Genomic DNA, 144,179 nt, shown 5'->3' with positions numbered 1-144,179 from the left:
ACTACAAACCAAGCTGGGACTTTAAATTGGCTTCCTGTTATATTTGTGCTGTCTGGAGTTTGGTATTTAACCAGGATTAATAGCAGGAGTTTGTCAAATTCCTGTGGTTAAAACCCTTAGAGAAAATCATTGTTTGCAAAAGTTAATTTATTTAGTGAGAGACATTATGTCTACTGTAGTTATAACCAGCTTAGATGGAGTGGACTGCTCTGAAATTATTGCAGCTTATTAGAAATTAGGAATGTTTTCCTCGAAAGGCAATCAATCATTTTCACAATCTTACTGGACAACTTATTTTATAAAAGTCACAATGAATCTTTGTTATATCAACATTGTTGCAGGGTTTCAAAGGATTCCTCGGGGAACTGTCTGAATGGCCGCCATCAATCTTTCTGTGTCGACGGGGAAAAATTGGAGGTGGTTAGCACATTATATCATTATAGTAATCATAACTTCACTTAGGCAGAGTGTTTGCGGGTAACTCACTGATCCTATAAAAGTGTTTTCAATAGAAGTCCTAAACATAATATGAGACAATGCTGGGTAGGGTATTACTCAACCTACAGTGCTCTGCTATTATTAATTCAGTTATAATTACTGTTATAACTGGCAGTATCTGCCACCATAGTTACCTCCTGAAGCTTATCCGCTATATGTAAATTTAAATAAAACAAATTTAATAAAATCCTGTTTTGCTCCCATGTATATAACAGTGTGCATGTGCGTATGTTTTGTGTGTTGAATATTACTTGCTTAACTGTGACAGATTAATGAAATGCTCTGATCTTTTTGTGAGTCTCTGCAATCAGTGCCTGAAATGCTTTTTTGCTTTCTTTCTGTGGCCTGAATTCATCTTCAGTACCGTTCTCGGTTTGTGTTGCTGCTGCATTCAAGACAAATACCAGCAATAATGTGTAAGAAAAGCAGAGGAGACATCAACAACAGCATCATACATACATATATCAGAAGAAGATTCTGACATTGTGTTTTTGTTGTATTGTACCTGAAATTACAGCAGCATTTATTGTCAACAGAACAACAATGTGATGTGATTCTTTCTACAACCTTCTTTCTTGCAGCTATTGAAGTATAATTATGCTCATAGTCCTGAAAACATATACATATAACTACACAAATTTCATTTTAAAACATAGCATGGATTGAACTACATTCAGTAAACGTGTTGCAGCTACTAATGCTTTTGCAGCTCACGTTCTGGACATAACCTGGAAAGATTCAGTTTCCTGCAGCGGTGCTAATCCTTTTCTGCTCATTGACTGTGAACACCAAGGCGAGATTACACTTTCTGTTCCACATAAGTGGGTTTCCTGTCCAGGTTTTCATTTGGAATGATCAAATTTACAAGACTGAGACTCCACAGTCATGCTAGTACCTCAGTAAAGCCTCAGCACAGGAGTGTTTTGGGCTGAAAGCTTTTATCATCATGATATCATGCTTACATTAGTTACATGTTGATACTTAGTATGTTTTTTTTTTTTAATCCACCAAGGAACGGCAGTGTTATGTGACGATCGGTGTACATCTGTCTGTCTGTCAATGTAAAACATTACTCAAAAACAGACGGATTTGGATGACATTTTCAGGAGAAGTCAGAACTGACACAAAGACCACCTCATTAAATTTTTACAGTGATGTAGCTTATAGTCTGGATCGACGGCTTTGGTAAGGATGTCCCATTGCAAGATATAGCTGTCAGCATGGCGTCGCTGTAACCATGACAACAAGTGAACCGTTTTCTTTCAGCTTTATGTGGATTTTCGGACGTTTCAGCAGTGTCTTCATCATGCCAAGAAACCACTTCTTAGATAAACACTTCCTGTGCCGCTGGAATGGTCACAAAATAAAAGCCTGTAATATTAAAATACGCATTCAAAATGTAAGCATGGAGGGAACGGTTATTTTAACACTAGCTAAACAAAGCCTTGCCAAAAGTAATGAACTGATCAACTGACCTTTATAAGAGTGATTTACACGCAATTCGGTATCTATACATAACATGCACACGCATAACACATGCCTGTACTTAGCACAAGGTCATTTTTAATTAAAGATTTCATCCGTCCAAAATGATATATCAACTGGGCAGCCTTGGCGGAGTACTGCGCTCTCTGAGTGCTTTTCTAGTAGTTTAGCATGTCATCTAAAATGTGATAAAAACGTCATAGTTTAGTATGTCGTCCAAAATGTCACAAAATCGTTATAGTTTGGTATGTCGTCCAATTTATAACAAAAACGTCACAATTACGTTATGTCGTCCAAAATGTGAAAAAAAGTCATAGTATAGTACTGTATGTCGTCCAAAACGGGAAAAAAACCCCATCATAGTTTAGTATATGGTCCAAAATATCACGAAAACGTCATAGTTTAGGATGTCGTCCAAAATGAGAAAAGAAAGTCATAGTTTAGTATGTCGACCAAAACATCACAAAAATGTCATAGTTTAGTATGTCATCCAAAATATCACAAAAAGGTCATAGTTTATTTAGTATGTCGTTTAAAGTTTGAGTGACCTGAGCAGCCTTGGCGGAGTACGGCACTCTCTGAGTACTTTTCTAGTTTACTATAGTTAACATCTTGGTTTACTGTACATACAACATTTGCTGATAAGAAGTAAACAAAGGATGGGAATGTTACTCATTTTGCAGGCATTTGGTTGTGAAGCAAATCATTGGACAACCTTCAAACATTTGTGAATGCAAAGTAAAGGAATCACCGAGTTTGTCTCGACCAGAATGGTCAATGAGCCAAAAGAAAGAACGGCAAAGCTACTCAGAGAGCCGAACGCTACCATTGCCAAAAACAAAATGCATGACAACAGAGCAGTGTCTCTCTTTTTCTTATGAATGGAGAAAAGAAACACTGAAATATTTATATAACTGAAGTCTAAAACCTGGTGAAATATATTCATCTAAACAAAATATTTCTGTGACAGAACTGGATTTAGCTCAGAGTGAAACATTGCTCACGTTGGTTTGGGTTAATTTGATTTTGAAATGAATTAGTTCACAAATATTTTGTAAAATGGAGCAAAAATCATATTGTTTATACGAGATTACTAATTCTATCTGAACAAGATGCTGAATAGCACAAACTACCAACCTCTTATTCCATACTAACGTTGCATTTGATGAACCTCATATGCGGGAAACTTCAAAACTTGACCAAACACATTGTTTGTTTTCTCAAGGCAGTGATGTCTGGTAACATGACCAAGGAAGCTGAGTTTCCTTGTGATGAGGTTAGTGTTTTTTCGACTCCTAGCACCTCAAGTGTAGATGCATTTGTTCTCCTGTCTGCCCATGGTATCCTCAGGATCCTGCAGTAGCACCACATTTCAAAATAATCCAATCTCATTTTATCTGCTGACTTCATAGTCCAGGATTCAGAGCCATATGATGCCCCTGCAAAGTCTGTCGATCTCAGTAGTCTGACCTTGAGGAATGAAAGTTTACATTTCTAGAGCTTGGTCATGTTTTGCACTATGCTTTGGGTCATTGCTAGTCTTCTTTTGATCTCTTGGGTGCAGCTCCCTTTTGCATGGATGAACAAACCCAGGAACTCAATGCTTGCCACTTCTTCTATGACATCACCGTCTAGAGAAATGATTCTATCTGTGGCTATCGTCAAACACCATGGTTTTGATCATTTTCATATTCAACAACAGCTCCCTTTCTTCGCTTGCGGTTTTCACTGCTCTCAGCAGGTCCATCCAGTGAGTTGTCAGAGAAGTTGTTGTTGTGAACCATGTACCGTACAAGGAAATATGTAAAAAGCAGAAGTTGTGGTTGAGAATCTAACTATTGACATTTCTTTGATTTTTCCTATTCTGAGATTGGAAGTCCTGAGCCATTGAATGCACTATATTGACTCAAAGTTACTCCTGTACACTTCTAAATAAAAAAACAAAACAAATTTCTACCCCTCAATTAAATGCATAGTTGCAAGATAAAAACAAATGATTGTAATTAAAATCTAATTTATCCATGAGAGAAACCTTTTAAGGTTCAAACTTTATTTTGATGGTTGAGTTGACATAATATTGTCGTTAACTGCACCAACCAGATAGGAAGTCAGACTCAAATTTCTGAATTAGCTGATTTAAAGCTAAATTTAAGCTGAGGGAACTTATGGATCTGGTTTGGAAGTCAGATTTTTCTTCACCTTGAAAAGTTAATTCCCCAAACTTAATGTTGTCTGTTGGTTGAATATAATTTCAATAAAAGTTGTCATTAGTCCAAAAGAATGATTCAAACTGTCTTGTTTTCCCCACTGAGCCCAAATATTGTTTTTTCAACAGCAAAGTGACATTTCATACTGAGTTACTAACTATTTTCTCAGTAAATAAAAGTGACTTTGTATCATTAATTATCATTTTGTGGCATCTTTCATACAGAACAAACCAACAGATGCATATTTTTGGTGACAAATTTACAATTACTTTCTTAATAGCAAACCACAGAAAACAGTTCAGTACATAGACAGTGAAGTGGATACACTGTTCTAATGATGTGCACATGGCCCAATCAAGGAAGATGAGCACAATTCTGAAAGCACAACCGATGATTGCACGTTGTTGATATAAATCATGTGAAGATCACTTCTCTCTGCAGCAAAAATTATAGCATTAGGATTCAGAATAGGATTATGGTTAGACAAATAAAACAGTTTGGTTCAGATTACGTTGGTGGTTGAGAAACTCTATTTCTGGTTAAAGTGAGGTTACGACTTATGTTCTGAAAAACTCGGAGCTGAAACCTTCTCAGTTAAACCCTCAGGTCACCAGAGTTTAAGGCCACATCCCCCCATCCACCAGCCCGACCACAACACCCTCACTTTCCACCATGTTAGTTCAATGCGAAAACCACCGGCTGTTTCCAGCACATAACCCTCATGCGGTGTCACTTTTCATGGACATGAATATATTTGCATTGTAAAACTTTTCATGCTCGTGTTGTGAACATTTTTGCCGATTGATATGAGTGCTTCCTAAGAAAGTCCAGTCACAAAGATAAGTTTTATTTGTCTCAGATTGCAAAATCACGCCCCTCTTCCCAGCATTTCTCTGTGCCTCTCTCTTCCAAACAGCACTGACAGAGTTCCTAATTAAAGCCAGATATGAGCTGCCAAATTCTTCTGAATGGTTTACTGAGCGCTGATGTCAGAGATGCAGCGGAGGTGAAGCCAATGATTCAGTTTGCCTGTTAGAATATGAAAACGTTAATAGGAAATATGGCTTTAACTCATGTTCCCCATTTGGTTTTGACACTCTGCTGTGCTTTGTGTGGAGTTTAACATGTCAGTTCAAATCTACATAGCTACTTACTCTTTTAGATTCATTGTTTTTATCAGAAAGTTAATAAAAATCCAATTAACTCACAGGCCTGTTCGTGTTTAAACACTTTTAGCCCGACTGGAATAAATCAACTTGAAATAATTATCTGTAGCTCACTGCGTTTACATCGTGGACTTTCCAAACATGTTGTAAAAGTCAACATGTTTGCTGGCTTTTACAATGTGTTCCTTCCATTTAAACACACTGTTTTCAAGGTTTGGGTATTTCATCTGCATCCTCATTATGGTTTGTTTATGTTGAAATCTCACACTTCTGAAAGAAAGCAGTTGAGTTTGAAGCGTTGCAAAATCACGGTAAAAAAGAAAGAGACAGACAAAGAGGGTTTTTCTTTTACAGTTTTGTCTGATTAGCCTGGCATGAAGACTAATAAGATCAGTTTTATTAGTGTTGCCTTTTGGCCACAACTGGTTTCGATTTTGGGAAGGTCACGGGTCATCATACATCTTAATCAGCCAATAATAAGTATCACCATGAACTCTCACCTCCATCATCTCCAGCCTATTACTCTAGAAGCATGATTTTTAAATTATGCTCCTCTAAAGTTCCTTGTTCGCATCTGTGCCAACATCATTGTGCCTTTAGTGTATCTTGTATATTTTGCACATTTATTCTATAAACTATAAAGTTATTTTCTTTTGCATTTTCTTCAAAAGACCCCAAAAGTTTGATGTACAAAGCTGAGGAAACACTGAGAAGGAATTCATTTCAGCTGAAACAGCTCTTTGTTGTGACAGCTCGTCTCAAACAGAAGGACAAAATTATATCAAACAAATTAAAGTGATGAAATTAGGCCCCGAGCATGAAATGGGATTGCAGAACATTCAGATGTAAGAAAGCAAAACCCATGATTGCACTTTCTCTGACGCAGTAATTTTCGGTGTGAAGCTAACACAGCAACAGAACATTTTATTCTGCAAAAGGGGTGAAAAATAAAAACTCACAGAAAAAAATACAGTCTTCTTTGGCAGCATTGTGCATTTGCGAGATGGAAAGGTCGAGCAAACATGACACCCTCTGGAGAGATAAGTTGGACGGACCCCCCAGACGTCTGTGTGTTCAGCAAATGTGATTAGGGGTCAATTAGGAGAGGAACATTTTGACACATGTCTTATATTTGGAGTGAGAAGAATCAGATATCAGGTGAAGATTGTAAGGAGGATATTCAATACACTGCTGATGTTAAGCCCATAAGGTGTATTAAAGTTTATGGTGATTCCTTTTTCACCGCACTATGTTTATGAGCTTTTACTTTGAGTGCAAAAGCCCCTGTTTGAGTAAAATTGTGTTAATGCAAGTTGTTCAGTCAACAGCTTTTCACACAAAGCTGAAAAGAAAGAAAAATTCTGCTTTTGATCCTCAGCAGGACCAGGCTTTAATTTTCTTTGGGAATCAGTCCACAACATAACACATTCTGGTGAGAAAGTACACTTACAAGGCTGCCATGACCTCACATTTCTGCATGCGTACATAAAGTCGGTAATATGGCCAGGATTCCTACGTCACTGGATAGCTCTGTGAAACCACTAAAGCAGAGCTGTAAGTCTTGTTTTGGTAAACACTCCTCTAGAAACCACCCCGATCAGAATGTGGCTCGGCGGCTGCTGCCAGAATTAATATGCGGTTAATGACAGGCTTTGGCAAGCTGCCTCGCTCTATTGATCCAATGTGGATTCTTCCAGTCCACTTTATTACCCTAATGTAAAACATTCGTCACTGATGAGTTCAGCTGTCCAACTCAGCCGAATACTGTACACTCTATGCAGTATTTTCCCCTTGGCAGCTGCAGGGCTCTCTCTCAGAAACTGAATATTTCAGATCATCAGATTTGCATCAGATTTACATACTTTAGTCCTCTACACTCTTAAGTGGGTTAAAGGCCGTTGGCCAAGGGCCTCGTGCTGAGAAGGTGGCCTCAGTTAACATCTTCTCAAGTGACTATTTTTGTAGATTTCCGCTGGGCCAGGTAAGCTCAAAGAAACACCAAAAACAATAGTGAAATATAGTCTTTCTCTCACATTATGTGCCTGGCTGAAGGGTATTTTGCTTTTGTGAATGGGAGCTATACATGGCAACATCTGGAGGTGATCTATACAGAATGGCACATGATGTGAAGACTAATATCTGATAGCGAGCTCAACCCCAAAAATTCAGAGCATCTGCTGCCTTGAATGAAGCAATTAATCGGTAAAAACAAGGGGGTGCTGCCACGGACTTTGAGGTTACAGGCTCACCCGTCTGTCTCTGTGCGTCTGTCTGTCTGTCTCCCTGTCTGTCTGTCCCTGGGATGGGCTCCAGGTGTGTTGTAACACTGTGGTTGCTTCCAGCAGATACACTCAGTTCACAGGCGCCAGAGTGCCGCGGCTCCTCATGATAAGTTTTCACCAACAGTTGGTTTGAATGAGCTAAAGCCAACTGCAGTCCCACAAATGCACAGAATAACACCCTGCGACTTAACTGTCATTAAGGCAGATTCGAGTCAAACCATTAAAACTCTTGCTTAATTTGGAATAACCGTTCCGCTTCATGAAACATTTTTGAATCGTTTTTTATTGGGCTCTGGCAGCGGCGACGCAGCGATAAACTAAGTGATCGTTTTGATTAGCATGGTGATTTGTGTTGGAGTGAGGAATTTATGATCATGAGTAGCTGCAGTGACAAAGACTGAGAGGTCAACAGGGTAATAAAAATGCCTTTTCTTTATCTTATTCTTGTCTTTGAATACATTTACCTTTCACTTAATTCACAAGTTAACTTGATGACCTTATAGTGAACCCAAAATGTCTTTATTGTGTATTTGCCTTGTCTGTTAACTCTTTCTACCTTTGAGGTTCCTGTTCTTAAACTAGGCTTTAATTCCCACAACCTGCTGCCATTTTCAGAATACTTGCAGGTGCAATACATTAAATGAACAGGCTGCCTTGCTCCATTTTCATTATAATCGATCTACCTATAAGGATTTTTTAATTTCTCAGGTGAAAGGAGTTTATATTCCAACATTAATATACTATAGGAATAAAAAACTACAAAAGTGTTCCTTCAGAGAGTGTAGACTTTCACCAAGGCCAATGGAATCACAAACATAACCAAAACCAAACTCAAACTCAAAGTGTAATGGGGTCTCCCTTTGCCCATGCTCCACCTCTCCACAAAGTTGTCTGAAAATTGTAATGTTGTATGACACTGTAGTTTTTGCAAAATCCTGCTAACAGGCAAACAAAGCAAGACATCAGCAAACATGCAACCTCCTCAGTGGAGGTAAAAAAAAAAGTCTTTTGAACCTAAGTGTGTTTCAGAGCTGATGAACAAGGCTGATATTATTTTTACAAACTCTGACCCCTGACTGAGAACTACATGACTTATGACTTATTGAAGCATTGTAATACCCATTAAGAATGCACATTAGCCCCCAGTACGGAACCAAGTGAATGTATCTGTTAAATTTGTCTTCGAATACCTTCTAAACCCCAAGATTTTAGAAGCTTTACAAATAATTTTTTTTTTTTAAATCTTTGGTTAGTTTTAAAAAAACTGGAATCCATTTGCACAACATTTCCCATATACTCACATTCGTTATTGATACTGAAAAAAACATGGTCACTCTATATAGTATAGATACTTTGCTACTTATATTTTAAGTTGCTTCTATGCATATGTCCAATCTGCTCTGTAGAACACTGCCTGCAGTTCAGACGAGTTCAGCTAAAAAGTCCTCATTTTTTTGTCATGTGACTGTTTGTTATATCTGAGCTGTTAATGACCTCACAATCGTGCTGAGGAAAGCAGAATATTAGATTTTTCCAGAATGTTGTTAGAGGAAATGGTTTACTTTTGGCAAATTTTATCTGTGACATGTAGAATAAAGTGATTATAGTGAAATATTGCAATATAAAGCTTAGATTCGGTAAAGTATTCTGATGGGTATCACAGATGAGTACTTCTGTCTGTGGTAAACGGTGTAACTTTGGCAACTCATTGGTGGTTTAAAGGACTCAAAAGGGTAGGTCCGGCAACAAATTATATTCATAAGAAATACATTTGCTTCGTGTTTTATTGGCAAAATTCTTTAAAAAGCCAAACCATCAATGAACTCATTCTACTTACTTGTATTGTCTGATGTAGTTTATTTCTCTGTGCCATAGAGCCCAATGAGCTGCATCTTTCCATTGAGTCATATGTTTCTCCTTTACTATGTAATTTTAAGTCAGTCCCACATATACAGGCCCGTAGATGGATCTAACAAGATAAAGGCAAAAGAGTTCAAATCCAGCTGCCATCATCATTCTTACAACCAAATATTGAACATGTCATCATTTTTTTGTGCCCATTTTTCCTGTCTTTGCCCCACCCTTCATGTCCTGTCCCATCCCGTCCTGTCACGAGTCGCCTTTCCCTGTCATCCCACCCCATCCTGTCCTGTCCTGTCCCATCCATACCAACTTATTCCTCTGCTCAGCCTCTCCTTCCACTGGTTGATGTCTTTTCCCCTTTTCCCTTAGTCTCTGTCTCTCAGCTGCCTCACATTCCTCTTTCCCATTTCCACTTTAATAAGCACTGTCAGTGTAATATTTATCTCACGGCTGAAATATTGACAAACACGATGTGAATCTGCCCCGAGAGCGCTTTATAAACAGCCCAAAGTAGCCAGAGAGAGTCCAGCTCCGTCTGGCTCAGATTGTTTGAATTACAGCAATTGCGTCTTTTAGCCTCCCCTCTGCTCCCCACGTACACACACAACCACACACGCGCACATGCATGTGCGAAGGGCGAAGGAATTGTTACAATCCAGCTGCCTCCCATCCGAGGCTTGTCGAGCCACTGCCAGAGGATGATGATGCTGATGATGAAGTTGCGCTGGACAGCATGCCAGCGTTGGTCCCATGATGACATCACAGGCTGATGTCAAGCAGATGGGTGTGGTGATTAGACAGGCAGCTGAGAGGGGTATGCGTACTTGTGTTTTTGCGTGTGCGGTGCATGTGCGGTGCGTGTGCATGTCGGTGTGCACATTAGGGCAGGGTGAAAGTATGCGGCGTCCTTTGGGGTTTTCTGCAGTCAGTCAGAGTTTTGGATGGACACTCGCCATGACGTTTGTACTGGAGGAGGATAAGATTGAGGAAGAGAAACAGGAGGAAGTGGAGGGGGAGGAGGAGGGAAAAGAGGAAAGAAGAGCAGGAAGGAAAAGGGTTGGGAGCAGTGATTTAGACATGGAAACAGTGAAAGAGAGGGAGAGATAGGGCAACAAACAAGACCTGGAGAGCTGAGGTCGTGCTTCAGCAAAGTGTTGCTCCACTTTCCTTAGTTTTTATTTGTCTTGTTACTTACACAGCTTTGGCATGTTTCGTCTGTACCAAGCTTAGTGACTTAAGAACCAACAACCACACACTAACATATTAATGCTTGCCATATTCACCGTCCAACCCAGGCTTCACAGTACCGTGGTGGTTAGCACTTTTGCCTTGCAGCTAGGCTAGAAGATCCCCAATTTGCGTCCCGGACTTCCCGAGATCTTTCTGCATGGAGTTTGCATGTTCTTTCTCCGGGTACTCCAGCTTCCTCCAACAGTCCAAAAATATGCTGAGGTTAATTGGTGATGTTAAATTGCCCGTAGGTGTGAATGCGGGTGTAATTGATCTGCATATGTAACCCTGCCACAGACTGGCGAGCTGTGGGTAGAGCTGGGATAGACTCCAGACTCCCCATGACCCTAATGAGGATAAAGCGGTATACAGATAATGGATGGATGTTCACCATCTTAGTTTGGTGTGCTGGCATGCAACATTTGTTAATAAGCATTAAGCAAAGTCATGGAAATCGGTTCTGCTAGTTTTTCATCAAAAAACAAAGCTCTAATCTCAATGAACATTTGATCTGATGATGTTAAATGGAAAGCGAATAACACATCACAGAATTTAGTACATTTCAATCTTACGGTGGAATGTTTTAACCAAATTTCATGACAATCTATGAAGTGCTTGTTGAAATATTTCAGACAAACCAAGAGACTGACCAACAGTTCAATGTCTAATGTCATTCCATTAACATATCTAGAAAAAAGAAAGACACACAGGAGGAGCAAAAAGAAAGGAAAACACTACTGAGCTTCTGCTGTTGCAATTATTGAAGATGCAAGCAAATTAAGTGTGTTTCTCCTGTTGTGAGGTATGCAGGTCACTGGAAACTTGCTATAAAGCTGCAATCAGTGATTGAGCTCAAAGGAAATCCAGAGTGCCACATGTGAAAGCCTGTCTAATCTAATCTCTGTGGTCTCCCATCGTGGACTCCAGAGGAGAGGGTTTTCCTTTGGCCTTATTTTTCCCCCTTTTGTCCTGTCGTTAAAGCAAGCCCGGTGTAAATTCTTGGACTTTGTATGTGCTCCTTGTGGCAGTTAATTGCACGACAAACCTCCCACGCAGTCCACAAGCGATAAGAGCATATCAGCACCTGTAACTGTTCGTAATTGGATGTTGTGACAACAGTGTAAGCGACACACAGTTACATGGAACTGACAGCATGTGAAGTAAATGATATTATTATAGGAAAGGGTAGAATATACGAAAAATAATGACAGCAGACAACCAGGTAGACAAACTTGTTTTCTCAAAATAGAGGAAAGGACAATGAGTCTTTATCAGATAACAGGCCAGCGATGAGTCATGTGTGGGTGAAAGTAGGCCAGTCTAAGAATGAGAGACACAGGTATTCAAGAGTGGGATGTTGCCATGGAGTTAACCACAGATCATAACCTCACCTGTGTATCTGCACAATGTAGAATATTTATGGATACCTGTGTCTATGATTATTCACATATGTAATTGTGCGAGTTGGCAAACTTTGAGGTTTGGACAGCTACAGTAATTTCCAAATATTTTCAACAATGAGTTGAGATCAGATTTCAATGCAGAAAGTGTAATACAAGAGCGAGTTGTGACACCAGTTTCTCTGCAAAACAGTTTTTAAGTGTGGTCTGCTGCACCTGGTGTACAGACAAAACTTGACGTTGCTTTCACTGGCAGAGCTCAAACTATCTATTCATCCATCTACATTCTTATGCTTATCCACATCCTGGTAACATTTTACTGCTCGTCCTTGGGGATTCAAAGTTATTCCCAGGCCAGATGAGATATATAATCCCTCTAGTGAGTTCTGGGTCCACCCCAGAGTCTCCTCCCAGTTGCCTCGAAAACCCATGAGGCTTCCTAATCAGATGCCCAAACCACCTCAGTTGGATTCTTGCAAAGAATCGGTGACTCTGAGCTCCCTCTGGATGTCTGAGCTTGTATTTATGATCTCGTTCTTTTGGTAACTACCCAGAGCTCATGACCGTAGGTTAGGGTTGGAACGTAGACTGACCGGTTGGATCGAGAACTTTGCCTTCCGGTTCTGCTCTCTTTTCAACACAATGGTCCGATACAATACACATGTTGCTGAAGCTACAGCAATCCATCTATCCATTGCATGCTCCTTTTTCCTAACACTGGGTAATAACACCCCATCACAGTCTAAATCTAAAGATGAATATCTGAAACCATCTAGCCAGTTCCCAAACTGACACTGTACAACATATCTGAATGGATTTAAGGTTAAGGTGTCTGTATTGGTCTGCTTTAAGAGAAATAATTCAAAACTTTTGCACTCATTTGCCTTAATTGTACACAGCAATTCTGCTCTTAATTTTTTGCCTCAGTAGGAGCAGTTTTTGAAATGGCTGAAATATCAGAAATATGTTTGGGAAAGACTTAAAGGCAAAGAAGTTGTGGTGAACTCACTGTGTGTTTGATGGTTGTAGATTTTTTTTCCCCTAATTTTATGTTGGGGTGATTAAATCCTCTTAAGCAGAGTTGTATTCAGTTGAATTGAACTGGATCTTTATTTCTGTCTTCCCTTGTGTTTAGTTTCTAAGTTAAGCTTTTGGGAAACGGATAAAAGGATTAAAAAGACTGAACAAAAAGTACCAAAAACACACTAAACCAGCATGAGATGAAAAACTGGGATTTCTTGAAAGGTATATTTTACATCCTAATACGTACAGCTGCTGAGCTTATAGAGTACCATGAATGTGCCTTACATAATTTGGGGTTTGTTTTGCTGCCATGACGCAACTTCAAATATGGCCCCACAAACCCAGGAGGTTAGTTTATAGACATGTAATTTACTTTTATAAGCCCAGCTTTGGTTGTTGGGAGTCAAAGATGAAGAAAGAAAAATAAGTCTGCCAGTGTTTGCATGGTCCACTTGAGAAACGCTGCACAGCTGAATGATAAAAGATTATATGGGAAAACCTTGAAAACACAACTCTTCAATGTGCACTTCTGAATTTATTCCTGAAATTAAATGTCTGTGGACGACTCTCACTGAAACTGATATGCTATGGTCACCATACAGATTTAGTGATATGGTGTAGTTTGTGGGTATTTGGACAGTGATAAGACATTCATTGTTTTGGCTCAACTCCAGTACTGTAGATATGAAATGAAACAATGAGTAAGTGTTGACTTTCAGTGTTTGGGGTGTTCACATCTTTATTGGAATATTATTACACTTTAACCCAGTTATTTTTTTTGTATTTAAAAGCCAATGTAAGTGAAAGCAAAAAATGTCTAAATACTTTTACTTGTGTGTCTACAGATGAAGTGACAAATCAGGTTTTAACACGGGGTTACATGTAGGACTTGGACATTTAGAGTTTTCTACAGATTAAACTAACAAATGGTTGTTTCACCCTGTTTCTGCTCTTTTTGCTAAGCTAACCCACTGGTAGCTCCAGATTCATATTTTGCATACAGTCATGAGGCTGCTATCCATCATCTCAGCAAGAAAGCGAATATTTGTACTTCCTGAAACTGTGAACTTTGAGCACGGTGGAAGTTGGAGGAGGGGAACGATTCTCAGACTGTGACAGCCGAGGCAGACAGGTAGTGAGCTCTGCAGCGGTTGATCGCTGGCCAGCAGGGTGTGGGTCCACTTCCTCTGCCAGCGTCATGTCAGATCTTTGGCACTGGGCACCGTGTCCTCTATGGGTGGAGAGATTGTGCTGTCTGGTGATGAAGTGCCCCGTCATGGTAGAGGAATGAGGGAGGTGGGGACGAGGGACTTGGACTGGGCATGGACACTGTTTGAGGTGCAAGCATCAGTGAGTGTACGTAGATATATCCAGGGTGTAAAAAGGTACTTCTGTTTGCGTTTGTGTGTGCAGGCAGGCAGGCAGACACATGGGTGTGTGTGCATTCCCTGATCATGATTGTGTGTATTCCTCCAGCTGACTGAAGCTTCCTGTTGTAGTAATTGTCTTTTTATAGCTACACTGAGGCGCCTCTTCTCCCATAGCAGACATGCACTTCAAAATCACCTGCTAGTGCGTGAAGAAGACACTCCGTAAATGACAGCAAAGGAAAGTGAAAGAGAACAGGAAAGCGCTTTGAGGTGAATTTAGGAATGCTAAAATATCGCAGGGCCCCAAGGCAACGCTTCAGTCAGCATGAAGTAGCAGTAACTGCTTATGGCGTTGCATAACTTTTGCTTCATTATGTTTCTCTTGAACTACACTTATCTGAATCGAGGCCCCCACAAAAGGAGCCCTGCATTGTTACTGAACAGAATAGCAACAAGATTAGACCTGGCTTGTCTTTGTGTGTGTAATAACTCCACCTCTGTGGCATTCATAACATGGGCCTGGGTCACAGTTAACAGACAGAAAGGATAAAATAAAGCAACGGCAGCGCTCTTATCCAGTGCTCCCCTCCCTTCTCCTTTCCTTCCTGCGAAATCAGATCTGAGCTCAGGCCTGTCTCTCCACCCGGCCCCCCGAGAGGGAGAGGGGGGGGATCTGTCTGTCCTCGGCGCTTCCTCCCTGGCCGAGCCAACATGGGTGGCGCTGGGGTTGTTGCGTAACTATGGTTTGATAGCACAATGTTATGAGGTCATTGTCCTTTGACCAACATTATGCGTGCCTACCTCTCCAGAAGCCGGGCTCAAGCACCAGCCTGTTCCTTACTTTCCTGAATGCATCCTGTGATGTAGTGAAACTAGGTCTGAGTCTGAGGTTACGTCAGACTCCTGCTATGGAAGGTGCACGTATATGTGGGTGGAAACAATAACATTGAGGTAACAAAAATATTGCAATATAGGCTTTGGCACAGTCTCAATGAAAAATTACAAGCATCACAACTTTAGCATACTGTTTTCCCCTTGTATTAGGTAAATGAAGCATGTTCAGTTTACAGAGCAATTGGCTAGGTGTGTATAAGTAGGTTTGAGTCCTACCTTTAAATTTCTCTCTGTATGTTCTCTCCGTCCTAGCAGTGTGATGACTGACTCAAACTTCTCATCAACCATCTGATGGATCTTTTTGTACAGACATTTGTCGTCTCAAGAGGATGAATCCCAGTGACTCTGGTGAACCAAAGTTTTCTACAGTGCCACTCTGAGGTTGATATTTTTGGGTTTTTAGTGCAACATTTTGACACTTACTTAAGGATTTGCATCGAATTTTGTACAGATGTTTCCTTTTCTTTCTTTGTGGTTTGCAGCGGAGTGCAAAGTGGCCTGGATGAGAGTCAGGACCTCCAAATCTATGGTAATGGTCCTCTGCAGGAAACTGATGGATTGCTCCCTTTGGGTTGGGTGTAAATTGCTGTCCCAAGCTGAGTAGTTTAAGGATCTCAGGATTTTCGTTCACGAGTGACAAGAGAATACAGTGAGCTGGACAAATTGATTGGTACAGTGTCAGTAATAATGCAGGAGTTGTGCTGGACTGAAGAGGAAGTTGAGCTGGAAGGGGAAGCTCTAGATGTACAGTTCGTTCTGTGTTCTACACCTCACCTGTAGCCATTAGCGATGGTTAGTGACAGAAAATATGTAAGGATATGTTGATAGATCTTCAGAGGGAACTCAGAGTAGAGTCATGTGCCTTTTCAAAAGGAGCAAGCTGAAGTGCTTTGGGTATCTGACATCCTCTGGAGGTGTTCTGGGCAGGTCAAACTGTGAGGAGATCCTGGGGTATACCCAAAATTTTCTAAAGGGATTATATATCTCATCAGGCCTGGGAACACCTAGGGATCCTCCTGGTAGAACTGGAAAACATTGCGGGACATCAGGAATGACCTGATTTGCCTGCTGCCATGACAACCTGACTCGGGATAAGCAGAATAATATGGATGGATGGACAGATAGTTACAGTTTTGCCAGAAAAGCCAGGCCTACCAATATCAAGTTTTGTCTGCACATGTTCCAGCAAACCACAGATAAATAAATAAATCTCTTCGAACTGTTGCCAAACTTGCTCTTATCTTACATTTTCTGAACTGAAATCTGATCTTTGCTGTGTCTGTATGATTGTATCTATCCATTCCTTAAAGTGTACCAACTATCACAGCTACCTTTGTAAATGACCAAACACACAGGGATCCATAAATATTATATAATGTGCAAATACACAGGTGAGGTTTTGAGCTGTGGGTGAACTCTATAGTTGAAATCCTTCAGGAGGAGCTGAGAAACATTACTCTGTAGAGGGATGTCTGAGCCTATTTCCACCGCAACACCACATCAGCTAAGTGGAAGAAAATGGAAGGATGGATGGAGATACAAACTGGCAGGAACATGTAATGAAGGCAGAATTTTTGCCATGCTTGCTTGTAATAAGTGGTCTGATGTCATGTTATTCATTTCAGTCCTGCTGATTCCTTGATTGGGCGCTTTGGGCCTCAAGAAGCATAACCTTTTCTTGTACTATTTTGAACTACACTCGTGTCTGACTCGAATAGGCCTAAATGGACAAATATCCCATTATGACACCTTTCCAAAGCTCTCTCTTCATCATGAAAAGTCTCTAGTTTTAGACTGCTGCCTGTAAATTCTGACGATATAAGGCTGCGTCTTTGTGCTTATCAATCGAAGCATCGGTGAACTCAAACAGGAAATGTCTTTTTAATGACGGCGCTGCCCTTGTACCGTAACGCTGTGCTCGCCAATTAGCTGCCATTAATTACGTGCTTGTGTGTATTTTTGAAATGGAGCTTGGCTCAGAGTACATTTATTAGTTTTGTTTAGACAGTGAAGGGGACAACGTCACAAAAGGGCTCTTTTAGAAGCTCTTCAGGTGCATTTTGTCACTGCGGTCTGCAGCCCTATCTGATTAAACTCTCAGATCAAGCCGGCAGTCTGTGGTCTACTTTCACGTTTCCCGTAGCAAAAATTGTAACGTTTTATGCTGTGGCTGGACACGACACAGAGTGGAGACCAAGTGGCGCACTAAAACGTCGATAAGCATCAAATTGCTCCCATCAGTGACAAAAATTGTCTCTGTCTCTCACATTTCGTGACTCAGGCCATGGTCCTTGGAGAAAGAACGCCTTTTGAAAAAGAGCTGAATAACACACATTATATAGAAGTGAAAAGGGTGGGAAAAAAAACGCTATGACAGAAGTTTGGACAACCGGTCAGACACTTCGCACGTATTTTAACATTCAGCTTTAATGTGTGAGTGGAAGATTTTCATAATTTAAACCTGGATCCTTTGCTTTGCTATATTTTTAGGCTCCAAAAGACCATTTTTACAAGGACACTAAACTGAAGTATCTCAGAAAAAAATTACACCTAAAGTGAAATAACCAGAAAAGCCCCAGTAGCTACCCAGCATGATATATCTTATAATATGGGCACATATATGCAGTCTGATCTTGAATTAATCTTTATTCTTAATTTAAGCAGCGTTAGCATGTCATATATTGCATCCATTTCCATATCCTTAATTCTTAATGTTTTCCATCCTCGCTGAAGATGCTTGATCAGCACTTCCTCACTCATCTGTGCTGCTATTTTTCTGTCCAGTCACCATTACTGAGTCTGTGTGTACAGTCTAAGATAAAATCCTGCTATCTGTGGGCAGAAGGTGTGTACACCAGGTCAGCACGCACACCATCTTCCGTGGATATTTACCTTCTGGCCTGGTGCCCTAGCTTCTCCCTCACGATGGCATCTGAAGTGGTTTCTGTGTCTCCATGCTCGCTAAATTTGTCACGCTGTCACACTTTGATCACAATCAAATGTTCACATTCCTGTTGAGTGTGAACTAGAGCAAGATTTTATATTATCATATAGACACACTGATACAGTGACAGCTTTATGAAGCCAAGCATAATAGTCTTGCTGGCAGTGTCCATTGTGACATTATAATTTAGGTAACACCCTCATTATGGTTTAATGGAGCTATAAGAGTGACATAATACTACAGAGACTCTAAACTGAATGGAAAACCCCCTCAACAATGATCTGTCTTTGACCCAGAGTTGTGTTACTACGTCTTCAACACCTGCTGCTCGGTTTCACACACTTTCTCCTCACGTCCATCAACCCTTTTATCCTTTCTCCACATCATCCTCTTCTCCTCACATCCTTCTGCTGCCTGTCTGCATCTATATTAGCTTGTTTCACCATTTAAATCTCAGACTTCTTACAGTCAGAAGCAGAGAGAAACTAAATAGCTAACATTTCCATGGAGATGCATTATCTACATTATGATCTAAGCCTGGCTGCTACAGTGAGTTGCTCTCTGTTTTTGAACACGGCCGTCATTTACACCAGCTTGGCACAGGCAACTAGCACTGCAACAACAACAGCAACGATGATGATGAAGACAATAATAATGGTAAGAGTAATGGAATACTACTCTAAAGTCTGTAGCGACTGCTTACGCACATATCAGAGTGAGTCACAGGGAGGGGAGGATCCGTCCTCCCGCTGCAACTTTGTGGTGAGGTATTTAAAAAGTGAGAAGAAAAAAAAAAACTGGTTTGACTGACAGTTGCACAATCTGGATTCTTCTGTCATGGAACGCAGGGAAAGTAGTGGTGGATGTGTTGACGTGCGGTATGCGTGCACGTGATGGTATATGACAAGAAGAATTTAACGGGAGGGGGTGAAGAGAAACTTTAAAGGAGAGAAAGGAAAAGGAAAATCAATATGATATTCAAGATAGCATTTTCATCTAATCTCCCCTCCATCAAATGAGCTCGCTGTGCACTCAGTACATTTTACGTCTACTTATTTATGTTATTGATGTTTTATTGCAGCTTGGATATTCCTTTCAGAGTGCTGACCTTTATTTACACGGGTTATTTTAACACCCACCACAATCAATAAAGTAATCACTTTGATCTGGGACCATTGTGAATTTGCTACAATGAATTCTGATGGGAAGATATACCAGCCAAACCAGAACATTTAATGACTTTAGCGGTAAAATATAAGAGAAAGCAATACCGACGTTAGTAATGATCTACCTGTGCGGTGCAGGAAAATATGCAGGTATGCACAGTAAAATGAGTAAAGTATGCGTGGTAGGTCAGCTGGCATGTCAGTCGTGTTTACAGTAGACAGTTTGGATTACACTTTTACCGTTCGCTTTTATGTTTTTGTTTAAGGTGGTGCATGTTCTCTGATTGCAGCAAATGCCTGTGCAATTCTATTATTAGAGAACTAAACTATGAAAACAATAAGACAAATCAAGAAAAACTAAATATACTATAAAGTCACCATCTGGTTGCCGATTTACCCCCTTAAAACACTTCTCTGCATATCAAAGTTGCATATTTGATCATTTTCTCCATAAAACACTCCCTTCCTGCCTTAAAATGGCTTACATGTAGCTCTACACAGCTGCTTCCTTGAGAATGTGCTGATCTATAAAGTCTCTGCCTCTTTCTTCACCCACCTTTCCACACTCACCTACTCCTGACGAATTTCCTCAAATGATGTAAAACTGCTACATCCAAAACAATGGCTAGTTGCAAAATTTGGAGCAATTCAGCCAGCTCAAAAGTTGTCAGGATTGGTTCTTTAGATTCATTGTATATGAAAATTTTGAAGTCTGAATACATATTGTTGATACTGACATTAGTATGCTGCAATTTCACAATGGAAACGTCTTCTTATGGCGTTGACTGGCTATTTTTGTTCATGATTTGTCCTCCAGTGTATAAAAACACCATATGGATTTGTTAACAGGGTAAACAACAGATTCTCACTAGAGGGACTTTTCAAAGCAATGCCAAAAATACACAAATTTTTGGGACTCATTCTGTGTTAAATTTCAAAACCCTTTAGGGCTGACCTGAAGCCAGAGATGAGTAGCACTAAAAATAGTCCTACATCCTCCCAGTTCTTCCCAGCTCTGTGACAGAGGAGTGAAACTGACACTATAATCTTCTAAGGTATACAATTCTCTATTCATACGTCTCTTTAGGACGCAAACAGCCACATGCAGAATGAGGAAATGAGGATAGTCATAGCTTCAGGGTATGTGTGAGTCCACAAACACAACCATTTAGTCCCCATGACACCTCAGTCACAACAGGTACACAAACTGCGGATTGTTCTTCCCTTCACGTCATCCTGCAGACTGTCAGACCGGCTCACGCAGTTGTTTGCTTTGTGCAGGAAGGAGCCCTTTACCTATTTGACTACAAAATATGTGCATGTGCTTTAAATAGCAAAATGACTTTTCTTGCTGCATGTGAATGTGGCGACACTGAGGCTGAAACCTCCAAGACAAACAAAAAGTTGTATTTTTCCTTCAGCACAGAGAGTGGAGGTGTGTACAAGTGTGTGCGCGCATATGCTTACATGGGGTTTGCATGCCCACGTCTTACTGGCTTTTAGTGAGGTTCGACAGCACAGTGCCCTGAATCACATTTTCCCTGGTACAGATGGTACTAGCTCACGTCTGCCATGTATGTGAGCAGGCATACATACTGTAGTTTGGCATAGTGCGGTAGTGGAATAAGTCCACACACACTCTCTCACACCATCAACAAGCTGGACAGTGTCCATTCTGACTTTAAGGTCTATAAACCGATGCAGGGCAACGAGGTCACATAGTTTGAAAGAACCGCTGAGTGAGTCACACAGTTCTCTTAAAAAGTTTGGTGGCTTGAGGCATTGTTGGAAAAGCACACATAGCAAACTATGCTAAAGTACCGAAAACGTTAGTTTCAGAACACTTATTCAAGTGAAAATCTACTGTTCACTGTGCACCCAAACCTGAAAAATATCATCAATGCCATCTGATTACCTGCCTTTTATGCAGCCTTTAGGACAAAAAAATAAAAGAAAACTGGCTTCAATCACTGCAAATAACTTTGAAGTTTAATACTCTATTTGTCCTCCTCTTGGGCTACATCCAGACAAATAAGCTTTCATTTAAAACTGGATTTCAGATCAAACATAATCTCAGCACCCTTTCAGATATAATCTATAGATACAATAACAAGCATAATGTGCTTCACCCAAAACTAATGCTGCATGCAGGGCTGACAATGCAGCTTGACGAGGGAATTGTTGCTCTTATACATGGAGGCAGTTGTAACATGATAAAATACAGAATTTAACAACTAGACAATAGGATCAGCAATGTTGTTTTTTGCCAAATGTCCACATTGTTTTGGCTCTTCTGATTTTTGCTCAAACACTGTTTCTGTCATACATTGGGAGTGATGAACTGAGAAGCTAATCAGACTGCAAATGAACTGAGTCAAAATTCCTGTTTTTTCAGTGACGATGGATTGTTTTCAAGTAGCATGTGCCAACGGTATGTACCATTCCTTCTTTCTACACCATTTCAAGTCATCATAATCTTACACATTCAAACAGTACAGCTGTGATGCTGGTGAGGTTGTTGGGGTTTAGTGTAGGTTTTAGGGTGGAAATGGGGATTGGGCATTTGTATTCTGCAGAAAAGGGTCACGTAAAGCAAGAAATGTAAAGCAGAAAGCAAATGTGGGTGTCTACGTCATTGCTTCCAAAAGTCTCTGTTTCTGCCAGTCCAGACCAAGACACTGTCCTAGAGGTTTTAAAATTAAAGTCTATTTCAGAGGTCATAAAAACCCTGGAGTAATATGGATGATAGGCATAAATGTAGTAAAAAGTATGTGTTTCCAAAAAAAAAAAAAAATGTAATGGTGTGGCCTGAGGAGTGAAAGAGTTTTTCTCCTGTAGTTAATGTTTACTGTTAACCAAAGCTCTACTGTCTCTACATGTAACATGCAAAAAATACCAGTGTTTCTAAGTAAAGTGCTAAATAAACAGCCAATGCAACAAGAACGAAGGTTTGATCTTGTAAGCTACATAGCGTTTGATAAGTGTGTATCTCAGTGTTTCTTTAGAACTGCTGAACTTAAGAATCGATTTTTTCTTCTCAGGGCCATCTTTTCCACCCAAGATCAATAAAATCTGTGGGCAACAAACACACTATTCAGAGTGCTAAAAGATGGCCAGACTTTAATGATTACCATGCTTTTGTCATGTTTATGGCCATTTATGCGCAAAGTTCTGCAAGGGAAACCCTAATTTAATTCTTAAGAACTTCTCAAAGTTTTTTTTTCTCTCCAAAGCTTGCTTGATTACAGCACCGTAGTCTACAAGCTGTGTCATGAATGCCATTAGCAGCCGGTGAATTTACTTTAATGCCTTCAAAATGCGCTATTGATCGCAGTTGGTATGAAATCAGAAAGTCTCTGATGTCTTTTCAAAAATGTCCACAAATGAAGAGTGCCTTGCTGATGTGGCATATTTCCCATTTTGGATCTAACGAAATCCATGTGAACCTACTAATTTAGTTCACTTCTAACAGCCAGTTTTCTTTTCAGACTCATTAAATCCATGTGTCTAATGAACAGCCTATGTAGTAGCTCTCTCTCTGTAATAGTGTGCGCACATGTGTGTAATGGTAATGCTCTGCAGTCAAACTATACTTTAGGCTCAAAGAAATAGTTTATGCCTTTTGGGAAATGGATGACACTGCTTCCATTTCTGTGCCGTCAGTTAGCTTAGCTTAGTAATGTGAAGAAATGGTGAACCAGCTTTCTTTAAAGGGAACAAACTCCACCTACTAGCACCTCTAAAATCCACTAATTACACATTATCCCATGGCAACTGGTCCCAACCCAGAATCAGGTCAACACATAACCTCAAACAAGACATAATGTGTTCATTAGAAGTGCTGGTAGGTGGATGTGTTATCTCAGAGAGTCAGGGTAGATGTTTCCAGCTGGTTCCAGTCTAATCCCTCCTGTTAAGCTAAGCTAACGGCTGCTAGCTCCAGCTCCCACTCAGACATGACATTGGTATCAATCTTTTCATCTCACTCTTGGCAAGAAAGCAAATAAGCATATTTCCCAGAATGCCAAACTATTCCCTCCAGGGAATTCATTAGTCTATCCTGTTATGTTCCAAAAAAGAAAATCAGATATAAAACCCATAGAGTTTAACATGCAAAGACAAAACTTTCACCACTTACTTTCCCCCACCAGCTTCAAGTGTCTTTATGATAAATGGCACGGGATCAAATTCCTACAATCAATATAAATAGGTCAGTTTTATGATGTTTTATTTCATAGTTAAGTATTTCATTGAGCCAAAATAGCCCTGTAAGCGTAAGGAAGACAAGGAGACAGCCAGTGAGGGAGGTGGGGGGTGGGGGTGGGGGTGGGGGTGGGGGTGGGGGTGGGGGGTGTTCCTGTTAGTTCATGAGCTGGTGGCCCATCTGGTTTGAGTTACCGAAACCCCCCTCCTCAATTAGACTCAGCATGATGTCAATAAAACGTCAGACTGGAGAAACCATCACTTAAATTGGGCCTGTCAAGTATTGTTCTTTCCTCAGCATTCCAGCAGGGCCTATCAGTCTGAAATGATTTGTAGTTTGATTAGGGTTACCACAATGTGCCATTTCTGATTTGATTTGGGTGCTTGCCTTAAAAACATTGCCACAAAAGTTGTTTGCCTATTATGGGGAAAACATACACAGGGAAAATCAACAAGGCTCGGGAAAATGCACTGAGGAAGCAAAATGTCTTCCCCATGCTTCTGAGCATTTTGCAAGAAATCAGTTAGTTTCTACTTTGAACTTTTAATTATTTTTCCAATGATATTTTTCCATGTCTCTCCTCTTTCACAACAGCCCTCTTTTTTTCTTTTTACTCTACCGAAGTTTTGCCATCTAGCTTTCAGATTTATGCCTGAATATTAAACTGCATACCATAGGGAGGTTTGGAGAAACAGTGGTGACATTTATGTTTCTGCTCTCTTATTGCTCAGTAAATTTATTAGGAGTTCCTTGGTTTTTGTGACGGGAGTTTCCCACCAAGACTGTTTCCTCTCTCCTCCAAACCATGGATCATCCTGCAGCACCTACGTGCTGATATTCAGGATTATTATTGTCATTTTACATCTCTGAATGGTTGCACCAATTGCAGGCATGTTTCCAGTGAGTCAATCCAGGACTTGAAAAACAGCGATCCATGGAAAAGGTCGCACATTCCCAACCACTCCCAGTGGGAAAACAGGAGAGTCCACACCTTCACAGGAACGCAGAAGCCTACTACCCTGAAATCTGACAACAATTACCGCATGAATTTCAACATATTATAATGCCAAACGCTTTATCTGCAGACCTTAACCAACGGTGCTCAGTCAGCCTGGAGATCATCAGCAGAGGACGTGTGAGTTTTAACTGCAAAACCTTTACATTTAAGAATTTATTCCTTGGCCAAATCTCTATGCGAGTTAAAATTTACATTGCAGATGCTTAAAATTACAAGTGCAATGGCGTGCAAGCTCAAAGCTCTATAAATCACAAACTTTCGGCTCCGTGTGTGTCACTAAATCACTGAGCCACTATCACGTTGCGTCTCGAATTCCAGTATGCCTCACGAACATAAAGACTTAATCAAGTGTTGTGAAAATCTGACAGCCAGTGTTTAACAGCAGTATATCGAAGGAATCAACGATCTGTTAGCTGCCTTTGAATCACTGCCAGTGTTCTCGTGAAGGTTCAAGAATGCCGGTGATTGCTATATTTGCCGTGCAGCAGGGGTCTGATGCTGACTGATACAGTGAAATAAAAAACCTTAATACTCATATGTTTCTATAGGAACCTTGCTAACATTGTAAAGATGTCATGTTGCCTTACTGACTGAACTATTCATATAGCTTTTATGGTACAAGCATGACTGAAATGCTTCGTTTTAAATTAAATTGTTCTGTATAGCTCATGTTTCTCTGAACTATATATAACGGCGGGCAAAATGATGGCAATGGAAATGAGTTGGATCTAGTAACAGCTCAGAGTTTACAACTGAATATAAGCATATATTATAAAAATGCAGATGGAAAACACATCTATCATGATTTTTACATCATAAGAACATAAAACAACACGTATATTTACAGTATATTCATGCATGCACCCATACAAACATGCTCATTTGCACATTCAACCATGAAGTCTACAGACTTCAGCTATCCATGTTTTATTTCTTGTAGGTTTGTATCGCACAGTCTGATCGCCGTCAGCAGGGTTGCTGCTTTTAGCCTGTTTGCTCTGCTCTTGATGCGTGTAATGTTGTTTCCACTCCATAACTGCTTGTTTGTATTGTCTGCTCTTGTCTGTGGGAGCGAGTCACAAAATGGATGTTTTATGTGTATCATCTCTTTTACCAGCTGAATGAGTGACTGCTTTGAAATAAATGGGAGCTACACTGGTGAGGTGCAGCCTTTGGAGATAATCCTAAGGGCCTTTTTTTTTGCTAGTTGCATCCCACTAAGAAGTCACTGCCTTGCCACAGACAGCTACAGGGTCCTCACAGGGAAGCTGTCTGGCAGTAAGAAAGTGGAGCCATAAAGAGATTTTCTTCACTACTTCGTCAATGTCAGTGTCACCACTAAGGTCAGAGTCCAGGGGAAAGACTAACTACGTGTTGTTGGTCATTATTTGGACTTCTTGCCCTCTGAGAAACAGTGGAGCAGGTTGTGGTGTGATTCTGGAGAAGCAGATTCTCAGTTCTACCATTTTTTTCTCCATTGAGCTGATGTTATTTGATACAGTCCTTTTATCCTGTTGCTGAGCTTCAAAACCATTGAAAGATCACTATAAATATTTGTCAAGGGACTGTCCAATGTGTTGATAGAAAAAGTGGACATATGAAACTAAAAGACATATGATGAGACTACACCTCTTTAGGTGGCCCTAGATGTAACATCTAACCAAGTGTTTTCTTCCATGACTGCAGATGTGTTTTTTGATTATGAAGCAATTTACTATAGCTGTCTAAAGTACAGAATCTCTGTTGTCTGGTTGCGCTTACATGTTTTCACCATTCCTCAGACTGTTTTTCGATATGAATGTTTTTCTGAGTCCACCGTTTAAGCATAGATGACTTGGTCTTTTTGTTAATTGTCTCTTTTTGCAATGAAATTTCCCAGCTGACAGATCTGCTGACTGGTATTCAACTGTGGATGCTCCATGTTTGAAGCAGCACTTATAAATATTATTAAAGCATAATACTTTACATTAGGTTGTCTAGACTCTTTAGACTCTACTTTATTATGAACATTGCTTTGTTTATGCAGAGTGCTCAACCATGGACAATAAGTCACACAAAAACTTGCATTGACATTCAGCTCATAACAATCAATAGAATTTCGCAATCCTTTGATAATTTTTCCGTTCCTAAACCCTACACACAGCAAATCCATCAGGCATTACAAAAGCATTATGCTTAAGTGTGATATCATGTGGGTTCAAGAACACCATTTCCCACAGGAATTGCCTTGATTTGCACTTTATTTCATCACAGGGTTCAAACATCTCTTTCATTCCTAAATGTGAATCCTTCTTTCCCTGTCAATCACAGCTTATCTCAACCTTTACTCCCAGCAAACCAATTTAAGTGCTTCAGACATTAAATGTACTAAGTTTGGGTTGGTTTAGAAACAATACTACACTGGGTAACTAACTTTAACTTGTACCCATCAATACAACACTTATTTAGAATGTTATTATGATATCTGGTAAGTGTTATTATTGTTTTATTCCCATATATATATATATATATCCATGGCATTGTCACCACCAAGATCATAGTTCTCTAATGGAAACCAGTGGATTGCTCTCTCTTGGTTGGGGGTGGCTTGCTTCCCCAAGAGATAGAGCTAAAATTTCTTGTTATTTTCTCACAACAGACAGGAAAATGGAGCATGAGCTGGACAGACAGATTGGTGCAGCATCTGCAGTAATGCGGGCGTCGTACTGGACCGTCGTGGTGAAGAGGGAGCTGAGCCAGAAGACAAGGCTCTAGATTTACCAGGCAATCTACATTCCAGTCTTCACCATAAGTGAGGGCTAGAATGGCAGTGACCGAGAGAATGACATTTCGGATAAAAGTGGACAAAGCGTGTTTCCTCGAGGGTGGCTGGACTCAGCTTTAGATATGGGGTAAGCAACTTGGACATCTGGAGGGAGCTCAAAGTAAAGTCGCTTCCTTGATGTCAAAAGGAGCCAACCGAGGTAGTTCAGGCATTTGAAACTGGGAGGAGACCCCGAATTAGACCCAGAATTTGCTGGGGGAATGGTATATCTCATCTGACCTGGGATTCCCCAGGAGGAACTGGAAAATGTTGCTGGGTGGAGGAACATCTGGAATGACCCAGAGGTGCCGCCATGACCTGAAGAAAATTAACGGACAAAACTATTTGGGCTACTTTGACATAGAAAGCTTAAGTTAAACTTTTACTTGTGCATTTATAAATGTAAAAAATAGCCATATTTTGATGTGTACATTAGACAAGCAATAGAATACTTTATGTGCATATAAAATAAATCAAAGCAGGCATATTATGTGTGTGTGTCTGTTTGACTGGTATGTTTCTGCTGTGGATGAGAAACAATAGAAATCTGTCAAACACTGCGGTGCGTGATGAGAGGCTGGTACTGATTTAACTTTTTCGGATTGAGACGTGAAGCAGCCCAAGTTCTCTGTATGTCAACAAGGTGAGCTCATGGTAAGTCCCTGATTCTCCCATGTCAGACAGACAGAGAAACACATTTTCTCCAGCTCTGGCAGCCCAGTCCCAGGCCTTTTCTTTTTAGAGGCTTCTAATCCTGGTGGGTCCCTGGCCTGACGTCACGGGGCCCTCCTCCCACCCCTCCGTCTGCGATGTGCTGTACCCACACTCTCATTTCCTCCGCAGCTCCGGAGCACCAATCACCACTCCGGCCCTTTTAGGCCTCTGACGTCTGAGCATCTGATTAAAACGCAGCGCCTCGTGTGACGCCTCATCTGGCCGGCTGAGGGGGTTAAACTTTGGAGAAAGGAGGCGCTGAGTGAGTGTGTGGGCTGGTGTGAGCGTGAAGCAGCCAACCCTCTCCCTCTCTCTCCCCCACTTCCCCCCTTCGTATGTCTCTCATTCGGCTGCCTGGACTGCACCATGTGACCAGGAAGTGTGGCTCCCCTCCATTTCCCCTCCTGACAGAAAGGAAATATTGTAACAGAGGGGGCCGGCGCTGGGCTCTGTTACGTCGCCGGTTAAAAATAACTGGCATATTTAAGGCTGCTGAGGAATCCCAGGGCAGGCAAAGGCTGGACAGCTTGCCGCCCGGCAGGAGCTCTCTCCTCCCTCGCAGTCTGTTTCTTGCTAACTTCTCCCCTCTCTCTCTCACTGCTCCCTCTTCGAAAACCCCATTTCGCTTTACATGAGCCTTGCGACATGACCACGACCACCACCCCGTACCTCAACCACATTTTCTTACACCAGTGGAAGCCCACCACTAAATTATACGATGTGATGAAAGCTCCCTCTTGGTCGGGTTGCATCCCAACCTCGCCGCAGCTTTGTCCGGCTATAGAGGCTTGGCTGGGATCGTCCAAAGTATAAAAAACAACCCCACTAACTCGGACCCCATCCATGTGCATACCATCACACATCATAACTGTCAGCCAAGCCCATCTGTTAACAGGAAAACAAATACAGAACTATTTGGTTTTAGAAGTGTCCAGAGCTAATTTCCACCACTGCGATGAATTATGTTCGAGGCGCTGCTTGCTGGTGAATGTCTGGATCACCGTAACAGGTGTGCTACTCTTAACACCAAATCTGTATTTATCCATAAATTTTTAACTATTACAAACTAACCAGTCAGATTAAATCAGGATTTTCAAATACCTGACAAAAACAACTGCAAATGGACAAACGCAATAAAGTGATGTCATATTAAAGGTTAAATTATCCACACATGTATGATGCCTTTTTAACTCGATCTAAGTTCTACAAAGTGCTTTACAATGTGTTTCTCATTCACCCATTCACACCGCAGCAGTAGCAAAGCAGCCATGCAAGGTGCTCACCTACTATTACCAGCAATTTGGGGTTCAGTGTCTTACCCAAGGACATTCTGGCACATGGAGGGGTTTTGCTCTACTACCTGAGCCATGGTTGGTTACTATATTACATAACTATGTAAAAATGTATTAATTTTCATGTAAATCACTTGGATGTGTCTGGTTATATTACCTTTTAGTCAATCAACTGATTTATTAATTGACAGGGTTTTAATCGCTCACTTTATTTTCGATTAATTGATCAGTTTTTCAATCAAAAGTGCCAAACAGTCACTGCCTTCAGTTTCCAAATTGTGAGAACCTACTGGTCTACTTTCTTTTACGTCACTTGCATATCTTTTGCTTTTGGACTGCAGGTCAGACAAAACAAATGATCATTGTTGTTGCTTTTTTTCTATAAATTTGACATGCCCAAAGATCAGTTCATGATCTTTGAACAGATTTTGTTGTGAAATATTAAGCCAAAATGAATAAGTTAAATAGGGGAACATTAGGTGAAATGACACATTTTATTGGAAACAGTTTTTCTAACTGTATTTTTTTCCATACAAAGCCAGAGAAGTCTCCTAATTCTTTCTACAATGGTGAAGTATGTCCTTAAACTCAAAACATAGCTGTTTAAGCATTACAAACTGCAGTGACGGAGGAAATAATTCAATTAGACCTACAGTCGGTGCTTTGTTGCTGGTGCTGCTCAAAAGTAAATAGTCCAAAAGTCACCTGAACTTCGTTTTGTCTTTGGGCCTTGCACTGGGTGACAAAACAGACAGAAAGTCCCTACATATATAATTGTATTAACATTAATGTTCAACGAAATGGAGGAAAGAGCAGCACTGAGAATCAGCTAAGCTTGACTCAGCTTTCAAGAATTAAGGAAAGAATGAAAACTATTTTTTAATTACTGAACAGCATCTGGAAGAGTGCGCTGAAAACCTCAATATCAGGAGTTATGATCCGCTGATACTCATATTCACTTGGATGCTTTCCAGGAGGGGGAACTTGACTGAGGGACACCAGTGGAAACAATAAGGGGGAAAATCCAGAAAACTCAACGGTGGTGCTGTTCAGTTAGCTGTTATTCGCACAATTTAGTATCAGTGTTCTCATATGTGTTACTGGACCGTAAAACTGTTTATTTCTTTTCAAATATTCAAACAACCACACATTACATCAGTTGTGCCATTATTGTTTTGACAATGTTAAATGTCAGATCAGTTGAAACTCTCAGCACAGCCAAGAACAACACCTGAGCTCACCTTTAAAACAATAATTGTTTGAACGGTGCATCTTCAGGCACATGTCACGACACCCACACTTTATCTAAGTCGATAACCGCAGACAGCAGGATTATCAGGACACTTGTTGAAGTTAATTAGAGGAAAATGTTACACCTCTCAGATACTCATTTAGCACTCAGTCGTCCTTGCTGATACAATAACATTACCTCAGTCTCGCCACATCCATTTCTTATGTCATCCTTGCCTTTAACATAATATCTGTAACTGTATTGCACTTGAAGTGATTCATCGTGGGCAGAGTATTGCAGACTTCCCTTTCGTCTGCTCAGCACTGCATCTGGTTGATGCTGTAAGTGTTGCACTAACATATTCTATACAAGGGTTTGGTGTGAGTTACTAAATCACCATGACTTCATTGTGTCAAGAAAAGAACACAGCATACAGCGGTGTCATCTTCCCTTCCTTTATTTCTTTTCTCTATTTCTCCTCTGCCTGTCATTACGGCGATGCAAAGCACCTCAGCTGTCAAAGTCAGGCCTTTGTTTTCAGGATCACTTTCAAAACCATTATGTCCCATCATAAAGAATATGGCTATAATGACATAGCTCCCATTGTCTTCCTACCTGCTGTAGGAAGCAGGGTTTCAAGGACAAGAGATGTAGTGAAAACACAGTTGGTTTCAAGCCATTTCTTCTCACCACACTTGTGAAGAAGTAATTTAAGGCAATGCACATATTACCATTTGGATTCATATTACGTGTCCTACTGGTAATACATCAAACAATAGTCGCCCAGCAGGATACACTTTGTGTTTACAAAGTTCCTGAGTCATTATAGTCCATATATTTCCCACCAGTTCTGTTTGCCAACCAAAGCTCTGTGCATTCATGCAGTTTCAAACCTTGAATGAAGACACAGGCAGACTTTTACAGTGAACGTGTCCTGTTGAAATGACGGCATGTTTGTTGACATGCCTAACAGACAAGATCCTGATGCAGCAGGATCAGCGGCGAGTGCTTTGTTTGCTCTCGCACTGAACTCTCGAGTCAATGTGTCTAATTATGTTGGATAGAGAGGTCTGTGTTAGCTCGCTAGCTCTGTGCAAACACTGCCAGAACCCAGTTCAAACTCAGCACTGAGCAGTACCTTTTAATGTTCCCAGGTAAAGTAAGTTTATCCCCATACAGGATTTTCATTGCCATGCTATTGTGTATATTTTTCATGTTTGTTGGGGTCATGAGTGTGACAGCAAAGGAAGCCAATAAAGACTGGTGACTAAAGGCAACCTTAACTGGGAATATGTGCTATAAAACACTGTTTTTAAAAATCCTAGCAGTAGAACTGCAACAAACAGAAGCCAGAGGCAGAGTGTTTTAGGCCTTTGGCAGAAAAATTCAATACAACATACTAGTGTGGCTTTTGCATGAAGACAGAAGCATGTTGGACACCAATTATCATTGAAAATTCTGGCTGTGTAAAGTTACCATATGTAGGCTCCAGTATGTCTGCTATACATAGATTATGTACATGTCTATTGCTATAATGTAGCTATTTTTCTCATACTGCCTGCATAATTGAATGTTTCACTCACTGTAAGAGAAATAATAATATTATATTATAACATTATGGTATAAAAGAAAAAAATGTAATGGTGCTTTATAGCGAGTGCTTGTGTTGTAAGGGGTTACCTCCAACTGCAATCCAGTGATGTATTACACATGAACCTACCCACAACACTTTGCATATTTTCCTATATGATACCACTCTGGCAAATCAACATAAAGAAATGTAGTCAAATCATCTCATCTTTTCTAGTCTACTGAATGTAAATGTAAGGGTTGACTGAAGCGAAGATGTCAAGTTTTTACTTTCAGACCACTTTACAGTTTAAAAACAATAAATCTAGCTGTGTATAACTTGAGGCATTTTGACTGAAATGACAAGTTGAATGAATGAAGGCCTAAGAGTTCTTAATTAAGTTTATAAAACACAAAACTAGTACGTGAGCAAACCTCCCAGGATGCATAGTGAGAGAGTTGAAACTCTCCAGAGACTCTTGTTTTTGCAGCATTTGTAGAAAATAGACATAATGTAAACTGGCTTTGCATCTTTTATGTATGTTCAAGTAAGTTATGCTTGTTTCTTTCAGAATAATCAAAACAGTTCAAAGCATGAAAAAGGTTAGTCCTGAATTAGACTTACCACTTATCTCACTTTAACCTGCAACAGTCTCACACGTTATCTTTGTACAACAGCTGAGGTTGTACGTTCTTAATGCTAAATGAAGAGGAAACTCTTTAAACTTAGAAATTATTGGTAGAAAACAAGTCTGGCTGTAAGCGCCATGTATGACTAGTTATTTCATTTTGTTAGCTTAAATTTGTTTTCTGAAGTTCGTTTAACTGAACTGAGCGACTTCTTCATGTTTGCCACTCGTAAAATGACGTTGAACTAATTAAACAACTAAAGTGCAGTTAAGTCACATTTTGACTGCAGCTGTGGAACATACGTCTTTAAGCTGAATAAATTTATAGTGAAAACCATAAAATGTAGCCATACTTAAATAATACGCAAACTATAAAAAACAACTATAGAAAGGAGAACAGGATTTAAGTGTTGCATAGTAGGTACTGTACAATTAAACCTGAGTGTGAGTAACTTAAAAGCTCCAGTGGTCACTTGATAATCCACGAGCAATGATCAATGAATATCAACTGTTTGATAAATCTGTGAAAATACAAGTTTGCTCTGTTGATGAATAATTCTAACGTTTGATAAAAAATTTAAAAAAAGCAGTGCTCCTGTACAAGCACCTCTGCACTGGATACCTTTTAGATACAGAACTGATGTGAAGTTCCCTTTAATCTGAGTACATAGTAGAGTTTCTCCACCCCCTACTTTGTCTCCAGACCTGTTAGATCCCAGAACAACTTTATGTTAAAACTGTTCCACTGTCCAATCTGCTGGGTGAGGGTAAGATCAAACTGTTTCCAGTAGCATCTTTAAATTTTTGATTTAGCCTTTCTATTGCATTTAAATGTTTCTACTCCATTGACTTTTAAAATAAAAAATCTCAGCATGTACATGTTTTGTTTTCAATTGCTTTTGGTTGCTCTTACTGGTGTCAATATTATAGCATCTTATATGTTGAAACTGAGTTTGTGAGTATTTTATTGAGTCTTACAAATGAATGTTGCCAGTCTTCGCCCTGTCTTGCTTTTTGTACATATTTGTGCTGCTGTCTGATGACGTGCAGCACTTTGGTTAAATCAGGTTGGTTTTACGTACAATTTAAATAAATTTGTCCTTTTCAGAGCGTAAGTCAGCTGTGGCAGACGGTCCACTGGAAAAAAAACAGTGTATAGAAAATGAATGAATGGATGATTTAACTTAATTACGCTGTAGTTTCCCTGTGTTTTAGGCAGCTAATGCTACAGGTAAAGGTGGAGCTGGTTGGGCTCCAGGTAAGACTCCGTGTCAGCCCGCAGACGTAATGAAACAGAACAGATCAGTATTCCCGCGTCAGGTGGTGCGTTTCAACCAGAAAGATGCGTTTCTTTACCCACGTTTTCACAGGACTAACAGCAGTAAGGATAGGTGCTGTTGCTATGAATACAAACAAACCTCTCTCTACCTCCCTCTCTCTCCCCACCGCATCCCCCCTCGCTGGTGTTTTCGGCTTGTTGCTAGGCGACGCAGGAAGGCGTTTCCCAGCCTTAAAGGGTAGTGCCGGGGTGCTCTCAGTTCAGACACCGGTTTCTTGCATGGCAACAGGCGGGAGGGATTCCCCTGCTCGTCGCCTCTCTGTCCTCTGCTCCTGAGTTTACAAAGAATCGGTCGGTCCGGCTGCTCCTCCCGGTGCGCCAGTGAGCGGCGGCATGACTTGGAACCAAAGTGCGCGGAGCAGAAACTTTAAACCCGGGGATATTTAACCAAAAATAAGAGAAGGAAAAAAACAAACACAGCAGTCTTAAGAAGAATATAGCGAGGACGACTCCTCATACACATTGTAACAGATGAGGTGTGGATCCTGAGAAACTTTTTTCGCAACATTTTTGACCGATTCGCATCTCTGCTCATGGACTGTACCAGGCTGCGCTCGGAGCTCTGCGCACGGATTTACGATATTTTCTGTTCAATTTCAGGCAGCCTCCAAATGACGTCGAGATGGCATTAGGTGGGACTCTACTTCCATCAATTTCCACGTTTGCCAGCGGCCCCACTGTCAAGAGTAAACCCACTGGAAGTGCCAATTTAGTGAGTAGCCTTTCTTCTTCTCGTCGTGCGCAATAGTCAGGGGGCATCAGGGGAACATTGTGCAGCTTATTCACAGTGTGTTTGTTTTCCAATGTGTCGCTCCCGTTGGTATTCCACTACAGTCAGGGCTTGACAGCACGCTCTGCTGGGGCGTGCACCGGTTTACACAGGCTACTTGAGCTGGTTTGGACGCAGACAGAGCGCACATGGGATACTGCACTGCTCCACATGAAGCATGCTGATGCCCAGTCTGATTATTATTGTTTTTATTTGTAATGTGTTCATTAAAAGGCTGCATAATGATGACAAGATTATCCTAATGGCTTGACAATTACCTAGACCTCTCACTTCGTGTGGCTAATCATACAAATCAGTATCCAGAGAGTCTTTAGTACTAAGGGCAGTTTCTCCACCTGTGTCCTGAAATTCATTAACTTGAGTCCATTGTCTTCCTTTCTAAAAAAAACAAACAAAACAGACACTAATTTCAGCATAGGACAGGACGAACCAAGTGTGATTGTCTTGCCTATGTGTCCCATAAACAGGAACATGACACAAACAAGCAGATTGCACCAGAACAGTTGTTAATGCCTCTGTAACTTTCCCCCTAGAGATGGAAGGAGGAGTTGTCCCATCTTAAGAGATTCAGCGTGCCAGCCGGAAGCAGCTGCCCTGACCCAGACCATCCCACTGCCACCAGCACAACAAGCCCTAGCATGTCCAAGAAAGACTCTGAGCTAGATCTGGACTTAGACTATGACTTTATATTGTCCAACTCCATCCTGCAGCAACAGCAGCAGCAACAACAGCAGCAACAGCAGGAGGACACCATGGCCTGCAGCTCTGCTCAGGCCTTGTCTCCTTCCCCTGGTTCCTTCTCCTCGTCATACCCTCTTCCCTCCCCTCAGGGCACTGCCAGTGAGCTGCTCTATACCATCCCAGACATCAGTGATGTTTCGCCCTCTGGAGGCTTTGTGGCAGAACTCATGAGGCCCGAGTTGGACCCGGCGTACCTCCACCCGACCAGCCTCCACGGCAAGTTTGTGGTCAAAACAACAATGGACATGGGAGAATATAGCCATAGCATGAGCAAGGGCTGCGTTAGCGCCGTGTCAGACCCAACTCCTTCTCGTGCCTCACCATCCTTTGCGTGCCACCGGATAAAGCAGGAGAACCCCAGTAACTGCACCATCTCGCAGCCCATCGACCTTCACCTCACTGGGGTAAACTCCCAGGGACGAGGCAGCCAGCAGCAGCGCCCCGCTCACTTGGATCTACACGGGTTCCCCGGCGGAGGGCGATCCATGACGGGTGGCAGGTTATCCTCATCCTCCTCCCTCTCCCCAGACCATCCCCTGAGCCGGGAGCACCAGGTGTTGGGTCATCCGCACTCTCAGATCCCTCTACCTCCACAGGGATACCACCACAGTTCTCCGCAGGGCTACAGCTCCTTCCCTCAGACATCGGCCATGCAATACCAAGGTAAGAATACATTTCATTCTGTTCTCGTTTAAAGATATTTTGCCTTTTTGTTGCCATCTTTAGCCACGAGTGAATATCATAACTTAAACTGGGAAAGATTTTGTCCTTTAGTCAATTAGATACACAGAGCACAGTTTGGATATCAGTCCTATACATCACAAAGTCAGCGATTCAAAAGGTTGACGAAGCTACAGACACATACAGACATTTTATTTCCATTTCACTGTAAAAACTAACTATTGATCGTGCCACTATTTACACAGTGTTTGTATTTATAATATTTCAGAAGAAAGCTGAAGATTTATAAACTTTTCTTCAGCTTTTATATCACTTTACTTGTCTAATTATGAAAGCTGATCATTCATAAAAGCAGAATGACCCTATGACAGTGGTCAGTCATTTCTGATTTTTTTGGTATATTTTCTATGTCTGTGTGGTTGTATGATCAGACACTGAGATGATGATCGTCTTTTGACCCCACAGAGTCCCTCATGATCTCCAGCAGCGACTGCTTGCCGGAGGAGCCAAAGCCTAAACGTGGTCGACGCTCCTGGCCGAGGAAGAGAGTTGCAACACACACTTGTGACTACGTCGGCTGTGGGAAAACTTACACAAAGAGCTCCCACCTCAAAGCACATCACCGCACTCACACAGGTATGTAACTGCATGTTAAATGTACTTTTGGCGTGATTTATTTCTGGTGGCCTTTAAATCTGGTTTCACTCATGTATTCTCAAAGTTGTTTTGCTAGTTGGGAGAGCTACTTATTAAATGTCCAGAACAACCACATCTGTCGCACATTATGGGCAAACACACTGAATTATTGAGTCACGAATGGGGGTTAGATGTGTGGGGGATGGGGCAGAGGAGTTGTTGAGCAGGTGCGGTGAAACAGGTTGACACTGATCCTTATTCAAATACAAACCCAGAGCTGATTGGTTTGGCCTGTATGCACTAGCTGCAGGACAGGATGGACCTCTTTCCTCCTGGAGGTGGGGAGGCTGGGGCCATTTTAACCTCAGGGCCAGCACTAACTGCTCTGTATTGTGTTTCCATCAAAGGGGAGAAGCCTTACCACTGCGACTGGGAGGGCTGTGGCTGGAAGTTTGCACGTTCGGATGAGCTCACTCGCCACTACAGGAAACACACGGGCCACCGGCCATTTCAGTGTCAGAAATGTGACCGGGCCTTTTCAAGGTCAGACCACCTCGCTCTGCATATGAAGAGACACTTATGAGACTCGGTTGGAGGACCAGACAAGATGGCGATGGATGAAGGCTCCAGGACAAAAAAGTACATGTTAATCAAAACCCTGAACAAACTTACGACCTACATTTTTTAAAACCATAATTTGCCTTCAAGCCGGTGTCAAGCAACAAGACAAGCTGTGGTGTTCATGGCAAAAAAAAAAAAAAGAGCATTACTCCTTTAAGAGCCTAGAATCTCTCTCAAGACTGATCCTGTGTTCGCACATTGTGCAGGTGACTCGACAAGACCTCTCAGCCAGGGTTGTAAACTTTTGTGAAAGGGACCAAACTGGAATTTGTCTTATTTAACCGACAAAACTTGGAGGACCAGGTGCGAACAGCTTTTAACTGGAAATGTATTTCTGTCAGGGAAACCAGGAGCAACAGAAACATCTCCAGAGGCCTTCTACCAGCAACTTGTCATCGTAGGCTCTGTTAACTACACACTGTTCAAAATACTGTATTAATGAATAATCTATATTTATATACACATTTCACCTGCAACGCCATTGACTTCAGGTACAATGTTAATTTATACAGAATGGTGCTCAGTAACTCTGAAGAAGGTTTTTTTTTTTTTTTTTTTTTTTAAATAAAAGGTACCAAAGATTAAGGAAAATAGACAAGAAGGTGAAATGAAAAAGTGCCATATGGTTGTTTGTGTGTTTCTCGGAAACCTCTCTTCCACAATCTGACTTAAATCAGGTGAACACTTCACTTTTTAAATGGTGATGGCAATCTTCAATGCACTGCAGCTGCAAAGTGCAATAATTTATATGAGACATTCGTATTTTTGTATTGAATGAGTAACTCTGAACAAAGATTTTTGTTTATAGCCAAAATATGTAATATAATCTTGAATTTTGTACATTTGTAAATAAAAATGCTTTGTTATTGTTTTGTATTTTACATTATAATAAAATAAAAAATGTATTTGAAGTAAGAAGACCACGATGACCTTTACGCTCTGTCACCATAGCTACAGTATTGTCATTGAAAACAAAACAAAGCAAAAAAGAAAAAAGAAAGCATGTTGACATGATAAACAACATCAGTGCTTTAAAAAGTGTCATGCATGTCAAGCAAGGTTTCACTGAACATCATTAATCATAGTAATTGAAGATTTCCCTGCTAGTGTAATGGAGAAGCACATTTAAATGGCAACAATAGCTCACAGTCAGCTCACACACAATATCCTCCCCGATAATAGTGAGATGACCGCAGGCAAGCTAACACAATGTTGCTGTTAAAAAGATTTTCAAAAGAAATTTCACTCCTACAATGTCCCATTTCCATGGGGTTCCCTTTCCACCTGTCAGGGGGAAGAATGGGCAGGACAACCAAATTGCTGGCTGACATTCAAGGGTGACACCAAATCTGACTTCCACTCTGTGCTGGAGCTCTCCGCTACACAATGTGAATAAAAACCCACAAAGATGCTGCAGTGAGATAGTGTTTTGATGGCTTTCTGCTGTAGAATTATTATCATCATCAGTTTTGCGTGTATTTTAAACATTAACTTGCACTTTTCACAAAGATGTAACATGACGTTATAGTAGTAGATTTAGATACCCAATTGAGACTTAGAGCACAAAACAAATGCATCTTTTTTGATATATGTGAAGATATCTTTCAGCAAGGTTGTTCCCAGTCACTAATTTAAAAAAAAAAAAAGTGGAATTTGGATTTAAAATTGAAGTTTGTGGTTTCCAGTGGTTCTGCTTTTTATTTTCAGCAGTAATTTACCACCTTGCAAACCATATTATTAAATTCCTCAAAAAATAGCATAAAAATAGAGGTTTGCAGCAAAAGAAAAATAAATTGAAATGACTCGAGACAATTTTTGAAGGATGCCAAAAGTCCCAATGCTGTTTAAGTTCAGCAACGTTACCCAGCTTTCTTTGGAAGTCTAATACTACTGCTCATACTAATTTACTTTAAAATGTTTAATTGTTTGTAAGTATTGTCACATTTCTGCTAGAAGTCTGTTACCTTCAGGCCGGCAAACAGCACTTGGTGCTGAGAGTCAGAAAGATGCTGTGGTCTGTGTTGCCCCCTATAGGTTCATTCAGATAAAGCACACACTGAGCTCTTCAGTCATCCTTCAGCCCTAAAAGCAGCACAGGGGAAAAACCTTTCAGGTCTTTAAAAAATTTTCACTTTACAGCTTACTAATAGCCTCACGTAATACGAGCAAATTATGGTGTGGGATTTTTTTATGACACCAATAAAGCTTATATCACAATTAATGATACTCCGTACAGTCGTAAAAGAGCATGCTAATAATAAATACCCCTTGAGTATTAGAAAATTACATGCACAGTCATTTTATTACATTGTTAGCTGATCCAGGTCACTGTTACATTGTTTATTGCTAGAGAAGTCATTTATCGTTTTTCATTTGCCGTATCATTCAGCGGTTTTCATTTAATTTTGGTCTAGTGGATTTAATGGGTGCATTTTCTGTGAAAATGCAGTCAATGTAAATTTGGCTGCAATTTACACAACAAATTTGGCAAATGTCAGTTGATCATTTAACAAAGTGAGAGGGTGCATAATTTACGCACAAAAAAGTGTTGAGTGCCTTCAGTCAAAGTGTGTAGTCTAAATCTCTCAACCATATACAGTTGGCGTTCTTTTTTCTGTAAAAATGATTGAAACTAAGCCTTACCTGACTCGTAAACTTTATATACAGTGGTATGCAAACGTTTGGGCACCCCTGATCATTTTCAAGATTTTCCTTTATAAATCACTGGTTGTTCGGCTCAGCAATTTCAGTTCAATATATCATATAGCAGACGAACACAGTGATATTTGAGAAGTGAAATTAAGTTTATAGGATTTACAGAAAGTGTGCAATAATTTTTTTAAACAAAAGTAGGCAGGTGCATAAATTTGGGCACCCCAACAGAAAAATTACAATGTTTAGTAGATCTTCCTTTTGCAGAAATAACAGCCTCTAAACACTTCCTATAGCTTCCAGTGAGGGTCTGGATTCTGTTTGAAGGTATTTTTGACCATTCTTCTTTACAAAACATCTCCAGTTTAGTCAGGTTTGATGGTTTCCGAGCATGGACAGCCCGCTTTAAATCACACCACAGATTTTCAATAATATTCAGGTCTGGGGACTGAGATGGCCATTCCAGAACGTTGTACTTTTTCCTCTGCATGAATGCCTGAGTAGATTCAGTGTTTAGGGTCGTTGTCCTGTTGAAGTATCCAGCCCCGGTGCAACTTCAACTTTGTCACTAATTCTTGAACATTGTTCGCAAGAATCTGTCGATACTGACTGGAATCCATGCACCTTCAACTTTAACAAGATTGTCAGTACCTGCACTGGCCCCACAGCTCCACAGCATGATGGAACCACCACTAGATTTTACTGTGGGTAGCAAGTGTTTGTCTTGGAATGCTGTGTTCTTCATCTGCCATGCATGCCACCCCTTATGTCCAAATACTAGGGCTGGACCCGAATATCCGAATATTCGTTCGCTACAGCACTATCTGGATATTAATTTTGACATCCGAATATTCGTCTTTAATAGGGCCTGAACATTCGGAGGCCACAAACCACTATTCGGGCCAGCCCTACCAAATACCTCAATTTTAGTTTCATCAGTCCACAGCACCTTATTCCAAAATGAAGCTGGCTTGTCCATATGTGCTTTAGCATACCTCAAGCGACTCTGTTTGTGGCATGTGCGCAGAAAAGGCTTCTTCTGCATTACTCTCCCATACAGCATCCCCTTGTGCAAAGTGCGCTGAATAGTTGAACAATGCACAGTGACACCATCTGCAGCAACATCATGTTGTAGGTCTTTGGAGCTGGTCTGTGGGTTGAGTTTGACTGTTGTCACCATCCTTTGCCTCTACTTATCTGAGATTTTTCTTGGCCTGCCACTCCGGGCCTTAACTAGAACTGTGCCTGTGGTCTTCCATTTCCTCACTATGTTCCTCACAGTGGAAACTGAAAGCTGAAATCTCTGAGCTAACTTTTTGTATCCTTCCCCTAAACTATGATGTTGAACAAGCTTTGCTTTCAGCTCATTTGACAGTTTTTTTTGAGGCTCCCATGCTGCCACTCTTCAGAGAACATCCAAAGAGAACAACTTGCAACTGGCCGCCTTAATTACCCTTTCTCATGATTGGCTCCACCTGTGTATGTAGGTCAAGTGTCAATGAGCTTACCAAACAAGTTTTGTGTTCCAGTAATTAGTGCTAAAGGTGTTCAAACCAATAAAACAAGGGTGCCCAAATTTATGCACCTGCCTACTTTTGTTTAAATAATTATTGCACACTTTCTGTAAATCCTGTAAACTTCATTTCACTTCTCAAATATCACTGTGTTCCTCTGCTATGTGATATATTGAACTGAAATTGCTGATCCAAACAACCAGTGATTTATAAAGGAAACTCTTGAAAATGATCAGGGGTGCCCAAACTTTACCACTGTATGATAAAATGTCGTCATACATGCATCACAGTTCAGACTTACACAGTGCCTGCCAACAGTCTGTCTGATTTACAAGCAGATGTGGGATGTTCCTGTGAAAAAGGTGACATTCATGTTGCTTTAACTTTTTAAATCTCCATTTTTTGTCAACTTAAAAGAAGTGTTTCACATCTACCCTGAACTTGCCTCACTTTAACCACAATACAGCTGCAAATCTTACAGGAAAGAAAAATACTCATCTTCCCTCAAGCACAAAAAAAAAAAAAAAAAATCAACAGCACACATGTGATTTCTGATGCAAAATTATTGTACTTTTATTGTTCTTCTGTTTCCAACTGATCACAAACAACAGCCTGTCCTTGTACACCAGCCAACAGCTGATAAATGATCCAGTGTTATTAAGAGAATCGAATGTGGAAGTGGGGAGTAAAATTGTTTTTTGGATATGAAAAGGCTTGTTGTACACATATATTGAACATCGGCAATCAAAAAAGTAGAGAAAGAAGTAAGAAAAAAAAAATCAAAATGAGGATGGCTCTTTTAATCATCGTCAACGTTCTGTTGTAAAAGGAAGTTGGCGGCCAAGTTCTCGTTCTTCTCACAAGCAAAGTAGGCTTGTATAACAAGTCCCTCTGGAAATCCTAAAGCTTTTAGCTGGAATTGGAGAGAGACAGAATAGAGTTGCGAATTAGACAGATACTTTAATGAGCAAATGACATTTTCTTCTTTGGGTGTAATACTGTCTATATGACTGTGTGGACAGTACAAATTAAGCTGAGGTTTTGGCAAGGTCATCAGAGACAAGGATTTACATAATATTCCAGTAGTTCTGGTAAAGCAGCAGTGAACTTTTGAATGATGAAAAGGATTAGTGACGGCGTTGTGCTCGTCCTCACCCTCTCAATGGCCTCTTTCTCCTGTGGTGTGACCTGGATATAGCTCATGTGACTTCCACCAGGTGCGTCACCGCCCAGCCCTCCAGCTCCCCCTGCTCCCCCTGCCCCTCCTGTCCCTCCTGTGCCACCTACTGGCACCGCATCTGGATTAGGTTCATTCAGCATCTGGATGAACTGCTCTTGGTGGCTGCTGATCTCCTACAGTGGTAAGTGAACAGTGCAGGCACAGATACTGTTCAATAATCTGTAGCATAGATAACTCTAAAGTACATACATAAACATAAGCTGTACATTCAGTTATTCAGTGAAATAAAACAAATATTTAAATAAAAAAAAACTGATACATTGAAGGGATAACACAGAGATGCTTGTAAATCCTGACTTTCATGACACATTCACAAAGACAGAAAATAAGTAAATGGTGGTATCTTGCTCGAGTGAATCTATATCTGTTAAAAAGTCACAGTTGAATGAGAAAGGCTGCAATAATCAATGCAGATCTTGTTCAAATGTTTATTTCTCAGGACCAAAATTTGTGAACCCCAATGCCTTTTTCAGGATTACTTTTTCAGACTTTAGAAAGCTCCTTCCAGAGCCACACAAAGCATCACACAGCTGTTTCTATGTAGCAGTAAACCTTGTGATGAGTACACTTTTGGCACTTACCAATTAGCACCTACTCGCCTCGACTCTACTCGGTTTGTGAGGTTTTCCATTAGGACGTAGTACCTGGTACTATTTTAGTACCTACTTGGCCGGGGTTCCTCGCGAGCTGATAATGTGATGTCTACAGAGTGCAGGCCACTGATTGGATGGGAGTAACGACACTACACAGCACACATATTTTAATGCCTAATAGCAATAAATTGCCACCATTACAGGGTTGAACATGGGACTGATACACAATAACTGTAGTGAACTAGCATTTGCTTACCCTCATACATTGTCCAGTTGTATCCTCTTGTCTTCGGCTTGATACTGCTCTATCGCCTCCCAAACTCTCCTGTTCTCTTGAGTGTTTCAACTCGCCGCCCTCAGCTTTCTCTGACTCTTCTTTTACTTTGAATCTGACACAAAGCCATAGACCGAGCAGCAGGTATAACATCGCCTCGTTGGTCGGGCCTCCGTGCTATGACAACTCCACCCAGAATAAGGTGGTAATCAATTGGAATGGAAAACGACCTAAACCGAGTCAAGTGGAGTCAAGCTGAGCCGAGCCGAGGCACCGCAGAAAGGCACCCACTCAAACTGCCAGATGCTTGGAGATCACACCAGAACTAAACCTCGAGTTTCAATGTATCAAACCTCAGACTAACTCTTCAATGGACTTTTTTTTTGACATTCAAAAGAAAAATAAAATCACTCTACAAAAGAAAATGACTGTTTGTGAGCAAAAAACAGCAGACCATCTTGTATCAACTATGTGTCTCGTGCTGTCCTGTGTTACTCATCCTCTGTATTGGGTCAGTGTCCAGTCCCTCTGTCTTCCAGTTGCTATACAGATTGTTGTGTTCAATAGCAATAGCCCCTTTTTTTTTTCTTCCAAAATCAGCCTTATTTTCTCGTGGATAAGCGCCTTTAACTAGTGTAAAATTTGTGAAATGTCCCCTTATGTGATCTGCGACTCACATGTTTAAACCATAATTGTATTTAACAGAGCTACGTCAATGGCCTCGAGCACTTCGTATAATATTCTTGTTATATAAAACACATGAAAGTTTGTTATTTCTTCACCTGCAACAGTGCGGGGTTTTCCCTGCCAATCTCCTGCAGCAAGGCAGGAAGGAGGGCGGCATTCTGCTGGATCAGCTGTCGCATTACGTGGAACTGGGGCTGATTTCTTAGGAAGCTCAAAGGATTGCCTGAAAGTATAAATCAAGACCGTGTAAGCAGCAATAAGCATGAGGACAAGTACAGGAAGGACAAAAGCGGAGACAAATTGGCACACTGAGGCTGCTGTTAAATGCAGAACAGGATGGGCAATTTACCTCCCCCAGCACTTGGTGAGGAGCCAGCGTTGGCGGGAACGCTGATACCGCCTGTAGATGTAGCCGGAGATCCGCTCACTGGAGGCGCCACCGCATCAGGTCCAGTCGCAGAGCCCTGATCTCTGCCTGGGATGCCCTGTAGGAAAATCCATGATATACACCAATTAAAATGTCACACATACTGAACAAGCTCATGCACCGCACTTAGATAAACAGAGAGCTAGCTAGACACTTCAATCATAATTTTGGGAAAATTCAAGATGGATAAGGAAACGATGTACAAAAGAATGTGCAATTAGCATGAAAACCGTGCTGGTCGAAGGAATAGAAATAGCATGCCAAAAACAGCTTGTATTTAAAAAAAAAAAAAGTGCAAAAATTGTTTCTTAGACATTGAGATACAGAACTAGTTGTGGTACCCTTCCACTTAGAGCTAGCAGAGAGACACAGACTGTCATTTGATCGTAGGACATAACAGGAAGCCATTATGCCCTACGATCAAATGACATTCTGTATCTCATGTTTGAACTGAAACTGGAGAAAGAGTTACTCTGTTCCCTCTGCTTGGAGTGACCTCCAATCTGAACTGAAACTGTCAGAATTTGTTTCACTGGAAGCCTTTCACTCTATCTTAAGAAATCGATTGTTCTTTATGGATCAAATTGCTTGTATTCAATATTTCAATGTTTGTTGTTATTATCTGTTTTTGTTTACTATGACGTTTGCTGCTGCCTCTCTTGGTCAAGTCACTCTTGTGAAAGAGCTCGTGATCTCAGTGGGACTTTTACGGTTAAATAAATAAAAAAGTAGGTATCTTCACGGCATGTGAACATTTTAGGGTTATTCAGGACGTAACTTGGGAGTTGCTGTGAAAGTAGTGTAACCTGGATCTGGCATGTGAGTAAATTGTACACTGGAAATTGTATAACCATGCTATGAATGTCAACACCCAGTCACAGAAAACACTGAAGTAAACATTACTAAATAACACACACGGAAAGTACTAACAGCCACATGTCTGTGTTCATGACCTGAGCAGGGACACTGAGCTCTATGATTGCCAAAAGCAACAAACATGTATGACTCATACTCATACAATAACTTGCTCAAAGAAACATTTGGCAGAACTGTACTTACTGTGAGCAGGTATTCCACAGCTCTGTCTGGGTTGTTAAAGCTCGCTCTCAGTGCTGCCACCACCTGCTCTCTCTCATAGCCCATGAGCATCATCTCATTCACCATGGCGTCATATGAAGGGCCTGTCACTAGAGAGAGCGCCACAACATGCACACACAAACACCAAGACAGCAAGTGAATTTCAGTGGGGCAACAAAAGCTGTTTTGTCACTTCAGTTTTATATTTGTCATGTCTGAATTAGGAATGTAAGCCCAACCATATGTAAAGCTTTAATGACCCAATACTGTTTGCCAGTAAGTGTTCTGTTCTGTATTAGACATAAAACGTGCAGCAGTAATTTAGCTGAAAACATGCGTGCCACACTGTCAAGTCCACCAGAGAGATTTGAACATATGTTTTAATTTGAGGAAAATGAATCATTTCTAAATACAATAACATGGAAAATAAAAGATCAACATGCTGTCATCTAGAAGACATGTTCTGCTCTCATGTTTTAAGATTACATACATAAACTCAGAACACACAACTGGCATGTCATGCTATAACAGCGTAATTATAAAACAGGGCATTAGCTGAGCTCAATGTTAATGCATAGCAGCTTTAGAAAGTTGAATACTTGAGGGTAAACTCCTGTGTCGCATAAACATAAACAACCTGCCTCAAATGCTGATAATTCACACTGACGGCTTCATGAGTTGAATTTTTCTCAGAGCAAAACAATATTTGCCAAGTTTACAGCACGTAGCCTTTGGGAACTGGGATTAAGTATTAAGTTTTGGCTGAGCTGCGATATCTGGCTGCTTATTGATTATATAGAGATCCAGCAGAAATAATGTGGGCCAAAATTAACCAGCAACCTCTATTCACACATGAGCACACAGAATTATGCAAACAAAACAGAGGTTAAAGGCAACATACAAGTCAAATATTTGCACAAGTCTAGCAAAAGATGCAACATTTCTGACAGATTGACAGATCACACTCATAATTACTTTTCAGTCACATTCAATAAGAAAAAAGTCAAACACAACCTTTGTAAAAGCAGCCTTACCTAGAGTTGAAACTGCTTCATTGATTAGATTTGTGTTTGTTGAAGTCTCAGAGCTACTGTAAGAGAAACAGACCTTGGGTGAGGCATGGACTACACATCACTTCTCACAGCAAAACACACTGCCAGCAGATTAATACTTAAAGACACACATCTGCCCAGCTTTACCCGACAGGAGTGGAAGATGGTTCAGCTGTCGAAGACTGTTTCTCTTCTGGTTTGGTGTCTGTGGAAGCAGGCTCTGCTGGTTTGTCCGAACTGGATGATGAGGGAGGAGGTGCTGCGGGAGCTGTAGTGCTGGAAGCTGAAGCAGTTGGTGAAGACTGTGGGGCGGCAGAGGATGCTTTAGGCTGGAAAACAAATTTTAAAATATAAAACCTTGTTAATTCTCCAACAGCACTTCATAGTGATGAAGAAAACAGCACATTTTTTTAGCTACAGACCCCCCTACTCCTAGTGTCATTCTTTATTCCATTGCATTTGCCATTGATAACTCCCTTACCATTTGTTATCTGTTAGTCCCTTGATTAAATCCCCTTTTGTTAATGGTAACTACCCGAGAGACGCGTCGTTCTCTGACCTTTTGTTGTCTACCAGATCCTTTGATCCCATCACCATTTGTCATTGAGTAGCATCTACATGCAAACTGATCACTATTCTTTTCTGTTTTTACATACTGTCCCCTCCCGACTGTCTGACCAGCTGTGTAAAATGTTTTACTCTGTAAATGTTCTAGGTTGGCTTACCTTCACTTGGTAAACCCACCGTATACCAGAATATTAGTAAACACCCCACTACAGCACACTTTGAGGACTTTGGATAAATTTCTTCAACAGTAGTTACAGTGAGTCATTTCCCTATATGTTATAATCGTAATATTCATTTTGGGCTGTATTTTACTTTGGGCTGCCTTTACCTTAACAGTTACTTGACTAAAAAAGGTCTACTATTAAAGGCCATTATAGGCTTCAAGCAACTATACATGCATGATATAGCCAGCTGTACTTTTTGATATAAATATGCAGATTTTGATAGTTTGCATCTGCAGACAGCACATCTCATTTGACAATATTTAAATTTTCCAATGTAATACTAAGTTCACATTAAATTGTGTAAGGAATTTTAAATATCTGGCTCATGAGAAACTCACAACATAAATACAGCTCCCATTTGATTTTAAAGCACGACAGGTCATGTTATACTAATACAAGGCTACATTATGTTGGACGCTGCCTCGTGGCACAACAGAGTTTAAAAAGCATGAAAAGAAAACACTTTTGCATATTTTGAGTGAGTCTTTGCTCCAAACAAGTAATCTGCAGCATAATGGAATACACACTATCAAACCAGAGCCAGATATTGAGGACACTGACCCCACTCCATGTCAGCAGTGATCACAATGTGAACTACTTGTTCCTGTGCACCAGAAGAGGCTGTTCAACAGCCCTAACAGACAGACATAAGTGGATGGATGTGGAAAGAGAAGAGTACAAAATCTAATCATAGTTCGATATTAGCATGTACCCACAACATTCAAGGACATGGTGTTCTACAAAGAGGGAAAAAAATCACAAGATCTGTTCGACAAAGAAAACCTACAATTACTAAAACAATTTGTAATTCTCAAACCTTTGTCACCATGACGACCACAAAGTTCTTCTCGTCGATTTTGTATTCTTTGAGGGCTGTGTCATCGTTGAGGATTTTGCCTGCGAAGGAACAGAAAAACATGGGCTTGTGTAACAACAGATAGTATCATATTGCATCATTGAACAGAAAGTTTTCAGCTGCTAAATTGCTGGCTTTTGTCACCACATCTGGGTCTTCTTGTTACACTGTACAGCATTGCTTTTGTTTTGCACGATACGCATGTATAATTGCAGTAGGTCAAGCACAACACTAATGCTCATACTGCTATATAATATGGACACACACGCTGCATTTAAAAAGCATTCAGTCTCCCTTGGAGTACATCATGTATGTTTTTTTATCAAATTCCAAGTAATGTGGATGCAACTGGGAATTTTTGACACTGACAAAAATACTAATTTCTACTCAACCTTTCCACATGTTTCCACAATCTTGATCTAAACACACTTTCAGAAAAACGCATAATTGCAAAATTTGTTTAAAGAACTGAAGGCTGGCCTATTACAAGACACTTATGCTTTAATTTTTGCAGTTACAGTGGGGCAAAAAAGTATTTAGTCAGCCACCAATTGTGCAAGTTCTCCCACTTAAAATGATGACAGAGGTCTGTAATTGTCCTCATAGGTACGCTTCAACTGTGAGAGACAGAATATGGGAAAAAATCCAGGAAATCACATTGTAGGATTTTTATTAAAGAATTTATTTGTAAATTATGGTGAAAACAAGCATTTGGTCACCTACGAACAAGAACAAGAGCAAGATCTCTGGCTCTCACAGACCAGTAACTTCTTTAAGAAGCTCTTCTGTCCTCCGCTCGTTAGCTGTATTGATGGCACCTGTTTGAACTCGTTATCTGTATAACAGACACCTGTCCACAGCCTCAAACAGTCAGACTCCAAACTCCACCATGACCAAGACCAAAGAGCTGTCGAAGGGCACCAGGAACAAAATTGTAGACCTGCACCTGGCTGGGAAGAGTGAATCTACAGTAGGCAAGCAGCTTGGTGTGAATAAATCAACTGTTGGAGCAATTATTAGAAAATGGAAGACTTAAAAGACCACTGATAATCTCCCTCGATCTGGGGCTCCACACAAGGTCTCATCCCGTGGGGTGAAAATGATCATGAGAACAGTGAGCAAAAATCCCAGAACTACACGGGGGGACCTGGTGAATGACCTGCAGAGAGCCTGGACCAAAGTAACAAAGGTTACCATCAGTAACACACTACGTCGACAGGGAATGAAATCCTGTAGTGCCAGACGTGTCCCCCTGCTTAAGCCAGTACATGTCCAGGCCCGTCAGAAATTTGCCAGACAGCATATGGATGACCCAGAAGAGGATTGGGAGAATGTCATGTGGTCAGATGAAACCAAAATAGAACTTTTTGGTGTAAACTCAACTCGCCCAGTTTGGAGGAAGAAGAATGCTGAGTTGCATTCCAATAACACCATACCTGCAGTGAAGCATGGAGGTGGAAACCTCATGCTTTGGGGCTGTTTTTCTGCAAAGGGGACAGGATGACTGATCCGTGTTAAGGAAAGAATGAATGGGGCCATATATCGTGAGACTGAGCCAAAACCTCCTTCCATCAGTGAGAGCATTGAAGACGAACCGTGGCTGGGTCTTCCAGCATGACAATGATCCCAAAGACACCGCCCAGGCAACAAAGGACTGGCTCCGTAAGAAGCATTTCAAAGTCCTGAAGTGACCTAGCCAGTCTCCAGACCTCAACCCCATAGAAAATCTGTGGAGGGAGTTGAAAGACTGTGTTGCTCGGCAACAGCCCCAAAACATCACTGCTCTAGAGGAGATCTGCATGGAGGAATGGGCCAAAATATCAGCTACAGTGTGTGCAAACCTGGTGACGAACTACCATCGTTTGACCTCTGTCATGGACAACAAAGTTTAAATTACAAAGTATTGAGTTGGACTTTTGTTATTGACCAAATACTTATTTTCCACCATAATTTACAAATAAATTCTTTAAAAATCCTACAATGTGATTTCCTGGATTTTTTTCCCATATTCTGTCTCTCACAGTTGAAGCGTCCCTATGATGAAAATAACAGACTTCTGTCATCATTTTAAGCGGGAGAACTTCCACAATTGGTGGCTGACTAACTACGTTTTTGCCCCACTGTATCTGGCTAATGTTTCATTTTTCTGCCAAACAGACATGTTCTCAGTCAGGCTTCATGGTATATGTGACAATAAGTTAAAAGTATTTAAGCGAATCAGTCTTTTCTGTAGCTTCAATGTCTTTAAGGTCTTCTATCCCTGGCAAACTGAAAAGACATTGCAGCAGTTTATTAGCATATTTGTAAAATGTCACTACAGGTCCAAAATTACATTGAAAACTACAATTATTTAGGTCTTGCTGAGAAAAAAGTACAACAAATCAATGTGTGTGAACATCTGCATTATAATATTTATGGAAATTGAAATTGATCCTTATTTACAGTTAAATAAGTTCTATTACAACATATTAATAGTGGACATAACAAGAATAAAAGGGGAGTGAAAGACATAAAAGGAGGCGAGCAACCTCTGTCTCACCAAAAAGCCACTTAAAGGCAACATTTGATTTCACTATAAACCAAGGAACACTACTATGCTATTCTCATTAATTAAATCAGAAAACAATGATAAAAAAATGAAACCTAACAATTAAAATTTCTATCCTATTAAAGCCTTATTTACGTCGGTTTTGTGTTTACTCAAGAGGTAGAACAGGCTGACACTTTCCAAAACAATAACTTAGTAAAAAAAAAAAAAAATGATGTCATGAGCTAACGGGAGGGAGATGGGAATCAACAAGGATTTGATCGATTGAATGCCACACACTACCAGTTTAACCACAGCAGACCTATCAGGGGAATTATCAGCAGCTGGTAGTTTCGGTGGAGTTTCAGCCTACAGCAGTGAAAGATGTGAGCAGAGCTGGTGCTGCTGCTAAGAAAAACTGTAACCTTGTCTGGATTTATGTGGTTTTCTGGAGGAACACCACAACTTGAGATGCTGTCTAGTATTTTTCTGTGTTGGACTATGAAGAGAAGCTGTCAAACACCGTCTAAATTATTTGTCACAGAAAGTCAAGACTCGCTTTCTCCTCTGAGTTGAAACAATACAACTCTCAAGAAAGCTGTGATGCCGACTTCTCACAACTAAACTGTCACACATTTGTCATGCTAAATCATTCTAAGTTAGGCTCGCTTTGGGCAACAATAAGCATTTATACAAATATTTCAAAACTATATTAAATTAGATGAAGAGTATAGAAATGTACAGTTGTAGAGAAATGGCAGGATATACATAGGATGAAGAGCACATGACATACCAGCATATATCAATTTCAGCCCAGCAACAGAGAAATTGTCCTTTCCCTTCTCTTGTTCAATCCTCTCTTTTAATGTCTTCACCTGTGAGGGGGGGGACAACAATAAATCAGCTTTTCTGTCACCACTGTGTCCAACCCTAGCACCAATACAAACGGAGTCCAAAGTGTGCACTAACTGCTAACAACATCGTAAAACTGGAGCTGAATCATATTTCTGACTCCTGCAGTGAAACTACTGACTTCAAATTAGAAACTGAGAGCAAAACCAAGTTTTACACATAAACTGAAGTTCAACATGACTGCATATCGAAACAAGCTTGTGGAAAGTTAACGGTTTGGGGAGTTGTTCGTAAAGAAACTGTCACTAGCAAAAGTTTTCTTAGAAATACAGTGGCCAGCTTAGCCCTTAGTCACCGACGTTTTAAGCTAACGTTAGCAAACAAATACTAATGCTCGAAAAACAGTGTTCGTCGGTGCTGGTTTATATTAGCTTACTTACGTGAACGTTACATTATCATTACTAAATTAAACGTCGTTAATTAACCGTTACTGTAATCAAAATTGCATTTATTCTGCAGAAAATTAAGTATTAACTTTAACAACTTCCACAAATGCGAAAGGTTCACAAACGCCTAAATGCTAACATTAAGGCTAACTTGTCAACTCCCCCCACATCTGGAACCTTATGTGGGCTCCGGCTAAATGCTGGCAATACAAACTAGTTTCCTGACCAGTACGTGACAAATGACGCTAAACTGTTTAAAGTTGAACCTAAAATAAATGACATTTAAACCTAAATGGCGAGTTAATCTAAAACTAAAATGTCGTGTTTATGCATACATTACTATCGATCGTCCCAATTGAAATGGTCAAAAACTGTACTCGGTTCCAGGACATACCCCACTCCCACTCCACCCCCTTCACAAATGCAGGATTTTTTAAAAACTCTCACTTACCGTCTCGTCTTCATCGATGTCGATTTTGAACGTCTGCTGTTGTAAGGTCTTCAAAGTTATCTGCATTTTGTCGGCAGAGTTTTATCCCCAGGATTGTTTTGGACGTTGAATAACCAACTTGCAAGAGTCTTTACTGTTTTCGATGGCTTATTACGAACTGTCAGCCGCCATGACTTTTCGCTTCTCTTCTTCTGCGCGACATATTGAGGCTGCAGCGCTCCTGGTGGTGAGCTTCAGCACTGCAGTAAACATGACCACATTATTCTATTATCCTTTCCTTCAATAACCGTCAGAAATACTTCTATCTAAATTATTACAAGTGATATTCCAGATATATTGACAGCAAATTTGAGTTCAGTTACTAAATGTGTAAAATATATCTCGGTCAGAGTGCAATGGGTCAATATATAATTGCAGGACTTTTTGTAGTTGACAGGTATCACAGTTGACATTTTTTGCTGTTTTCTGGCCTAAAATCAATATGGCCACCTATAACCAAACACCACATGGCATTTTTACAGAAAGATTCTTATGAATATTATATATAACATTGAATAAATTGAGATTGAAAGTTATTTATAAAAATATTGCAGTAAACCTGTTGACATGTGATAAATCAAGACTTGACTGACACACTACTTTATGTTAAATAACTCAGAAAGCCTTGGTCTTGCCAGTCTTTTCTTCAGGAGGAAATGACATCATGTGGAGCAGGTCATGTGATTTGGAATTTACACACTTCCTTCATTTCTCGTACACAGATACAATTTGTTATTTTCCATGTAAAATTTGATATATTGCCACAGAAGAAATGTCTGTCATGATTATTTCAACTTAGTAAAAAGAACACAATCAAATTTTTTTTGAATAAACTCATTTTATTACTGCTTAGCTAATTAGAAGATGATTGTTATTAAATTCGGATGGTTATTTAGTTGACATTTCAGTGATATCCAGTCATTTTTTGAGAATAATAAGTGGTTGTTTCCATTTTAAATATTTATGGAATTTGTAAAGCCGTGATCATAATGAAAATTTAAAAAATATATATAGATATTTTAACTTTTAATAAAAATGTATGCAGGATATATCCCATGGACTTAGAAAAGTTCCTCAGTGATATATTATTGACCTTAATATTGGGTTATTTTATTTTCATTGCTGATGTATTAATATGCAAATGGAATCTAACTGTAAACTAGTTTAAGATATAATACACATTTATGCAACATTTTCTAAGCTGTTCTGTAGCTATTTAAAATTCTTGACAAGTCATTGCAAGATAAATAAAGTAGAATTAAAAAAGTACAACACTTGCATCTGAAATGAGCGTGAATGAACAGAAAATAGAAATACACCAGTGAAGGTCAGTGTAATGCTCAGTGAATATAGTTTCTTACTTTCCATTATTGCCTTTGGCCCTGAAACCCCTAAAGAGCCTCTTGTGAGTTTAATTTTTCAAATTTATCTTATTGTCAGTTGTTTTTTCTTTCTACTAATGAATATACAGCAAAGTAAGAAATAAGTCAGTCGCACTTTTGTTGCATAGTCCTTTTCAAACAACCCAGTACAGTACAAAGTACTTGACAAGCAGCTGACAAAATCAAATAAATTTAGTACACAAAATGCTCAATAAAATACCAAATTGGAATATGACTTAAAACAGATGAGTCTTAAGATAATAAAGGACAATATAAATAATAAAAATAACAATAAGATCAAAATCCTTAAATGAATAAATACACTGATTTTAGTAACATCTTATGAAAACAAAAATGAAGATAATATGCAATAATAATGCTAAACAAATCTAATGCATAAAAATACCAAATCCATATAGTTAGAAAACACAACGTACAAGTCAGAGTGACATGGCGAGTTTTTGGTTTATGTGTAAAAATAACTATATTTTCAGTTCCTTACACATCATCTGGAATGACTGAAACCAGCATCACCAAGTGTGATGGGAAACATTGGGTATAAGATGATAAAAATGATTTTTCTAGACTGTTTTTTTTTACATACATGCTCACAGACACACATACAGACACATACACTATGAGCTGAGGGTGCAACAGTGGACAGGAGGCCTTTGTTATTGCAGACATCAGGCTTGTCACAGTAAGAGAAAATACCAATGAAATTCATGATCCTTGTCTTGTAATATACATCAAAAAGCTGCACGATAAACTGGATTTCTCCTAAGTAGAATGTGGCTGTCGTAAATACACCTGTGCTTTCTCTAGTTTAAGAAATCAGAATGTCTGCTGTAAAAATATCTACAATCTTGATTTACTTTGCTAGAATGGCATTGAAAATATAGCCAGATACATCTACTCTAATTAAACCCCCAAAATATGCTCTCGGACACCAAATTATTCACATCAGTTACAAAGGCTTGATCATGTCATTTCTTAGCTGACGAGATGAAAACACAGCTTGTATTACCTTTCGATGCATTCTATAAATGTCTTGTGTTTGCTTCTACTTTCTGCTCTTCGAAAACTTCAGATGGAGGTTTATGCTGTTATCAAAAGTTTGAACAATCACAAGTCCTTCAAGCACACATGGAGGAATTTCAATATCACCCTTCCAACACTCAGTATTCAGAGCTTTTATTGACTTCTATCTTCCACGCAGCTTTGCTACCCTGTTCTGACTTTAAGAGGACTGTTAAGTGCGAGAGATAATATGCTGGAGCTCAATGGGGTCTCTTCCTCAGGCCACGTCTCCCTTATTCTCATATCGCTGCCTCTTACTTTCAATGACTGTATGTATGAGTCCATCTCTTTATCTTCCAGTCCTCTCAACTGCCTCTGTCCTTCCGCCACTCTTTGCCCTTCTTACTCTTCTTGTATTCTGACTTCCCCCTCAGTCTCTCCACTCAATCCTCTCCCTCTCCCTCTATCATCCAGTTATTGCGACAGGAGCAGTGCCCTCGCCTGCCTTGGCCTGAACACACACTCATCAGGCATTCCTTAAGTCGCTCCACTCAGCAGCAGCAGCAGCAGCAGCAGCAGTGTCCTCCTTTCCCCTCTCCCCACTGTGGCTGTGCCTCTTGCTCCTGTCTCCAGGGGTCGTCAGTCTGCCATCGGCCCCCTCTGAAGTGGAGAGCCACAGAGATTACAGTCTGATCCCTGGCGACTTGAAGATATTTTTAAGAGATGATGTTAGACATGTGAAATAAAGACTCAGACTCTTCTAGAACAGGCAGGAGAGGAAATGTGGAGGATGTAGAAATCAAGACGTTTCACCTGGAAGACAATAGCAATAGGCTGCTCAGAGTGGTGCCTTTTAGTGATGCAGTGTAATTGTTACAAAATGAAAGCCCAGTGGAACATGAAAGCATGGCTAAATGAAGCTGCTGATCTCAGTGACTTGTGGTATTTAGGGTGCAAGAGCTGCAGCATTTCATGCATGTACATTAAACAGACACTCAAAGGCGCACACAAGTACACACACTCACAACTGGCATTTGCAGGGTTTGTGGTTTTGGTCAGCAGAGCTCTTGCAGGGAGTGGATCGGAGTAGAGAGAGAGAAGCAGAGTGGTGGAAGGGTGTGACACAGAGTGAAGGCCACTGAGATGCCTTCTCAGCCCAAAGCTATTTCCTGTGAACAAGGTGAAGGGGCTATTATTGGTTGTTCCAGGGGCTCACAAAGGAAATCACATGTGCCACCAAAAATGAGAAACAGATTGCACATGAGGAAATTTTACATTATCTAATTATAATTGCTTATAATTACGAGGGGAGTAAATGTCCTGCATCTGAGGTCCGTTTTTTCTGCTATTACTGACAAATACAATGTGTGCAAAAATGTCCTAATTGCAGCAGCAACAACAACAACAACAACAACAATAATAATAAAATATATTTGACTTGATGATGGTGCAGAAAGTCATGGCATCATAATACACTGCCTGTCCAAAAAAAAGAAAAGTTGCCACCTGGATTTCACGAAGCAAATAGGTGAAAACCTTCCATTGGATAATTACTGCAGTGATGAATATGTTTCAGCTGGCAACAACTTATTTAAGCTGATGCAGTGAGGAGCTTCTCATTTGGTCATGGAAAGGATGTTAATCTGTCTCAGAAGGGTCAAATTATTGGCCTGCTTCAAGCAAAGAAAACAACTAAGGAGAGTTCTGAAACTACTAAAATTGGGTTAAGAACCATAAACGCATTATTAAAACCTGGAAGGATAGTGGTGAACCATCATCTCTGAGGAACAAATGTGGCCTGATGAGTCCAGATTTACCCTGTTTCAAAGTGATGGGCGCGTCAGGATAAGAAGAGAGGCAGAAGAAGTGATGCTCTTATGTCTAGCGCCTACCAGCCTGGGGAGGTTATTGCCATAATCTGGGGTTGGTCAGGTTCAGCAATGTTATGTTCCCATAGAATGAGTTCAGCTGACTACCTGAATATACTAAAACATACCAGGTCTTTCCATCAATGAAGTTTTTGTTCCCTGATCGCACGAGCATGTTCCAAGATGACAATGCCAGAATTCATGGGGCTCACATTGTGAATGAGTGCATCAGAGAGCATGAGACGTCATTTTCACACATGGATTGGCCTCCAGAGTCCAGACGTCAGCCCCACTGAGAATCTTTGGGATGTTCTGGAGAAGACTTGTCACAGCAGTCCGACTCTCCCATCATCAATATAAGATCTTGTTAGAAAATTAATATAACTCTGGACAGAAATAAATGCGGTGACTTTGCAGAAGCTTATCGAACTATGCCACAGTGAATGTGTGCCATACTCAAAGCTAAAGGTGGTCGAACAAAATTTGGTGGGACTTTTTTTGGACGGGCAGTGTATTATTACACTACATAATGTGAGGACACTGATTTTTTTTGGCTTCAGTGGCAAACAAATCCGATACTTACCCCAAACCAGGAATGTGAACTTCACAATGTTGCTGCAGTAAGCTTCACAAAATATCGCAAAATCCACCCAGAGAACACTAAGATATTTCACAGGATATTGGACAATTTGAAATGACCGGCAGTGCTAAAGGTGATTACCAGAGTCATTAGGATTCATCCTCTGGGGACCAAGACTGTCAGTACCACGTTTTATTCCAATCCATCAGTTTCAAAGAGGTGTGCTAACCACTGCTAGCGTTGTAACAAGTATTAACTGGATGGACAGCTACCCAAGACTCAAATTTCAAATATTGTTTGCCAGAAGAATGAAGCAAATAATGCCATTTAACTTAGGTAAGGCTGCTCCAGTGATGAAAGTCCGGTATTTATTCCTATCCCCAACTATTTAGCCTTTTAATGAGCCCTCAGATGTAAATGTATTGTGACTGTGTTAAATTCCCACCACCAACTATTGTAAATGATCTCTCTCTAGTTTAATGATCAACATCATCAAAGCTGTGCCAAATCATTTAAACATTTATAGACAGATTTATGTGGGTGTTTGTAATAATACAATTCAGGAAATAAAAGGGCAGCCTCTCCTTGTAGGAATCATATGCAATATAAATGGCAACTGAAGTACTTCAGCACACGATCAATTCAATAATAACTGCTTTTAAAGAATGAAATGATTAAACAAGAACGGATTAGAAAAAAAATAGAAAAATTTGTCAGATTTTGGGGCATCTTCCCTACAAGTTCCTTTGGTATCATTTTGTGAAATGCTTCACTGACACCTTATTCTCAATTTCCAGTTCTGGAAGCTTGCTTTTCGGGGAATTTCAATACTTTGACATCTCAGCTGATGTGCATAATTTTCTGATTTCGAGGGCTGCTGAAGTCATATCACACATGAGGAGGTGATATTATGCATGATTTCAAGTGTAGAAAGTCTGTAGAAGATCTAAAAATATGTTGCTTATAGGCCTGATTCAATCAGTACTACCTATCCACACAGAGAGGAGAGAAATGCAATTAACTGTTATCTGATAACTTTATTATCAAGTTAAAAAAAGACAATGAATTACAATATTTACAGAATATCCAGAGATAAATGGAATAAAATTGTAAACAATCATTCTAGGCAACATCACAACCCACCATCAGGTAATCAGATTTATATGGGAAAAAAGGCAAGAAGGAGAGATTCTAGTGTCAAACTATGGAGACAACAGTCTGAAAAGAGAAATGCATTGGAAACAAACTAAACATATATACAAGTATCCAGTGTGTTGTCAGCAGGGGCTTAACTTTGGGTAAACTGGGAATATTACAGTCTAGAGACTGCACACAGTGAGGGATTCATAGTCATTTTCTATTAAAATGATCACAGAACAACAAACAATTTTGGGTTGACAGCTTCATTACCCAGATTGTCCCAATTCATCATCTGGTTTACGCTGGGCTTTCAAGCTGGGCGACAAGCTGCCTTGCAAAGCTTATTTCTACAACAACTATTTTCAAACTGTTTTACGTTCAAAAAGATACAAGCTGGTCCAGTAAAACAGACAAACGGGGGCTTTGAGATTCAGCACCAACTCAACCGGTTTTCAGGTATTCGACGGACTGAGGAGCAGAGCAGGACTGCTACATTCCCACTTATTGTTGAGTGGAGACACTACGGGTGGGTGCACTTGGAGTAAGACACCCTTTTTTGTCATGGATAGAAGATACTGGAGTGTCACATTTTGTATGAATGAGCTAGATCTCACAGGGATCTGACTTGGAACCCAGATGGTGGTCAAGCCCAGAAAAGGACCAGCAGTTTAGGTAAATGCTCCCAAGGGAACCATTGTTTGCTTGTGTTGTCCTTTTCCATGCTTTTGTTCTTCATAATACAAGCCCTGGCCATTAATTAGTAGAGAACTGCATACATTTCCTTTATGTTTGATATTGTACAACCACACTGCGCTTCCTATCTGCTCATTCCCATTACAGTACAAAAAAAGGGATATTTTTCATTGTAACCAGACATTGTACAACAGCGTAATAATGTTGGATTGGGGTCTCAAAAGCCCCTAAGGGTTAGCTATCATCTTTAGATTTCTTTTTTTCTTTTTACTTTTTTAAAAATGAGAACACCTAAAGGAAAAAAGGGTTAAATTATCCTTTCTGAAACACCACAGTTCAAACACTTAACGAGTAGTTTTGTTTTCTATACATGGCTGCAAACATGTAGTTCATCAGAGTTCTGCCCACAGAACTCCAATTCCAAAACTCTATGGTCCAAACCCAGATTTCCCGTTTCCATCAATGGTTCAATGCTTAACAAAGACAATTACAGCAGCAAACACAGCAGGCTTGGTAAATATTTTGGTACCAAGAACACAGTTACATTAGTTGTGTTCTTCTACAAATTGGACATTGGATTTAGTCGTCATTTTGCTTCAGTCTGTTTAATGTTGCTTGTTGGTCTTATTGGAATTGGACACGAATTTGACTTAATTGCTATTCACTTCTCATAAGGCTTTAGGGCATTCAAGCAGCAACTTCCAGCAAATACAATCTCTGCCTTTTGTCAATATCAACAATAATATAACAACTTTGTCTAAAAAGAAGCACACAAATGCAGACTACGACAGGTGTGTCAATACAGAATGAAAATTTAAAGGGGTTTTTAAAAGTTGGGGAGTCTGACACCTTTTAAAAAGTTGATCTTTAACACATAGTACCAGTGTCATTTATATATATATATATTATACGTGTAGAAAGAAATGGAATTAGGACTTTCTGCTCTAGTTACACTTGTCTTTTCAGTGGATCTCTTCACGTCAAAACTGGACAATAGACTACAGCTCGATGCAAGCTAATACGGACAATATGGAGGAAACGGGGGATAATATCGTCACTAGAGCTTTACGTGGAAGGCCAAGACATCCGCCGATTACACATTTTAGCCTGAAATTTGTGGTGCTCAAAACATTTAAAAAAAACATAGTTAAGAGAATTCAACAGCAGCATTTGTGTCCATAAACAACATCCCCTTCTACAGAACAGTTGGATTTTTCAACGGTGTAAATGTACCTAATGAAACTTCATTCACTTCTATTAGATCAGGGGGGCTGCACAAACGTTAAAAATTGATATTTTTTAAAACTTTCACAATAAAATGAAACATTTGCATGGCTAAAAACTACTAAAGATAGATGAGAATGTTTTTTTGTGGTAATCTTGTTAAACCAATGCTTTGAGCCTCATTCCTTGCACTAGATGCTAAATCACATTTCATTGTACTGGCGCATAGTCTGTGCAATTATAATAAGCAAGAGTTTAATTTGATGTAATCTGGTCTTAATTAAAGAGAGTCTTTCCAAAATGCCACTAAGGCACGCGTTGTTAAATCAGCTGTTGAGGCAAGCTTTTGAGAGAAGTTGGGGGTTTTCTTACTTTAATAGAGTTTGTATTTCTAAAGCGATTAAAGCCATACAGTGGCCATTAGAGGAACTGCATTTTAAGGCACTTAAGCACTGGTTTCTAAACTCAGCCGTGGTGGTCTGATAAAGTGTGGTCCGACCCTGTGCACAGTGTGATCCAGCGAATCAGAACACACCCAGAGGATCATACCTCCGGGATCTGTTGCTGTGAGGTGTGGACGCTACGCCGCCTCCAAAGAATGTGGACAGAACTGGATTCTGGCACACCCAGTCACAAATTTTGCATTGAAAAGACAAGTGTAATCTCGGTCTCTTGGTAAAGATGACATTATGGTGAAAGGCTGTAGTGTTCCAGGTTAATCGTGAACGGATATGGGTCGAGATATGACACATTTAACACATACATCTGTTGTTATACTGATATGCTGAGTGCACAGGGCAACTGCAAAATTATTCAGCCTGGACTACAAACAAAATGATAGTTTAGAGGGACAGGGAAATTTAAATAAACCCCACTAACTTTGATGATTTGATCAGTGAAATTACTGGACGATAAAAACAGCACAGTTAAAATTTGAAGGGCGCAACAGGCTGAAGGCTTATACGTAGTATAATATTAAGGGACCTAAATTATAGCAATTTGCTACAAACATTGGGGCATACTGTCATGAAAGCACGATTTTACTAAAATAGATAAGGTGCGACTCTTCTTCAAGGAAAACCTCCATAAGTTTAACACAAGGCTAAGATGAAAAAAAGTCTCAAAGTTCGACAAAAAATCAGAAGAGATTGCTCTACAGTGGGCCGTGGTTGTAAATGCTTTCATATATTGTTTCTTGCGTTTTCGGTAAATTTACATTACCCCTGTTTTGGATGAACAGGGAGGAGTGTAAAAGGTGCTTCAAATAATAAAAAGCTAAATTTAGTTCATCATTTTGGACAACATTCTTATAAATAGTTTAGTTTTGTCTAGGTGGGATCTTTCACTGTAGATTTGACCAGAATGTCAGCAATAAAGAGTTCTGTTCACTATTGGTTACCAATATATTAAGATCTGTCCTAGGGGACCGCCCATTTAAAGAGCTCAGCCATTTTATGCAGCACAACCTAATACTTATATATGTAACACCTAAAATCTAATAATGCACCAACTCATAAAAAGTCACTTTTTTAAGTTTCAACCTTTTTGTTTCCTCTGACATCTTATTTTTCCAATCCCACGCAGCACTGATCCTACCCAATGTTAATGTTTTCTAGCACAGTATTCCAAGAGGCCACAATCAGTTCAACCAAACTGTTGATCCTTTTTGGTGTCAAGCATGTCTTTGTCTTCTACATACTGGCTTTGACTTGTCAGTGATAGATCAGCAGGGTTCCCTTCCTCTTGTCTGTTGCTGGACAGGTCCAGCTTTGCGTCAAAGAGCACAGAGGAGCCGGTGGAAGATGGAGCTGAAGCCTCTATTGCTGAAGTGGTGCTGGTGTCCAGCAGGCTGTTGTTAACCGTCCTAAAGATGAAGGAGGGAGGTGTGAGAAGATAGGAAAAAACAAAAGATTGATGAAAGATGGCAGGATTTTACATGTCTGAACCTCAAAATTTACTAGCAGGTTTGAAAGGCAAGTTATATCTTTAAAAAAAAAAATAAAAAATCACCAAAATTACACCATTTACCACAGGCAGAAATTGTAAAAGACCAAAAGAAACAATTTTTTTTTTTTACATTTTTAACTTTCAGAAGCTTCTTTAACTAATCATCTGTGATGTGCTCTTCTTTTGAAAACTGTAAGAAAATCTAACCTTAAAATCATAATAATTCATCAAAATTATTTTATTCTACAGGTCTCATTTAACAATATGCCAAAAATGACCTGTTTGCTCAAAAAACTAAGGATTATGCACCATTGATGTCCGATGTTTTTTTTAGCCAATAATCAATAAGCCGATATTGTCCAACTCTCAATTTCTGATACCGATACATATGGGCTATTTAATTTCAGGTAACATCACATATCTCCGTTGTGGAATTAACACATCATGTCAATTTTATTGTGATGCCCCATTGGATGCATTCTCAAATGCAACAAGGGTTTCCAAACGCAAAATGAGAAAACTACATCAACTTAAGCTATGGAAAAAATGCCATATTTGTTCTTTTTAATTGTCTCAAACTACAGTTCACACTCTCCCTCCCTCCCTCTATGAGTGTTGTGGTCAGTAATACAGTAGATATAGAAAATAATATTATTCTGTAAGTAATAATATAGACTTGCTGAAGAGCACCATTCCTAAGATTTAAAGAGCTACGACGCTTGCTTGGCTAAAAACTCTTCTTTGTAGTACAGCATTAACAGAGAGTGTGAATGCATAAAATCTGGCATTTATTTAAAGGTCCATATTGAGCCAAGAGGCAGGTAAAGAGGAAGAGTGTTCATGAAAGAACAAGAAGAGCTGACTTTGTAGATAAAATGTTCAGGCTCACATACAAAGAGACAGTAGAGAATAAGAGAAAAAAAAATACTAACATGCCATGTCGAAGGACATGCCGTTCCCATTCGAAGCTGTTGGTGAAGCAGCGACCGCAGAACTCGCAGGGAAGACGCTTCTCTACACTGCTTGGCCCAGAGCTGCTGCTGCTGCTGCTGATGGAAGATGCAAGGACCTCTGGGAAATGGAGTTCAAATATACATTTAGTTTCAGGATGCATTCACAGGTGTCCTATGTTATTAACCACACTCGACGGGTACGTCGGCAGGGCTATTGCATTCGGTGCGGTATCTGGCTGGGTAAGTATGTATGTATGTATGTATGTATGTATGTATGTATGTGGCTATGTCCGGTCCGATAGCTCTGCAACCGCTGAAGTCAGGATAATCAAACTTGGCACTGAAGATCAGTCTAAGGTCCCCTGCTCAGTTGTGGAGTTACAGGTCAGCAGATCAAGTAGGGAGGGAGATACGTACAATGATCAAAATTGATGCATATTGCATCAGTTGTATAGGGAGGACAGGGTTTTTGCCAGCAGAGGGCGTGGTTCTGCCCTCTACTGAGGGCTCATCTAGTTCCATATTAGATCTCTTTTTTTCCCCTTCATATTATGCTATGTTATGCTATGTTGTGCTATGCTATGTTGTGCTATGCTATGTTATTATGTTGTGCTATGCTATTATGTTGTGCCATGCTATGCTATGCCATGTTATGCTAGGTTATGCTATGCTATGTTATGAGACAAAGACAAACACAACTGTGCAAGTACAACTGATGTCCGACTAATAGACATATTTATTTGGTTTAAAAACAAACACAGGAGATACTGTATATTATAATGTGAAACATAACTGAAAGCACAACAGAAAATGGCTTTTGAGCAGATAATCATGTACAGCATGATCCCAGTGGGCTTTGTGAAGAAATGTGCTCTGCTCATATACAGCAGTTAAATAATATTCAGCAGTGTTTTGGATTTGACTGGCAGAGTGTGAAGTGTGTATTTGTTCATCTAAAGCAAACATCAGTGGTTTGACAGTCTGATGTAAAGGGGAGGATTGAAGTATTTTGATTCAGTTTTTTCCTTTCACACCCAGACAGCAGCTGACAGACAGGATTATTTGTATTCTTATGAGCATGAATAGTGTCTGTCTTTGTTCTGACAACATGTATATCTACTTTAATCAAATGTGAAGTTCACTTTACAGCTCACAACTGCTACTTTACGTATTAAAATAATGTGACATGTTAATATTGCTCATAAACTCTCCTTTGAGAATAGTCATTGTCAATCTTTCGAGTAAAGATGAGTATGATTAGATAATACATAATACAGAAGACTGACAAAGATCTGTAGCAATTGATCTGGAGTTACCTTGCAGGGGCGGCTTTTCCTGCTCTACTTCTTTGACTTCGTCTTCCTCCTCCTCTTCCTCCTCTTCGTCCCTGATGCTGTCATCCATCTCGTCACCGTCCATCTCTCTCTGGTCCTCCACTAGGTTCTCTATAATTTCCATTCCTTCATCATCATCATCTTCTTCCTCCTCTTCCTCCTCCTCCAGAGCAACATTTTCATCTGCTACCATCTCCATCATGTCTCTCTCCTCGTCCTCCTCTGCGCTGCTCCCTTGTTCCTGTAACATCTCCAGCTGGTCCAGGTTGACTCGACCCATCAGCTCAAAGTTTCGGATAACCTGAGCAAAAACAGGAGGTATTTTTCACTTTGGCTACAGTGTGTTTCTCAGATTTGGGAGGTTTTTTTGTTTTTTGTTTTTATCTGTACTGCAGCTTGTTGAACCTGCCAAGGCTTCAACAACATCAAAACATGCATGTTTCAGTCTTCATTTTTCTGCTTTCTTTTTTTTTTTTTTTTTTTTTTTAAGGTCGACTGCTCTTTCTATTTTCAGTTTTGTATGTAACTTTAACCAGAGACGCCCGTGAATTTTATGCTTTTGGAAATTAAAACCAATTATATATTCTGGGTCTAGGTTTTGACTAGCTCAGTTTGTTTCTGATTGGATCACATTTTTCTTTTATACAGTGGGTACAGAAAGTATTCAGACCCCTTGAAATTTTTCACTGTCAGTGCAGCCATTTGCCAAAATCAAAAAGTTCATTTTATTTCTCATTAATGTACACTCAGCACCCCATCTTAACAGAAAAAAAACTGAAATGTAGAAATTTTTGCAAATTTATTAAAAAAGAAAAACTGAAATATTACAGGGCTGCACAGTGCAGTAGTGGTTAGCACTTTTGCTTTGCAGCAAGAAGATCCCTGGTTCAAATCCCCGGGTGGGCCTGGGATCTTTCTGCATGGAGTTTGCATGTTCTCCCTGAGCATGCGTGGGTTTTCTACGGGTACTCCGGCTTCCTCCCACAGTCCAAAAACATACTGAAGTTAATTGATTACTCTAAATTGCCCGTAGGTGTGAATGTGAGAGTGATTGTTAGTCTGTATATGTAGCCCTGTGACAGACTGGTGACCTGTCCAGGGTGTCCCCTGCCTTCGCCCGAGTCAGCTGAGATAGGCTCCAGCACTCCCCGCGACCCTAGTGAGGATAAAGCGGTGTATAGAGAAAGGATGGATGGATGAAATATCACATGGTCATAAGTATTCAGACCCTGTGCTCAGTATTGAGTAGAAGCACTCTTTTCAGCTAGTACAGCCATGAGTCCTCTTGGGAATGACAACAAGTTTTTCACACCTGGATTTGGGGATCCTCTGCCATTCTTCCTTGCAGATCCTCTCCAGTTCTGTCAGGTTGGATGGTGAACGTTGGTGGACAGCCATTTTGAGGTCTCTCCAGAGATGCTCAATTGGGTTTAGGTCAGGGCTCTGGCTGGGCCAGTCAAGAACGGTCACAGAGTTGTTCTGAAGCCACTCCTTTGTTATTTTAGCTGTGTGCTTAGGGTCATTGTCCAGTTGAAAGGTGAACCTTGGGCCAAGTCTGAGGTCCTGAGCACTCTGGAAGAGGTTTTCCTCCAGGATATCTCTGTACTTGGCCGCATTCATCCTTCCTTCAATTGCAGCCACTCGTCCTGTCCCTGCAGCTGAAAAACACCCCCACAACATGATGCTCCCACCACCATGTTTCACTGTAGGGATTGTATTGGGCAGGTGATGAGCAGAGCCTGGTTTTCTCCACACATACCGCTTAGAATTAACACCAAAAAGTTCAATCTTGGTCTCATCAGACCAGAGAATCTTATTTCTCATAGTCTGGGAGTCCTTCATGTGTTTTTTGACAAACTCTATGCGGGCTTTCATGTGTCTTGCACTGAGGAGAGGCTTCCGTCGGGCCACTCTGCCATAAAGCCCCGACTGGTGGAGGGCTGCAGTGATAGCTGACTTTGTGGAACTTTCTCCCATCTCCCGACTGCATCTCTGGAGCTCAGCCACAGTGATCTTTGGGTTCTTCTTTACCTCTCTCACCAAAGCTCTTCTCCCACCATTGCTCAGTTTGGCTGGACGGCCAGGTCTAGGAAGAGTTGTGGTCGTCCCAAACTTCTTCCATTTGAGGATTATGGAGGCCACTGTGCTCTGAGGAACATTGAGTGCTGCAGAAATTCTTTTGTAACCTTGGCCAGATCTGTGCCTTGCCACAGTTCTGTCTCTGAGCTCCGCGGGCAGTTCCTTCAACCTCATGATTCTCATTTGCTCTGACATGCACTGTGAGCTGTAAGGTCTTATATAGACAGGTGTGTGCCTTTCCTAATCAAGTCCAATCAGTTTAATTAAACACAGCTGGACTCCAATAAATAAGCAGAACCATCGAGGAGGATCAGAAGAAATGGACAGCATGTGAGTTAAATATGAATGTCGCTGCAAAGGGTCTGAATACTTCTGACCATGTGATATTTCAGTTTTCCTTTATTAATAAATTTGCAAAAATTTCTACATTTCTGTTTTTTTCTGTCAAGATGGGGTTCTGAGTGTACATTAATGAGAAATAAAATGAACTTTTTTGATTTTGGCAAATGGCTGCAATGACACAGAGAGTGAAAAATTCCAAGGGGTCTGAATACTTTCCGTACCCACTGTATATTCTTATGAAAGCAGAGAATGATGAACCCACCTTTGAAATATCTGTGCTGTGTTCATTACCTTCTTTTTTATTTACCTTCATCTACATTCGGAAGAACCAAAAACATGCTGTAAACACTTGTACTCACTTTATTTTGGATGTTTTGGTCCTGATAAATCCATTAAATATAATTTATATAGACAAACAGTACAAGAGCTCTATATGTTAAAGACATAGCTGGGGAAAAAAAAAACACTAATCAGAAGGTGACAGCAGCACCACGCAGAATCATATTAAGCACAAATATCTCACCTAAAAGGATAATTCCATATAAAAGGCTGAGTCAAATAGACAACTATAATGGAAAAAACCTGGAAAATACTATGTATACAAGTCCAAGCTACTTTAAAGGATACAATGTCCCATTTCTCCCAATGCTAAATTCCTCCTCTGACCTCCTGTTTGTTAGCTTCCTCATAATTTTAAGGTAAATATATCATATATCATGGCTGATAAATTGTAGCATACAGAACTTTAAAACCTAAAGCAAATCAACTGTTTGGCTTTAGAGGAACCTATTTAAAAATCTGCACTCACTGATCAGTAGCAGTGAAGTAATCATCTTCTAGCTGTGATCCATCTCCTATCTGCCACTTAAATTTATCTCAAAAAGTGATTTTCTTGGATTTTCTATGCTGCAAAAAAAAAAAAAAAAAGTACGCATAAATTAGCTTTCTTCACTTTATATTTGCCATGTTAATTATCTATTCATCCATTATGTATACCCACCTACTCCTGTTTTAACTAACAGGTGGGCTGGACCTTTTCCCAGCATGCATTGCATATCTCCAGGGATCCAGGCCATGTAAAGATTGGAAAACAATAACTGTGTGCCCTTTTAAGTTCCTTGTAATCTAAACTCCTAAAATACCATCTGCTTTCTCACATTATCTCATGAATTATCCCCCATTAGGGAAGACGGAGAGCAAAACCTTTTCTCTCCTGGATGTGGTTAGAATATACTGAAGCTGAAGCAATCTGATATGCATGCGCCTACTCATCTGATTCCAGAGTGTCATTCAGGAGTCATTTCACGGATATTTTATTTCCTCCTTTATCTGTCAAGACGCAGCATAGACTTTAATTTGGCGTCTGTGTGGTGAAGCCGCCTTGTTGTTTGTCCATTCAGTATTCTACTTTTAAAAACATATTATACCATAAATAAGGGAAATAAAATGTGACATTTGAATGGACCACAGTCAAAACATTTTATATACTTTCATAATCATGGTTGCATTCATGGTCCACAGGAATCTTCTCATAATTTATCATTTGCTGAAGTTTTTCCCAACAAAAAATTATACCACCCACACAACAGCTAACAAGGGACTCATAGACACATTCTTCCTGCCTCAAATTAAAGTGGGCTGATTTTAATTATTTCAATGTAATACTTGGAGCAAGTTATTTACATTTTACCTGCTGTTAATTATTAGTTTGCCTTATTTATAAGTTTGTGATTCCAAACTTGGCAAAGACGTGCTTTAAGTTTGGTTCAATCTAAAACACCAAAGTGCACAAAGAGTTTTCCTGCTGCACTATTTTAAATCCAGAAATATAGGTTTTTTTAAAGCATTGATTGCTGTTGTTCAAGTCCATTTCCATTCTCATTCTGCTTGAGTATGAAATGTCCTTACAAGTCAAGAGAGAAACCTTTGACCCCTGCTGTTTGTCTGTGCACTGGGATAATAAAAATTCCACAGACGACTTTTAGCATGCTAAATGCTTTCTAAAAACTTTTAACAAATTGTTCATGTCTGTTTCTTCACTATGCTTCTGAAGTTTGAGTCTGATGGTGAAAATTAAACTAGTGCACATACAGATTTTAGATCCTATATGATCATTTTGTTGCTTGTTTGCTTTTTAAATGCATCACTCCTCATTAGAAAATATGCCCATGTGTGATTCCAGTATTTTAGGTTATTAGGTAGTTTGTTTTTTTGTTTTTTTACAATCTTGCAGCTGACAAAACCAGCAACAGCCATTTAAAATTAATCAAATTAGTGTTTCAGTGGTCTCATCTCATTCTACAGCCATTAAGCAGGCCAATTATTAAAATCTGTTCCTACAAGTAAACCGCATTCATTAAAAATCTGATGGTAATAAGCCAGGGAGTCTCATCTGCCAAATGAAGCCACTGTTCACAATCCTGATGACCATATTCGTCCTACTTCTAAAATTGTACCATTAGAACCAATTAAGTGAGGTGTATCGATTTAAATTTAGCTGCACAAGACTTACATGCATCATATTGTGCACCCCCACTGACCTTGTGCTCAAGGCGTAGATGCTCCTCTAGCTGGCTCCGTCGGCTGCTGTCGTAATAGCAGAGCTGGCACTGGTAGGGCTTGATCTCAGCGTGCTTCTGCAGGTGAAGCTGCAGGGCCTGATCGCTGGAGCATGTGAAGGTGCATTTGTGGCAACGGAAAACCAGGCCCTGAAGGTGGCGCGACAGCTTGGAGCGGCTGACCTCCAGCGGAGCCACGCGCTCCTCTGGTGGAGGGAATGGGGAAAGCGAAACGGATTATTAGGTTGGAGAAGAAGAAGAGAAATAAAAAAAAAACAAAACAGGTGGAGCAGAGGAGAAGGGAAGAAGAACAGCATGAGATGAGATAACCGAATGGGAAGAGGAGATGTGTGGGTGCAGGAGAGGCATCAAATGGCATACACACTCACATCGAACACACAAAATGAAAAGTAATCACGGTGGCTGATATATTTTGGAGGTTTTGCCATTTTCTCGGTTTCAACACAAACACTTTTGTCTCGATAACTGACGACAGCCTCACATAAAAACTACCCAAACACTCAAGAAATGTTTATCGACTGATCTGAGGTGTTTCCATTCCTCTGTTCTCACTTTAACTGTTATCTTTCGGTTTCAGTTCTCATGAAAGTTCTCACATACAGTAAGGAATGCACGCACTCGTTGAGAAAAACACCTACCAAGCATCACAAACGGACTGCCCTGTTATCATTAGGTTTCTTTTGTTATGATGGAGTACAAAATGAATATCACCGTTGTCGAGGAAAATTTGTCAGCCACTGAAACAAAATAACTGGTAATCCAAATATTTAACTAGTTTCCTCATCCATGTTTAATTGCAAAAAGCAATAAAAGGTTTTGCTTGACTGTGATCAGATTGGTTGCAAAATTCAATATTTGAGGAAAAATGCTATTTCGCCTTCTTGCTGTCTGTCCATTTAATATGAGTAACAAGAGTGACAAAAAATACAGAAGTATCAACAAACCACTGCCAAAGTGGCCGCAAAGCCAGAATCGCAGGCTGTTATATTGAAATGTAACCCACTATGAACACAATGCTATACACACAGCTGGTATCTGGTGTCACTTGTTAACAAAAAGCTACAAATGTGTTGCACTGCAAAGGCAGTCGGGTCATTAATTGGTACTGTTAGCAGCAGGGGGAAGCCATCCTGTAATAATGCATGCAGTGGCAATAACAGGAAGTTTTTCTGTTTCTAGCATGTGAATGTAGTGCAAAGTGCTGCACTAATATGCATAAAGGCAGCTTTGATGCTACCACGAGGCTGCCAGGAAACCAGTGGAGACTCGAGCAGTTTCCCAAAGTTTCCAGCCTTCATGCTAACTTGCCATAAAAAACACAGCATTCCCAAAATGCTGAAGTACTCATTTCAAAGTAAAATTCACCATGAGACTGGTTAGATTTTGCATGAAGCGTACCTCTGTGGAGAACGATGTGGTCGATCATGTTGCTCTTGTGTTTGGTGTGGTAGAGGCAGAGAGGGCAGCGCAGGTCTTTGGGGAGATCTTCAGGTACAATGTTGTTGTGACCTGCCTCCACATGCATGGTGAAGGTATTCCTGAGAGAGATTTACAGGCAGAAAGATGGATCAGTGGACCAAAGTTAGCCCAGTCTATCTGGAGCTTGTATATGTCACAGCACTCCTTGCTAGGTTTCTTATCTCACATAAATACGTGTGCAAAATTTGTTAATTTTAGCTTGTGGCATCTACATCCTCAATAACAGCATCTATCACGGTGCAGTTTTCAATTTGGTCTGCTTTTCTTACCTGAAGCAGGTGAAAAAGGAACAGTCTTTGCACTTGAAGAGCTTCTTGCCACCGTGGCGGTCCTTGTAGTGCCGGCGCAGACTCTGCATGTATCCGGAGGTGAACTCGCAGAACTCGCATGTGAGGGCAGCTTCTGGACGACACTCACCCAGTGATGAGCCACCAGGAGTCAAGCAGGAAGACATTTGACTGGCCAGCTGGTAATGACTGAGCTGCTGACGGACGTCGGCCGGCTCCAGGTACGATGGATCTGAGGGAGGGGCAAAGACATTTAGAGCTTATTGTCATGTATCAGGTCGATTTGTCCTTGAGTGGAGAATTTCCATTGTATTCAACGATAAACTCAAACTCTATTATATTTCTTTAACAGCTATAGTTAGCAGCAATTGGAGATGTTAACATTTTACATATAAAGATTACAATATATAAACATTTCTTGGCACGTGTCTGCTTGGGTGTCATTGTCCTTTTAGAGACGTAAACATGACGGCAGCAGTTCCACTAAAGGATACCGTCTTCTTCTGTGGTTTCATTTAAACAACTACTCAAGTCTAGAAAAAACAATACAGCTTTGCAGCACAGTTTTGTTTGTTGTGAGCTAACAGAATTATCATTTCAGATGTATCTTGTGACCTTTTGGAGGGAGTCCAACCCCAGACAGAACTCACACATTGATCATGGGTATGCGCAATCTAATAATATATACATAATAATGCAGATTTTGAATGCAGGATTTCGACTTGTATTGGAGTGGAATTGAGTAATGGATTCGTGTTCTTCTTCCACCTCTGGTTTAGAGGTGTCATTATGCAAAAATAATGTTTTAGCTTAGTAGAAGGCATGTGTACAGGCTACCAGAACATTTCTGTTTCACAGAGGAACTGCTCTAACAAGGCACATGTTTGCTTATTTTCAGACATCAAGAGGATTCAGGCACTAGTTTCCATCCCACAGGAGTCATCTGACAGACTCAAATGCACGGTCAAGTTGTCAAGCTGATGAAATTTTTGCACAGCAGGATGGAGTTTAACCTACTTCATAAATTTTATCCAAATCAATTAATTGGCCTCTTCTATTCCATTTGATGTCTGGTCATTTCTTAGAAAATAAAACACATGCAGCCAAGGTCTTTATTAAGAACACCGTATCTAATATTAGGATGGGCCTTCCTTTGCTTTCAGTACTTCTTTAATTATATCAGGGATTCCATATGATGTTTTCAAAAAAAAAAATCTTCGAGGTTCTTGTTCATGTTGACATGATTGCATCACGTCATTTTTGTGGATTTTTCAGCTGTTCTACCACGTCCCAAAGGTGCTCCGTTGGATTCAGATCTGATGAGTGGGACAGGTCACTAAAGAACACTGAACACAATGTTATGTTCAATAAACTGTTCTTTGCCTTTTGACATGGTGCAAAATCACACTCGAATTAGCCTTTACAAGAAACATGTAGGTTGCAAAGGGATGTAAAAGGTTTGTAACAATACTCAGATAAGCTAACAAACTGAAATGATGATTGATCGATATTACAGGTCAAAAATGTGCCACAAAAACATTCCCCACACCATTATAGCACCACTATCACCCTGGATGTTGACACAAGGCAGGTTGGGTCCAGGGATTCCTACAATAAATGCCAAATTTTCCATCTGCAGCCTCAGCAGAAATCGAGATTTGTTAGACAAAACTACATTCTTCCAGTCTTCAGCTGTCCAGTTTTGGTGAGTCTGTGCCCACTGCAGCCTCAGATTTCTGTTCTTGGTTTGGCAGAATTGGAACCAGAAATGGTCTTCTGCTGCCCATCTGCCTCAGAGGTTTGACGCGTTTCGCATTCTGAGAGGCTTCTCTGCTCACTACAGTTGTAAAGAGCAGTTATCGGAGTAGTTTTTCCATCCTCCCCTACTAGTCTGACCACTGTCTTTTGATTTCTCGTATCAACAAGGCGTTTCTGTCTGCAGAGCTGCTGCTCATTGGATGTTTTTTTTTTTTAAATTTTTGCATCATTGTGATCCAAGCAGTCTCAGAGATACTCAAACCACGCCACAGTCACAAGCTACTAAGATCACATTTTTTCCCCATTTGGATATCTCACATGAGCACTGACTGAATCTCCTAGCATGTATTTGCAGGACTGTATTTTTGCACCACTATCAAACTGCTGGCTGATTGGACAAATGCATGAAGAAGCAGGCGTACAGGTGTTCCCAGTGATTGCTCATGCGATATACACAGTATTAAATAAAAGGCCATCAGCAGACAGCCGTTGATCTGGGTCTCTGTAAAGGAGAGGAATTCAGATGTGCTCACTCCAAACAGCCCCCCCCCCCACCTCCCCCGACAGATACAGAAGTGTAGCTGTGACTGTCATCATTTGTCCCCTACTTCTTTCCCTCCTCATTCCCTTTCTCAAGAGTCTATAATATCAGCGAGCAAGCTCATATTCTCGTCCTACTTTGAGCCTCCAACACATCAATAAATAAACCACAGTGACACTAATAGAATATCTATCCATGTGAAAAATGCTTCATTCAGCACTCGGAGTCGGAAGAAGCATGCAGGGAAAAACTTTTTTTTTTTTTTTTTAAACTTTACTTTATAAAATTCTCGAGATCCAATTTCTGACTTTTGCAGAAGAGGCAGAGGAATTCATATGAATCAAACAATGCCACAGTTGATTCATGCTTTTAATATCCTCTCTGCATTGCAAAGACATATGGAGATGAGACAGAAGACAGAGCAGATTCTGTAGTTGCGTGGTGATGCGTCTTCTTAAATGTGTTATGGAGCAAAAATTGTTTATTGCATTGGCTAAATGGGAGGTGGAATACTTGTGAGAATCCAAAGAAGGAGAGATGAAGGCCTTGAAAACAGTGGATCTGTGAGGCTGGCTGCGCTCAGAGACAGTGGGGCTTTGAGCTAAATAACAAGACTCAACGACAAAGCTAAGATGCAGATGTGAGGCAGCTATAATCCTTACCATCTTAGTTTAGCATGTTAGCATGTAGCAAGTACAGCTGAGGCTTTTAGAAATGTCCTGATGATGGTGCTGGATGCAACGTCTGAGATTCACTGCGGTCATCTAGGAATAAGGCGTGTTTGTACTAAATTTCACGGCGATCCATGCAGTGGTTGTTGAGATAAGGTCCTGATCAAAGCGACAACCTGGCAATGCCATTTTGCTAAAAGTCAAAATGAGACTGCATTTCAAAGAACCTCTTTTTGTTTGTTTTATGCAGATGCAGAAATTAAAAATCATGCTCCAGAAATCTAAGTAAACATCACTGCTAATAAGAGGCAATCAAATGGTAATATTTTCAAAGCACACTGCCAAGAACACAAACTCTGTCTGAATTTCAAACATTCAGCTGAAGGTAGCTAGTTTGGCACAGCAGAGAGACATTCAATATGTCAGCTCTGCTCTTTCTCAATGCTTCATTTGTCTTGGTAGGGCACAGCTGACAGTGGTGGATGGTGCATTGAGGAATGCTGCCCTGCTTCAGCTCCAGGGAAGATTCCACAGCTCCAGCAGCAAGGTGACAGCTGCTGCCAAGAACAGTCTGCAAGCTAAAGCAGCCGCTGCAAAGCCACTAAAACACCTCAAACATGGCAACACATCAAGGAGTTTACTGCTACACCAGCCTCCAGTGAAGGCACCTCTTTGACTGAACATATTCTGTGAAGGAATGTGTCAAAATAACTGAGGGTTGGGGCAGTCAAATCTGAACAGTCTAAATCCAAAATTAAAGTATAATTTATTCAATCTATGCACAACAACCTCTGTGAATATCAAACAGATATACGGATACTAAATGTGAATTTCACAGCAGATCTAATTTGGGTTGTAGTAATAGCGCAAGAAAAAGGGCCACCTTTCAAATCTGGAAGATGTTCAGCTTTATCTGATGGCATGCCTCATGGTAATTTATTGTATTTAATGAGGCTGTTTATTATTTACAGTTATATGCATGAGTCTGAGCACCTCTGGGCTTGCAGGAAAAATAAGTAAATACAATCCCTGCAGCAAAAAAACATTAGAAATGAGTCTTTTTCACATATTAATGCATGCTACTTTTTCATTAATACCCATCACATCTTGTAAACACTTTTTGTAGGTTTTCTGGTGTTGATTTAGGAATTCTCAGCCTCTTCAAGTTCAAAGATGTATGCAAACAGTATGTTTAGGAAGGATTCACCTATTTTGCAATGATGTTCATATTAATAAAGATTTGTTGATATTTAGGGGAATATTTTCAGTCATCTATGTTACATTTATATCTGCTATCGCATTCTTAGTCTATTTTGGGATTTTTAAAAACACAAATGACATTAAAGGTTTCAGTTGGAGGATCAATGAGGAGGAATTATCTCTTATGGTAGATTCTGTTTAAAAGGAACAGTTTGATATTTTGGAAGTCACAGTTGTTTGCTTTCTTGCTGAGAGTTAGATGACTGATACTGAACGGAAACTGATAAGTCAGCGGCCAGTTAGGTTACCTTAGCATAAGTCAACAACAAAATACCAGCACCTCTAAAGCTGAGTAATTAACATGCTGTAGTTTGCTTGTGTAGTCCATGCAACAACAACAACAACAACAAAAAAAAAACACAACTACTGAGAATTAGTATTAGGACTTTGCTGGACATTTGTTCTTGTAAAGTTAGACTAGCCTGTAGTTTACAGACATGAGACTGACTTCTCATCCAACTCTGCCTTCAATGCTTAATCAAGACTCTCCAAATCAGGCCTGGCAAGCCCATCGTATCATGTATCTATTAAAAAAAAAAAAAAGCTTCTACAGATGATCTCATACCATCTGGGGCCATGGGAGTCTGCTCAGCGTTGCTGGGCAGTCGGGAGGGCTTGAGGGCGGCATGCGCAGCCTGGGTAGCAGCTCGGAGTTTTGGAAGGGTCAGGGCCTCGCCGTGGTCTCTCAGAGAGTGTTCCTTCAGCCGGCTGATGGTCATGGAGGAGAAGGGGCACGACAAGCACTTGTATGTGTGCTGCTCACCTGGAGGGACATTGAGGATCATGAGTCACTTGAATTGATTTTTATATGAACACAAAAGGAAGATTAAGACTTTTATAGAACAATAGTTTAAACTATGTTACCTTTTAGTCAGTTTTTACACAATCTGAAAACAATATTGAGCTCAACAATCAAATATAAAATGTCTTGATGTGTCATAATACAAGTGGGGTCCACATTTTCCATTGAAGAATTCAGAAGTTGCAGGATTGGTTTTTCTTTGCTACACTGTGAAACTAGTACTATGTCAGTAAGCTACATAGTACTCTGTTAAAGACGAGGGCTTTGAAAGAGTGAGCAACTTCCATGCAGATTGGTGGGCCATGCTTAAGGAGCAATACTTCAAATAATACTTAAAGGATATAATGAGCTGATCACAGCTGATCTCTTGCTCCCAAATTAGAGCCCATTATATTCAATTTCAACCAATTTCCTCACCGATTTATACCCCTACAGCATATAACCATAGTGATTCTGCTTTTGCTACAGCATGTTCCTCTGCCAAACACTTTGGTTTGGTGTTCTGAATGCATCCATGGCGGATTTATGACATCTCTTCCTGTTTCTGTTGAATGTATTTGCTTAACATCCTAATGCAAGCAGCATCCTGAAGAGTGGAGCAATTACATTCAAATCTGATCTGAGTGCAATACAGTCTTACCAGCAGTGGTTTAATAAGCCAAATGCTTCCTTTTTGAAATGTTCTGGTCAGAAAGTATCTTTACTGCACGCAAGGAAGCACAACAAGCAGATTCAATGAGGACTGTTTACACAAAACCTGCAAATTCCCCAAACTCCACTTTTCCAAATGTAATTGCAGCTAAAAAAAAAAAAAAAAAAACAACAAAAAAAACCCCCACAAAAACTGGCTGGTGTCAATTATCCGCAGCAGTTATCTAAGTGCTACTGCTGTTTGTCGCACTCAAAAGCTGCAAAAAAATTGCCATATGTAGTTTGCCAGACTCACAATTGTTTCTTTCGCTTGTGTATCGATCGCGCACGTGGAGCGCTTTTGCATTTACATGTATTTGGATCACTGTCTGCCGTGTGGCTAAAACAATAAAAACGATGACAGGCGGAGAAGCTCATCGTATTACGAACGTCTGTGTGCTTCCTCCTTTGTAGCTCCACTTTTCTAATAAACAAACAGCGTCCTCCATAATTATTGGCACCCCTGGTTAAGAGGTGTTGAAAACCTTAAAAAAAAAAAAAAAAAAAAACTAAATTTTTATTGCAGAAGCATACTCTCACACTGAAAATTGCACAAAATGTATTAGAGAAGATTAGGTGCTGTTTTGTCGGCAAAAGGGGGTTGTACAACATCAGGGGTGCTGATAGTTGTGGCACACATGATTTGATGTAAAAGAATCATTTCTTAATGTGTGATTTTTTTTTCCCCACTGAATAAATGCACTTGAATTAAAGGTTGGATTTTCTTCTCTCCCCCCCCACCCCATTGTGGACCTATATTATTTAGAAAAAAAATGAATTTATTAAAAGATAAACACCTTCACCAGGGGTGCCAATAATTATGGAGGGTGCTGTATATTCCGTTGAGCTACGCATGTTTGAATCTGAATTCAAGTTTGATTCCTTTGCTTAATCAGATCTATTTAACGGTGAATAGTGTCGCTGCTCCTCAAGCTAATCCACCGGTTGCATTCGCTGCAGGATAAGCTAAATCAGGCACTGAATCTTTATGTGGAAGATGATAAACAGGAGGTTGCTGCTGGGGCCTGGGAATACCTAGTTAGCCATGGATACAGCTGTGATGAGACTTAAAGTATGTGTGTGTGCGCGTCTGGTTTTTACCTGTGTGTGCCTTATGCAGGTGGCTCTTCAAGCGGCTCACGTAGGCAGATTTAAAGGGGCAGAGCTTGCACTTGAAGGGCTTGTGGTGCCCGTGGTGAGACTGCACATGTCTGTCCAGACTGGCGATGAGACAAAATATACGAGGAAAAAAAAAAAAAAAACAGAAGAGAGGATGTGAGATAAGAGGATAAAAAAAGAAAAAAAACAGATGAAATGAGGACAAAAGGATAGCAGATAAAGAGAGAAAGTGACAAGAATAGAGTACAGGAAAGAAGGAGAGAGAGAGAGCTCTACTCTACAGCATCCACTTTGATGATTTCAACAGCAGGGCTTTTCGGCAGCATCTGAAGCGCTCGATTCTGTTTACCTCGCAAACAACAGCCACACATTTCCAATGACTACAGAACAAGGAGCCGTGGGGTGAACTCATCTACCCATAATCCCCTGGTGGGAATGAGTGTGTGAGTGCCTGTGGGGACGGTAGCTGTGTTTTTAATGCCAGCCTCCTAGGTGGCATGGGAATGCGGCTTCTTTCTGGGTCAGGGCACATACAGTACAGAGGGATTACACCTGGGAGCTCAGAGGAGATGAGGACTCTCTCTTTCCCTCTCGGTCTGGGTCTCTGTGATGGATAAAACAAATCACACTACCAAAATGTCTGTCTCGCTGTAATGTTTGTCTTACTCTCCTAGGAGGCAGGAAATCTTAGAGGAAGATTGAAGATTCAAAGGGATTGTGATAGGGTAAACAGAATAAGGTGTAAAACTGTGCTCTGTACAAAATGAGTCCAACATCCAGTTGATTTGAAGAGCAGCTGGTGTAAGGCTGGTAAGGCACAGCAACCAGCGCACATACTGTAAGGGCTTCTTACCATTTAACTGGAATATTTCCTCATTATTAGACTCAGTTTACTGCTAATGCAAACCAACCATTTTCTAGTAATGCTGCTTTACATTGAAAGCATTAAAACACCACCAACAGCAAAATGTTTTTGTCACTGAGGTTAGCGCCGGCCGCAGTTCCTCGATGCAATTACAAATACAGCCACATAGGCAAGCAGCTATTTTCGTTCTACTTTTAATATCCACACAGGAGAGTGGAATCAGAAGGAATTGCACAGTATGAAGTCAGATAAAGAGTTTCAGGTGGAATCTAATGATCAAAAAAGGACTGAAATCTTAAGATCTCCTGCAACTGACATTTAAAGTTACTCTGCTTTTCAATAAATAAATAAAAATTCAAGGAACACAATGTAGCCAAAAATAAATAAAACATAAGTGGAGTGCAGGCAGATTTTAATTAAACATTTGGATATAACCTTGCAGAAAAGGAAACATGAGAGTAACTGGACAGTCAGAACAGATCAATGTTAAATAGAGTGTCGTCAAATGGCAATATTTTGGCTAAGTATGTGTTTATGACGGGCTAAGTGGTCCAGGTTATCTCATTTACTCCTTATTAATGCCACACTGTACAAAGGGGACTCTACTGTAGAAGCAGGGGTCATTCATAAAGCCTGCTTCTCCATAAAAAAAACAGAATGTTACAATAAATTTCTATTTTTCAACTGCATTAAAAATTCTTCAGTTACAGTGGGTACGGAAAGTATTCAGACCACTTGGAATTTTTCCACTGTCATTGCAGCCATTTGCCAAAATCAAAAAAGTTCATTTTATTTCTCATTAATGTACACTCAGCACCCCATCTTGACAGAAAAAAAAAGAAATGTAGACATTTTTGCAAATTCATTAAAAAAGAAAAACTGAAATATCACATGGTCAGAAGTATTCAGACCCTTTGCTCAGTACTGATTAGAAGCACCCTTTTCAGCTAGTACAGCCATGAGTCTTCTTGGGAATGACGCAACAAGATTTTCAAACCTGGATTTGGGGATCCTCTGCCATTCTTCCTTGTAGATCCTCTTCAGTTCTGTCAGGTTGGATGGTGAACGTTGGTGGACTGCCATTTTTTGCTTCCGTCGGGCCACTCTGCCATAAAGCCCCGACTGGTGGAGGGCTGCAGTGATAGCTGACTTTGTGGAACTTTCTCCCATCTCCCGACTGCATCTCTGGAGCTCAGCCACAGTGATCTTTGGGTTCTTCTTTACCTCTCTCACCAAAGCTCTTCTCCCACCATTGCTCAGTTTGGCTGGACGGCCAGGTCTAGGAAGAGTTGTGGTCGTCCCAAACTTCTTCCATTTGAGGATTATGGAGGCCACTGTGCTCTTAGGAACCTTGAGTGCTGCAGAAATTCTTTTGTAACCTTGGCCAGATCTGTGCCTTGCCACAATTCTGCCTCTGAGCTCCGCGGGCAGTTCCTTCGACCTCATGATTCTCGTTTGCTCTGACATGCACTGTGAGCTGTAAGGTCTTATATAGACAGCTGTGTGCCTTTCCTAATCACGTCCAATCAGTTTAATTAAACACAGCTGGACTCCAATAAAGAAGCAGAACCATCTCGACTGTGCCTTGCCACAATTCTGTCTCTGAGCTCCTTGGGCAGTTCCTTCCACCTCATGATTCTCATTTGCTCTGACGTGCACTGTGAGCTGTAAGGTCTTATATAGACAGGTGTGTGCCTTTCCTAATCAAGTCCAATCAGTTTAATTAAACACAGCTGGACTCCAATAAATAAGCAGAACCATGTCGAGGAGGCTCAGAAGAAATGGACAGCATGTGAGTTAGATATGAATGTCGCTGCAAAGGGTCTGAATACTTATGACCATGTGATATTTCAGTTTTTCTTTTTTAATAAATTTGCAAAAATTTCTACATGTCTGTTTTTTTCTGTCAAGATGGGGTGCTGAGTGTACATGAATGAGAAATAAAATGAACTTTTTTGATTTTGGCAAATGGCTGCAATGACACAGAGTGAACAATTCCAAGGGGTCTGAATACTTTCCGTACCTATTGTAGTTTTTCTTTGCTTTCTGAAATGACATACAAATTTACACAAAATCACAATAATTATCTGTAATTAAATATGTAGCTCTTTATATAAAAGGTTGAAGCCCTTACTATCAATTTAACGTCTTCCTCATAATTTTAAGGTAAATATTATTAGTTGTTATATTTGTGTCTGATAAATATTTACTTAAGGTAATTATTTATTTAGTGGAATACACTTTTTATACTTCTGAATTGCTCCCGCAGAATTATTCATGAATAATTGGCTGCTATTGTAAATCTCATCTCAATGAATGTACGGTACACAGAAGTATTTTGGAATGAACAGTAGTGTGTTCTGTCTTTATCTTCCAAAATAAGACTTGTGTATGTGTTTACACTATCGATCATGTTTGATCATAGCAATTTAGGCCAAATTTGTAAAATAAAAATAAACAAAAAGTTTCACTGCAGAGCTTTGAGATCTATCAATCAATCAATCAATCAATCAAAATTTATTTATAGAGCACTTTACAACACTCAAAGGTGACCGAAGGGCTTTCCAGTTGAAATCAAACAGTAAAATTAGAATAAGAGCAAATTAAAAGAAAGGAACAATAGAACACGTCAAGAAAATAAAAACAAATAAAATCTAAATACAATAAAATCTATAGTAATATTTCAGGAAAATTCTTTGAAATAACAGTTTCTTCAAAAATATAAAATACATATCCTGAAAATGTCTTGCATTTGCACTTATTGTATTATGATATTCTGTTTTAATTTTATGGCGGTATTTTTGGCAACTTTTGCTGCCAGTAGTCATAAGTGACATTTAGTCATTTACTACGAATTTATTTTTACAGTGTACTTACTTGTGTCTGAAGGGTGAGACAAACTGGCAGTACTGGCAGCTGTATTTGTCTTCTCTGCTGAACAGGGCCATAGCCGAGTGGCTCCTCTCGTGGGACCTCAGTCCCTGCATGGACATGAAGACTCGGTCGCACTGGGCACATGCGTGACCTCCGGCCGCTAACCGCTGCTTCAGCTGGCTCTCCGACACCACGGCCCGGGCTGCAGCCACAAGGGCCGCTGCCCTTCCTTCAACGACATCCGCCTCTGGATCCAGGGTCTCCACGGCAACAGCAACATCATCGGAAGCTGTGGAGAAGGGTGGGCCCATCGATGTATCTTCAGGTCTCTCCAGGACATCGCTTTCTGCTGTTTCATCGCCCTCCAAGTCGCCATTAGTTAGGCTCTCAGAGGGCAGCGTCAGCGGGACCTCACTGACCTCCTGCTGCAAAACAGAGAGGACAAGTCTCAGATGTTGAGCAACATTTCTCTGTCTGTTGGCTGTGCCTCTCAAAGCCTTTTGTTATGTGGAAGCAGAACACTGAAAATTAAATGAGAATGGTAGCTGTTCATTTAAATATCACTTAGAGTCTGGCACCTGGAGCCCTTTATACTAGATTAGATGCATCATGTTAACAGCGCATAAGCAACAGTTAAGCATCTGTCTAATACCCCCGGTTCTGCCTATTCTGTATGAGTGCAGTATCAGCTGAGTTTTACTTACAGCTCTGTCTCACTCTGTGCCTCTAACTCCCCATTTCTTTATCTTCCTCTTTTGTATTACCAGAAGATCAACTAGACTAAAGATGAACTCCAAAGCTGATTTGATTGTGCTATCTGTGCAAACTTTGAGTCCAACCCTTACTTATCATCTCCAACCCCTAAATGGTCCCATCAAATAAGACTGAGGATGAACGCAGTCAAAACGTTCTTTACAAAGTCAATCACACCATTCACCAAGTGCTATCATTATGCCAAACAATAAGCATGTCTGCTGAGTGAAAACAGAAGACCTTGCTACTTTGCACATCGACCAGCATTTCCTCAAACCAACAGCAAAGTTCTCCATCTCTTTCGACTTCCCTCATCTGTGAGAGTGCAGCCTGGTTACTGCAGTCATCACGAGCAGACAGACAATCACCGTGACTTTTTTACTGCCTTAAAGAAACTCATTCTTTCTGTGGATGGACCTGACCCTGCACTTCATCCAGCCATAAATAAGATGTGGCATCCACAGGCCCAACCTTGCCACGCAGGCCCTGAATGCACTGTCAGCCTGTTCTTCATCCACCTACCAGTATATGAGAAGCAGCTCTTGGATTCAAACTGCATTTGTGGTTCTATAAAAAGCCAAATTTGCTTTTTACCCTGTGCCGTATGTGAAGCGTACAGTTCATTTAATATAGTTGAGATGTTGTACAGGGTCAAAGCAGTTGTTTTGTCAGCCATGAATACTGGCAGGTAACCCTCAACCCAGGCAGGGTAAGTTAGCGAGAATAAATCTAGAAGTCAGAGACGCAACAACAATATTCCCCTTTTAAATTTCTTATAGAGAAATACAGTAAATCTTCACCGTTTCACTCTCACAGGCCCCGAACATCTCAGCTTCAACACATAAAGATAGACTGAGTGTCTGATGGAAGACCCAGGCCTGGGTTTGGGTGATGTGCCGGATCCTCAGGCCTGTTCCCCTCACTGGCAGCCTCAGTGGAATACTAATGTTCAAATGGTTACCCGCCGCTGCCCTAAAAGTTATGGCTCACCACTCCAACCTCCCAACCCTCCCTCCTCCACAGCAATGGGACAGCATTGCTTGTTTTCTCCGGGGGAAGCTGACAGACTGTCTACCCAGAAGCTTCCGTCAGTAATAAACAAAATGGGAAGCAGAACCCGAGTCCAGTAAAACAGATCACTGCAGTGCTACGAGGATGAGAGTTAGAAAACAAGACAGAAACACGAGGGACAGAAACAGTGTGCCTGTGAAACTCTGAAATGTCACTTTGGTGCAATAAGAATAAATGTTATGTACTGTAGAGTTGTTCTTGCTCTGTATTTGGTGGTGCATAATTTGTTAAAGGAATAGTTTGACATTTTGTGAATAAGAGCCATAATGGTACATATGAAAATACAGCAAACAGCAGGATAACTAACCAGCATCAGCAAAGCACTACAGTTTTCCCTTGTTTCCAGTCTTTATGCTAAGCTAAGCTAATCAACAGTTATCTGCAGTTTTATATTCAAAAGGCATGAGAGTAATATCAATCATCTGTCAAATTATTCTTTTCGTACAGTTTTTATACAAAAAAAATGCTGATATTCTGCAGAAAACAAAAGTGAAAAACGCTAAATATCCGAAAAATGTATTTAGATTCATCATAGTATCTACGTTAATGAATTTATTTGTATTTATAAAAAGTTTTTAACATTGACGTGGATAACTCGTATGAACATTCCCTATAGGTGACAAAAGACAAATGCTGCAGCAGCGACAAAGATTTCTTTACAGCTGCTTCTGCATTTGTGTCATATTAAATCCAGCACCACTTACTTTGACGTGTCCCTCTCTGACCTCTCCGTAGTGGACGTGCTTCCTCAGGTGGTTGCAGATTGCTCGGAGCGTCGGGTGTATTTCTATACAGAACTTACACCTGAATCCTATGGGAGTTCTATCAACAGGGTTTTCCTGATGACAGAAAAACAAACACAATCCACTTTACACAGCAATTTTGTTCTCCAAAAAAAAAAAACAGAAAATGGTTTATTATCAAGAAACAGATTTTAAATGTGTTTTAACACTCAAAGGACTAATGATGTAATTTATTTGACTAGCGTTACTAATGCCTATTATTAGTCAACACCATCTGATGCATTTGCCATAGTCAGAAAACATGATTATCTCTTCTTTCTCCTAGAAGGCACAGAATGTCACTCTTCTCTGATATACATCAAATTAGATCAAAGGTATTTTTAATGAACTTATTATGAAACTAATTATCATATCTCATTATCGTGCAGTATTACATACATACAGACACTGAAGGGGCCAATTGAAATATATAATTATCTCTCTTTGTCTCCTCTCTTCAGTTGTAGCAGGATATTACTACTGTAGGTATGAACATCAATGGATGTGGGTTTATAAAATCATGCTAGGCTGAGCTGCTTCCCACACATTTGTTTTTAAAAACTGCAAAGACCTGCAACTTCCAGGAGTCAAAGAACACCTGCAGAATCATGGATAATAGTGGGTTGTGACTATGGCATCAGATAAAACGTGCTCTGGCCGACATTAATGTTAAAAGGACATTATTGCTATGCCAGTTTTAGTCTTTTATTTATATGTTTCAGGGAGACTGTCTTTGCTCACCTTCTCAGGTTTATTCTCAGGCAGCTCTGCGGGCCTCTGCTTGCTGAGAAGCTGCTTCCTCCTCTCCTGCCTCATGGCCCTCTTCTGAAACTCGTCATTGTGATTCAGCAGATGTTTGGCCAGAACAGGGAGACCAAGGAAGTTCAGTTCACAGTGAGAACACTGGTACAACTCAGAGTCCTCCTCCCCAGTATCAGTCGATGCCACAAAGTCCCTCTTTAAGTCATTGCTGTGGTGGTCGTTGTAGTGCATAGAGAGCAGCTCTCCTGTGCTAAAGGACAACCGGAAGCATTTTAGACACTTGAATGGCAGCCATTCAACCTCGCTGTCCTGCTCGGGTTCAAGGGGAACCTCCAGCACTTCCTTGTCTTCCTCTGCCAATGCACTAACAGCAGTTTCCTCGGGTTCTTTGGCATATATAACAGTAAAGTAGCGACCAAGCTTGCTAGAATGCTGCTTCTTGGGGAAGACACCTGGGTGGCGTTTAATGTAGTGTGAAACAATGCTCTTCCTGCTGAAGGCCTGGAAGGCGCAAAGAGAACACCTTCGTCTCTCCACAGCCAAACGCAAGTCTTCACTCATTTCCGAACTGTCCCCTTCTGACGGCGGAGGAGCCATCACTTTGGCTGGTTTTTCAGTTATAGTCTTGGAAGCAGCCAGACAGTGGGTGTAATACGCATCGATATCATGGCGCTTCTGGTAGTGTGCTGCCAGACCTTTGCGTATAGGGTTAGTGTATGAACACAGAGCGCATTTGAAGACATTGTTTTTACCCTCTGGCTGAGCACGGACGTTGTTGTGCTTGATGCGGTAGTGGCGAGCGATGCCTTTCCTAGTAGAGCAGAAGTATTTGCAGAGCTGACACTTGAATACAGCATGTTTCTCGGTCTTATTGATGGGTAACTGGGAGAGGGCAAGGTCCAATTCGCTGACCTCTTGGACTTTTGCTGTGCTTGATATATTACTGGCACTGCATTCGGCTACTGGCTCTGTATCTTTACCGGACGCAAAAATTGTCAGAGAGGGAGCGAACATGTCAGAAGCAGACTGATTGTGATATTTCTCATAATGGATTTTGAGTTTCTCCAGTGTTCCGTGTGTGTACGGGCACATTTTGCATCTGTATGCACCATAGCCTTGCCTTTGAGTTTTGAACTTGTCATCTCCTTCATGTAACTCGTTGATCTGCTCTATATCATCGGCAAAGTCCTCTGCTGTGACTTTCACTAGCGGGTGTCTTTTCTGATAGTGAGTTAGGACTCCGTGGATGCGGGAGTTTACGTACGGACAGTGACGACATTTATACACAGAACTGGGATTGATGTCTGCCTCCTGTGCAAAATCTGCAGCTTTTACTTTCATGCCTGGGTGCTTCTTTCCATAGTGAGTGAGGAGGCCATGGAGACTGTTGTACTCGGACAGACATACAGTACACTGATAAGCATTATTAGAGATGGAAAGGCGTGGGTGGGCAGGATGATGGGGATTGTTTTCTTGGGGTGGCGTGGCAATGATCAATGCTCCATCATCTTCAACAGACTGACAATTCAGAGTCACATGTTCTTTGGCAACCTGCTGGTGGATCTTTTCGACTGAGACGTTCCCTTTGATGATATCCAAAAGCACAGATTCATCCCCTTTGATTGCCCAGGGGTGGACTGCCTGATAGTGACTAGTGATGTCCCATATTGACAAGGCCTCAAAGGCACAGTCTTTACATTTGTAATGTTTATTTTCCATATTGCCCCCTTGCTGGGTGGTTTCAGGCCCAGCCCATAGTTTACTGGCCATGTATGTGTAATCAACATTATGTTCTGGGTGACGTCTTTGGTAGTGGAGCAACAGGCCCTGGGGTTCAGCATGGGAATATATACACCACTCGCAGTGATAGCCAGCCTCCAGAATGCCATCTTGGTAAGCCCAGTGCAGAATAGCCATGGCTGTGGCTTTCACAGTGGGATGTTCTTTCTTCAGGTGCTTCTTGAGGGCATAGACATAAGGTGATGTGTAGGAACAGTGTCTGCACTTGAGGGAACGCAAAGGTGTAGCGTTTTCACTCTCTGGAGCTGCTGGGATCATGGCAGAAGAGACACTACCTGACTGAACCATCTGTGCACGCTCACGCTGACTCCGGACAACTGCAGTGTGGCGACGTACGAGGTCAGCGTTGGCCTTGGTTTCCCGGTGCTTCTTCTGGTAGTGAATAAGCACTCCTTTTACAGTACGGTTGCCATAATCACAGTGCTGACAAAAGAACAGCTCATCCTCACCTTTCTCACCACTTCCTGTTTTGGGACTTGAGTTGTTAGATCCATCGTGACCATTATTTTGGAACTGCTTCAAAAACTGTTTGGGAGTTGCAATTTGCAATTCATCCATTAGTTTCATCAAACCGGGGGTAGGAGCGCCATTTTTGATATATTTTGCCGTCACTTTGACTTCTGGGTGTCGTTTCTGATAGTGGACCAACACACCAACAACAGATCGATTGCTGTACACACAATGTTTGCAGTAGTACATTTCTTCATCTGATCCATACAGTGCTGCAATTGCTTGTTTTGGTGTTGAAGACATGCTGGGGCTGAACGAACAGTTGGCTGCAGGCTGGGACTGATCCACGGAGATGACCTTCATAGTTTTCTGTATACGGAAATAAGACGCCTTCTGCTCTGGATGTTTCTTCTGGTAGTGGACCAAAACAGAGTGCATGTTCGGGCTGGCAAAAGAGCATACATCGCAATCATAGATGACAATATTACCGCCCATAGCTTCTTTGAGAGGTTCTGCTTCAGCGCTGGCTTCAGGGGACTTGGAAACGGCTTTCAGCCCTGGGCTTGAGGAGGACCTCGGCATTGAAGTTGCTGAGTTAAAGTTCTTGGGACCAGAGTTTAATATTTCCCTCAGAGTTTGCGATTCACCAGATTTGGGGGTCTGCTCCACAATATAGCTTGAGAAGATCATGGCATTGTTGATTTTCACCGTGGGATGCATTCTTTGGTAATGGGGCATCAGGCTCCTCACATTAGGGCTTGTGTACGAGCAGAAGCGACACATGTACAACAGATGTGGCTGGTTGAAGTTGAGCACGTTGCTTGCTTCAGGATGGTGATCCATGTAGTGTTGGTGTAGATCGTTGTAATTTGTGTATTCAATATAGCACTCTAAGCAGCGGAAGACTGCACTCTGGTCTTCTGGGTCCAGGATGTATTTAAAGCTGAACTTGATGTAAGGGTGCATCCTCTGGTAATGGGTGCTAACGCTACGGGCTGATTTGTTGTGATAATCACAGTGTTTACAGTAGAAACGTGTGGTTCCTGTGTCCTCTGAAAATTCCATGTTGTCTTGGGCTGTACCGTCACTGGGATCAGCAGAGATGTTTTCACTATCATCTGAGAGAGTCAGTGAAATAGGAATGCTTCTAGGCTTTGATTTGGGGTTGCTTTTTCGTTTCCCTATTCTGCCTCCATCATGAGACATCATATCTCTTGAATGAAGATGCTGTGTGTAAGCAAAGATGGGGTTTTTGTTGTCATAGCTTCCACTCTCATCAGCACTGGCATGATTTTCTCCAGCATCTTCATCATCCATATCGTCCAGATTTATGATGGTGTCCTGTTGGCTTTGGCTTATTTTACTTTGAAGGTTACTGGCAATTTCATCAATTCTAGTCCTCTTTTTGACTGAGGACAAATCCAAAGGCAAGTCGTTGATGGACTTCCTGGCTCTCTTCCCTGTTCCTAAGGACTTTTTGGTGGCGAGTCCTAAAATGGAAGTCTGGGTTTTTTGTAGAAAGATTGGAGAGGCATCCACTTCAGAATCTGGCTGGTCAGTCATCTGGGTTTCAAAGACAGTGGGATCTAGGTCATCACAGTAGGAATGCTTATGCTGCTGGTGGACCCTCAGACCTTTCAGAGTAGTGGTAGAGAAGCTGCAAAGTGTGCAGCGATGAGGGTTCTGCTGGTCGTTTGATGTGCTGGTTGTCTTTTTTCCATTGACTTTGGAACTTACATTACCCCCATTAACTGGCTCTGCGCCACCGTCCTTCTGAGGATTTGGACTATCACTTGTTAGGTCCAAGGTCTCTAAATCTGAGGAGTTGTGGCTCTGTTTGTGCGTGCCTAGTTTCAGAGCGCTGGTGCAAATAAACGGGCATTCATCACATTTATACACTGTGGTTTTGCCGGAAAGGTGAATGTTTTCAATGTGGCGGGAGATACTCCGTCTGTGCATGGTGAGGAAGGAGCAGAAGGGGCACTGAAACCGGTTCATGTATTTTCTAAACGGAATCCCTTTAGTCTCCAGTAATTTATTATCTTCATCTGTCAATAGCTGCTTTGCGTCTGCAGATAAGGTTCCTGTATAGCTGGGATCATCTATGTCACCCAACTCTTCGTCATCATCATCCTCCAAGCTGCTCCTTGACTCTTCTTCATTGAGTAAGTTGGTATCCATCTCTGCGACACTGTTCGGGACGTCAGATGATGCAAACCTTTTTGATAAAATGGAGGAACCCGTGCTGTTGGGTGTTACTGCACTCATCTGTGCATACTGGAAGGAGGAGATCTCTGCAGCTGACTTTTTCAAGGTGTTTTCTGGTGTGTTTCCAACTGACTCCTCCTTCCCACAAACCTCAGCAAAATTTGCCTTTGATCTAGCCGGGCTATGGGAAGAGGAGGGAGAATCTGGTTTGGGTGAGCTTGCACTCGCCTCCCCTTCCAGCTCCGCGGTGGAGGAAACTATCTTGACCTTGTCACTGTGTTCCTTCACCACGTGATTAGTCCAGCTGTCTTTCTGGTCAGTCTGATAGTCACACCATTCACAGGCAAACGTCCCCTTCATGATCCCACTCGCTGAATCAGATTCCTCCCCAGTATCGACATATTCAGGAGGATCTCCACCACTATCTGAGGGAACTTTGTTATGATACATTAGTTGGTGTTTCACTATCCTTGCTTTGCGTGGAGACTTGTATGTGCAATACTGACAGGAATACACTTTTGAATTGTCATTGTGCCTTATAACAGTGTAGCTGGGCTGCTTAGCTGTCTGTGAGGAGATACTTGCATCTGAATCATCCTCTATGACATTATGCACCTTTTTGGTGTGGTTTCTTAAGAATGACTTTGATCTGAAGTAACGGACACAGAACTTGCACTGGTAAAACGGCAGATGGGTTTCAGCTGTCTGCTTTTGTGATGCTTGGTTGGGACTGTCAGTAGAGTTGGGGCCTAAAAAGAGAAAAAGAGAAATGTCATTAGACATTTTGCTGTTGAATCTAGGCTTTCCGTTGTTTCGGTCACTAAAATCAACCACAACACATTACATTTCTAAGCTACTCAAAAAAATACATCACATGGATCATCCCACTATGAAGAGTTATTTAAAACAGACAAAGAAAGAAGGTCGTAGGCATACTCATTCCAGCTTTAGGAGGCGTATAATCCTTGTCTTCCTCATCTTGAAATTCCACTTCCCCGTCTTCCTCCTCATCTTTCAGAGAATCAGACTCATCTGCATCTGCAGGCTGCAGGAATACAGTGTGCACTTCCTGTATGTGGGTCTTCAAGTCGTCATATGACTCACCGCGGAAGTCACAGCCATCACACTGCAATACCTCCATCACTAAAAAGGGGGAGAACTCCCTGGAAAATCAGGGAAACCTGCAAAGAAAAAGAGAAAATCATGAGGACAAACAGCATTTTTCATGCACTATAAGGAAGAGTAAAAATCTAAGTGAAAAAGGAATTTGAGAGAGTCATCGTAAAATGTCAACAGGAGCCACAGATTAAAAAACATTTATAGTACAAATCAAGGGGCATTTTATTTATCATCAGGACTCAGAGATGTTACAAAGCTTAGAAACTGAAATCAAATGAAGATTTGGGGATTAATATCATTCTGCAGTGCTTCTATTTTCAGTGCACCGAACATGTTCCTCCATAAAAATGAGCCTGGTGATGATCTCACATGATTAACAATGGTGGTACCTGCTGTGAACAAAGAATAATCAGGTGCCGGATGGATGACACACCTTTTCCACATAACAGCTAAGACTAAAAAAAAATAAATGGAACACTTTCAAATGTTCATGATTATGTGCTCAAAAGATATTCTCCTTAAGCAGGGCCTAATTTGCTACCTTTAAAGAACCTCTTCAGTCTGCATTTGCTTAAAAAGGACTGCAGCACAATGTTGCAATTATCACATTGTCAGGGGAGGGTGTGTTTTGGATTAAAACAACTTTTATTTGATTTTTCATGAATACTTTGATGCTCAAAAGGCATGGCATGGCAACATAATAGCAGAAGTTAACAAAATTGAAATGAAACGGCATAGTTAAAGCGTCATTGTAAAATTGAAGCCCTTCGCATCAAAATTTAATTTGTGACTGAAATACCTGACAAATACAAATTGTAACTACTGAGTGCTGTTACCATAAAAACCTATGGAAGAAATTATTGAGGAAACACAATGGTTTTGTTATGCAAACTGCAACAAATCTCTCTGTTCACATTTCTATGACAAAACCACATGGATCAAGTGTCATAAATTCATGTACAAATATTCTCTATCTCTAATGTGAATGGAAACTCTGACAGAACGACAACAAAACACGACACAGAGGAGAATTCAGCAGATGCTGGTGTTACTCAGAATACTAAGAAGGTTCCATTTTTTTGCCTAGCATCATTCGAAGAACAATGGAGGGACTGAGGAGGGATTACGGGTTGATTTGTCCCATTTTTATTACCTTGGGATAAGCAACAGCTGGAGAGCAGCTCCACAGCTCAGTATTTAGAGCAGACTATTCTATCAGATTGTATCAACTGTTCTGAAAAAAAGATTGAACGAATCAACTAAGAAATGAAGGCTTTGCGTCTTTAGGTTTCTCTGCAGTTTGAACTTGGTCAGAAAAATGGGAGCTGACTCTGTGGCCATCGTTTCACAGCTCTTTCATCATAGCTTTCTAATCATCAGGCATTTTGTCTCGAAACTATATAAAAATAGCAAATAGGACTTGTAGTCCTTACTGGGTATTGAATCGGCAGGTAAAGGGCACAGTTTATGGCTTTGACTCTTGAATCAGAACCTATTCAATCTTTTTCTTTTCTTTGTACATGATAACAAGAAAAAATGAAGAATTTTCTTGTAGAACAAAATGTCATCTTTGTTAAAGAGAGGAGGTTCATACGGTTCAACATAGAGGAGGAAAATTAACAATATGAGATACAGTATGAGATGTTTAAGTCAAAATAACTAACACCAACTTTTAGTTTCGCTTTAATATAGACTTATTTAAAATCATTTTAGATTCAGAAGTACAACACATGCCTTTCAAAACAGTACATACAACTGTGCGTACAGCTTTCTGCACTGCTGCGTTGCAATAGTTTTAATTTTTGAGCGTAAATATTAAAAAAAAATTGTGCCACATACAAAAGGGCAGTCTTACACTTTAAACATCTTAATATTTAAAACCTTGTTCGGCCTTTACCATTATTAGGAATCGCCAGGACAATAACAGATCTGCTTAATTCTCCGACTATAAAATCTTTACAGCAACACTCAACTATAGGCTCCTCTACACAACTGAATAAGGATCTGAAAATCAGACACATTGAAGCCTTCAAAGCAGGGGAGGGCTATAAAAAGATACTAAAGCGCTTCAAGCTTCCACTTTCCACTTTCCACTGTCTGAAATGTCATTAAGACATGACAGTTAAGGGGAACAGTGGAAGTCAAGACAACATCCAAAAAAACCAAGAGAAGTTTCAACTGAAACTGCATGTTTGCTGAGCAGAAAGGCAAAGCAAAACCTCAAAGAACCAGCAGGGAGGTTTAGCTGACACAGGAGTGGCGCTGCACTGCTCCTGTGTGCAGCCTTGAAGCACAAACAAGGTTTACACTAGAAGAGTTATCAGGACGAAGCCATACCTGCAACCTCATCTCAAAGTCTGAAGTCTGCAGAGCAGCATCTGGATAAGCCAGACTTGTTTTGGAAAACAAGTCCTGTGGACAAATGAAGTTAAAATTGAGCTCTATGGCCACAATCACCAACGGTATGTTTGGTGATAAAAGGGGCAGCACTGACGAGAAGAACACGCTGCCAACCGGCAAAAATATTCTACCTTTACGGCGGTGTGGCAGCCAGTGGAAAAGGAAAAACTACACAGATAGAAGGAAGAATAGAGACTGGACAAAATCCACCATGCACTACTTGAAGAAACACAAGCTGAATGTGTTAGAATGACCCTTACAGTCCCCTGAGCTGAATATCATTGAAAATCAGTGGGTAGATCTTAAAATATCACAAACTATCTGCAGGGAACAGCGGGAGAAAAATTCCTAACTCAAAAATAGCAAGATTCTTATTTGACAACAAAAATGTTTGCAAGCTGAGACATCTAGGTAAGAACTGTCTTAGCTTTTGCGCAATTACAATTTTTTAAAAAGTGAATTAAATAAATAAGTTATATTATTATTTGAAGTAAGGCTGATTTTTCATGTCTATTTGGAGTTTGCAGGGATTGAATAGATCCAAGTGAGATCAAACAGCCGTTTCCAAACTGCAGGTGCATCAAAAAAGCTTGTTTGATATGAACTAAGTGCATCAACTAAAAAGAAATCGGGTAACAAACGGACACTTAACAGAATATTTCACATCACATGAAACTGAATCTGCACAAGTCTCAACAACAACTGACATTTTGAGACACATAATCTGACAAAAATGGACCAAATGTGTGTTATGGTGTGTAGCTCTTAAAGTCTGCTCATTTGTCTATGTATGTGCATGAAAACCAACACTAACACCATAGCACCATTTTACAGGGAAACACCTGATGTTTCCATAATTCAGGACTATGACACCTCAAACCACAGATTAAGTGTGATATTGGTTTCTTAGACGCGACGGAAATCTTCTAGAACTGAACATATTTTAATCTTTACCATTTCAGGATGGATTCACGCTGTTCCGGCTGCACAGGTGGCCCCCTTCACTACATCCTTGATGAATTGGAAGGTGTTTTGTTTATTTTGTGCAGCGCTGCATATCAATGTCAGTTGAAGGGGAAAAAAAAACTCAAAAACTAGACTAAAACAACAATGAAACGAGCACTTGGGTAGTTGTGTACACACCAGTGACATGTACACAAATGAACTCGCCCACGCATTGTGTACACTGCATGCCAATTCTGGTCACATCTGTTAAAAATGATGAGGGCAGATGCAACGGCCATTTTATTTTGTGCATTTGCGACATTTTTGTTGTTATTACATTGGACTTTACGTCTCCAACATTCGACGTAGACAGCCTTCTTTTCTATCAAATTAAACTCTTCGCTCTTTAAGATTTTAACACATTGCTGAGCACGCTCCAAACTAAAGTTTTCCTGAAAGCTGACAGTCACTTTTCTGACAACTATTTCGATATACCAAGCAGGCCAATTCATTTGCATATGCTATTAGGCAACGTCCAAAATATTTTGCATGCATTCAAAGAAGATTAATGGTTCACCCCGCCAGCGTGACCCTCTGCTGATCCATTATTCCTGATGAAATAAAGTCTATGCTGTGATTAATGTCAAGAATATGACGAACCATTGGTGTACTTACAGTACAGACAGGTGGCAAACTATAGAACAAAAAAACAACAATATGTCACCACCAAGTGCCTTCAGAACAGCTTCAATACAACTTGGCATTCGTTCAACATTAACTGATCGATTGTTTTTTTGAGAGTCCAACACCTTTCTGGCATCCAGCCTATTTGGGCTTACAAGACACTTAACAACAACCTGGATGGCTTTAATACAAATTTCAATGTTAAGTTCCACATATTCCAAAAAAGAGCACATTTTTGAACATTCAATTTACATAAAAAAGGCTCCAGTATTTTGGATATATTGTCCTCTGTCTGAGCTTTTACTGTTTTACTTTATAAATCTCACCAAAGGAAGTCTCCTCATTAAAAAACAACTCAGCATATCAGCCTCAGACAACAAACAAATCAGAATTCTTCAGTTGATCTGTAATATATTGCAGGGATTGAAAACCATGCTTTCAAAGGATATTTCCTCAGTTGTTGTTTTGATGGTGGTGGTGGAGTCCAAAAATCCCCTGATTTTGGACCTGATAACTGTGAAGGCCATAGCCATGATTCACACACTATGAGTGGGGACATAGTCATTCTGGAAGAGACAACGAGCCCAAGTATATAAAAGTTTCATCAAAAGATCAAGTTGATCACTCAGAACAGCTGTGTAATGATCTGCAGTGACCCTCCCCACTAAGGAGATGAGTGGAACAAAACCATGCCAGCAAAATAGCCCTTAAAGCAGAGCAGAACCACCGGTTTCCCTCACTTTAAGGGCCAAGAGTTCAAGATTTTCCTCGAATTTGTCCCTTATGAGTATATTTTCACTGCAAAGCCAGAAGATGAAGATGCATCCTTATAAACAAATGCCTGTTACTGACATTCAGCATCCAGTTTTCCTCAATACATTCATTGAAAGAAGTTGCCTTAAAGCCTTCTGTGGCTATACAGTGAGTTGCACAAAATCTCATAAATTGAGAAAATTTAGAAAATATTGGTTGGAATTGAGGAGTACAAGTCTGAAAATGAAAAAAATGGGGGTGTGGAGTAGGAAAGAGTTGAGCTTATCAGACCTCAGTACCATGCTCTTTAGACTCTAGGCTAGATTAGCTGCTGCTAGCTAATGCTTGAAGTTCTGGCACTAACAAGCAGGTTTAAGACCAATTGAAATGTGTGTTCTCTTGCAGTAGGATTTGAAATGACACTAAAACATCCCGTTGACTTGAAATTAAAAAAAAAAAAGTCCTATAATTAATACACAATGACATAATGACAGGAAATGCATTTGCACAAAATATCAATAAAGCTGCTCCAAGTGTGAAGTATGTCTTGAAACTTCAGTTAATAGTTTTATAGAGTTCAATGTTTGAGATCAAATTTAGCCTCAACTGAAAGAGTTGAAGTAAAGATGATGTAGCTCCAGTGTAATTTCAGTTCACCAGAGAAAACTATTTAGATATCTCTTTTTGAAAGTCTGGTTTTAGATTTGAACAGAGATATCAGTGAGATCTAGGCTTAATACCGCTATCAGCCTCAGCGCTCTTCTCTCACTCTTGCTTAAATTGCAAATGAGATCCGGCCAGAGACAGTTGGGAATCCCACCCTGCTTCCCACACCCAGTGAGGCAGCCAGTGAAGAGCTCCATGTGAGCCAGCCAAACTGCCAGTATGTCCCTGAGCAACCAGGGGATCCATTGTTGTTCAGGGTCAGGTTACAGCCTCACCACGTGGCCCCACCCTGCTCTCTTGGCAGTTTGCTGCCGTTTTGAACAAAGTTGCCTTCTAATGCCAGGTTCCTTGACATGGATATCAAGAGAATCCTTCTGGAGAAGGAGGGGAGAGGAATGCCCGGGGACGAGCAAGAAGAAGAAGAAGAAGAAGAAAAAAAACCCTCCCACATAACCACCATCTGCCTTGGAGTTGACTGTGTCTTTTCAGTCGGTCAGTCCCTGCGCCACACCAAGTTAATGGGTGAGATTGTGTAACTGCTTTCATCTAGTCAGCTGGGGCTCGAACAGACAGCGACTGAGCTGCTCAGATCCTCCTCTGAGCCGAGCTTCAAGGGCAGCCATTTTAGGAGCTGACTATGTGTGCTTAGGTGTTCAGCCAGCACACAACATGGACCCACAGATCTGATCCTCTTCCTCAAAGGCAGGCAGCCTGTCGCTGGAGAGCTGCTGACAGAAATCTATCTGCCAGATGTACAGTAGTGTACCCAAGCCCTCTGCCCACACAGCTCAGCAGAAAACATCTCACACTCTCGCCAGCCTGACTTTGCCTAGTCCTTTCATTTCTCAGGGACATTATCTCTCACATCAAGAGATTTACTGTGAAAGGCTAGAAGCCCCTTTCCAAGGAAAGAAAGGATAGGTCAGAGCAAGCGGCATGCACCAACACTTTGTGGAGAAAAATACAGCGAACGCATTTTGCCGAAGCTGCCAACTATGCTCCACGAGGGGGTCTAAAAATGTGAGGCATGTCTGGACTTCTTTTACTCAGGGCTCTGCAACCCTGAGCCCTGAGGAGAAGATGAGAAAGGAGCAGAAAGAAGCGAAACAGGAGAGTAGGCCTGAAGGGAAAGGAAGGGAAGGGTGGGAGGAGTAGGGAGGTAGTAAGAGAGCATGACGAAGCCACCTGGAAGACCTTCAGTGGTAAGCAACAGAGGACAAAGCCATCAGACTGGGCTCCCCAGATTCCAAAGTCTACTGACATTTGTTAATCACCAACCGGTCTCTCTGCATCGACGAGCTCTGCCAGCAGTCACACCCTCTACTCAAACTGGCTGACAGCAGCTGCTCTGTCTGAAAGAGGGCCTTTGAATAAGCCAGCATTAAGCTGATTAGGAGTACAGAGGTTTTGTCCTTAACTGTTGGTTACTGCTACCATCTCATGCAGTCTGGAAGAGAAAAGTCCACGGGTGCGTTACAATATTATAAGGCGAGCATCCTGGCTACAGAGAATTCATCTGGCAACACAAGGCAGGATGTGCATCTTGTCAACCTGCAGCTTCAATAATTAATGACCCATTGATTGAAAACGACAGGCTGCTTTCTAAAGGGAAAATACGGCGGCAAGGTAGCCAGGATCATGGGAATTGATTTTTTGCAGAGATGAGACGACAACATCAGAGAGGAATCGATACATTTTTAGTTTCAAGAAAGAGAAGAGAGAATTGCATATCTAACCGCATAATACATCAAAACTGTGATCTCTGTGGTGAGCAGGTTCACCAGGTTTGCCCAGAAGGAGAGGAAGAGACGCTAGAGAAAGATCTCATTGTGTCTGCAGAGGAGCTGAAAGCGTTGCGTCACAGGACCAGGGAGAATTTGGCCTCTCGCACAAACAGGAGATAGAGAGTTGGAGATCAAGATGGCTACTCCCATCCTCTGATGTCAGCAGCTCTGGAGAGCTCAGCACACCAGCACGGCTTAGCAGCTCCTCACATTCAAATAACCCACTCCATAATCCAGTGCAATAATGAAGAAGATGGCGGAATAAAATGACCAAGAACTCAAAACAGCACCTTTCTGGCACAAGTTTCAACTAAAAAGACGATTGTACTGGATTGATACGGTTCATGTTCACCTATACATGCAATGAACAGTTTAAATAAACTAAACACATAATGATCACATATGCCAAGAATACTCCAGCTCAAAACCGAACACTGATTGCTATATTTATTGATCAGACAATCACGCCAAGCTGTCCCTATCTCTGCTCAACAGCAACATGTGTTGGAGCTCGCAAAGATCCGAAAAAACAGCGAAGCTTGGCCCCAACTTCTGACGAAACCTGGCTTCAAACTCAAATATTGGATCTGCAGCAGATTGCGGCACCCCGTATGGGTAGAGGATTGGTGCGAGTGAGATTTGTTTACATGGATGCAAAGCTTCTCGCTGTAATTATTTTATCATCAATTTATCGCGGCCTCGAGAGACGAGGCGTCTGCTGCACACCACTACAAAACAAATAGGTTCACAACCAGAAGCTTCTGCATGCTGGCTCTCTGCGTAAATAACTAATACTCAGGCTCTGTGATGGAGGAGTTTTCACTCGTGCCAAAACAGCTTCTTTTTCCCCCAATAATCCCCACCTCAACACTTTCCTCACAGCAGTCTATGCACCTGTCTCCTGGACACTTAAGCATCGTCATGAAATATGCCAACCTGTGACAAGAAGCTGCGACAGAAGGATCCATTCAGGGATATTAAAACCGGAATACATTTGGTCAAAAACTAGTGAATCCAGCAATGAAACATTTTGTATGACAGGTCTGCTGATATGTAGAAATCATGTATAGAATTTGTATATAAATTGACAATACTACGACAATAAGTTGGACTAAAACAAGTGGTAACGAAGGAAGGTTTTTTACTGTGAACTGGCTACAGGTACACCATGTAGGGTTGCAGCTAATGGTTCTTTTTGATTAAACTGCAGACTTAAATAATAGCTGAATAATTGCTTGGCCTGTAAAATGTAAGACCATTCTGGTCTTACATTTGTTTTGTCTGATCTACAGTGTCAATCAAGCCATTGCAGCATACAGTACAATTACATTTGCACATTTCTGGGAAAAACATTTAATGAAAGAGTCAGTAAGGACAACAGCATGATTGAAAATGATATTTTTGGTGCACAGTGATATTAATCCTGTGATTTAATGTCATATTACTGCTAAAAAAAATCCGTGAACAAAACTAATCTAATCCTTTCTAACTAATCCTTCGCCTCCTTATCAATTTGGATGGGAGGAGAAAACAAAAAAATGGCATTAGCTGAAGCAGTTTTCTCACATTTTCTCTCCATTTGCAATAATATGCTAAAGTTTGAGCTCCCTATAAAGTAACCTTCCTTTGACAGCTTGCAAACACTTTTTGTAGCCAGCTAAGAGTCTGCTTTATTCCAGGATTTTTCACCCACTTTTGCCTGCACATCACTTCAAGTCCTCAGATATGTTTTTGGCTGTCTTGCACACACAGCATGTTTAAGATCTACCCACAGATCTTCAAGTCAGAGAACTGTGAGGGCCACTCCAAAAGCTTCAGCTTGTGCTTCTTTAAGTAGGTCATGGTGGACTTTGAGGTCTGCTTTGGATCTTTGTCTCGCCGTTGAATAAAGTCCCTTTTGAGTTTCACTGTGACTGACGGTGTGACGTCTGCATCAGTCATTCGCTGATATTTAGTGGAGCCTATTCCTCCTATCTGTGCTGTTTCCTGTATCAGTGACTTAAACACGGTGCTACTATTTCCATGAAATCATGCTCCTTTTCTTTTCTCCAAGCATACTTTCACCCGTTTTCAAAATGACTGGTTTATACAGATGTTTCTTTGCAGTTTGCAGATGTTGACTTTAGTGATGACTTTGCACGTAAGGCTTCCTTCTGATGACTCTTCCATGTAGATCCTGTTTTTGCAAGCAACGCAGCACAGTGGAACGGTGTCCCACCACTCCTGCGTCAGCTAAAACCTTCCTGCAGGTACTTTGCAGTGCAGGTTTTGCCTTGCATTTGCAGTTTTCTTGGTCTATCAGATCTCGTCTTGACTTCCACAGTTCCCCTCAACTGCCATTTCTTCCTGACGTTTCAGACAGTGGAAACTGACACCTGGAAGCGCCTTGATATCTGTTTTCTAGCCCAGCTCTGCTTTGAAGTCTTCATTATTGGCTTCATTTGCAGATCCTCAGTCAGGAGTGCTACTCTGATGTATGAAATGCCCGAGAATTATGTTAAATTCACAACAGCTTTGACAACTCTTAATCTAATTTATAAGTCCTATCGAATCATTTAAGGCCATTAAGTTTCACATGCTACAATTTGTTCTTTTTTCTCTATTTTTTAGGTTAACGAAATAGAAAGTACACTACCATTTGGAAGACACTTGGTGATTATTTTATATCAGGTGTTGCATTTACTGATTTTTATTTAAAAACTGAACAAAATTATTGTTCTGGGGTGCCTTATCAACACATTTTTTCTATCTTAATTTTAGCTAACAAAATGGGGAGACAGTTTTTGACTGATCCACACTACAAACACTGACAGCCTTTGTGATGCATTTAACTGAACTACCATGAAAATCCCATCAGACTTGAACGGAGCTGCAGCTGACAGGCATCACATGAAGTCACAAGCCCAGATACGGAACTAACAGCACTTAATTATATTAAAAGTTAGATATTGTCCGTTCATTGCTTTGTGGTTTTTTCTCTCTAATTGGATCCTTTACTGGGATATTTCCTGTTCATGCTGTGTGCAAGCCTCCCCACCCACCCCTGTTATAACACTTTTTGTTTTAAGTTTAGTAAACATTTAACTGCACAACCTGTTTTCTGGAATGTGCCAACTCTGCCTACGTGTCTCTGGATCTCTGTAGTAAATATTTTTTGAAAATAATGAGTCTAGAAATATATCTGTAATTCTGATTCCTACGGCGAGTGAAAAAAATGATTTAGAAAAGTATCCACAGCAATTTTATTTCATTGTTGCATTTTTTTGGCAACATTCAGTTGTTTATTTAGGCGATTGCTCTCATTTTCTATTGATTTCCATCATATAGGATTTAATTAATGATATTTTCGACATATTTCCAATTTTGTAAACGAAAAATCATAAAAATGAAAGAAATGCGATGTTCCTATTTTATATAAATAAAGACATTGCATTGATCCCAATTAGCCATATTTTGATGTTAACGCTTTTACTGAAAATAAGTTTGGTGATTTTTGACAAGTCCTGTGTTTATCAGAGAACGCGGCTCAAGTCTTGGTCCTGAAATCCTGCATCTGCTGATGCAAGTATGGGCCAAGTCAAGCTGCAGCAAGGAGTATTTATTTTGGCACCAAACCTTTAATCATTCTCTTTACCAGTTACAACTGAGAGACTTTGAAACCAGAAGAAAACTGATGTAAGGCTTGGGTTTCAAAGTCAAAGTTTTTGGGAGTTTTTTTTTGTGTGCTGCTCGCCCTACACCTGGTGACTGCATCATTAGGTGGATGATTGAGACAGAGATGTGGAGCCTGTCGATAAGGTGATTGCACTGTTTTGTAAACATACAATGGCCATTCTTCATGAAGTTATTTATCTGCTGTTTTGGCACTAAAGTGAGAAAATGTGCCTCGCTGAAATATAAATGAGCACTTATTAAATGAAGTTTGGCAGGTTGATGATGATGAACCATATTCAAGTGGACAAACTTGATTTGGTGCCTAATGTGGTGGTGAAAAGCAGAAGATATATTGTACTCCTGAAGCACTTAATCCAATTAGACCAAAAGAACCCGATACATAGAAACTAATCAGCAACTATTTTGATAATTGAATAACCATTTAAGCTATTTTTCATGCAAAAATGCCTGCTCATCCATTGTGAAGATATGCCGCTTTACTTAATCTTACGCAATAGCGAGCTGAGTATTTCTGCGTTTCGCACGGTTGGTCAAGTTAGATAAACAATATGAAGATGTCTCTTGGTCGTTTTTTTTCCCCCAAAATGACGACAGCCACCTCTCACTATTTTCTGATATTCTTCAAACCAGACTATTCACTTGACTGATACGTAACTTTGCCAATGTGGCAAAACATTCTAACCACTTACAGGCAAACAAATATTGATTTTCTCAAAACAGCCGATTCTGAGAAATTTCAGATGGCAAATGAATGAACTTCAGAAATAAGCAGGTGTAAAGACCTAAATGTGTGAGCAACTTGTTACGAGCCCAGATGGCTGGGTCGGAGTGCCTCTGAAACATGAAGGCTTTTGAGGGGCTCCCAGTCAGCAGGGTTGAGTACTGACCAACAATGGTCTGAGGAGGCACAAACCATGAACTGGTTTCCGGGTGTTGGGGGAGGTGCTGGAACAGGTTTGATCTGCTGCAGCTCTAACTTCCAGGACTTAAAGGATCTGCTGCTAGCGTCTTGGTGCCAGATACCACAGGGCACCTTCAGATCTCAGTCCATGGCTCGGTTGGTTTGGAGTTGTTTTGGCAGGACCCAACCGCATACTCAAGAGGTGTGATCAGACTATTTTGGCTTATCAAAAGTATCTGAAGTAGATTCTTTTATATACAACACTTTACAACAAGGATTTTGCCTTTTTAGAACTACTTCTGCTCTCAACTGTAAAATGCACCAAAACAATGTGAAAATGATATTTAAATTTTTGGGAAGCTTCAGATCTCCCTCATAAAATCAAGAATATTCCCAAGTGGTGAACATTGTGCTAAATCTCTTCAAAGAGAACAATGTGTGAGGCTGGACTTGACAGAATTATAACAACAAAAAAGGGTTGAAAACAGGCTTCCTTACTCAGATGGAACATCAAAACAGTTCAGATTAGCAGACACTGACTAGAGGGTCAGACGAACTGAGTCACTCCTTCCACATCTGTAGGAAATCTTAACGCGCTATTTCTGTTACAGCGGCAGCAAACTCACTAAACCTTAACCCATAAAATAGCCTGATCTGTGGTGACTTCCTTTTCCTTTTTATCACAGCTCTACTATTAAGTGTTCTTAATAAACAAATTTATGAATTACAGTTTGTCTAAAAATTTTCTGTAAACATTTGGAGCAGCTACTTGAGCATAACAACATGTCTGTATAAAGTTTATTCCACTTCAGGCTAAAGCTATTGATTTATCTGATAGCTCCAGAAATTGTCTACATAATAGTTCCCCATACCCCGAGGTGGCATCGAAAAGATTATTTTTTCATGTGACCACTGATCCAAAACCCAAAGAGAATCAGTTTACTATCGCTAAGGAAAGTAGTTATTTACATTTACGACGGCCAAGATGGTGGCAATTCTGCTTGAAAAATGACAGAACAATGACCAGTTACAATTTTGATCTTATCTTATTTAATTTGATATATTGGCAGAAATGGAACATAGGATGCATAATCATGTTTTAATTGATGTAAAATCGCCTGAAACTGTGAATTGTTGGGTTTTTATTAGTTTAGAATGAGCCCTTCCAAAGGCTTTTGAGTTTTATGTCACAGTAGCGACCATTATAAGTTTTCCTACATGCTTTAAAAGAGTGGGATGAGGGAGATGCATCCAACTGCAATCTTGGTGCCACTAAATAAGTGACAAGAGTACAAGCTGTGTCTGGTGCCGCAAATGCTAATGCTAACTCTGACCCAAACTTTAACACCAGATTATGCAACTTTTGAAGGTACATATATAACACATTCTTATCTTTAACAATAAAACTTGAATCCAGAAAAAAATAAGCACATCCTTACTCAGTCCTTAACACTTTCAGCAGGAGTCAGCAAAGGTACATGTGACATAAATATCATCGTCTACCCAAGTCCACGAGGGATCCAAAAATTTGTGACTGTCTGCGCTGCAAGCATGCCAATGGCACATGTACAATCATCCAGACATTCTTCATTTATCATTTAAAACTGTGACTGAAGAATTCACTATTGGATTTTGGAACCGCTTTGATTTGTATACGGCCAAAAACAAAGTTCTAAATCCTCTAAAAATGTTGTATTTCACCTGTCCACTGTGCTCGACACACCTTTTGAAAAATCACCTGACACGGTGCTACAACCCAAGAGATATTCCTGTCTAATTATGTTAGTGACATAATTCACTGATTTTATGGCACTTCTCTACTGTGACACTATATTTTAAATATAGGATAATAGCTAACTGATGAACATTGTTGAGAATTTAGCAGTTCGAGAGTCAGACATTTCCCTCAGGACCTGGAGGAGACCAAAAGCAGAGCTAAAATTGAGTGACTGCTGAATATACAAATGTATTCAGCTCACTATATCAACTCATGGGTGATAATCGTATGTCAGTGTTCAAATTTAAATAATAACAGAAAAATAAAATACAGTGATATTAACAGTGAAATGGGGCCACGCATTTCTGACAATTTCATTTTTATGTTAAGCAGACATAGCGTGCTACAGGCCCTGTAAGCACAGCCAAAGGGTATCCAGGAAGCATAATTAACGTTTCTACTGTGTGCTAACATGCACCCATATGTGTCTAGATTCTCTGCCCTGCACACACAACAGTCGCTTGAGAACGATTACACACACAAACCCACACAGTTGCTGAGAAGCATCAGAACCTCAAATACGTACAGCGCGGGCTTCCACTGTCAACTTGTCTTGGGTTTTTCCATGGCTTAGCCTCACCTGAACGTCTCAGAACACACATTAAAGCCACGGGGCCTCAATATGTCGCAGAGCGTTATTCCCTGAAAAGGATCACCAAGAATTTCTTTCTACATGCTTTGGGAGTTATTTTGGTGCAGATTAGGAATGCTATCCTGAAATGCAACCAGCCAAAAACACAGCGTCTGGTTTGTAGCGATTCTTTGGCCTGCGTGCGGCTTACACCTTTGCTGGCTCACAGTTCGGCTTTTATCTGTCCCGTTGTAGCAGATAACAACACTGGTTCAAAACAGAAAGGATGGTCCGACCTGGCTGACCTTCATATTCCAAAACTGTGTCTCATCGCTACACAGAAGAATATCATATTAACAGATACAACTCCAGCACGGCATGGTAGGATCATGTTGCATTATGAAGCATGTAAAGTAGAGATAAGTACACCCCCCTCCAAAAGTAAAATTACCTTTATTTTTGCTGTAGAGTGAAAACATTTGGGTTTTACATCAAAATACGAATCTGAGACAAGAGGTCAACATTTCAGCTTTTATTTCTTCCTATGTACATCTGGATCTGATACACAACTTAGAAGATAGCATTATTTGTCACCGAATACGAAATCTTTAGGTGAGCAAAAGCATTGGAAGAGATAAACTTAAAATAGAATAGAGTGAATAAGACTTAATATTTAGTTGCAATAACTGCATCAAGCCTGTGAGCCACTGACATCACCAAACTTTTGCGATGCTTTTCCAGGCTTTCACCGTAGCCTCTTTCAGGTGTTGTTTGTTTTGGGGGGTTGCTCCCTTCAGCCTGATCTTTAGCAGGTAAAATGTAGATTTATAGGGTTTGAGTCCAGAGATTGACTTGGTCAGTTTAAAACCTTCCACTTCCCTGATGAACTCCTTTGTTGTTTTGGCAGTGTGTTTTGGATCATTATCTTGCACCTTTCTTTAAATTGGCAGAAAAAATGTTTCTGTAGACTTCTGCCATCATCAATGAGGAGTAATGGGCTCGTCCCAGAAGAAGCCACTGAAGTCATTACCTCCACTGTGTATCACAGATGAGCTTATATGTTTGGGATTATGAGCAGTCTTTCTCCAAACTTGGGCCTTTCCATCACTTTGGTAAAGGTAAAACTTTGTCCCAGAATCTTTGAGGCTCATTTCTGTACTTTTTGGCAAATTCCAGCCTGGTCTTCCTGTTCTTCTTGCTAATGAGTGGTTTGCATCTTCTGGTTTAGTTTCAGTGCCTTTGTTCATGGAGCCATCTGTGAACAGTAGATCGTGATACCTTCACTCCTGCCCTCTGGAGGTTGTTGCTGATGTCACTAACAGTTGTTTTAGGGTCTTTCTTTACAGCTCTCACGTTTCTGTTTCTGCTGCCGTTTTCCTTGGTCTACCAGTTCCACGTCTGTTACCGAGTACACCAGTGGTTTCTTTCTTCTTCAGGACATTCCAAATGGTTGGACTGGCTATGGCCAATGTTTGTGCAAAGGCTCTGATTGATTTTCCATCTTCTCTCAGCTTCACAATTGCTTGTTCCCAGATCCAGATGTACATACAAAGAAATAAAAGCTGAAATGCTGCTCTCTTGTCTCATATTCATTGCTTGATGTCAAACTCAAATGTTTTTAGTCTACAGCAAAAATAGAGGAATTGGCCTCACTGTTCCAGTACTTTTGCAGGGGAGTGTAGCTGCTGTGTATCACTCAGACTGATTTAGTCTTTTTACAGGAATGAGATCAATTGTAATTTTTCATATGGCTGTTATGTCCCCTTGCACTTAAAACATTACGGTCTCATTCAGTCCACACCATAGGTCCAGACAGAAGTATCTGTACAACTACTGTAGAGGTTGTCATGAAATCGGGTGGAGGTCCATGTTGACCACCCTTTAAAACATAATATTTAGGCTCAAGCTCAAGTTCTGGCAACTTCTAATAACCTTATGTTCATCCAGTAAACAACTCTAAATTTGAGGAATTAGCTTGTCGTCTACAATCAGAGGTATTTTAATTTACCAGTCTTAATCATCTCATATTGAGGATGGGACTAAATTCAAGGTGAAATAAAAATCAAGTTATCGTGCCATTTTCATTAATTTACCTCAACTCGAATTTAGTTAAAATCAACAAAAGCAGACATCTGAAGTTAAATTACACACAATATTAAGCTTATGCAATTTCCAACATTATTATGTCAACCCAACCCATCCGGTTAATTTAAATCAGTAAATTTGATTTCTTTATCTGGCAACCTTTAATTTATGAAATGAAGGGAATAAGACCCATGAATTTCCTTTGATAGTACAAAGGGATACTCAGAATAACTTTGGATTACTTGATTTTCCATCTGGAGCCACGATAATGTTCACTTTTATAACTTTGAGTGAAATAGCACAATGATTGGCATGACATTATTCCTCACTGTGGTGGTTTAGTGATCTCCTGACTTTAAATCTAATACTTTAAGTCCAATGTTTTGGTTTATGACAAAATCCTGCTAATTCAATGACATTCCCATGAGCCTCAGCTGGAAGTAGTTTTCAGCACAAATTAGCAAAAGTTACCATGCGCTGATAAGTTGGAGAGCAAATTTAGCATTATATCTGCTCAAGATCAGCATTGTCACTTTCAACACGTTAGCATTGTAGCATGCTGTCATGAGTATTTAGTTCAAAATGTGTTGAAGCACAACAGATACTAGCACTGCTTCAGACAACTGACTGACCGGTTCACAATTTAACAGTTTCAGCATTAGACAACAGGGATTGAAATATAACAATATAATAATGCATGTAATTTTAATCATATATATTATATTGAATTTATCAAATTACTTTATACAAGTACTGAAATCACACAAATCAATATTGCCCTTTGCCTTTGCAACAGCCCCTTTTTTCAGCAGGCTGGTTGTTCTAAACATCTTGGAGAACCTCTACAATTCCTCCACATATTGAGGCCATCTCAGATGCTTCTGCCTCTTTATATAATCCCAGACTGACTCCATGTTGTTGAGATCTGGACTCTGGAGGGAGTGGGGGGAGGGTGGGAGGGAGTGGGGGGAGGGTGGGATGGGGTGGGCGTGCAGCATACCATCTGGTGCAGGACTACTTGTTCATCTTGATGCAGAAGATAGTTCTTTGTGAGTCTGGCTGCATGTTTGGGATTGTTGTCGTGCTGGAGAATTACTTCAAAATAACATTATATGATAGATGAGAAATCAAACAACCAAGACACTTCAAATATTGGCACTGCACTGAGTACCTGAACACAACACACAAATAACACCCAAAAGTAGGAGCCCTGTACTAGTATAAACCCAAACATGCATGGCTTAGTTTAACTATACCAGAGCAGACCATCACAACGACCTCATTATCTTACACTCATGTAATATAAAACCAAAGTAACAGAACTACCTGGATCTGGTAGATATTAGTCTTGTTGCTGCTTCTCCAATGAGCACATCTGTCTCATTTTCAGTGTTTCAGCTCTTCGGTGATAAGAGCAGTTCACTGGACGCTGACCTCATTCCTCACCGTCTGCGATCAGAGCACAGAGCTTCCGTAAATGATGTGATCACATGATGCTGCTCATTTGAGGAAGTCTGAATACACAGAGATGAAACATCGATCCCACCTGGCCGATCAATGAACCGGGCCTTTTCACAGGAGATGCGAGAAATCAATAATGTTCAGTATGAACATTTTGTCATAACATTCATCAGACATCTACTGGAATTGAATGAAAGGGATGATAATGCAGCAGAAAAGAGCAGAATAGAGCTGGAAACACATCAGAAATGCCGTCACCCATCTCCCTGCAGAGTGTTGGCATACATTTTAACTTTAAATCTTTTGTTTTGAATGAATTATTCTTCACAATTCTGAGGATAATTAAATTCCCAGGTATTGTTCTGAGGTCATTACTGCCTCTTGAATAAAAATGTCGAGTTGAGCAGCATTATTACTCATATTTAAAGCTAGACCACAAGGTATGCAGTTACACATCTGAATCCTAATCACAGCAATGCTAAGGCCACACCATGCTTATGGTAAACCAACCTACTGTGAATAGCCCAGATGTCCAAAATGTCTTTCAGAGTGACTAAAATCATCAACATTGTCATAAAATACCATCAGCCACCTGACTAAAAATGCTGGCGTTAATCTGATGACAAATCTGTTTTAGGAGGCATATGGCATTCAAAAAAGTAGGTCAACCATTAACCAGCTAACACGGCCTTGACTAGACACATTCTTCTAACACGCCTTCATCAGGAATCCATCTGATATCATGCAAGTCTGTGTGAATTCTGAAACTGAAAAACAGCACACTCTTCCTCTTACTCACCAAAAGATAAATTTCTAAGCTGCAAACAAATCCTGATTTAACTCAGAACACTCGCTGGTCTTAGCTGCTGCAGCCTCACTTGGTCTGATTTGACCTGCAGCTCATTGTGGCTCATGTTAGCAAAACGTAGACTGTGACCGCTCTCTGCCTTTACAGTCAGTTCGTTTGTGTTACAGTTAAGGTACATTCAAGCATTTACCATCGTCCTGCAATTGTTTCATGGTCAAATAAAATTATTATTATTTTATAATTATTAGGTTGATAAAATGTCAGCAGATTGATGTATTCTCCGGTTCAAATATGCAGCAGAAGCACCTGAAGTAGTTTCTGAACTCTGGAAATCTGGATTTATGATGCTGCTTTGAAGTCACAATCCAATATTACATTAATTTTCAACATATTTGTTTCGATGTTCTGGAACAGTTTTCTTCCATCTACCCAACAGCACTGCAGCTGTCCCATTATTCCTCTATATTTGGGAAGAAAGATCAAAACATTCTACCTTGATTTCATCAGACCACAAGTTCCATTTCCTGTCATGGGAATTAACCACATGCTTGCAAAATAAAGATGTGCCTTTTGGCGAGAAGAGGTCTTTATACAGTCACCCTGAAGAGGGCTCAGAAGTGTGCAGAGCACATAAAACTCCTGCTCAGTGAATGCTGTGGACAGACTCAGGCCTTCAGTTATTTTTAGCAGCTTGCTGTTGGCCTCTTGGTAGTTTTTCCTTTGGAGCTTCCTCTTTATATGACCATCCATCATAGGAAGATGACCTGATCTAGATATGGTCCTAATGCTGCCGTAATTCCTTCCTTTACGTCTGTCTTCACTATGTCTCTGAAAAAATTTGAAGGGGCTTAAATCTGATTTTTTTTTTTTAATATCTGTTCTTAATCTGAAACATTCAGCAGTAACATCTTAAAGATGTTCTGTTGACTCGCTGCTGTCCGAGCTCATTACTGTTCACTTTGACATTTGGAGATCAAGTTTCACTCGATCTAATTGAAATCAGTTTTAACTAAATTGGATCACTTCATGATTTGCAATGCATCCAATGTATGATTTAACTGAATCTTAACATAATTACAATTCTGAATTAAAGAGATATATCAACACTCACACTACAGAAGTGCTTTCTCATTCACATCACAGACAAACAGTCACCTTTATTGTTGAACTTTCCCGACCAGTTTACTCTAACTGAATGAATTTAAAAGAAAGTCAGGATTTTTGTGAACATTCGGAAAACCAGCTCAGTAATCCCCGTTTGTCTCTGAGGGCTGGTAAATACAGGTGCAGAGCCTTTCAGACACTGCAATCCAGTGAGCTTTGCTGATCTGTCTGCAGCCTGACCTTCACTAGTGTCACATTCGGAGGGCGTAAAAAAGAAACAACTCGACGCAGCGGGCTCAGGCTCACCCAAAAGGATTCTGGGTAAAGGAGAAGATCGTGTAGGCTTACCACCATCCTATTAAGTTGACTGAATGCAGGTTTAATAGCACAAAATGTAGCAGATGCAGAACTTAATTATTTTTTCCGGTGTCACTGAATGAATGTTTACACAATGCTGCTGCTCTTAAACGGATTTACTTTGGAATAATATGCGAGGGATATCTGATTTACCACCGTTGTTAATGCATTGCACAAGAGGAACATGTGTCACCTCAGTAATAAAGGACAACAAGCAGAGCCTGGATGATTGTAGAAAGTTGATCTTTGGACCTCAAACCATTCTGCCGACTGAGGCCTTCAAGCAAGAGTTTGCATTAAAAACACAGAGAGAAGGTGGAGATACAAACGCCTTCTGTTGTTTCCGAGCTGTAATACTGTGCTAATCCCACGAAGAGATGATAATTTTCTATTTTATGTCTGGGTCATCCATACTGCAAGGTCAGACAGCGCATGTGTCAGCCTGTCTCTCTCTGACAGATGGTTACCTGACATCACCCACCCAGTCAGACGGCCTTTAATGCTTGATAACAGCACGCTCGCTCTCCTCTTTATGGTCTTTCTTTTGCAAACCAAGACATTTCCTCTCTCCCAATCAAAGACATCCAACTCGCTAATTCCATGTTTCTCTCTAAAGCTCCACTGACAAAAAAAAAAGAGAGAAAGAAAGAAGCTGGCCATCATGGTACAAGTAACCTTGCTCCAAGGGTAGTCTTTGTGCTTAGCAAAGGGCTCAGATTGTTCGTTGTGAAAAGGGGGACGGCTGCAACACACAGCACTCAGTAGCAACATTTGGCCTCTTTTGCACAGACGATAATGACCAAGCAGATTAGAAGGGAGACAAGCATCTTCCATGAGGCTACCGTCTTCAGGTTGTCATGGTGAAAGCTCACTACACCAAAAAAACTAAACACTAGTCCGTTCAAAATGTAGCGCTGACGGTCTTTTGCATCTCCTGCATTTGCGTTTTAATCATGATCCACAGAGATATTTATGTGACCTTCAAGGCTGAAATTTTCACAAAGCAACAAAACAGGGGGCTGGTAAATCCCTCTGCTAGAGCCTGCTGGGTGTGAAGGTTAGATAATGAATACTCTTACATAGTCACTCTCCTCATTCCTGCTAAGAAAACCAAAACTTAACCTCTTCGCCATTTTTCCAGCTACTGCATGTCTGTTTAATGCAAAAAACATCTAATGACTTAAATCAGGAACCCCAGACAGACAAGAAGCATGGCTCGAGTTCTCTGAAAGTCTACTGCTCAGTCTTCTTCTTTTAGTAGAGTCACCTCACTTGGCTGCTCACTCGTCTCTCTCTCTCGGGGCTGACAGAATTATCTTCTGCATCAGAGCTGAGGCTGGGCCAACGCTCCACACAGAGGACTCCATTTCACACAGCCAGCCCCACAGTGGCCAAGGAGACACAGCCAATCACGCTGGAGTATCAGTGGCATGGCCATCCACCATTTTGTGCTCCTCAAGGTCTTTGACTGTCCTGCTCAGCTGAGTGGAGCAGCCTCTGCTCGCTCTGCTATCTTGTTACACAGATGGAAATGTTTAACTTTAAGAGCACAGACCTGAGCGAGCAGCTTCCTCTCCTGTCGGTTCCTCTGCAGACTGTCATGGCAGTCGGCAGAAAAGCAGAAGTGAGATGTGTGGTTTTGCTCACTGTAAAGATGTCCACCTATGAGCGAGGCGTCGCTGCTCTTCACGAGCTACAGACAATGTCCTACATCTGAGCACCGTGCCGCTAAATGTGGAGCTTTCAATCACCTGGATGGAGAGAACTTCAGGAAGATATCAAATATAGGTGACCCAACATGTTCTAATCATGTTTAGTGCTTCTATGAGAGACATTTTTTTGCTGCACTGAAAAGCATCAAAGATAAAAACTTGGGGCAACCCTCAGCAACATGATTAAATATTCCATCCAAAAATGATTAAGTGCACAATTTAATTAATAGCCTCAGGCGTGATTATTTTTGCAAATTTATATGAGAAGGAATAGGTAGATATATTTGGTTTTCTCAAGAGGTTTCTTCCCTTGAGTTTAAAGAGAAGAATTCTGCGAAAAAGAATTCCATTAAGTAGTATACACAAGTAGGCTACAGCATAAAAAAAACACAAACGTTAGCTTCTCCACACACACACACACACAACACATACATCTAAACCGCGCATATTCACAGTCAGACATATGAGACTGATAATATCCCTGAGTCAGATCTCCCAAAACTGAAGCACACTGGGTTCATGGGCTAAATAAACACCGCTGAAGAGTCGGGCAAGTGAAGGATGTCCAAGGACAGATCTTGGAGTGAAACCAGGAAGTGTTTTTCCACAAGGACAATTACTCCAGGAAACCTTACATTCCACGCAACCTTGTAGTCCATCTCTCCTAGGAAACCATTTCCTGACGTAAATCAATCTGCTGCCGTCTCAAATAAATTCTGTATTATCTCAGAAAACACGTTCAATTAACTATAGACAGACTACACAACCGAAGGTCATCTCTCGAGGTACCAAACATCACCAAAAAGGCCACTAATGATCCAGTAATTGAGTGTATTATTTTTATGATGTAACTATGATATGCTTTCTTACTCACTGTCAGCAAAACCACCCTCCACTGAAGGTTCTTATCACATCTCAATTAAAAGTCTAAAGCCTTAGTTTTCCCCCAGTTTTTCTGCTCTTCACCAAAATGCTTTCAGACGTATCTAATTCTCCCAATTCACCAAAAGATACTGATTAAAAAAAAGGATTACATTAAAACACGACGAGATCCACTGAAGGGTTTCTTGTAAGTGGTGCTCAGTGGACATCTGCCAGAAAACACTGCAATGCTGACTTCCTGGTAAGCCTGACATGGCAGTTACTACTGTTACAGGGAGTGGGTGAGGTTACAGTCAGGATGGGGCATTTCAGAGTGACCATAAGAGGACACAGGAAGCGGTAAAAAAAGAAAATCCAAACTCAGTCTGGTTTCCTCGTAAAAAAAAAAAATTAAATAAAAATGTTAGAGAGGAAACTCAAGCAGTGGCCATCTCTTTAAAGGCTAAACTTATTTAAAAGGAGAAGAAGCGAGGTTCCTCACCATGTCCACCAAACCAACCTCTTGAGGCGGCTCAACAAGTTTGAGAAGGGAAAGATGAGAGACCCATCAATATTAACTTACCACTGAGACCTCCTTTCCAAGCTCTTAAATATTTAATCGTCCTTGGACAGCTCTGTTGCTTCGGAGGCCGAGCCAGTGTGGATCCCTTCTACAAGACCACTCCTGTTCCTGCTCAATGAAGGCCTTGTCCAGTGGCACCACACTGCCCAAGGAACGGGCGTCTCCAAAGAATTCAGGATTTTTTCCACTACAGGCAGCTTGAGGCTGACAGAGTTGGTTCACTGTGTCTTACTGGAGAAGAACATAAATCCTGAATTCAGCCTGGAAACCTGAGAACGCCGTGTAGACGTCTTAATTTACCTCACTGGACACACTGTCATCGGTACGGCCACTTTATACCTTCAGTTTCTACAGTTATAGTCCCCTACATGCTGAAAGGACCAGCAAATACAGATAAATGAGACACAACTGTGAGCTTCCCTGAGCTACAAGCCTTTTTTTTTCCCAAGAAGGGAAAGGCAACATTGAACTGTTGATGTTCTGGTGGAAAGCAGAGAGGAGGAACCAGTTTTTCAGCAGTGTAACGTGGCAACTGACAACAGAAACTGGAATGACACCTCTACCAAGCCACTTCCTTGTTCCACATAAACCCTGACCTGATGTGGCTTTTCAGTTTCACAAATACTCTTATATCAACTATAGTTACACAGCATTAAATACTGTGAGAGCAGTCCAAATGAAGAAATAAACATGTTTATGGAGCAAGAAAGGTTGATGTAATGCAAGAGAAACTAGTGAGTTCTTTTTTTTTTTTGCTCAGGATCTGGGGCCTGCATGTTACAGCGCACTTGCAAGTGTAGTAGCAGGGCCAGACTGCATCTCATGAGCCATGCATCATGTCAAGAAAGCACTCACTGGAGCATTTCAATTTGCTTTTGTGTGCCTCCCCAGCCTTCTCCACTGCCCCAGGTACAGAAGAATGGAGAAGTGCATCACCCAACGTGAGTGAGTGAATGAGAGGGATGGAGGGAGGGAAGGAGAGAGCGCTTGTATGAGTGTGTGTGTGTGGTTTCTTGTGTGAGCATGAGACACAGAAAGAGGGTGAGTGATGAGCTCCACGACCACTTCCTTCAAGCGTTCAAACCATCACACAAGTCTCCCTTGTTTGATCCTCTGTCCTCTCTGTCAAGCTTTTTCAGCGTAATCCTGAAATACCTTGCAAAAATCCAGTTATGTAATTTTTTCCCCCCTATCTGCCATAGTTCAGTTCTGCCGTGTCACCTTAAAGCTGAACCGCAGCAACAATGAGCGTTAAATACTTTGCACAAGAGTAAAATTCAACCATTTGGATGGAGGCAAATATTTAGGTGCTCACAGATATGGGACATAAAATTAAACCATCAGGATGAATATAAAAACTGAAGTTTTGCTGTTAAATGTCAATACTGGAGTGTCCTGCAGTATCTTCCAAGGTATGTTGAATAATTTATTGCTGTTTAAATGGAGAATGTGTGTAGATGAAGCATGACCAGGATTCCAAAAAATGGATCCCTCTGAGCGGTGTGCAGCCATGTATTTGCTGTGTGTCAGATAATTTACTTTTAATCCATTAAACCACTGCAAAATCTGCACCATGTAGCAGAGTATTAACTAAAATACCGAGACTGTCAAATGGAATTTGGTAGGGATGCACTGGACAGTAACGTTCAGTGATATTATACTCCAAAGATTATATTTTCAATCAATCAATGAAGCGAATCACTCAATTACCTACAGTTTAAGGTGATACATCTAAAATCCAAGACGAGCAGCATGCTATATGGCAAAATAGTCAATTATTACCAATTATCAGTTCAAACAATGGTTTCCAATTAATTTTCTAGTGATCAAACAATTGACTGATCAGCTTCACAGTTGAGACACGATGCCTCAAAACTGTGTAAAAATGCAGCAAAGTGTCCAACAACGATGCATATTACTGCACAGATGTGTCATGTATCAACAAAGAAATGAGCACACGGAGAACCTGAGGGACTTCAGGGGCCTCTGAGAGTTTGGGGCCCCTCAGCAGATGCCTGCAGATTACCTGCTACCAATGAGCGAGTCTCTCAAGAAGACTTGCAAAAGTTGCAACAAAAAGCGAGCATCACAGAAACAACCTGTGTGGGGGGGAATAAAACACCACCATCACTTCCAGGTCTAAATCACTGAGCTCATTTGCAGAACATCCAGCAGACTGAATCCACTGCAACGCGAATGTGTCAACCGCAGCAGATTCCTGCCCGACCGTCCTCTGTCTGCTCCTCCTTGAGAACCTGTTTGCCCTGCCACACCGGGGAGAAGGAGCATCGCCACCATTTTGATTGCTCTTCTCAGCCCCAGCATTGTCGCAGCACAGTGTGTCAAGCTCACAGTCTCCTTGTCAGCAAGATTTCACACAGTGGCCAGGGGAACTGCAGAGCGTAGCACAACCACACTCTCTTCCTCACACACACACACACAGTGACTCAAAAAAAACACACTACAGCGTGCAAATGCACCTCCTTCACTTTCCTGACAGGCTGGTCAGCAGACACCTTTAGGATATAACGTGTGAAAAGTCACCTAAGGCTGTGCAGTGGACGCCGAATGCATTACAGCAGAAGAGTCTGTTAATAAATGACCACCAGCCGAGCCTGACCATGCAAATAACTTTTAAGGAACTCAAAAAGCACCATATAAATAAGCATAATCTTGCACTAACATGCTCACATGTGCTGCCAAGTCCACACAGGAGTCTGCTATTCCATGTGGAAATAACAGTCCATAAGGAAGAAAGTCTTTTAGTTTGGAAATAACAGAATCTGAGCCTTAATTTGAGCAGAAACCCAAAAAGACTGCATCATCTTGAGAACTTCCTTTAACCTGCAGCAGCCATTACTTCACCGTCACGCTCAAACAGCAGACAGTGTGTGTGTTGACACCACTTTGTTGAACATTAACTACCTACATGGGCAAAAACACTGCATTATTCAGCATTAAGATCCCCATCTCATCCATCCAGACATCACAAACCTATTTATTCTACAAACAAGAACAAGTTGTTCATGTGTTTCCAGATCCTACAAAATGAAAGCTGCAAGTTCATGGAGTTAAAACACAAGGTAACCTTGAAAGCACCACTAAAAGGATCTAAGCTGACTTTTGCAGACTTCTTCTGCTTCCTCTGGCAACACTAAACTTCCTCCCAGAGCAGGAGAAAAAAAAATGCAAGAAGAGGAGGAAGGAGAGGAATAGGAGGAAGAATGAGAAGGAGGAGGTGGCCGATCTTTTTTTTTTTTGAACACAACCTTTGTTCTGGCGTGAGGGATCCTGCCTGTCTGACTCCAGGGCTCTCCTTGGAGACTCATCTGCCTTCCTCCATTTTATGGTGAAGCCCTCACTAGTATGACATACCTGACTGGAGAGCAGTGACAGCCAAATATGCACCCAAAGAGACACACACACACACTGTCCAAGCGGGTTACAAAGGTAGCACCAAGAACAAAAAAAAGCAGAAGATTTTAGACATCCACATGAAACCACAACTGCGCTTTCTCTGCATTCATTTCACGACCATCTACATTATTTAGCTCCAACAACTGTGGAGACAAATCGCCACCAGATAAGGTTTCTTTTTGAACACACACACAGAGGGGAAAAAATGTGAGAGGAGCAGGGGAGGGGAAGCAGCCTCCTCACACTGGACATGGAGAGTGTGTGTGACTGGACCAGCGGCTATGCCAGCTCCACGGTGTCGCTAATGGAGGCTGCTTGGGAAGAGGAGCAGAGCAATCCGTGCAATGGCTTCTCCATGAAGCTAACGCGCAGCAACACGCACGGCCGGAGAGGGGACGCACCGCCGGGGCCACCGATCCCCTCTGACCAGACATGTCAGCACAACAGAAGCCACTCGGCGGCCGAAAACACGCCGCCGAAGCGTCTTTCGCTACCGTCGCGTCCATTTCCTTGTGTCACTTTGACAACAAACCGAAAGGCGACATAGCGAGGAAGCGGTTGGTTAGGATATTAAATGGGAAGCGAGAAGACCCACTTGACTTTGGCTGCATTGGGTGCCAGCCGGAGCGCCCACCCGACCACACACACACACATTTAGAAAAAAAACCCCGACTTTCTCTCCAACCGAGTCGTCTGGACCAAACTGGACTAAAAGGAGAAACGGTGGGGGGAGATCCGCTCTTTCCAGGTCATTCACGAGGCGCTCTCCACATTATATCCCATGATCTACCATAGCGACGTTCTCGCAGACCTTGAAAGCCCAGCCGAAAACCTTGACGAAACTGGAAATATAGTGCGAGAAGCAGTGGGGAAAAACTCACTGGTACAATCTTCTCCTGAAGCGATCCTCCCAAAAGTTGTCCTCGTATTTCATGCGTGCGCCCGGTCGGTCTAATGGATGATCGCCATCTTTCCTGCTTCTCCTTTGCTGCAGCTGCAGATGACCTGAGATCCGTCTGTCTCTGAATAATGAGCAACCACACAGACAAGGAAGACAATCTGCAAAGCAGGCTACACAAAGAAGTTTGGGAGACTAGCAAGCACCAGAGGGTGCACAAGAGTTTACGATGAGACGAGGGAGCATCAGCAGGATGGACAACGTCTATGGCTGAGAAGCTCATCCTTCATCTAGACTGAAGGCAGATAGTGTGCAAAGCCTTATCAGCGGCTCAGACCACCACCAGATACATGCGGCCGCCGTGAATTTTATATAGGCATGAATACTATGTCTATGCCACGTCATGAGGTTATCTGCAGTTCACTTTGGTGCTGGTGATGCTGCTTCCTACCTCAACCAGACAGACACACAACCACATAGATACTTACATATATAAATACATGCATAAATAGATTTTACTGTGCACAATGAAAACGCATCATGATGTTGCACACATTAAAAATGCTTATCATAATAATATATATATATCTAAATATAGATTTTAATCATCAGATCATTTTTGCACTTTCTATAATAAAACACCCAATCCCTGCTCCTTCCTGGTTTATCATCTTTATTCAAATAAAAGCGCCACCGAATGATCATTTCACACAAAAATAAACAATCCAAGCATCTTCACTTCATTTTGTCCCTCAGAAAACAACAAAACGATGTGCTGCTGTCATCCCACTGTAGACGTGCTGCAGGCTGCTGCTCCTCTGTCCAGCAGCTGCTAACAAAGAGGCAGCCCAAGACAAAAGGTGCAGCAGGGTCCTGCTCAGATGTATGTCAGTGTAAAGGATGGATGGGTGGGTGGGGGTAGAGCGGTAAGAAGGGGGCACACATAAGGTGGGTGGGTAGTGAGGAGAAGAGGCTACCTTGCATGGCTGAGCAACTGTAATGTCATTTGAGACCTTTTGTTGAGAAGAATTTAAGATTCTTCGTGTCATATCACTGCACATTTATTTTTGATGTGAGAATTTCATGAGAAATGTAGACTTTAGTGGGAATTTCTCCTCACATGCTCCATCTAAAGGCTTAACATATGAATATAAATCTCCTAAACTGATGTTTTTATTTCTGCAGTAACAGCATGGTGCAAAAATTGTGGACAAAATGTTTCGAACTGAGGCTGCTTTCAAAACTCGCATCAATGAACTTCATACCAAGTGACATGAGCTTAAAACTCAGTGTTTGGTGTAGCATCTCTGCCTCTAATGCGGCCCTTCGAGCATCTTGGAGATGTTGCCACACTTCGCTCGTGGATTTAGGTTATCTCTGCAGCTTCTGTCTCCTCATGTAATCCCAGACTGACTCCATGTTGTTGCCCTGGGGGGCAGATTGGGACATGTAGGGGGTAACGCCATCTGTTGCAGGACTCCTTGTTCTTCTTGATGCTGGAGATGGAGATGTTTATCACCCGGTGTTGTTGGTGTCATACAGCAGAAAAAATATAAGATGTTTGGACTATCCGCTAGTAGGACGGCTTGATTCTTAGCTGTCCACCGTTCTTCATGCATTATATAGAGCTTCATTGTAACATTTTAGTCTTGCTTATTTATGGTAAATAAATCATGACAAAACACTTATTAATATTGTATGTTGCCGACTTTCTCATACTCACACTGCAGGATGTTCACCGTTGTGAATGAGTAGCAGTGTTTTTTTCTCTTCTTGTCTTTTGCTGACAGTAGATGGCAATAACGACATCTGCCCTGACTCTGCAAACAAAGAGTTGAACTGCAGTGAGTGCTTTAAAGTAGTTTGCATCCCAGAAACTTTACTTTTTAAAATTCTTCTGCTTGTGACATTCAAACACATGAAAGCCTTCTGCCACAAATCTTATGAGCGGCTCGCCAGTGATTGCCGTCTGATTTGCAGGCAGAGACACAGAGAGGAATTAAATTTGTGTAAGATACAGACGTAGTTAATCATGTTTGACAAGTGTTGATGTTGCCTCTTGCGAGGTTCAGCTATGAATTATGGATTGTGGAATTCATTTTATTTTTTTTTGGTGGAAATTAATAGAAAGCTTGAGATAGGAAATTATATTCAGTCACTCTTTGTATTTCCAACCTGCTCTCCATATCATCAAGCGGCGCTGATACTCCAGCAGAGTCTCCACAATGCTGTGAAAGAGTGCTATACAAACGGTGAATAAAATCTGACATCCCGGGAGCTGAATCATGTGAGAATTTAAAATATATAATGCACCGTTAAGCATAAGGTGACAGATGGAAACAGGAATGAGCCTTTGTTAATGCACTTCCATAGTGCCAGTTCTCCTGTTGCAGTGACGTACGTATCCCCATGTATTTCCCAAACTCTGTGGCAAATGATCACTTGGCCCAAAAATGACTTCCTCCTCTGTCAGGGTTACCTCTGATGCCCTGCAGTTTTTCTTTCTTTCTTTCTTTTTTACTCAGAGCATCCTGAAGATTAATGTAAAACCCCAAAAAGATACCTAAGATATTTACGCCAAACATTTTGATGTCTCAACACATCTTTGAAGGAATGCCTCCGGAGGAACGACGTGTGAAACGCACACATCCGTGCAGACACGCACACACACACTCACTGTGTTGACAGTGCGTCCCGTGGGTGCCAGGTACCAGCCGGGGTTTATCATGCTGCTTGGACATATGGCTGCTGCGGCAAATCTGATTAATATGGGATGGCCAGGAGTCCAGCGTACAGTGCAGGACAGACTGCACCAGGACATCCCCACTGGTCCGGCCTCCCCCCTCACACCGTGCCAGGCCTCCAACCGGCACAAGCTAAAAACAGACCCGTCAACAGGGATTCAGATGGTCTGAGCGGTGGGAGAGCTGGAGAAGACGGGGTGCTGGACAGATTTAGAAGGCAACCAATGACTTTTTAGATACATTAATATTAATGTGCCACCAATTCCATGGAAAAATCTCATTACCAAGCATCTTAAGTTGATTATTTCTTAAGATTTTTGCTAATAAATAATATTAACTCAATGCCATTTGAGTGGCTAAGTGCTGAAAAGCGCCCCTTTGAAAAAATCCCAGGATTGGAATTGAGACACAGTGGAGTCCTGTATGGGTCAGCAAACATTAGCAGAGGTTTGATCTGTGAGCCCGTGGAGAGACGACAGAGGAGATCCAAGGAGATAAAGTGATTGCTGCTGCGATAGTGGAAGTTTTCACAGACAACTGTCTTCAACTAAAAGTCTGATCATGCTGCATTTTAAAAATTCTCTCATTTTCCTCCCTCTCAAAACGCAGACAGCAGCACACATACACAACAAACACACAAATATGCACTTGAACTATTTGTGCCGGTTCAGTTCTGACATGGCTTTTATATAATTAAGTAGACGATGACATAATTTTACAAAAGTTGGGCAGATTTTGACATCTTAATCTAAATACATTCTTCTATGAGATTATGATGAAATAATTAGCAACACATATTGTTTTTCCCTGCTTCTTCCCAAAATAACATCTTCAGAAACTTCATTGCAGCTTTGATAGATCATTTAAACTACAAAACACAAGAATAACAATGTTCATAAAAGAGATGTAAAACCATAGAGTACTGCCTGCAAGTAATTTCAGACAGAGATGTAACATCCAGCAAATTGCCATGGCATGTGCCTAAATGGAGAAACGGTGATGAATTATTAATGTTTCAATTACTATTTCATTTAGTTAAACCTTTTAAATGGTCAGGAAAGTTTCAGAGATGTCTTCATCTTTTGAAGATTGCCAGACGTTGCTGCTCTTCTTGTGTTCACATGACTTTTATTTGAGTGTTCGAGTTTCTTTTGGCAGTTGGAAGATGCAAATGAAGTGAATTTGAGGCCCTAAGTTGACTAGATGTGTTTACATGTGTTTGTCCTTGTGTTGCTATATGGTCCCTGTTGTCTTCTCAGTGTAAGTGCATCTTGACATGACCTACAAAAGAATGCAAATAAAGACAATGAACATCTGTAAAGCTCTTCTTCGAATGTCACAACAATCCATATATCTGAGGTGTAAAAAGACTATTCATTCATTTCAGTTTTTTTTTTTTTACCTCATGCAGTTTCAAGTCAAATTTTCCTCCGAATCAAAAGAGAACAGGCGGTAGGCGACAATGATTACACCGCACTTACAGTACGTTTCAAAATAGCACAATGAACAATGGGCATACCTGCTGTGTAATCTGAATGCAATTTTCAGCAGTCTAAACTTTAACTGCACTTTTGAATGAGAGCACTTTGTATATTTCGTGCCTCACAACAATTTGGCAGACGAAATAAGGGACAGAGAGCGAGCCATTTCATTTCTGCTTTCAAAACTCTTCTGTTTTCCCTAAAACATGAACGCTTGAAAATGTCTCCTAATCATCATATTTATAGAACATCTTTAGTTATTAAGAGTAAATTGGAAAGCAACAGAGAGTCACGTATTGTTTTATTGGAAGACAACTAAAACACATTTTATGCCTTTTTTTCTACAGACCTTCAGGAAATAACAAGCAACCAAATATGCATTTTCATTTAATTCAATCAGCATCTAACAAATGTAAGGCCATTCACTTACATACACATCAAAGTATATACAGATTTGAACATTTTTCAACCTTTGGGAGAGTTTATAAGAAACTCTCAAATGTCCAAGCATTTGAAGAACACATATTTATGTGGGAAAAGGCTCAAACATGACAGAACCTGCATGGCTTTAGGCTGTTGGCAAACTGCTGCCCCGCTGATTTGCATAACCCTTACACAGCTCATTTGGCTATGATTTTCTAATCTGTAGATGTTATCGTTGGATGCATCACCTTTCTAAAGGTCTGAAGGATTGCTCTGCCAGTCCTGCTTATCCCTCGTCTCCCTCATGGCTGACCGGCTCTGACTGCTTCTCTGGTGCTGATGGTACTGAAGCGATCTGTGTACTAGGACAGGATGCAAACAAATCGGTATGTCTAGATGCCACGCTTTTAGTTCTCACAGGATCAGTGCTACACATTTTACTGTCACCCTCTGTTAGATTATCACTAAGTCATCTCAGCTATCATTAATTTAGGATCAGATAAATAAACACACAATAATAATAATAATACCTGATGTTAAAGCTTCCGTGAATGTGAGAATGAAAACACTTAAGGGCAAATTCTTTCACATCATGCTAAAAAACATTGATATCTATCTAGCAATCTTTATTTAAACGGGACAGTTGGGCTTGTGAACAGGAGTGCTTTGAGTTAAATGTTAGTGCTAGTTGCTCACAAAGAGGAAGCTACATGTTGTAATGCTCTTTATTGAATAATTTATTGATTTTAATTGCAACTTTTTAGTTATAATCAGACAGTTTGTACAATTTTAAGTTTAGATTTGATTGTGAGGTTAACATAAAAAAGTACTATTTTATCACGATTCATCCTTAGGGGAAGGCCAGGCATGTGTACCAAATTCTGGGCCTCTCCACTGGGACATTACAGGGTGGGGAAGCAAAAATGTCCTGTCAGGTAAAAACAATTATAAATGGATGTAACTTTTTTATTCTTTGGAATTTTGAACTGATTTCTTGAAGAACACAAATTGAAAGCTTTCAGAACATGTTTATTCAATATGTCCTCCATCAGCCATGATGAAGGCCTCGATGCAGCCTCTGAAAGACGTACAGGCCCTCCTGATATCCTTCTTGGGGTAGGCCTCCCATTCCCTGGAGAATGCAGCCTTAAGTAGATCCATATTGGCACGAGGGCTGGCATTAGTCCTCAACTCAGTGGTGCCCCATCAGAAAAATCCAGGGGGTTTAGATCAGGTGAGCTCGGGGGCCAAATGCCTTTGGGCCAGAAGTTCGCCATATTCTATCCACAGAACTTTTGGTACTGGATTGATGTGTGAGCAGGAGCCCCATCTTGCTGCCACACATGTTGTCAGGGTTGGTGGCCTTCAGCCAGGGCAAAACGGTGTATCTCAGAACTAAGTAGTACACATCAGCCCCTATTTTCTGATCTGGCTTGAAGAAGTAGGGGGGGCATCTTATTGCCATCTGAGCCCAAGACTCCCAGGACCATCTGGAGATCTCTTGGTGCCCAAACTGGATTGTCTGGCATGCTGGATGCGGCCAATGGTCCTCTCACTGATGCCAACAATCTTGGCAACGTCCTTCTGAGGGATTTGGGCATCCAGGAGATCACAAACCCTATTGCGTTTTGCTTGTTGCTTGCTCACTTCACAATGCACCAAGGTCTGACAAATACTAAAAAGATTGGCTAAAGGTAAGGAACTTTGATTTTACTTATTGTTTTGGTTACCCTCACCGTTTGGGCAGGACATTCAAATTTGTCAATAGGACATTTTTGCTTTCCCACCCTGTAGTATTTCTTGTCGTATTTGTATCTCCATGTATCTGCTGTATTCAGTTTTCCACAGATGATGCCGCACTAAAAGCCAGACTATGTTTAATACATAGCTGAATGGGTTGCCATACATTTTTGTTTTTTTTGGCAGATAGAAATACGGTTATGGGTACTTGCATATGTGTGTCCGTGTGTGTGCGTGATGGCGGATAATTTCTCAATGTGGGGGATTTTATTGCTTTCAAGTCCTCATTCTCTGACCTCAGTGAAGTGATTGCCTCTGATAATGCCATTAACCACTGCCCTGCAATTCTCTGGGGCACAATCAAGAGACTGAGAATAGAAAATACTTTTATTTCTGCAAGAGGTGTGGATGTTTCTCGCTCCTGATTTATCAACGGGGCAAAAAATTGACCACATCTCATTTGCTTCTAACTAACTGAATCATACATTGATCGGTACTCATCTGCTAAGCCTTTCATTTTCTATGTCAGTGACTAATGGAAAGAAAGAGGGACAAGTGAACTGATAGGAACAAATTATGCTCTAATGTTACAAAATATATATATTTTTTAATTTTATGTTTGTAGCTGTAAACAGAATTACATGGTGTAAAAATGACCACTTCCACTTTACAAAGAATTTAATTTCCTATTTGACCGATATCAAGCACCAGATAAGAAGGAATTACAGCTGTAGAATGACAGAAGGAAGATTTGATGCTTGCTGATTGTAATTTTTCAATACAAACACATACAAAAATATGCTGTCTGTTATCTTTTGTTCAGTCTCAGTGTTTTAAACACATTTTTAGCCATGCAGTGTAGCTCTATAGGTACCAAAGTTGGAAGTATCTCAACCATGACTGGATGGATTGGTATGATATTTGGTACAATCATTCAGCCCATCAAGTTGCATCAATAGGTCACATTTAATTTTGCTCAGTATTATTCTTGAGAAATATTCTCACAACTAATAACACTGACATCCACCTTAAGTTACCTTGTTTTTAGTGATAACTAAAGGATATAATACAGTAAACATGCCCATTATGCCTGCAAAATATCAACAATGTCATCATTATTATGCGGTTCTTCTTGTCAGTTTTAATCTGTGATGACTGGAAATTGATGCTTTTCAACAGATGTTACAAATCAAGCTAATAGTCAAGGCAACAGATAGCTGTGCAGCCCATGTGAATGTACTTGTATACCTACTGTATGTATATGACTTTACCTGTATCTGGTTCCCTTCCTCTTTCTGTGCCTCTCCATCCATCCTTTCATCTGTGTTTCTGTCTGTAGGCAGAGTCCAAGGTGCCCAGTCTTTATCCCCATCTATGCAACAATAAATCTGCTCTGCCACAGGAACTTAAAAGTCCCCAGGTGAGAGCTGCGCGAGGAGGCCCTCCTATCAGAGAACAGCCAAGCATACAGTGGACAGCGGCATCTCTGGGATTAAAAACTGCTGCATCCACTCTTCCCCTGGCCCATTGACGGATGGATAAAGCCTTGGACTTCACCTTATTGAAAGAAGGAGAGAGCGCCCGGGGAGCCATGAAATCCATAGACCCTTCCTTAAATGGGTTTGTAAGAGGCTTCTGCCTAGCAAACCACGGCTGAAAGAGCCCATTAAATAAAGCCCAGCTCCTCAGCAAGGAGCTGGGGCAGATTCATCAGAGAGAAGAAGGCAAAGATAATGATAGCTCATGGCCAGATGTGAGACATTGGCTCCACTCGCATGTCATGTGGGACCATGTCAACAACAAACAGACAAACAGTGTTTTCTCACTTTCCTCGGCCATCTCTCTTTGGGGATCGTGTCTGCAGAAGCAGCTACATGATGACTGACATACAGACAAACTCATAATGCACACACAAGTCTGGAACATAGGGGACGGATATATGAGTTAATTCATCCTCAGGGTGGAGCGTTTTCTAATTTAAGCAGCCTCACAAGCGTTTATTGTCCACCTCAAGCTTATTTAATCATAGACCTTAAGTTAGCAAGGTGGATATGGGTATTCAAAGCAAAACCTGCAGCGTATGTTCTGTCATTTTTATATGTCCAGCTGTGGGTTGAGAATCAGGGCGGGAACATTAACCAAAGTTCATTGTGCCTTGGTGGATGTGGCGAGACCTTCACGGCGAGAGAAGGTGGAATGCAGCTCGGGCGGATTTGAATATCAATGTGGTCAGATAGGATGGGAAGGTGCTGGAAGGAGGGAGGAAGGAAGGCTGAGGAGGGCCTCTGGCAGGACAGTGAGCGAGAGATGCAAGGGAGTGACGGAGAGAGATTTGTCATTTGCTCTCCGTTCCACCTGCTCCCCTGTCATGCATCCTGCCAGGGGGGAAATACGCCCTGATGTCTGAGGAAGACAGAGGGAAAAAGGGATGAGTGAGGTGAGGGGGGTGGAGGGGAAGGAAAGCAAACAGAGGAAGGGAATAAATGGACAGGACTGGAAAGGAGACAAAGGAAGGCTAGACAGAAAAAGAAAGAGACACAGTTGTTGGGGGGAAGAAAAGGGGGAAGAAAATATATGCATACCTTTGCGTATTTGAGGTGCCAGGTCCTGAAATGCAGAAGCTAACTACAGGGGCTGGCAGGTATGCAAATAGGAGGATGTACCAGTGCGCCACCAGATTACTTTTCCTGCATTTGCTATTCATATATTTGCAAGGTGACTCACTTCAGACAAAGCAGGTGATCAAGAGCTCTTTCCTTTTCCCTCTCGCTCTTCTCGTTCTCTCTTCCTCCACGTCTGAATAGCAAGGGGGAAGAGGAGAGCAGGCAAAGCATGATGGATCCACAGCCTCAGCAGAAGTCATAAGCCTTGCAAATGCCGCAGCCCACAATTGCGTGCCCTCAGATTTGATATGTATTCCGTCAGCAAACCCCATTTAATCCATTTTGCTGTCAGCCCTCCTTAAAAGCATCTTAACTAATACAGGGAGAGTTGAGAGTGCAGGAGCGAGACAAACAAGACGCCAACATGCATAGCTAACAATCACACTCCAATCAATGAGAGACATTTGGTATTTTTATCTTCATGCTTTTCACCTTGCTTCTCTTGACTAGTTCTCTTCACGTCACTGTCTTTCAGGGATTCAAGTGCATAAAGGGCTGACTGTCCTGAGAGCATCCAACATCTCTGTTGACTAATGGCACTGAAGTAAAATTTTGACTGGAATGCTTTTGGCAGCTAAAAAGCAGCATTGTAGTTGATGAACTCCACTTTGGGGACATACTTGAAAATGCTGACCTGCCTTCTGTTGTTCCCTGGCTGTTTTTGGATCTTGGCTTTTCTCAGCTGACTTTGAAAGTCATTCATTTAATCTCTTAAAACCATTATTCCCAGCCTCAAGTACTTACACCACTGATGAGATTTCCATAAACTTCTCATTTTTCTTTTTCTTCTCCTCATTTTTTCTCAGTTGGTCCCATTACATCTATTTCTATTTTGTTGTCCATTACTATAATCATTATTTGTGTGGCCACTACTTAATTATCTGAATATGCACAGCTCCACGAGTTCCAAACTATCTATTCCTAACCATTTGTTCTCTCTGTCTCATGTGCATTTGGCAGGATTCAACTTGTGCACCTTTACCGTTACAGTGACAGGGGCATGTCACATTAGCATGATAGGTGCCACAAATACTTATATGTCATTGTGACACGTTTGCATTAGACATTAGTGTACCAGCAAGAATAGAAAATATTTGTGAGGCTATACTTGGTGGGAATTCAGACCAACAAACAGCAATGTATTAAAACAATACAGATAGCTGCTTTAACAAGGTTTATTGAGATAAAAAATGTGACACAGATTGATGCATTTAAAGGCTTATCAGTTGATCTATCACTAACATTTTAGCATTAACCAGCTAATCAGCAAAAACATGGGTTTCACACTACAGTAAGTAGGTTCTGCACTCTTGCATTTATTTGATCATGGTGAATACAACATCTTGGAAGATTAGGTTGCAGAGAAAACTAAGCCGAGCTCCATAAGTCTGCAGGATCTGTGATTGCTGGTCTTCCCTTCATTGGCACCCGCCCATGTCAATAGTCCTCTCTATTCACTTGAATGCAACACCTGTGTTTTGTTATGCAGAGCTACTGTCAGTCTGATCACAGCCTTAAGCACATCTTTACTTTGAACTAGCACAACAATGCTGGCATTGTTGGAATGACAATGCTAACATGCTGATGTTTAGCTATCATGTTTACGCTGTTACCACCTTAGATAGCATGCTAATGTTTTCTGCATACAGAGCACAGTAAATGATGATGAATAGCTGCTGAATCACAAAGATGGTGCAACAGGAACATTTACAATGCTGGAACAATGACTGTCTGCAGAAGATTTTGAGCCGGTGTGCAGATTGCTTTCCACTCGATAAATGCAAGTTTCGATATGCTGATGGAACCAAGAGAAGTCAGAGGATCATCAAACTCATGAGGATTCATCTTCTGGGTACCACATATATCAGTATCAAATTTCTTGGCAGTCTAACATCCTTCGAGACACATTCCTACTGTAACTAAACAGCAGAAATATTCTGTGCAAAAAGAGCATGCACAGAGGTCATAAATAAAGCCGACAGGTCCAAAGCAGAGACAGCATATATCTATAGATAGATGATAGAAACTGATCTGTATATTCAGGATACTGAGCAGACTGATTTACTGTATCTTTACCAGGTTCTCAACCAGCCTCTGAGGGATTTGTCTGAGTAAGATTTGAGATTATTTCTTCCCTTCAGTTCCATTTTATTACAGTCTTGTAAGCTGTCAGTAAACACAAAGGGAAGCACTGCGGGAATAGCATTGTATGTTCCCTTTTAAAACCACGAATTTCGAACACTGTACCATCATATGAGAGGATACGGCACATAAAGAGGATATCTGTGATGCGCCCACAATGCTACAAGATGCCACAGTCTCTCCAAGGTCACATCTCTCCACCAAGGATGTCATGCAATCACGAGAAATAAATGAAAAGCACGCAGCATCCTGAGGGGGGAAACCACAACAAATACAGGGCTGAGGTCTTCTGAAATCCTGCACATGGGGATTTGGAGACAAAATAACCTCCATTAGGTTTCATAAATCAGAATATTTTTAAGATTCATTTTATAATTATTTTCTTTTTCTGTGTCAGAGAACTGTCTGGAAACGTTCACGTCTGCTCAAGATGACAGCCCCAATATTTGTGAATTTCATATCGGGGTGAATTATTCCTTCAGGTCAAACCTTATGAATCAAATCCAAGGCTCCAGGCAACATAGTGACCCATATTTCTTGTGTAGTCAGTTCTCTCATATGACTTGGTTGTTTTACTTCTCCTATTTCTGGGTAATACACTTTTTCTAGTTTTTAGTATTGTCTCAGGCCATCACAGATATACAAATATCACAATTAAAATAATTCTTCCTACAAAATTTGCAAGATTTTGTTCAATTTGCTTCTGTACAACCATGTGTTTATCTCATGGGTTCTTACAGGACAATTTCGTGTCAAATATTCCAGGAATGCAATGGCAGAAAGACAAAATGAGTGTTTTTTCCAGGTAAAAGAAGTGAAAATATATGAGACCCCTAAACTTTGGAAAAGTTAATCATGTCCTGCCTAGAATATAGTTTTGCTGCCCTAGTTTTCAGCTAATTTCTTTGATAAATGCAAGAGAAGAAAAGAAACGTTTCAGTGTAATTTGTAAACATTACAGAGTCTCGCAATTAGCTTATGTTGATTGAGTCATCCAGAACATCTGACAAGTTCATTTTTCTCTCAAAAAATTTCTGCTTGAATGGAGATTTGAATAATCCAATTTATTCAGTATTATCTGAGGATAAGCAAAGGGCTCTTTACATTCCACAAACAACTAGGAAGTAGTGGTCAGAATACATGAAAGAACATTTTGTTTTCCTTGATTCCTTGAACCTGGTTCTCATACAGTCAGACAGCAAGAAAAAGATACGGGAGATATGGAAGCAGGGATGAAATATTAAAGCCGGGGTGTAACTCCAGGAAGCACAGAAGAAGTTGTCGGCATTTAATTTCACTTCTTTGTTGAGATTTCTTCCTGAGACAGTTGGCGGCATCAGCAGATTCCCGTCGCAGGCACGAAATTCATGGGACAAGTGTCCATGTCAGCACTTTCTCCCCCCTCAGTCGGTGTGTAAAAGGACATCACACTTGTCAGCTGCGGTAAGCCAAATTATAAGGACAAATAAAATGGTGTGTCTGGGAGCAGCGCTTTTCAAAAAAGATGTCCTTTTAGCTGATCAATATGATAGCTCGTATAGGGTTCTCACACGGGCTGACAGTTCCCCTGTATATGTTTGCGGGTAAAGGAAAGTTGGCCAGTAAAGGTGAGGATGTCTGTGTGTGCATGTTGTGTATCTCTTTATTTGTGTGCGCTCTGTGATCTCTGAATATTGAGTATGTGCATGAAAAGGCTATTTTACACCTTAAAGTTGAACTGAAATTTGAATTCTTCTTACTTTTTCTGTGAGGAAGTATAAACTACAGCTGTACTGCAGCAGCTTTTTTTGTATATTTTGTTGTTTTCTCATGAGGAGATCAAGTGTTTTGGTAAATTTCTTGGAAAGAATATCTTACACTTGTTCAGACTGCCAGTTCAAATCCACTCTTTGGCATATCCAGATTGATTCCTTAGAAAGTCTGGACAACAAAATAATATTTTTTTGCAGATCATTTCCAAATCACATTTGGAGGTGGTCTGAATTGTGAGTCCAATTGGACTTCAACAGATGTGTCTCAGTCTGCATCCTTCAGCTGCTCAAATTAGATTTCAGAGTGTCTTGCTTCACTCACAGGATGCACAATATGGAGAACAACAGTCCATGGACATTAAAAAATATATATCTATGGGGTTTTGGAAGGACACTTCTGTACAAGCAACTATCCCAGAAGCACTATCCCACCTGTGTATCTACTGATTAGCCTACTATATGTCATTACCACAGCAAACTGTACAGGTAGGCTGATGACATCTGGAAAGTCGTGTTTGAAACATCTCATTGGAGAGACAAATGTGATTTGCCTCCTGCCTAAACAAAGCATATAGTTTCTAGTTGTGCGATGGACTGGAGGAAAAACAAGCCTGTATTGTATTTTCTATTGTAGGCTCATTTAAATATTAGCAGTCTGCTCATGGTGTTGATTTTGCATTTCGGTCAGAAAACGTAATGGAAGGTACATTTGGAAAGTGGCAACACCTGTTCTTTCATATAGACTGTATACAAAAGACGGATAAAGGGACTATGATGCCCCCCACTGGTTTGTGAACTAGTGTTCAAAAGCATTCGGTTTGCTATTTGGCTGTCACCATGTTTCTCTTTTGAAACCAGACAAAACAAGCCAGTTGTGTATCTGACTTAAAACTAATTGACACTACACAGGCTGATACAGTAGCAAATTGCTAATCACAAAACTGCCCTAAAACATACCCTGCTTTATCATCTATTGTATTTAGAACTGAAGCATAATTTACAAAACCAACATTATGCCATATTGAAGGAAATGTGAAACTAGTGATCAAGGCAATTAACGTATTAGGGAAATGTTAACTGAAGTGCCAAATCAGCATAAAAGTAGGATCAGTTTCTCATAGACATCTGTACAGTCAGAGTTCTTTTTGCAATGTGAAGAGTCGCCCCCTATTGGCTTTCATTGTTTACATTTTTTTGAGCTGGAGGTTACATTCATCTTTTATACACAGTTTATGCTTCTTTACATTCAGTCCTGTGTTTGTTTCACATTGCACAAAGGAGATTGTTGCAACTGACCTTAGCGGATACTTGTCCAGATGTGGTGCTGATGAGGAGATAATACTCAATGTCAATACTCAACCCAACAGATTACCCTGTGACCTCAGCGGCTGTAGTTTATATTATCCAGAGCAGGTTAAGTGCTCATGTTGGAATTTAAGCGACAATATAACGTATTTTTAGTGGCCACCTGTAAATGTTGCACTATTCAAGTTTGTATGATGATATTCTAAGTCAGAGCTGAACATGAACTCTCCTTGTAGAACCTTAATATTGGAATCATTATCGCCAAAATCAATGTCCTTATTTCAGGTAGTTCTATTCTGATCAAATATGTCAAGATTATAATATGGAAATACATGCAAAAAAATATTAGACCACCCTTGTTTTCTTCCATTTCTTGTTCATTTTAATGTCTGGTACAACTAAAGGTACATTTGTCTGGACAAATGATAACAACAAAAACAGCTCATAAGAGTTTAATTTCAGAGCTGATATTTAGACATTTTCTTTGGTTTTCTTGATAATAACCAAAATCACTTAAATTCTTCCATCAGTAGCTATGGCATTGTGCTGCCAAAAACAACTTTTAGGCATTCCATGTTTTCTTTTCTGTTTGTTTTAGTCACATGATACACACAGGAGTTAGTACTTCATTGCATAGTCATTGTTTCTGATGACTGCAGCCATACGTCTTGGCATGCTCTCCACCAGCTTCTGACATTGTTCTGCTGTCACAGGAGCCCATTCTTATTGCTTTGTTTTTGGGCTTGTGGTTCTCCATTTTGAGCTTGATGATTTTCCACAGGTTTTCAGTTGGATTTAGATCTGGTGACTGAGCAGGCCAAGGCATGGTTCCAATGTTCTGAATCTCCATCCAGGCTTTAAATGACCTTGCTGTGCGGCAAGGTTCATTGTCTTGTTGGAAAATCCAGTCATTGGAGGGAGGAAAGAATTTTCCAGCTGATGGAAGAAGACTGTTTTCAAGAGTAGCCCTGTACATGACCTGGTTCATTTGCCCTGTTCCACTCATACTGAAACAGCCCCAGATCGTCACTTATCCACCCCCATGTTTTACTGTAGGCTTCTCCAGGCTTCCTCCTAACCAGTAAGTTGGCTGGAGTGGACATCGACTGAAAATTGGATTCATCACTGAAAAGGACCTTAGCCCAATCATCAACAGTCCAATCCTTGCGATCCCCAGGAAAGAGTAACCGGGCTTTCCTCAGACTTTCATTGATGAAGGGCTTCTTCCATGTCTTGTGTGACTTCAGACCAGCTTCAAGAAGTCGGTTTCCAACTGTCCTTGCTGAACAAGTCACATTTCTTGACAAAGCCCACTCATTTTTAAGGTCCCTGGAGGTCTGATAACAATTTCTGGCACAGGAACCGATGAGTGACGGTCATCTCATGGGGTAGAAAGACGTTTCCTGCTGCGACCAGCAAGGAATTTGCTACTACCATGTTCAGCTTGTTTTTTTCTTGGTATAATAAACAGCTGTCTTGGAGATCTTCAGTGTTTTTGCTACCTGTCTCTCACTCATGCCAATTTCCAGCAGTGCCAAGATGGCTGTCTTTGTGGCTTCACATAATTCTATTGTTTTAGGCATTATGTGAGAGCTGACAACTTCTGAGTTGTGCTACGGCTTGAATAGATAGCAGGGAAGCAGGAAACCACTCTAGGCCTTGTGGTGCTGGGCGTTGAAATGAACAAGACATTGAAGTAAACAAAGGTGGTCTAATCATTTTTTTATGAATGTATATTAATCATGTACTGATTTCTCTTCAAAGCTAAATTTTATTTTTCATTCAGCTTGTATTGGAGAGAACATCCTTCATGAACCTTCACCATGCCACCATCACACTCTAACAGAGCACTGGCTTGTAAGTAAGTACTAGGTGAGTCATGAATTAGTAGCTGGTAGGTGTAGATTAAGGTTTGCGCTCATTAGACAGAGGTAGCAATGCTATAATCCACATCCTCCCTCACAGCATGTATGCACACACATAGGCCAGCATACGGTGCACACAGAGAAACAAACATCCAGCTCAACCCATTAAAAAAGTTTACATTCATTAATTTTGCATGACCAAATGGCAGGAGCCTCTCTTTCAGGTTTTACACATGGAGCTGCTGATGTAACTGGGTGAAAACACCAGAAGGGTTGCGGCAGGTATATAGGTTGAGATTTTTATCAGAGAAAACTGTGGGAATGGCTGCGAAGTTACAGTGCCTGCATCTGGATTATGGCTGCCGTCTTTGTCTGTGGCTTCTGAATCGGTGAAATGGAGTCGAAGCAGAGGTCTTCAAAAGTCTAATCCTGTCCCAGTTCCATCAAAATCCTCACAGGGCATCATTATGAAGTTATTGATTTGACGAATGGCCGTGCTGAATGTCACAGCAAAGACAGCGACAATTTTCTTGCTATGTGAAGGTTTTGAAATTGGATATATGTACTGCATAGTTGAAGAAAAACTTATCAGTAATGAGGTATAAGTGCTGAAATTGACTAAATGTGACCTTTGCAGTGAGAAGAAGAACAAAACGGTTGTGCAACTCATCAGCAGACCAGACAATATAAAACAAATTGTGATTTCTTTTTACAGCAGCTGATAGACATCTCAAAGACATTGTACTTTACTGAATTAGTCCAACACAGACTTATCAGTAGGCTTATCTCTCTTCACATTATGCTAAGTGCTTCGCATTGTATATTTTACTGTAATAACTACTTCTATTAAACAGGAAAATAGACATATGCTGCATGCCAAGTAAAGCAGGCAAAGAACGGCATTAATAGGTTATTGGTCATTTAGTTGCAGCTGGACAGAATGGCACTACTTCTCCTTGCACACAATTTTTCAAGCTGTTTGGCAGGTAGGTCATTTCAGACATCTTGGAGACATTGCCACAGTGGATTTAGGTTGTTTCACTTCCTTCTGTCTCTTCAGGTGATCCTAAACTGACTTGCTGATACTGACATCAGTTCGGGGGAGGGAGAGCTCAGCATCTGCTGCAGGACTCCTTCTACTTTTTGTCGCAAAGATATGAAGTTATGACTCTGGCTGCATGGTCATTGCCATGCTAAATGCCAATCAGATGCCTCCCTCATGGCACTTTGAGAATCTAAGCATCTAAACCACCTAACTGTAGTCATGTATCTTTTAAAGTGATGTGACAGTGACAGATCATTTATTACACTTTTGCCAAAATCTGTCATTCTCATTGATTTTCATTTAATTTCATAGAAGGTGACTCCAGACATAACAGTTGCTTCAATAAGTATTCAGACCTCTTCACTTCTTGCACAAATTACTGTGTTGTAAATTTGATTTTAGATGGCTAAAATTGCTGTTTTTCCCCATAAATCTACACTCAATAACCAATTATGGCAAGGTGAAAAAGAGAAGAAAAAAAAACGGAAGTAAGGTATTCAGACTCTTCTTTCAGTATGTTTTAGCAGCCCCTTTGGCAGCCATTACAGTTCCACTCATTGTGGGTAAGTCTCTTTAGGCTTTGCACACCTGGATTTGGGAAGTTTATCACATTCCTGCTGACAGATCCTGCCAATCTTCCTCAGATTGGATGGGAAGCATCTGTGAACTGCATCTTCAGGTCTCTACCACAGATGCTCTACGGGTTTTAAATACGGGTTTTGGCAGGTCCACACATGAACAAGCAGTGATTTGTCCTTAAGCCACTCCAGCATTGTATTGGGTGTCTGCGTTCATTCGTGGTCTTGCTGAACTGTTGCCCAGGTCTCAGGTCTTTGCATGTTGGAGCAGGTTTACTTCAAAGACCTTAGGGACTTGGTTGCATTCCGTCTTTGCTCAGTTCTGACCGCTCCACTCCATTCTTCCCTCAGGTCTGATGGTAGCCTCCTCCTTTAGTCACATGGTGTCTATGGTTGTGGATAGGGTTATTAGCAGAGGATGACGGTGATCACTAGACATAGTTCTTGGAGATCTGCGCACAAAGTTCAATTTCTGACTCATCAAACAGACTGTCCTGAGTCTTTGACCCAGAGAGGATTCTATCCGTTTGCTTTACTGTGAAGGTCTGATTGATAGAGTGCTGCTCCCATTTCTCCTTGGGGCTTTTGAAGCTCTGTTTGTTGGGGTCTTGGTCACCTTCCTGACTAAAGCCCTTCTTGCTAAATCTGGCCAAACAGCCCCTACGGGATAAGTCCTGGTGGGTTTAAACTGCTCAGATTTCGCTATATTTGACACCACTGTGGTCCTGGGAAGTAGCTAAAAATCAGGCCTCATCAATGCCTTAAGGTTGTTTCTTTGAGGAGGTCTACAGACTTCATAGCCTGGATTTGTTCTGATTGCAGTGTGAATTGTAGGATCTTATACATATGTATGAGCCAAAATAAACTATATCAAACTCATTCAGGTTGCCAAAAGTGGACATTCTGGTTCCAGGCATATTTTGGGGATGATTAAAGCAAGCATGCCTCTGACAACAACGTGGAGTAACACAGCATAAGAATTTTTTGGGTTTTGTTGTTGTTGTTTTTTTGTTTTTTTTTACGACATTGCAAAACAAAATCTAAAAATATGTTTTCTTCTGATTACAGCAGAATATCGAGTGTCAGTTGGTGGGCAGATGCAAATTTACATTTAGTAGGTACATTGAAAAGAAAAAAATCTTGATAGTTCCTGAAGTATGTGTAGGTGAAATTGGTCCGTGTGCTATTTGATTACAGACATTCAACACAGCCACATGTTTTCTTCCCTCTTTGTGGTAATTAAGTAAAAATAATTCATTAATTATGGGGAGCATGACGGATTAGTTGCTAAATCACAATGATCCATCACAGTCCTGTGCTTTAAATCTTATTCTTCAGATGTTCAGGTTTTAGTGATGTTATTCTCAGAAGGGAACATGGTGCATTGCCACAGCGAACAGACAGTTTTCAGTTCCTGCAAACTGCTATGAAGATAAAGTGTGATTACGTGTGTTGCAGTGCTGCTCTAGTATTGATTTTAAAGGTCTGTCTGGAAATGTCTGCTGCTTTGGTTCTCCTAAATGATCTGTTCTATAAAATATGTGCACTAAAACACATACGAAATGCGTTAAAGTTGACATTCTGCTGCCACTGTCTCTTTTTCCACAGGTGCAATGTTGAAAATGTCAAAGAGAGATGTAATATTTAGATTTTTGTTTAATAGAATGATGTGAGAATGATGTATACAACAGTGGAGCTACAAAGAAAACAACACCATAACTTACTGAGCTCTTTGATTTTTGACCTAACATCTGTATATCTGCGATGGCAAAGCTCTGAAAAGCTGTCAAGAGCTGGAAGGTAAAGTATCTGCTGTACATGTGCTACAACCCAAGCAGTGTAGGTGGGCACGGCTCACTGGGATGTACATGTGTTTGCATTTGTTGACATTCATTTTCCTTTTATTGAAGGAAACATTTTCTTCCTGATTGAGACCACTTTGCCACAGAGGAACTGTAACAAGTCCTTTGATGCTTTTGGGGAGAAGTGGAAAAGACAATCATTTTTGCATGACTGCTGTCACAACAAAAAATGTGTTTTTTTTTCCCAGGTTTTTCATGTCGCTGCATGTTCTTAGACATATTGCTGTTCATCTCTCTCCTCTGCATATAATCATGTGGGAGAGCACTACAGCTCACTAAGGCGGCACCTTTGTAAGAAGAGAAAATCTGAGCTGCATCTGATGGAGCACCACCTTATTTGAGAAACACTGGAGGCTGCTTGTCAAGCTTCTGATGTTTTATATTCAGGAGTAATATCTGGATTCAGATGAACAGAGGAACCCAGGTGTATCTGGCCACTGCCTGTGCAGGATTCAATCAAAGCCAAGTCAGATTTGTTCCATCTTCCTTTCCTCCCTCGCCATTTCTCCTAATTTCACTTCAATTCACCGAGCTCTATTGGCATGAATGATAGATGAGCAGCTCTGCCACAGTATCTAACAATAAACATTCCTCTGACCATTTGTGTGATTGCATATATGTATACTATACATATACAATGCATTGATGTTTTTCAGCAGCTGGATTTCTTTTGTTGCACCTTCATTTCCATGTTTACCTTTTTCTATCTCCTCCTGTCAGACAGTAAATCACTTCTGATGCAAGTTATCAGGATTTAATTCATGAATTTAAAACAAGTAAAAGATACTTTTCTTCTGCCGTATAGTCTTGTCTTTTAGCCCCAGTTTTAAAAGAGTTGAGATTTATGTACTGACATTATTTCCTACTGAAGGAAATATTGTGTAAGAACGCTGGTTGGTCTGTGAATTACTTTAAGTTTGCAGTTTCTAGCTTATTTATTTATTTATTCATTTATTTTTCTATTATTTTCTATGCTTTGGGAGTCTGTACTACAATTCTACTCTACTACAATTCAGCAGAAAATGTATCCTTTCCTATTTGATAGCTGTGGCTACCGATTACTTTACAGTAAAATTTGAATATATTATGTCATAAAATAAAATAGCTAATAAAATGCAATTCATTGTTGAAGATTAATCCAGGAGTTCCAGATGTTTTTGTCAGGCCACTCTTATTTCTTCTTCCTCTTTTAATATTACAAAAACCAAAGTTGGTGGCCATGTCACATTTAGAATGTCTATGACCTTTCCAGGTTATTTAAATAACTACTTCAGACTTATAAAGGCACAATTACGTAAAACTTACAAATACTGAGAAGCCACGAATGCAATTTGTCTCCTGCACAAATAAATTTGCTAGTAATAGTTGAAGATTTCTCTGATAATACACCGCTGTATTGATTAAATTTTCTGAAAAGTTCTTTCACCACTGTCTAAAGATAGCAAGAAAATACAGTTTTTTCAGCAATTTGGTTGAACCAATCCTTTAAATACCGACCACTGCCAGCCTGAAAGAGGACAAGCTCTTCATCCAGACATGCTCTGTGGTGCACATTTGCTTCTGTGTGTGCTTGTGATCACACTTTGTTGGTGGAGGATTGGATTTTCTCTCTCCATTTGGGCCACCAGTGATTAGATGAGTCTATGTCTGAGAGTTTAATCCTTGTTGGAAGGAGCACCAAGTTGCATGCAGCATGCTCGCGCACACACATTCACACACTCACGCTCACAATTTGAGATCCAGATGTATCTTTTTTTTTAAGTGCTGCATCTGCAGGGAGGCATGTGGTCCTCGTGGCACAGGCCCAAGCTGCTTATTGATGGGCAGATTTAGCCTCCATTCATTTCACTCAAACATTCCTTTGTCAGGCCCCTCACCCTCGCTTTTTTTCTCTCACAACACACACAAACACACACACACACCACGTGTCAGATGATGCCAGCAGGGGTTGGAGACTTTGTGCAACAGGCCAGAAAGAAATGATAATGTCTTCTAAAACATGCTGTAACATAATCCAGTATTTAGTTTGCTGGTGTCTTCTTCTGCACTTTCTTTTCCTTCTCTTCCCCAAAAATGATTTTCAGAATTGACAGCGTGTTGTACGTCAGTGAATTTTGGGTTGTAAATCTACCTCAGACAGAAGGACAGAGCGGTTTTAGCATAATAATGCAGCCTCTGTACTGTACATTAATATTCATATTTACAGACTCTGCTGCCGCTCTGACAAGTTGCACCTGCCAGACATCTGTGTCAGAGCTCCAGCCAGAGTGTGTTTTTGCGCTTTTGCACATTAGTTTGTAAAATTTATGGGTTTTCTCACATTTTTATTGCTACTTTACCCATGTAGGTATATGTATTTGAGCCTATAATTAGATACATACTGTATATTTCACAGAGGCTATTGTGTTTTGTTTTGTTTTTTTTTACCTTCCAGCTGTGGTGACTTTGGCTCCATCTGTTGATTATTCAATTTAGCTCTGAGACTAATTTTCGTAATGTGCCTCTAAAACACATCTAAAGCCCTTGAGAGACACAAAGGTGTGAAATACCTATTACTGTGGAAATTTACTCATTAATAGAACACTTCATAAAAAAATTAGTGAATTAATAAATTAGTCACTGTGTTTCAAATCTGTTGATATGAGGTCAATGTGAACGGTTTTGCATAAGTTACGAGACTCAAAAACCCGCTGTTAATTTAACACACATTGACAAATTTTCGCGACTTAGCTCATAATGGATTTTAACACTTTTCAGACAACTTACAGACACTAAGTTCAGCACAGCCTCAAATTAAAATTCTAATAATGAAGTAAACTTTCACATAGTGGGCAGTTTAGTTTTAAATACAATGACCTGTTTGTTAAGTTACACTGTCAATTTACTCGTTGCACTCCTACAGTAATGATTTTTTCTTTGGAAGTTGCACTGAAATGTGTTTGAATTTGTTGAATGACTTGTTAGCTGAGGGCTGCACTACAAAGCAAGTTTGAGATGACATGACTTCCTTTGCATTAACTGGTTGACAAATTCTAAAACTGTGCTCAGGTAAAGTGGGTATCATTTGAAGGGTTTGGAAGCATAGTGGTCTAACTCACTTTCTGTAGTTTTTGAGAAAAATCGGTTCAAAGTTTTGTGTTTTCAAGAATGGTCTAACATTCGAAGTGCAACTGTAACGCTATATTTGGGTTGTGGGTTAGACTTTGCCACTAAAATCTAGACCATAAAATATTACAGAAATTACATAAAACTTAATTCCATTTTGTTGTATGTTAGACCACTCTGCTTCTAACCCCCTAAATTTGTCATCTGTCTTTCTTAGGCCAGGATTTCATAATTAGCCTCTGTGTGCTACCAGAAAATGAGACGTTTGACGCGACATTTTACTTTTCTTCTGCACAAAATTGACTGATGTGACTGTTTGCTGCCTACTTCGGTCAAAAGGAACAGATTGTTAAAAAGAGGACTGTACAAAATATGAAAAACTGATTGCAGTAAACAGTGTTGTTACTGCAAACAATGAAAAAGAGGAACGCTGGTAGATGAGTATTAATCATTTAAGTTAAAATGATTGTATTAACCACTCAGCGTACGGTGAGCTTCCCCACTGTGGGATCAACAAAGTTTATCTTATCTTACACTAGAGCTCTTAAACTTTAAACTTCTCTGATTCTAACATGATGTTCAAGAAGTACATGTAGATCTGATGCTGCTTCATAATGACTGATAAAATCTAAATCTAAATTCTATTAGCTGCACTTTCAGCAGTTTAAAATGGACTTGGCAGCAAATGAGGAACAAATATAGCTGAATAAATGCAGGCTCCCTTGGTAATGGTGATGCATACAGTTTGCCTGCTGTAACTGCCCAGCATTATTCAGTGTCTTTACTAACATACAGCTGAACAGGTTTGCAGTTATAATGTATTCCTTCAGTTGAGAAACTGTATTATTCCTAAAGAACTGTCAGAAGAAGAATTAAGGAAAGTTTACAGTCGATTTAAATCCCAAACCTTGAACATGATTTTGCTCTGGAGCAGGTTCGCTGTGCAGCATAGGTTACCATGGAGATGAAGCAGGTTGAACAGGAGACACGTAAAGGCATAACTTCATGCTCAGCATACCTTGCTAACTTGTTAATTTCCCCTCACATTGCAGCCCTCTGATCACCATCTTGACTATTGGTGCTGTTTAGTGTCTTGCAGCTCATATCGGCCCCATGTGGCGCAAGAAGATGCTCAAATCAATCAACAACAACAACAAAAGCATTTTGATATGTGGAAAACACTCCATGACCAATGTTCTACGAGGTAAGACAAATCACGTTTCATAGTCTGCTTTATTTGTTGAGGTTTCTTTGGACCCAAGCCGCTGCCATCTCCTCTGGCTTCCAGTGCGACTCATGCATCCTCTGGCTCCAACACACACCATCAAGTTACTCATACCATCCTAAACCACACACACACACACACACACACACACACACACACACACACACACACGCATTCACAGACACGCACACACGATTTTACTCATTTCAACCCAAAAATACAAGGCCTGCTCGGGCCATGTTTCATCACACACACGTCATCTTTTTAAAAAAGCAGCAACAAAACAAGGTTACCGAGGCTCTTCACTGCTTATTTACATCTCTCTTTCGTTTGTTTTCCTTGACAATTTTCTCCATATATATTAATGAAAAGGTCAGGAGATATAATAGAGACACGAAATACAGCGAAAATAAACAGCCTCTTCATCCCTTAAGTCTCACCTTGCAGGATTCTTACTGATAACACAGAATCTGTTTTGTGCACTCGTATTTGGTCTTTGTCTCAGGTATTTTAAGCTCCTGTCACTCCACCAAGCCCTTTATTTAAGCAGTAAATCTACACATATATGTACAAAAGAGACATTTGTTGCCTCTTCAGAGTTGTAATATGTTTACATGTCACTTTGGCATTCCCATTATTCGTGATCATCTTTTCTCTCAGGCAGAACAGAGTCTGAGAGAAGCATCAGACAGGAATCATTTGACATCCTTCAGGGGAGAAAACAAGGGACTCGGTTTTTGACATTTAAATGAGAAACAAAAGCAAAAGGTGATTGCTGTGGAATTAGAACTGGGAAAGGAAAGAAACAACAGTTGGGATTTGGGATATCATCGGAGGCTAAGAGGAACAAAAGGTGGGTTTGCAGGGTTTGCAGATGAAGAAGAGCGGTGTTTATATTACCGTGTAGACTTTTTTTTGTCCCCAAACAATGACATTTTGTCCAGGTTTTGATTTACAGCGGTTCTCCGCAGATGACGGCGGATCTTTGCTCCTCGGCAACCTGTCTTGGGTGACATTTTTTATTGCGACGGAGACAGTGAAAAATAGTCGGATACTCGCACAGAATGTCTCGCTTGTTCTCAGAGGTGAGCGTCACGCAATT

General features: G+C 40.7%; 3 protein-coding genes across 7 annotated transcripts; 1 reads left to right on the top strand and 2 right to left on the bottom strand.

The window, feature by feature from the left end:
- The first annotated feature begins 34,488 nt into the window (after nucleotides 1–34,488).
- klf4 (Kruppel-like factor 4) lies at nucleotides 34,489–38,716 on the top strand. The gene is made up of 5 exons (XM_022203865.2): nucleotides 34,489–34,803; nucleotides 34,928–35,039; nucleotides 35,651–36,521; nucleotides 37,005–37,175; nucleotides 37,583–38,716. Exons 1-5 carry the CDS (start codon nucleotides 34,799–34,801, stop codon nucleotides 37,756–37,758), a joined length of 1,335 nt encoding a protein of 444 aa, XP_022059557.2. The 5' UTR covers nucleotides 34,489–34,798; the 3' UTR covers nucleotides 37,759–38,716.
- A 3,794-nt stretch (nucleotides 38,717–42,510) lies between these two features.
- rad23b (RAD23 homolog B, nucleotide excision repair protein) lies at nucleotides 42,511–53,451 on the bottom strand. 2 transcript variants are annotated; one of them, XM_022203895.2, is made up of 10 exons: nucleotides 53,236–53,451; nucleotides 52,280–52,361; nucleotides 48,921–49,000; nucleotides 47,460–47,641; nucleotides 47,295–47,347; nucleotides 46,243–46,370; nucleotides 45,106–45,241; nucleotides 44,852–44,979; nucleotides 43,118–43,315; nucleotides 42,511–42,875 (listed from the first exon to the last, which is right to left on the bottom strand). In XM_022203895.2, the coding sequence occupies exons 1-10, from the start codon at nucleotides 53,299–53,301 to the stop codon at nucleotides 42,762–42,764; spliced, it is 1,167 nt and encodes a 388-aa protein (XP_022059587.1). In that variant the 5' UTR covers nucleotides 53,302–53,451; the 3' UTR covers nucleotides 42,511–42,761. The 2 variants fall into 2 exon arrangements, with proteins under 2 accessions (XP_022059587.1, XP_022059580.1); XM_022203888.2 differs by having other exon boundaries at nucleotides 47,295–47,350; nucleotides 53,236–53,450.
- Nucleotides 53,452–59,141: 5,690 nt separating this feature from the next.
- On the bottom strand, nucleotides 59,142–119,490 carry znf462 (zinc finger protein 462). 4 transcript variants are annotated; one of them, XM_051938161.1, is made up of 14 exons: nucleotides 109,494–110,432; nucleotides 109,274–109,396; nucleotides 91,524–91,768; nucleotides 86,109–91,336; nucleotides 85,290–85,424; nucleotides 82,765–83,186; nucleotides 79,005–79,123; nucleotides 76,977–77,174; nucleotides 72,164–72,413; nucleotides 71,814–71,953; nucleotides 70,377–70,600; nucleotides 65,398–65,716; nucleotides 64,061–64,199; nucleotides 59,142–63,045 (listed from the first exon to the last, which is right to left on the bottom strand). In XM_051938161.1, the coding sequence occupies exons 3-14, from the start codon at nucleotides 91,726–91,728 to the stop codon at nucleotides 62,826–62,828; spliced, it is 7,599 nt and encodes a 2,532-aa protein (XP_051794121.1). In that variant the 5' UTR covers nucleotides 91,729–91,768; nucleotides 109,274–109,396; nucleotides 109,494–110,432; the 3' UTR covers nucleotides 59,142–62,825. The 4 variants fall into 4 exon arrangements, with proteins under 4 accessions (XP_051794121.1, XP_022059597.2, XP_051794120.1 ...); XM_022203905.2 differs by lacking the exons at nucleotides 109,274–109,396; nucleotides 109,494–110,432 and adding an exon at nucleotides 119,132–119,490; XM_051938160.1 differs by having other exon boundaries at nucleotides 109,274–109,549.
- Between the last annotated feature and the right edge of the window lie 24,689 nt (nucleotides 119,491–144,179).

Source organism: Acanthochromis polyacanthus, chromosome 18 (assembly GCF_021347895.1).
Source record: "Acanthochromis polyacanthus isolate Apoly-LR-REF ecotype Palm Island chromosome 18, KAUST_Apoly_ChrSc, whole genome shotgun sequence".
Lineage (NCBI taxonomy): Eukaryota > Metazoa > Chordata > Actinopteri > Pomacentridae > Acanthochromis > Acanthochromis polyacanthus.
The sequence above is the reverse complement of the archived record's forward strand: the minus strand, read 5'-3'. Positions and strand labels throughout refer to the sequence as shown.

Bases quoted from the DNA above. Each gene is read 5' to 3' on its own strand.
- klf4 (XM_022203865.2), top strand. The intron at 35,040-35,650 runs GTGAGTAGCCTT...CTTTCCCCCTAG, and splicing joins CCACTGGAAGTGCCAATTTA to AGATGGAAGGAGGAGTTGTC. The intron at 36,522-37,004 runs GTAAGAATACAT...TTGACCCCACAG, and splicing joins ATCGGCCATGCAATACCAAG to AGTCCCTCATGATCTCCAGC.
- rad23b (XM_022203888.2), bottom strand. From the start codon at position 53,301: ATGCAGATAACTTTGAAGACCTTACAACAGCAGACGTTCAAAATCGAC. The intron at 52,362-53,235 runs GTAAGTGAGAGT...CCCCCCTCACAG, and splicing joins ACATCGATGAAGACGAGACG to GTGAAGACATTAAAAGAGAG. The intron at 47,351-47,459 runs GTAAAGCTGGGC...TTTCTCTTACAG, and splicing joins CCATCTTCCACTCCTGTCGG to TAGCTCTGAGACTTCAACAA.
- znf462 (XM_022203905.2), bottom strand. From the start codon at position 91,728: ATGGAGGTATTGCAGTGTGATGGCTGTGACTTCCGCGGTGAGTCATAT. The intron at 65,717-70,376 runs GTCAGTGGGGGT...GTTTTTGCTCAG, and splicing joins ATCTACGCCTTGAGCACAAG to GTTATCCGAAACTTTGAGCT. The intron at 63,046-64,060 runs GTTAGTATTTTT...CTTCATCTTTAG, and splicing joins CATGTCCTTCGACATGGCAT to GACGGTTAACAACAGCCTGC.